A 144179-nucleotide genomic window follows, 5' to 3' on the forward strand; every position below is an offset into this window, starting at 1 on the left:
TGTCCAATTCTTTGTCAATGGCCACGGCCAACATTTTGCAGCTTGCGCATTTCTTTCTCGTATTCCTATGCTCTTTGTTTTAAAAATAAACTGCAGGCCAACATTGATACTCTTGCTGTGGTTGCTATTGGGTGTGACATTTATTTAAATTGTTTATTGAAATGTTTGGCATGCCATTGTCAAATGTTTTGCACGCCCAGCAGCCAAAAAGTATCACAATAAGAATAATAAATCAATTTGTACATGCACATGAGCTGTTTACACAGACAAACTTTATGGCAACAATAGTGTGGCAAGAACAAAAGTAACACCAACAGCAAGAGCAACAGCAACAACAATAACAGCAGGCAGCATGTCTTGGTGTTATTTGCTTGTCGCTTTCTTGTGTTTGTTGTTTGATGTGTCAAGGTTAAGTGCGTAAGCGGCGCAGCTTGCTGTTTAGCCTCTATGTACATACGTATACGTATACTTGTACATATACATACATATATTTTATGTACATATATATTTAGGGTTTATGTTGCCGCAATTTCTGCGCATTTATTTATTTATGTTTAAAACGTAACGCTCATTTGCCACTTTTCGCCTTTACTCGTGCAATTCATTTTTTCTGTTGCATTTATATATCTTATTTACTTATTTGTTTCAATTTCTTTCTGTTATAATTCACACCGAAACGCTTTTAACAACAACAAAATTGAAAAAAAAAAAACAGATGCAGAAATGGAAAATTGCTTGACGCACACAAAATTCACGCACAATTATTTTTTTACTTCTTTACTTTGATGCTTGCGGCAATTTTTGAGTTGGTTTTTATTTTTTGTTGTTTGTTTTTTGGTTTATCTGCTGTTGTAGTTGTTGTATTCGTTGTGGTTGTTTGTAGTTGCCATAAATGTGGTTTTAACTGCTGTTGTTGTGGCGGTTTTCTGCCGTATCCTGTAAGCTATTTTTGATTTACTTTTAGATATCTTTTTCAAAATCTTTTTGTTCAATTGTTTCCACTTCTGTTTTCAGTTTTCTGTTCTAGTTGTAGCTCAAGGAAGACAGACACGCGCGCCACTTGGCCAAGCGCTTTGCACGCCGCGCGATACGAAACGAAATGAAACGCACGCACTTGGGCAGTTGGCTGGTTGGCTGGCTGCCTGGCTGGCTGGCTGGCTGACTGGCTGGTTGGGCACTTGGACTCTTTCTTGTTGGTTCGTTTGTTCGTTAGTTCGTTTGTGGCTCAATTGTCGTCAGGTTGTGCGTTTGGCGTTTGGTGCTCGGCTCTGGCTCTGGCTCTGTTCGCGACTCGTGCTCACATTCGTTTCTTCTACATTGTAGGTGCGTGTGTGTTTCACTTTTTCATTGCGTTCAGAGCGCGTTCTCTCCTCTCTTCTCCGCTCTTCTCTTCTACGTTTCATTCGTCTGCTTCTGTTTCATTGTTGATGCTGCGTCGCGATGACAGCGCCACAGCTGCTCCTGCAGCCGCTGGAAGCATCCGTCAGCTGTCATTGACACTTTCCAGTCTTGAAGCTACAAAATGGCGGCACCAGCGTTGGCGGCATTTGCCATTTTTGTTTTGTTGCTGTTTTCTTGTCAATGAAAAAAGCTTCTGTGGCTCACAATTTCTCATACGACCTTTTGTTTTCGTTCATTTTTGTCTTTCGCGCCTCTCAGTGTCAAGTGTTTCAATTCAATGCGTTCCCGCCCTCTGTGCGAGTATACCACGATACTCGTAGATATTGTGCAAAGATTTTCAAAATTAATTTGAATTTACTTTTTGTCTAGGTCGTGCCGACGCATTTCGCACATTTATATTTACTTATGTTTATGCCATTACCTCAACCCTCTGCCCAATGTCAAATTCCGAATTACTCACTATACTCGTATGTGTCTGAAATGCTAAAAATAAGCAGCTGTGGCCCATTCAAAATGAAACGAAACGCATAGTCCGGAGTAGGAACAGGCAGAGTTGACAGTAGGAATACATTCTAATTTCCCTCTTCTTGGCATGCGACAAATGTCAGTTGTGAGCTTTTGTAACTGGAAGGGAAGCTGCAGAAAGCTACACTGGAAGCATCATGGAAGTAACCAACTTGCCGGCAGAGGGCGCCCTGTTAACCGGAAGCTGTGAAGCATGATGAGAAAGCTGCCGGTATTGCGAAAAGCACAAAGATGCAGCCAAAAGCAAAGCAAGCAATAGCTTGAGCACGTGTGTGTGATTGAATGAAATAAAGCTTGGTCTGCTTTTAGGCGCGCAATGTTGTTGCTGCAGCTGTCGCTCGGTCTGTCGGTTCATTGCACGCACACTCTGCATATTGGCCATTGTCCTTAACGCTTTCGCGCCACTGAAGCATAGAAAATGCGTAGCTGTGGCCACATGTGACGTCAACGCAACGCTTTGCCACTGAGCTCAAGGTGGCGGCAGAGACACTCTGAAAGTTTTACCTCGCCTCACCGCACCGATAAATGGCAAATCTTCTAATACGATTAATCAGTTAGACAGCACCAACGACAACTGAATAGAATAAAGAATATCAATTCAGTTGAACTGAAAAAAACTGCACTGCAATAATGCGCCTTTCTACCTCTAAAATAATAATAAAACTATAAATATAATTTTTAACGTGTGATTATAATACGAGCGATCAGTTGGGGAATGCATTTTCAAAACAATAATTGCTTATTTGAAAGACATCTGGGTCGATTTTTTGATTTACAATAATTATCTGCTTAGACACCCGTTTTATACGCACTATATTTGAGATATCTCCTCTTTTTGGTATTTATGTATTTTATATATAGTACAGTGATGGAAAAAATAAAAGAAACATCTGAGATTAGATTAGTTTTTTTTAAAAAGCATTTAGTGCAAACAAATTGGAAAACCGCGCTTTGTCAAGCAAGACAACGCTTAGTATGCACACATCTGATAGTAAGACGCCCCAAAAATAAAGCTCATGGTCGGAAATATACTATAAAAACTATTAAGCATGGTGATGACAATATATTGCTATAGGGGTGTTTCTCTGTTCGCTATGGATTACGTTAATATACTTAACAGCATAATGTTCCCTTATGCTGAGGAAAAAATGCCCTTAATGCGCAAGTTTTTGCAAGATAATGACCTTAAACACACTTGGCAACTTTAAAAAAATGGTTTCAAGAGAAGTTTCGTTGATGGAATGGCCTTAACAAATCCCACAGAACACCCAAGGGCGATATTAAAAAATAAAATGTCTGGGCTTAAATCCAATAACAGAGACGATTTATGGCCTTGGTCTCCCTCAAGTTGTGCCAAACTGGGGAAATCTATGGGTCGTCCGTGAGAAGAAGTTTTCATAAATCATGGTGGCACTACAAAATATTATTAATAAACTCAAATTTCAAATTTTTTTAATTTCTTGGAATTACAAAATTAATGTTTTGTAATTGAAACTATGTCGTTTCTATTATTTTTCCAACCAAAAAAGAAAAAATTACGTTTTTTCGCGATCTAAATTTTCTTAAAGCGTTTATTTTTTTAAATTTAAACGCGTAATCTGATAAATATTTAATGAAATGTATTACATTATGAAAGAAAAAATTTGTATGGAAGTAAGTATGAATAAGCGAAGAAAATTTGGTAATTTTTATTATTTTTTCCATCACTGTTTAGCAGAATTTATATTTCCGAGGACCTTTACATTCATAAGAAAAGCAGCTTTTAAGTAACTATTTACAAAATAAATTACAAAATTAAATTATAAGATTAACAACACTGACTAAAGAAGTTAAATTTCTACTACTTTGTTTTTAATAAACTTTTCAAGCATCACCCCGAACTAAAGGAAAAGTTTTAAGAGATAAACTTGCTATAAATTAAGGAGAGGTGCCCTGTAACCTTTTAGATGAAGATTATCAATTTTATTTGGAACACATGTTTTGAGTGCGGAGTGCTCAACCGTTAAACTCATTTTGCATCGTACGTTCTGTTCAACATTGGACATTTGTCTAATAAATTCTTTATCAACGCATTTTATAGATGTCCTTTCTTTGCATGCTTTATTTTGTTGGTTCAAAGGGTACGAGCACGAGCCCGAGCGATTCGAGTGCAGTTTTTTGGCTTGGCTTACCGTGTGCACTTTAAATAATTGATAATTTAAGCGGTTGTCGTGGGTAGTGGATGCTGCTGTTGTTGTTGTGCGGACATAGACAAGGTCATAATTGGTTTAGTTTCGCTTTGTTGTTAACATGCAGTTTATATGAGCAACAGACATCGTCGGTCACATATGCGCGTGCACACACCCCCACGGCCTCACACACACACACACACACACACACGCCAACACACGTGCCCACAAAAACCAGGCAGAGACCCAGACATCGAGCAGGAAGCACTTAACACATACATGGGCCATGGATTTTTTGCGCTTGCCGGTTGACCAACTAACCTCACCCGGGCAAACAACGACCGCAAAATCCCACCAAGTGCCAGGCTCGGCATCAACATCCACATCCACATCCACATCAACGCTAGTTGCCCACTGACCTAGTGGCCTCAAGATTGGAGACAAATCACCCCTCTCTCCGTGCACCCCTCTCTTCAGGCAATTGCAATGGCCATGGAAGTATTATTATTATTATTGTTGTTGTTGTTCTTGCCATTGCTGTTTGCACAACATTCGACATAATTAAATTTATTGCTCGCATTTAACGAACGTTCGTCGTTCCGTCTGACTTATTTGGCCCCAAAAGGCTTTATAGTACTTACAACTGAGCAATTTGGCTCCCCCCCATGGGAAACCTTCTCCCCCCTTAGTCCAATGCTGCCCCAGGTCTATTTTTAAAATAATTTTGCGTTTTTTCTGCAGCTTTTTTCTGCTTTGGTGTTTATTTTTGGTGCATTTATTTTTGTCAATCGATTGACGCAGTGCTGAACAACTCACTGTCCATTTTTATTTGGAGCTATAGGCTTCTAGGCGAGAACGCGCTTGAAAAATGGCACGAGTCCACATGAAATATTTGGCCACTTCTTTCGACTCTCTATCTATCTGGGCCCATCATCAATTAGTCCTATTTTTGTAACTCTGACGCACGCAAATCGTTCGCTAGCTGCAAATAGCGGCACAGTAACAAAAACAAAAACAACAACAACAACTACAAAAATCGCTGCAACAACAATAGGCACCACATTGTCGGTCTGTTAGCTTGACCAAGTAACTTGACCATCAACTAGATGCCAAAAATTCATGAAATCGCTGCATTCAAACGAGCGTTCGGTGCAAAAGTGCGACTACACAGCCACAGTAGACATTCCCAATGAAGGCTTATTCTTAATACAAGTACAACACTTTTTAGTTGAAATTAATCTGAAACTATTTGTGAAAGCACAAAAAGTCACTAAAATAATAGAAGTGTAAGTTGGTAATTAAATTAGTTGACATCGGGAGAAGCTTCTTATAATAAAAAAATAAACTTAAATATATAGCAATTAATCAAGCAGCGGAATATTTGAGAAAATATACACATATTTGTTCAATTAATTAAACAAACAAGCAAAAGGGGGACGAAGATCTTTAAACATCTAAACTTATATATGTCAATATCTTTGAAATAAAACAAACCATGTGCGTTCACATTTGTGTATTTTTTTTTCAACTAGAAATAAAATGTAGACATAACACATAAGCATTGGTGTACCTTTTCAGTTTTTAAATCTTGCATAGGATTTATGCCTGAACTTGAACCAAAGCAACAACAACAACAATAACAAAAGTTGCCGAAGTATGGCCAGATATTAAATTAAGCTTCAGAAGAAGTTCCCTTGCTCTTGATCTATAACGATGCCATCTCTTGCAAATAAGGAGATTCTTACAGGTGGGCGACTCATAACATCATACTGATGAAGACAATATATAGTCTGTGGGATCTATCACGCCATATTCTGTTTTTTTTTTTTAATTCGCAATAAAGTAGTAATCCGCTTTGAGCTTTCGGTTAAATGGTATAGCAAATAAGCTTAAAAGTTATCTTCGCCTGCGTCTGACTCCTACAAGAAAACCCTCTCTCTTCCTCGCTCGGAAAGAGATGCTCTCTTATATCGTACCAAGGGCGTAGACAGGGGGGGGGGGAGGTGGAGTCCGTTGCCCCCCTAAAAATATTTCGCCTTATGAAGTCGACCAAACATTCATTATTATGGCGCACTATTTCGCCTTAAAATGGAACTAAGTTGATTTGTTGAATTTTTTTATATTAATCATATTTTAATATTATTATTATTTTAATTCTTTGCGCCCCCCTTCGGAAAAAGCTGCCTACGCCCAAACAGGTGTGTTTCCAAAGTGTTCAATAGATTGAATACTGACTGTACTATAATCCTCGCTGCAGGCAGTGAATGCATTAAAATTTTAGTGTCATGTTTAACATTTGTAAGGTGGACCCTGCCCTTTAAGCTCCTGCTCGTGCCCCTCCCCTTGTTTGTGTGTGTGTGTGTGAGTGAGTGTTTTTTTTTTATTTTTTTTGTTGGTGGTGTTGGAAAATTTATGCGCTGCATGGCAAAAGCTAGCAGCGCCGAAAGCTGTAGTATTATTTCTTTTTCGTGTATTTTCCGGGTAATGCATACTCTAGGGCGCTTGTGTGCGCTCGCTTGTTAAGTTGCAAATTTATTGCACTAATGGCTTTGAGGCGAGAACTGGGCGGGCTGGGCCGTCTGGGTGGTCTGGACTGGCTGGGGGAATGGGTCGAAAATGGAGGGGGAAAGGTGGAGTGTGAAAACAATTAAATGCAAAATAACGCTCAGTCATTTTTGTTTCTCTCACGCCTAAGATTTTGTGTAGCCACTAAAAATTAGTTGAAATGTGAATGGGAATGGGAATACGAATGCTGTTGCTGACATTTTATACCTAAATAAAAAGCCGAACACTGTGATACTTTAATTGCCGCATATATCGGACAACAAATGGGGCAAATAAATTAAAAGCGAGCACAGGCACTGAATGAAAGCGCGAGAAGCAGAGGATGTCCTGTTTCTGAACGTCAAAGGGACACGAAAACGAACTAAAATATTTTCTTCTTTCATCTGCGACGAAGCTGTGTGCCCTTCACTATGTGTTGCAACTAAATATTATATGATCTCCATATGTATATATATTTATGTTTTAAAATAACTGTCTTTTATTATTTTATATTTCATATCTTTAGAAATGAACAAGTGCTTCATACAATTACAATTTTAAAATCACATCGTTTTTATGAAAGCTATACTTGTATGTATGATAAAGTGATCTCACTTGGTTCTTTTCGACACATTATCTGTGTCGCTCACAAAGAAACATCGGGGCAAAGCTTAACCACAACAGCTCCAAAACTAGGAGAGGAGTTTTCGACTCCACATGCCGATCAGGATGGTACATATCTATCTATATATAAAATGTGCTCTAGCATTCTTTCTTCTTGGTGTTACAAGCTTGCACATCAAATATAATACTCCGTTTCGCTTTTTAGTGAAGGGTATAAATATAAAATACTGTAAAATTATATAGTATACGAATAGCAGTGACTTGAAAAAATGGTTGCAAGCGCCAAATTTTTGCAGAACAGCAAAACAACGTGCAAAATTTATGGCAAGTCCTTCGAGCAAAAGTTGCAGTCGTCGCAAAATTGGCGCCAGTCTTCTGGTCGCTCCGTCTGGCCGGTCATGCTAAGTTGCCTTGAGATAGAATAAGTTGGGAAGGGCTGGGTTGGTTGGTCGACTGAAGAGTGAACGATAAATGCAGATGGCGTTGATGTGGCGCTGAAGCTGGATGCGGTTGCTACTCCTGTTCCCTTCGCTCCTGCCACTTCTGATGTGGCAATGGCGTGGGCAACTTCATCTTCCTTGGTTTGGCGCGTTTCTCAAATTGCTTGTCACTTCCGGACGCCTGCTAACCGAGTGCCGTTCGTAAAATGTGTGGCTATTGGAAGGCGCTTGGATAGCTTGTTGGCTGTTTGGCTAAAGCCACCATCCTTGCTTGGCCTTTGATTTTTATGTTTTTGTTTTTTTTCCACAAAAATTTTACATTCTTCGCATGAACGGTTAGAGCATGCAAAAAGGATGCACACCGACTCTATAGAATATAGGTAGATTATGTAGATGTGTAGTATATGTGTATGAGTATGTTTGTTTTTGAATATCTGAGGGCGGTCGGGAAAGCTTTATGCACGTTGCTATCGAAGAGTTCATCAGTTATTTCATGAAAATTATGTCAAGCACTAGCTACTGAGGTAACAGAAATAAATCAGTCAGAAAACGAATTGGTATTAGCAATTCATCAACAAAGCGCCCATTTGTAAGATATAGCAGACCGTATATATTAGAAAATACGATAAACAATGTGAAGAGTTTTAGAATCAATGAAAATATAAGCATAATATGCTTAGCAATAAAGATGCATTTCTAAAGACATTTCGTAACGAAAGTGATCCCGAAAAAATGCCACCTTCCATATTTGCTGATAAAGAATAATAAACTGATCCTGGTTAAGAATATCTCTGCTTAAATTTCAAACTAAACTGAAAAACTATTCGAAATTGAAACCGCTTAGCAATAAAGATGCATTTCTAAAGACATTTCGTAACGAAAGTGATCCCAAAAAATGTCACCTTCCATATTTGCTGATAAGGAATAATAAACTGATCCTGGTTAAGAATATCTCTGCTTAAATTTCAAACTAAACTGAAAAACTATTCGAAATTGAAACCGCTTAGCAATAAACATGCATTTCTAAAGGCATATCGTAACGAAAGTGATCCCAAAAAATGTCACCTTCCATATTTGCTGATAAGGAATAATAAACTGATCCTGGTTAAGAATATCTCTGCTTAAATTTCAAACTAAACTGAAAAACTATTCGAAATTGAAACCGCTTAGAATTTGCTACCCAAAGGTCGTATTTCCTTGAGTCAAGAACTATGAAAATGTAAAGCCTTTTTAATGCATTTGATAATAATTATTATAATTACTTTCGTTTGAAATTACAGAAGGCCAGTTCTATAGAAATGTATGCTAAGCATGCAAATAGCTTTTTGTTATACTGCTTATATGCTGGCTACCTTTAATGCCATGCAACGAGAATAAATTTCACATTACTGATTACACATTGAATGGTTGAAACCTTCATTGTTGTTGATGTAACGTGCAGTATGTGCATCATTTTCCTATTAACAGACAAGTTGTGCAAATACTTTGCTCCACTCTCTACACTCTTGTCCTGCGCTTCAGATCTCTTCAGATCAAGTTCCGTACAATTCTGTCGAAATGAATGTCCTTATTACTCATTAATGTATTGAGGAGTTGATGTGGGTGGCTCTGTATATCAACTTTCGGTTAATCTAATTGAAATAAATTCAAAACGCTATTGCATAATCTCACATGGGTGTGGGAGGGCAGGTGAGTGTTGCACATAACCTCAATTTTGCTCAGATGCTGCAACTGCATCTGCATCTGCAACTGCAACTGCAGCTGCATGGTTTCCCAAAGGGCCTTGGATGGCCTAAGCAGCATAGCTTTAAGCCCCTGTCCCACTCTTTTGCCAGCAGCACTGTTTGTAGTCTGCTGATTTATGTGAGTCGAGTGGCACACAGATACAGATACAGATACAGACACAGACGCATGTGTGTCTAAGGCACTGCCTCCATTTAAATGTGTGTCACGTTAATTTGCAGCTCCGGTGGCTCAGCTGCAGGGAGAATGTCTGTGTGTCTGACTGACTGTCTGTCTGTTTGACCAACTGTCTGTCTGTCTGACTGCCTCACTGACTGACTAATTATTAGACTGACCTTGCGGCCAACTCTCCAACTGTCAGATTTTCTGATTCACACTCTGACAGACAATCTGATTGTCTTAAGGCTTGGCTGTCTTACATACATACATACATACATACTATCTCGTTGATTTCTCGACTCGTTGTTTAATATGGGGGATCTAAATTTATGACTCACGAGCTGACTGAATGAGTGACGGACTAACTGTCTATCTGTCTGTCTGCGTGTCTACCAAATTCTCTAATTGACTGGCTATCGGACGGATCTTCTGATTTACTAACTGGCTGACTGCCTGACTGACTATCTGCCTGTCTGGCAGACAGAGCACATGCAATTGCTAGAGTTTCAAACTGGCTCAGAGCTCGCTGATGCCTGCCGTCACTGTCGTCCTTCCATCTACAGTTGCCTGACAGTTGGCAATGCCAGTTGACTGGATTTTTGGCTAACAGACACATTACGAGTTCGCCGCCGCCCCCACCGTTGTCATTTAGTTGCTTCACTGCTTGACTGCTTGGCTGCATTTGTCAACGTCATTAGAGTTACACTCTCTGTGACAAAAAGTAATGGCACGTGTTGCGGCTGCCGGGCCTTGTCATTAGCCCTCGTTTCGGGGGGATATCCTATTTTGCAACAGAAAAGTAATGAAACCATCCAAAATTAGATTAAGTATAGCACCTAGTCGATTTTCCTATTATATAAACTTTTTTATTATTTTCTTAAGCTGAACAGGATGTATTTGAAACACATCCACTTGTTAAAACGATACACATTTTTCACAGAAACGCTAGCAGATGAAGCTGAAAAACTTAGCAAATATACTAAGTTACTACTCGCATGGTTAATAAAGAATACTACAAGAAAGTTATGGAACGTTTGCCTGTGTATACTATAAATACTATATACAAGATCTGTTCAAAATAAAAGGTGAGTTTTGAATTCCTTTGAATGCCATTTATTTATTCATCAATATCTATCTTGTTCTCTTCAAAACAATCCTCCTCCATGCAACTTTTCCAATTGCCAAAACTGAAGAGACCAATGAAAGGAAAGCGTTTTGCAACAATTGATGAGATGAAATAAAAATCGCAGAATTCCGAAAGCCATACCGAAAAGCGCAGAAGAAGTGCTTCGAGGATTGGAGGAAGCGCTGGTATAAGTGGGGATTACTTTAAAGGGGATAAAATGGATATTGATGAATAAATAAACACTTTTCCAAAAACAAATTCAAATTTGCCCTTTTCTTTTGAACAGACCATGTACCATGGGCATGTCACAATCGATCCTTAGCGCGCCAAGCTCGGTAATCTTGTTACCCATCGTCTTGGCAATGTCAAATGGCCAGCTCGGAGCAACGACTTGATGCCTTTTTTGTGAGGTGCCATGAATGATGGTATAGGAACAATCCATTAACGATTCAAGCCCTCAAGGCGAATATCGAACAATCTATTTGTGCGATAGAGCCTGAAATCGTCACCAAGGACGTGGAAATCTGGATCAGGATGCGCTACAGCGAAACTAGCCGGGGCAGGCACATGAATGAAATCTAATTTCATAGATAATGGATATTTTTGCTCGTTCAAATAAACCCACAATATAGAATAATGAATTGATTTCACTTCTCAAAAAGAAACCACCATGGACCAACCGTTGTGTTCTTCATTCTATGCGCTTCCAAATAACACCCCGATAAATAATATACCCGATCTCTTTGTTAAAAAAGGTTATGAATAGGCTAAGGAAAAATTAATTAGGACATATGAGAATTTGATAAGATATGTTCACGACTGGGGCTTGGCACATATTTATAAATGCATACGAGTGCATAAACATGTATAGTACATAAATATATACCTAAATACAAGTATATATGTATATATAGGCACTAGCAATAGTTGTTACTCTTCGCTGTTTTGCCATAAAGCCATCTGCCACGCCTCATGCTGAAGTGTAACTCCAAACGCCTACTGACACTAATGCAGCAAAATTGAAGTAGATGCAAGTGGAAATGTCCTTGAGGCTGCTTTGGCTGCTGTATGCACGCACACTTGTATACACATACACACACACACACATACATACACATATATACATATGTTGCCGCTTAACTGTCGCCCAAGGCGTTCTCAGTCGTAGAACAAAAGCTTGGCAATGACAGCGGCGACAAAGACGACGAAATTTTACTGTCGTTATATGTTTGTATGCATGTGTGTGTGTGTGTGTTTGTGAGTGTGTGTGTGTGTGTGTTTGCTTTTTATGCCCACAAGAGTGTGCGTTGCAGTTTTGGCAACATTGGCCTCTTTCAAGTGACGTCACACGCATACGAGCATGGAGGCTGCATTTGTATATGTATATATGTATATATATGTATATGTATATAGTATGCGTGATGTGTGCGTTCAGATAAAAAAAAATGTGTAAATTGGCGCGCTCGCTGCTCGTCTCTGCTCGCTGCTCGCTCCTCGCTGCATATCTAGCATGTTTAATGTAATTACCAAAAGGCTTTCAATACACGAGAACATAAAAGTCAGTCTCGCTTGTGTTCGCTGGGCGCAAAGCAGAAAGTGACAGAGACAGCGCAACAGAGCGAATGAAGAGAATGCGAATAGAGAGAGAGAGAGAGAGCAGAAACACATATATGAAAGTTTGTCTCTGTGTGTGTGTGTGTGTGTGTGTGTGTTTGTGTGCGTGTTTGTTCCACTGCCGTTGGCAGCTTGCCAAATATCATCTATAAAATACGAGCTTAAGCACGAGCAAAAGCCCAATAAGGAAATTTCCAAATGTGCACCAAGCTGCGAGCATTGAGTTTTGCCTCAACAATTTTCACCATTCTGGAGGCAAAAAATGTAAAAAATAAATAAAGACGGAACAGAAATACTTGCATTGCATATATGCAGGCGCCGCATTCAGTTGTCGCTGCCGATTGCCGATGGCCGCTGCAGCAGCAGCTGCCACGCCCAACGCCTCCTGAAGCCTACTTCGGTAAGCAACGAGCCGCGCTGCCCCAATGCGGCTCGAGTGGCTGCCACTCCACTGGAAACGGCAACAGCAACGGCAACGGTGACACAAGTGGCAAGGGCTCTGATGCTGTAGCTCAGCCCTCAGACTAGGCCAGGGGCAAGAGTTGGGTAGCAGGACGAGGACGAGGACGAGGATGAGGAAGAGCGAGCCGGCAGAATAGGGCTGGCACGCTGGCGCCAAGTGCTTCAGTAAAATAACATTTTGGCTTGAGTTTTGTATTATTTCCTTTCGCCGCACTATAAGCAATATGACCGAATAAGTATATACGTACATACATATAAAGAAATATATATGTGTGAGTGTGTGCCTAATATCTGTGCGTTAAATGCAAAGAAATATTTAGTCATGTTGTTGTTTGTGCTTAAAAGAGTCTTAGCCATTTGCTTTACTTACTTTTATGGCGCATTTAGTTGCCAGTCTTTTATGTTTAAACTCGTATAAAGGCCCTCGTTGCTACAAAAAACTCAAATTAAATTTCATTTCCTTGCCAAATCGACCGCAGGCATGCTTTTAATTTGTGTGTTTTACTCTTTGCTGCTGTTTTCCATTAAAAAGATTTACATACATAGATATTTATCTTGCTAGACATTGTGACAAACATCGTGGGCTCAACTTCAATTAAAGGTTGCCAGCATGAACATAAAGTAAGCTCACGTTACCAAACTGATCACCACAGGGGTGACCAAGAAAACACTAATAAGTGGTTGGTATGATGAAACGATTCCTTAAACACGCCATGATGAACGCAGCTATAACTTAAAAAGTAATTAAATTTATGCAGAAATTGGCTTCCCTCATTGAAAAACTGAATCAAGAGTCTCGTAACCACACAAATTAAAATGTTTGCTCGTACGAGGACTTTCATTACAAGCCAGAAACCAATAAACTAGTTTGTTATTGCTGCGAAATAGCATTCTGAAATAAGTTGCATGTAAGCAGAAGGAATCAAAACTTATATTTTTGCAGCATTTTCAAGTTTCTTACAGATCATTATTTGTGCAAAAGCTGTGTTACACAATTTACTTTTATTTTCTCTCCACAATGGGATAAGCAAATGACTCTTATCTAAAAGTCCCGCTCACAATCTAGACGTCTAAGTCTAAATACACTCTCCACCTTTTTAATGTGCCCAACTAGCCAGCGAATAGAAAAGCGATGAAGAAGTTCTTTAAATTAATCTCATTTAAGCAAAACCAGCAAATATATTCTTATTATATTTAATGTGCCAGCGAATAGAAAAGCAATGAAGTTCTTTATATTAATCTCATTTAAGCAAAACCAGAAAATATATTCTTAATATACATTGTGGATATTAATCAATATTTGATTAGTCAGAAAACGTAAATACGACCTATTTTTCAAAATCTATTGCAAACCAGAAGAAAACTATATGTAACTATAATATGCACTAAGGCCTTGAAGTAATTGTTTGCTAAATGTTGCTCAAAAGGATAAGATAATAAGAAAATAGTCCTTTAAGCATACTATGCAATGAAAACAGAAAACGTGGAAGATAAATCAATGATACATACTTTAAACTGCCTATCTATAGTATTTAATGCACAAGGAATGTTGTATACGCTTCTCTCAGATTAGAAGGAGGCCGAAGGGGTCACATCCCGCTGATCTTGCCGATAGATTTTCATAAAGTATAAATAATTAAATAATACTAAACTCCTAGTTTAAGCTGTATTTGTATTTTCTATAAGTTGAATTTAATTTAGTATAATTAAAGTTTTACATTTATAAAAAAAAATCTCTAAGATTGATCCAAACAGAAAGCATATTCGTAATGGATCACTTATATTAATATTATTTTTATTAAATATGTAATCACTGCGATGAATAAACATTTTTCTAATGCGCTCAGTTTTCAGTAAATGCTGAAACATTAGCATATTAATGAATAAATAAAGATATGCATGGATCAAGTATAAGTATAAAGGTATACAAGTATTTTTAAAATAGCCTACCCATCGAGCGGGTTGTGTGTGAGTTGTTGCTCGCGCAGCTGCAATTTTCGCTCGGCGATCTTCTTTTGCTCCTCCTTTTGCTCCCGCTGCTCCAGCTGATGTTGTTGCTGTTGCTGCTGCTTCTTCCGATGCTGACGATCCTCGCCCAGGCCATAAAGGCCGGCAACGGCAGCCATGGCAGCAACTGCCGCTGCTCTTCCTGTTGTTGCTGCTGCTGCTGCTGTTGCTGTCTAATCGCAACCTTAACACTTTGCACCAAAGGCGTTGCACAAATATTTTCTTTGCCTTCTTTTCTTTTCTTATCTTTTTTCTAGACTAGCACTGGTCACAATTTTCTTGATTTTTACACATTAGTTGCTGTTATTTCTGTTGTTTTGCGGCGTGATGGCCATTTTCTGCTGTATACTCGTATGCTTAGCATTTGGCTTGCAGTTTCAATAACACTTTAGAATTGGATTAATAGTATGAATGCGCGCTTGCCGTCGTATTGGGCCAACATTTATCAAATATTCACTAGCTGGCTACTTAAAAGATGTTAGGCTCCTGGCTGTGCTCCAAAAAAAAAAAAACGTGCGTGATTGCCTGACCCTGCGCACCCCCTGCCTTGTATAAGCGGCAATCAATAAAAACGGAGAGAGAAACTTAAGCGAAATGTCGACGCCAAACCAAGGCCTAAGCCCTAACCGTAATTGTAGCCCCAACCCACACCAATCCGAAAGTCAAAGCGAGTCAAACCGAGTCGAGCAGTGTTTATCCAAAGGCCAAAGATGTAAGCGCGTGTCTGCATGGCTGTGTGTCTGTGTGTCTGTTTGTCTGTATGTCCGTACCGTACTTCTTTGTTTTCGCTTTTCGTTTGATATACAATTTGTTTTCGTTTTGCGCAGAGTTTTGTGCAACTGCCGCCACGTACTGTGTGCCTCGTTGCACAGCAAAAACCGAAGAGTAACAATAAAACAGGGCACTAGACGCCAAATATTTACCGCAGCGTTCAACTAGGCGGCGTCACTGTCTAGCAATTTGTCGTCTTGTTGAAGTTGCGTGCTCCCATTGCTGGTGTCGCCGCCGCTGCCGCCGCCGCCGCTGCCGCCGCCATCGCCGTTGCATGTGGCGCATATGTCAACTGACATGGAATTCAAAAACAACAGCGTATAGGCAGCAAAAAGCATAGTGTACTTTTGTGCGCAATTCTCGGCTCTATGTCCTGTACACACCCAAAAGGTTAAATGGCTGGCGAGATGAGGAATCCATCATCTGTCCGCCTATTAGAGACATTAGATACATTGCTAGATGCTCTATATTTGTCAAATATAAGTCAAGTACCGACAAATATGATTGGTCTGATTAAAATAATAGTTTTTAAAGGACGACCGCTTCATTTCATTGTAATATGATTGAAATTACTGCATCCTTACAAATAAAATTCCCCGTCAATGAATAGTTATTATTTGCTAGGAATTCAAATCTTAGTGCCAGCAAACCCTTTCTTGAAGAAATATGCCCGAACTAGCCAAAAAATACATAAATTCCTGCTTAATGTCAACTCAATTAACAGTAAGTAGATAGGTTGGGCTAATTGTTTAGAAGAAAGTTGAACAACAAGGAATAAGAAAATAAATTATTCAGCATGAATCAAGCCCACGTTCCAAAGTACATATATTAGAAAACAGTTTACAGCCTTAAGAAAATATATTCATACTTGCAAGAAAATATTTTGGGTTTTTGTAAATATTAGAAAGCAGCTATATAAAAAGCTTGGTTGTATTTTAAAAGCGAACCCGTGGTCTTCTTTTCTAAATGTTCTAATATATTAGAAAACAGTCTGCAGTCATAAGAAAATATATTCATACTTGCAAGAAAATATTTTGAGTTTTTGTAAATATTAGAAAGCAGCTATATAAAAAGCTTGGTTGTATTTTAAAAGCGAACCCGTGGTCTTCTTTTCTAAATGTTCTTAGCAATAGTTTCTATTACAGGACAATGTGTATGAGAGAAGAAGATATGCAGGTTGTTATGTGCATTCTCAAAAATTAGTTTTAAGCATAGGAAGGATTATTTGACTACTCTTTACAAGGACTTAAAATTCAATCAGTTGAATATATGAAGCTTAGAAGTGGAATTTTAGGTCCCAAAATGCCACTTGATGATGTCTAAAGCAAATCAACAAAACTTAGAATGCACAAGACTATTCCTGTAGCTGCATAAAGCTGTCTTAACAAATTAGTGTTTGCAAGAACTTTGTCGAAGTTCACCGGTTATGTGCATCAATAATTGAAAATGTAAGCATTAGCTCGATGGAGGGTATTCTATAGTGGCCGATATGTTCAGAAATACAATTTCTTTGTGTTGTTTGTGTTACTCTTTTTGTTTGAATTTGACAAGTTGAGATTTGGCTGGCAGCTAAGTTTTGACTGCGCCATCGAAAAAGTAGGCAAAACCTTTTGTGTTTGTTCAGAAATCAATTAGCACACAAATGTTGGCCCAAAAACTATTGAAAGTGAAAATGAAAAGAGCTTTCGCAGCTGCCTGCCATTTAGTTTGCAATTTCCACATTCGGCACATGCGAGTTGCAGCTTTGCATGTATTAGTGTGCTTGTGTGAGTGTGTGTTTACGAGTGTGAGTGAGTGTGTCTTGATCGCAATACTAATGACATTTTGGCTCTGCGTCGAAGGCAAGGCGACGCCATTAAGTTGCAAGTTTTTGGCGCTGGAAATTGATTTTCGCTCATGGCAGCAAATCGAGACTCAACGAAGCAGGAACACAACTAGACAACAACAGCAAATCGGCAATGAAATGAAATGAAATGGCATCCAAACACACACACACACACACACACACAAAAGAGTAGTATGTGTTTTTTATTTATTTATTTTTTTGTAATTAAAAAGACGACGTTGTGCAAGCCAAGTAGGAGAACACATTGTTTTCTTGGAGGCACATTTGGAATGCTTTGAAATGGTTACACAACACAATCGGCACATGAACCAACAACATAATTGCATTACCCGACAACGACAAAGTGTTTGGGGAGCGTGCTATAACCTAATTGTTGTTGAGGTTATTATTATTATTTTGGTTGTCGTTGTCGCTGCCATTGCTGTTTCGTTACCATTTCCAGCGTCGTCTATTGTAATTGCAATGATTTGAAGCATATCGCAGCAATTTCCATACAAATCAAAGGTCCTAAATAAACCTTTACAAACAGGAAACGGAAGTGGAAGTGCGCGCGCGGTGGACGAGCAAACATGCGAACGAGCCCACACAAAGCAAACAGATATTGACGAGCACCCAACCACCCAACCACCCATTCGCCCACACAGACACACACACACACACACACACATACTCCTACCAGTAGGTAAACACACGACTGTTGGTGTGTATGTGTGTGTGTAGGTCTATTTGTAAATATGCATATGTAGACATGTGTATTATCTATCATCAGTCGAATCGAATTTGTATTTGTCGTCGGCATTGTCGTCGAGTCGCAACTGGCACGCTCAAGTCCACACACACACACACTTGCTTAGAGTACAGTTTCCATGGCTCCTGGTATATATTTGGTTGGGTGTGTGTTTCTTTGTTGCAAGTACTAGTACGAGCACTAGTAGTGGAGTGATCTGCCGAGGCAGAGCCAGACAGGAGGGCACAAATCGCAAAAGTGCAGCACCGCTTCAATGAAAGGGAAAGATTTAAATTGAATTGCATCCAGCACTACCTTCAATGGCATCAATAACGATTCAATTCAACTTTTTAATTCATCAAATTATGCTGCAGTTCCATTCCATTTCTATTTGTAATTAAATCGAGTTATTAATGAGAGTTTCACAGTCCAAATGTTTGACCATTTACTGGAATGTACTCGTAAATACATAACAAAAGAACAATAATAAACAATATTCTGAATATAGCTGGCCGGACTGGCAATCAAATTTTCCCCCACCGGGTTGGAGATTTTCCTTTTTCTCTTTCTGTTTATTTTTCACTTTCTGCATTTCTTCACCTATGTCGCTATTAGGTGGAATTAAGTTTTCTCCTCTACTATTTATTTCTAGTGGTATAGGTCTATAATGTATCTAACAACATATAGACTGTAAATCGGAATGAAATAAAACCCCCCCAAATTGGTAAACTGTATTGACAGCATTATTTGTTGATATATTAAATAAATAAATAAATAAATTACAGTACTCGTACTGAGTAGAACGCAATGTTTCGCTGAAGAAAATGTCATTACAGAGCAAAGAAGCACGTAGCTGGCCATCTGTATAAGTGCAAGCATATCAGCAAGGATAATAACTAAATAGGTCCAACCTAAATACAACGTGAATGAAAAATATAGATATGCAAATGAGGAAGTCTATTACATAGAAGTTCTGCGTTTTTGGAACTTGTTTCACATTCTTAATGCCTCACACGTCGATAGTTTTTCGGTTCGGAACTAAGAAATGCCTTTTTTAACGACTCGCAAAACATTTATTTATTACAATATTTATAAAAGTATGTAGACAGATAACAATTCGTGCCTAATAAACAGTTAAATTTTAATCGAATATGTATGTCTATATATGAAGGTTAGCAAATTTTTTAATCGTTTTTGCAGTAGTGGTGTACTTAATTGCTGCTATTGCTTTAATAAATCCTTAAAGCCTCTACTCTACTCATTTGCTACAGTTAAGTAATGTTGGTCATGATTGAAAAATTAATTTCTGCCAAGCCTAACTTTTATTTGATATCCTCTTTGTGTTATACTTAAGTACACGTTCAACAAAAATGAAGTGCTAGAGAGCCACTTGAATGGAAAAAAATAAATTAATATAATTAAATGAATGTGTGAAATACAGCGATAGCATTATAATAATACTGGCATATCACTAGCACTCCTATTGTGGCATGGCATCACTCGAAGTTTTTAAAACAAAATGGAAGTTAACAATAAACTCCGGAATCGAGCGATAGGTGCAGTAGTTAATTTGTAAATAATTCTAATCAATTTGTTTGAAAACCTAAACGTACAAATAAGTAATATAGGTATAATAATAAATGAATATTCATATAATTATGCGGGTTTGCGTCTAAGTTCTGCGAAATATTATATTTTTCCTAATTAAAGCAAAAATCTTTGAAATTTTAAAATTGATGGATTTTTTCTTCAAACATCAAAATGACAGTTTAAGTTCAGTTTATATTTAAGGAAATTATAAGAAAGTTTAGGTTAGCTAGCAATTATACTCTTATACGCAGGTCCTTGCGTTCATCCAGACGGACATATCGTCTGGTCTTGTGTGCACTATGACGAATATTTATTAGTATTTATGAGTCAGTGGACAGCCACTGATCTCTTCAATCAAAATATAAAATGTATACTTGAATTAAATGTAAGTCTTTTTAAAAAGTTTCAAAATTTTATCAAAGTTATGGTATCCAATCCTAAATTAGCCTGATTTTTCCCTTGGTTGCTGTAATATCTGACATATTTCAACATGTTTTATCGTCATTGGCAATCGAAAGTAGCTTGGTGAAATACTTATTTGCCACAAATCTTCAGACAGCTGTATTTAACAGAATCACAATGCAGGGTTATTCCGCGTCTATGCATTATCGCATACTTGCATATTTCTGTGCCATTTAGGTGTTCAAATCATCCGTCGCTTAATTTATTTCCCAAATTCGCTAGAGAGTGATTATGAAATTGTAAAAGCGAAAGTGACAAGTAGATCGCAGCTACACATCAAGCGAAAGTGTGCGCATTACACGTGGAGGCATGGGACGCTGCATGCGGTACGCGGCACGCGGCACGCGGTAAGGCATTCGAAAAACATTTGTGCAATGGCATGCGCTATGCTCTCGTCCTTTCGTCCGTGGCATGCAAAGCGGAAAAAATCATTACGCTGTCTGACAGTCAGACAGACAGACAGATAGACAGAGACTAGCAGCGAGCGTGAGGCTGAGCGATAGATAGACATGTAGGTAGACTGGCAGTCAGTCAGACAGGCAGGCTGGCAGGCTGGCAGGAAGGATGGAATGTAGAAAGGCAAGCAGCAATTTTGTCATTCAATTCAATCTGGGCGTGAATGTTTCGTCTTTGTTGGCTTTGTTGGCTTTGTTGCTTTGCATTTCAACTGGGCCACATGCTCCCACATAATCAGAGCTAGTTGCAAATGCTTTGACAGCAGCTGTATGCATTTTTGGTGACTATTGGTATTAATAAGCCAGTGCGCCCAGTCTGCCATTAGTATTACCTAAGCGAGAAAGAAGGAAATTGCTTCCGTGTCGAAATTGCGTTAACAATGCTCGGCCAACCAGCTCGACTGCTTGTCGCGTCAGCTTTTGAGTGGCTGCGTTGTGGCAGGTGATTTGAGCATTTCCGGACCTCTGCCCCCTCTTCCCCTCCACTACCACCACCACCACTTGCTTTTGCCCAATGCTGGCCTGGCTTGGTGGGCCGAGCAAAAGAATGGTTAACTAAATAAAACGGCGCGTGGCTATTGATTTATGCCACGTCACGTACAAGTATACGCCGTGGTGTTGCACTAATCTGCCTCAGCATTGCCATTAAGTGACAGTCGCACGACGCTGCTGCAGGGCTTTAAATGCAATGCCAGCCACTTGCGTCAGTGCAGGCATAAGCGCATTAGTTGCATGCATCTATTCAGTGTGTGTTTGTGTGTGTGTGTGTGTGTGTTTCCACGTATGGGCGTGCGGTTGAGGTGGACTTTGCGCTTTTGTCTCATGCACAAGGTCAGGGTTGCAATGGCGGCCACTGTCATTGCCAGTTGCTGGCCGGCCATTCAATTAAAACCCCAGTCGCCAGCAATGCCACGCATGCGACTGTGTGTGTGTGTGTGTGTGTGTGTGTGTGTGTGTGCGAATGTGTGGCTTAATTCAATGCTCATCAACATTATCATTAACATTAACATGCTTTGTGGTGCATGGCGTGCGACGCATTTCGACTCTCAATACAATTCAGGCTCGAACTCAGCGCAACCCGCTCGACTCATTATTAAATTAGAATTAACTAAATTAAATGAGAGCTTCTCGACTGCATGTGCTATAGTGTCTATGCCTGTATACTATATACTAGTATGTAGTGTGTATTGTTGATGGTGTGCGAGTGTTGAAGCATAAAATGCGCGTCGAAGGGCATCCAAGCAGCAAAATTATGCAGGCTGCCGCTCTCCCTCCCCCTCCTCCTCCTCCTCCTCCCACTCCTGATCACAACGTACACGACAGCCCTCCCTGCACTCTATGGCCTTTAATTGAGTTGTGCGCTAATTTGAAAGCAACGAGCCACGCAGAGAGAGAGAGAGAGAGAGAGAGAGAGAGAGAGAGTAGGGGGCAGGAGTACTTGTAGTGGAACTGGAATAGGGAGAGGTAGGGTTCGCAAGTCCGTGGTCGAACGTTTGGTGCTATGTGCTGGACATGGTCGCGGCTGCTGTGGCCGGCAGAGGCGCTCGACCACACGGCCCCATGGCCCCATGGCGCGCGACCTGCGGCCACATAATGCGTATTTAATGCGCTTTTAGCCTTTAGCTTCAATTTTTGCTGGCCTGGCCAACAGGTAAATAGAGAGAAAATACGAAATATGAGTAGAACATGTTGTTGTTGCGGTTGTTCAACCGAAGGGCAGTTGTCAAACAATTTGGTTTGGGGGAACTCTACACATAACAGCTGCATAACACCGTCCCACTCATGTCCCCACTTATGCATACTTGTATATGTAAAAGCATACACACTCGCACATACTCGTTCATAAAGTTATATATCCATTAAAAGAGTTGTAGTCTCTCTCTCAGGTATAAAAATAAATGGATGCGCGCCCCCTTTGCTGCGCTGTTAAAAATAAATGAATTATGTTTGTGCACTTGCTATGCTTTCTTCTCTATTTAATTTTGCATGGATTGTTATTTTTCGATAAGCCCGAAGTGCCACCGCATCGTAAACGAGATTTAAAATTTCAAGTTTAAAATTTAATTTAATTTCAAACCATTTTAATTATCACTTGTTCTATTGAAGTGTGTGTGTGTGTGTGTGTGTGTTGCGCTTTACATTTGCATTTGTGTTAAAACCTTGCAAATAAAATATTTTTTTTGATTGAATTTTCATTATAATTTCACTTTCCATTTAGATGGACTATGTTGAAATGGTTGAAAAAATGGAATGTGAGAAAAAGGAATAAAATTCACCCACATGTCGACCTTTATTAATAATTCCCAGTAATTGTTATGAATTTAAATATATATATTAGAAATAAAATCGAATTACTATTTTGTTTTTGCAAAGTAATTTTTTTCAAAATTAATTCGATTAGCTGGCCTTCTCTAACTATTCTGGTGGCTTCTATTATTTAAGAAGAGCTGCTTGCTATAAAAACCAATCGAGCTAACTGGAGTCTCAGAAGGCAATTCGTTTGATATCCACATATATGTTTAATATAAGGAGAAATGCAGGTTCAGATATAAGGTCCGTTTGGATCTATCTAAAGCGCGTATATGTCTAAAGACTAAATGTGAACATTACAGCTAAAGATGAATGTTGTTCGTAATGAACATTGATTTTGAATATTCTTGAAATTCGGAAGCAAGTACAAACTATATAGTATGTACCGATAATCGATTCCTAACAAATATTTTGTCGATTTGCAAGCTGGAAAAGTAAATATAAATGCTTTGCAATTCAAAATGATTTTATTTTAGAATGAGATTTAACTTTCCAGTTGGTTTGCCTCTAAAAAGAGTACACAATTCCGTAAAAAAGATGCCAAAACAAATAAAATTGCATAAAAACACCAACATTGTTTCCAGCACGCCTTTCTATTTATCGTTACGAGTACTACTTGATATGCTTTTAAAAAAGCATGTCAATAAGTGGGTTGAGATAAGAGGATATCAAATACATGGTTGCAGTTTATTTGTTTTCAGTTGTCTATCACATTGGATTAATGCAAAGAAATAAAGTTCTCGCAAGAGGAATGCAGAGAAATAAGAAATAGCACATGGTTTCCACTACATTTTGAATAATTATAGTGCAATGACTAATGTAATGTGACTAATAATTTTATAAATAGATTTCACTTAGGCTGCCCATACACATACACGAGTACTTGTATTAAGCAATCAAAATAATTGCTACTTTTTGTATTCTTGTTTCGGACTGCTTAGAATTTTAGAGACTAGGATTGTTGATATACTATGTATTTTTTTGGCGCATTGATATTATCGGTGCGGCGAAATTTTTTTTTTCCGTAAAATGAATGCATCAGAGACTAGCGTTCAGCAAATGTTCGGCTTTGCGTCAAGTTTGGAGAACCGTTCCGAAATCAATAGATGCATTTAGAGCAGCTATACAACATTTTGTATTTTGGCTGTCTATTTCTCTTGAGGTCTGTTTGTCTGCCTGTCTGCATGTCTGCCTATATCTCTGTCAGTGGAATTTCTTTTCACATGCGAGCTAAACCAATGGGCGCTCAATTGCTGACACAACACGAGTTATTTATGCTACAATTTAGTCTGCGGTCATGCATTGTGTCTGTGCATGAATGTGCGAGTACGAGCATGCGTGTGTGTGTGTGTGTGTATTCATGCTATTTGTATGCAGCAATCAGAATCAAAATCAGTAAAATTGACTAACCTAACCGAAAAGCATTTAGTACAAATACAAAATTTATCGATTACTAAATGACAGGAGCGCACCAAATCCCAATGAGGAAGTGAAAGCAGAGACTGGAGAGCTCGCACTAACACATACATATGAACGAGTTTATAGGGGTACACACACACATATACACACACACATATACACACACACACACTAGAACAACAATTGATATGTAAATGACAGACAATCCACCATAAAGCAAGAGTTGAGGTGGTGGGTGAAAATGAGACTTAGGGGAACTCTTATGGGCGCAAACATAGCGTGTCGGGCCATATTTAACACTAAATAAAGGCGCTGGGCGCGCGAATAAAGCTGCAGTCAAAAGTCGCGTTGATTTATAGATGAGTGTGCGTTATGTGTGTGAGTGTGTGCGAGGCCGTGGAACAACACCTTACGTTCAAAGTCGTGTAAACAAACCACATAAAAATTGCTGGAAAATTGTTGCCAAGTCTGTGGCGGCGTTCTTTGTATTAAATTTATGAGCCGCTCACTCTAATATGTATGTGTGCGGGCGTGTGTGTGGCGTGGAGACCTGGCTGGGTATATAGACAGATATGGAGTGCGCCCTTAAAGGTGAAACCGATAGCTATCGCTTGTTGTTTTCGACGTTGTTCTTGTTGTTGTTGTTGTTGTTGCTGTTCTTCTTACTTTTATTGTTGTCAAGTTTTATGTTGTTTCGTTTGGCAGGCTGTAGCATTTCGATTGCTTTGCTCGCGCTCTCCACTGCACTTTAAAGTGCAATTCGAAGGTGAGTTTTCATTTTTCTTTTCATTTCATGGCTCTTGTCAGTTTTCCTGACTCTCTGCTAGTGTTTTATTTATCTTGCAGTGGCTGCTTTTAGCCTTTGCTTGCAATTTCACACAATTTTCTTTTCTAGTCTCTATTTTCTGTTCGCTTTTCCTATTCGCTGTTCTGTCGAGCATGCAAATTGTCCTGACATTGATATTTAAGTGCAATGATATTGGAGAAAAACAAAGCTCATCAAATTTTTAAGTTGGCCATGAAGTCTGTCTTTGCGGTATCTGTAACACAAGCAGCTCGAATGGGACGTTTTTATTGGCTTTTGTGCAAAGATTGCTACTAAATAAGTATTTGCTATAAGCAACAATTATTTGATTGTGTTCTTCTTATAATATTTAAATCGTTGCGCAAAGAACTGTGGAATTGAAATCAGTGCTACTGGAACAGGATTTGAAAATGTTGAACAATTTCGGCTTCTATCAGAAAAAAATAAAACTTCATTTACTTCGTTTAAATGCATGAAGTTTTTCGAGGCAAGAAATATTTCCCTAATGCAGTGGCCTGCAATAAGTCCGGATTTAAATTCAATTGGGGACCTTTGGGGCATTCTATCAGGCAACATTTCTAGGTATGGAAAACAATTCGACAAAATTAAGGAGATGCTATTGTTCAGAAATGGGCAACAATTTCAATTTAAATTGTATTTAAAATGTAAATGATAGTTAAAATTTGAATTTCTTTTCATTTGTACACACATATAACAACTTCCTATGAAAAAAATGTTCAACTAATTTATTATTAAATATCAAATATTCTTCTTATTAATAATTAATCTATACTATTAAAAAAAAAAATTAAAGGAAACACAAGAAATATCCTAAGAAATTTTAAAAAACAAGTTGCACATATATGTTAATTTGACTGAAGTATTTTGTTTTTAAAAACAACAAAATATAATTATGCTTCATTGTTGAACATTTTGTTCATGATCTGATCACTGCTGTGTAACAAAGACTATCGGTCCCTATTCTGTGTCCCTTCCTATTCGTCAGCACAACCATTTGCAATTCAAAGCAGGCACTCAAGTAATTATATCAAATTATCTTCATTTATCTGCCCTTTGTTTATATTTGTTAGAACACAGCAATGCGAAATCCTCAATTCGCTATAACTGCAAGGCTTTTAACTAATTAAGTGCAGACTTTACAATGTTGTTATCATTTTTTAAGTATTCATGTCAAATGCAGTTGTAATTGTTTGTTGTTCTTTTTCTTGTTCTTTCTTGTACTTCAATATAAAAACTGAACTGAAACCAATTAGGCAAATGTTTCTATTTTTCTGCAAAGGAGTATATCCACAGCTATCGCTGTGGAAAATAAAATAATTTTACGCCAAGAAGTTTACATATTTTTGTTGATAACAAATATAAGAGATAATTATTTAACACAAGCCAGAGGGAAACAATTTCCACTCTAACCGTTTCAGATGCTTGCGTTTTAAATGAGTGCAAATAATTGCAAGGCGACTTGTCGCTGTTTAATGCTGGCCATCATTCCATATTGATTATAGCTTTCGTTTCTTCACGCATACCCATAATTAATTTCTATAAATCTCATTCGCGCTAATGCCTAACAAGTGTAATTTGAATTTTAAGTGCATGTGTATAATTAGCAAATCTTTCCAGTTGGTTGCGGAATTTGAATGAAAGGAGAAAGCCTGATTCCATGGCTTTTCCATTTAAATACGTTTGTCGACTTATATCTGAAGTGTGAAGGCACTTTGATTGCCCGATGATTAAGTTGGTGTCTAATGAACTCGACTGTTAAAGAGCCGCTTGCTTTAAAGCTTGTAATTCCCATTATATTTCCTTGACTGTGGATTCTAATGATTGCGCTGATTCATCTGCAATGATGCGGAAACTTCAAGTACCATGTCTAACTATTTCTATTTCCGTCAGGTGGGCACGCAGTCTGCAGCAGTTGGTCTAATAAATGTTTTAGTTTAGTTAATATGATCTACAATTATGTGGCCTTTCGACTTAAAATAGCGCAATGAATTTAAAGTCTGTGTTTACTTAAAAACAGATGAAGATTCGAAATAGATTCTGATCTCAGCTTAGTAAAACTAAGCTAATTTATAAGGAAGAAGTGTGAAGAACTTGTAACGAATATCTTTTTAAGAGAAAACGCTATCTTTGACAAATTTTCCCATTTATGTTAAAGTAAAGAAAGAAAATGTAAACTTTAAACATGCAACTAAAACTTTAAATAAAGTTTTACACACATATATGTATTCCTCGTAAGTGCTGTAAATTGTCATAAAAATCATTATTAAGCTGCTTTATCTTTCAGTAACCTTGCAAATCAATTGGCGAAATGGAAATTGTAATTAACAATTTTTTCCTACCACCTGCTACATTTTCAATTGTTTGCATAAATGCTGCATTTTTTTCAATCAGATGTGAAATATATGCAAAAAAAACATAGATACGTATGCATCTAACTGTTTATGAACTGCTTTGAATATACAGAAAAATACTCGTATGTAAAGATAAATTTACATATGTATACACATACACACGCACACACGCACACACATGCATTCATTATGAGGCATCTGTGACTGTATCGTTGGCTATGCGATTGTTAATTTATTCGTAAATGTGCGAATGCAAAACTAATACAATATTTTTCTTTATGCAAATAGAATTTGAATATATGGATGTATTGGTACATGGAAGTAAAACAGAATGCGCAGAACGTGCAAATGTGATAGCAAAGGGTCTTAACCCATTACGGCTATTGTTTTGTTGAGCATACGCGAGTTAAATGTGCGATTATTATGATTTGGGATTAAATTTGTCAATAAATTAATGAGAAGAGAGAGAGAGAGTTTTTTGATTACAAGATTTCTCAATAAATCGCAATCCAATCAATTATTTGCTGCTTAATTCTCAATGGAATTGTTAAGTTACAATTTAAAGGATACCTTTGCTCTATTGAAATAATAAATGTCCAGGCTTAATAGTTCAGATCAATTTCAAAGCTTACAAAAGAACCTTTTAATAGTCATATTTAAACTGCTCGATCGATGCAATTGATAAAAGTTTGTGCGCAAAGAGAAAAGAAAAATAGACTGAGCCATTTTGTTTGTTTCCCACATGCTCGGATTGGTCGTTGAGTGCTGCACATAGCTAACTGCATGCCACTGCACACACGAACGCACACACAGATATATACGAGTGTGCGTGTGTGTATATGAAATGGCACTATTACCGCTTAGACAACATGCAACATTTTGCGAAACTTTAAAACATAGCTGAAAACTTTTGCCTTACTCTAATATTAAGCTAATTGTCGTGGCTTTGTATGGGTACGTACCACATACATATAAATGTATATGTGTGTGAGTGTGTGTGTGTGTGTGTGTGTGTGTGTGTGTGTGCGTGTTGCGCAAAAGTCAAAGAGATTAAAATTCGTAAAAGTGCAAAGGTTACAAAGTTGACTTTCGACTTGGTCATTGTTGTAGTTTTTGCTGTTACTTTGTGTTTTACTGTTGCTGGTGCGGTTGCTGTTGTTGTTGCTGTTGTTGTTGCTTCTACACGCAGCTGTTAGCTTTTGTTTTGTTGCCGTACACCACGTGGTCGCTTTAGCGTCGCCTGCCTGCTTTGTTGCTCTCAACAGCCTTTAGTTGGTCAGCCCGTGGTAAAGCGGCCCGGCCATCAGCAACACCATCATCGTCATCATCGTTGGGTGGGCAGATAATTGGCATACAGTTGAACACACAGCTGGCCTTTAAGGACATTGAGGCTCACTCCTTGCGGCCACTTTAACGCCTCACTGCGTTTTTCATTGTGGTAGCAGCTTTGGGGCCTCGGCCTCCTCTTAAGTTTTTCTTTCGCACACAAGCAGACACACACAAAGCGTGGGAAAATGAAAAAGAAAAATGCTTGCGACAGATTTCGCCTACTTAACTGAGCACATTAAATACCCAACCCCCTACACCCTCTACCTCATTGCCTCTTCCTTTTTACTTCCCCTTTGCCTTAATTATTGTTTCAGTTGTTGTTGTTGTTGCTGTTGCTTTAGCTCAGCAATTAATTTACGACAATTTCAATTTAAGTGCACATTTTACAATTTGTTGTTGCTCCAAAGCAGCATATAAAACCAACTTCTCTCCGAGTGTGTTGCTATGTGTGTGTGTGTCAGTGTGTGTGTGAGTGGCGTTTGCGTCGCTCATAAAGCAACCCCCAAAAGTATGCAGCACTATTTTGTTTGTCTTCATGTTTTCCACCAACTGTGTTTTGGGTGTTGGCCTTTAGCAAATTGCACGGCAACGGGAGTTATGTACATAGGTATGTATGTGCATGTGTATGTGTATGTGAATACCTCTAGAGCTTCACATTGTTGTTGTTGTTGCCTTCCTCGTTGCTTCTGCTCGTAGAACAACTACAGTTATTATTTTGTGTGTTATTTTTGGCTTGCTAATACCATTAAAACTTTTTGTCTAACCGACCGAAAATCTAACCTCCCCCCACAACAAAAAAAAAGAAGAGAGGAAACAACAACAAGTTGCACAGCGTGTGCTAACAATAACAACAACAAAAAACCAACAGCAACAAAAAATATAACAATGTTCCTCATCTTATTAACATTTATAGTTTCGTGTCGAGTTCCGTCGAATTCAGTTGAGTTGTGTGGAGTTCAGTTGGTCTAGTTGAGTTGTGTCTGCTGTGTCGCACAGGGACCTTCCTCGCACATACACACACATATATACACACATACGCAATTATATTTGTATGTATATTTGTGTGTCTTAGTTAAAATTTGTAAACTGTCAGTGAGCGTCGAACTGAGCCCCCAAGCGTTGCGCTGCACGTGACTTTTAAAGTTCGATTTTGTGAGGACAACCACAACAACTATGGGAACATCGACACCAACGTCGAATCTGATGACGACGTCGACACAGACCCTGACGCCGACGACGACGACGACGACGCCGACGTCAATGTCGTGTGCATTGCGTTTGGTCGAGTGTAAAAGTTTTCATAAACATTTAATAAACTTTATAGCACGTATTGTGGCTAGCAGACATGCCACTGCACAAGAACAGCAAAAAGAACAACAACTAAAGTTTTTACTTGATATAAATATATAAGTATGCTTATATATGTATGTGTATATACAGGGTATGGAGCTCTAGTGCGAAAAGTGCCAACAAGATACTAAGCTGCAGAAATTTAATTAAGCAGAGTGCATACGTAAAATAAATGAATACTGAACAACTACTGATTGGATGTAGGGAAGGGTACGATATTATTGTTGTTGTTGTGTTCTTCTTGTAATTGCGGCAATTGTTTAATTACTTTGAAGCCTTCAAGCCTGAGCTTATGTATTGGGTCAGTGAACATTTAAGTGGACTGACTGCAGGAGTATATTTATATATATTTTTTGAGAGATCTACATAGGAGAAGAGTGCAATTCTAACAATTTTCAACTACATATTCAAGTACATATGCACATAAATATTAAGTTATATTGTTCACTATACATGCAATGCTTTCATATATTTGTATAGAGAGATACTTTCTATAAATCAGGATTTTAATTATTACGTTCATCCCTAAAGTCAATTCCCTTTTATGAAATGAAACGCAAAAAAAATAAGTCTAATATTGCGAAACGACGGACACATAGATTCTAAAATAAATATTATTATATTAGTATATTATATTAGATGTTAGCTAATTTATGTTTTAGTGACTACTTCAGCCAATTATACATGTTATCGAAGTCAACTCAAATGATTGATCCGTCCGCTATTTCATTCTGTTAGCTCAGTGTCTATTAAGTTGCGCAAAATTAAGTCCCCAACAGTAATACAAAAATCGGTTAACTAGCTTAACTATTTAGTATATTAGTACAGAATGTGCTAAAAATAAGAGACTGTTTCTTTCAATCTATCTATCTTCAGCATTTCATAGTAATATTTTCAGGTTGAACTGTGAATATATTTATCTAGTGCTATGAAATGAAATTCGTACACTGTTTTCATTTAACATGGTATTTGTATACATTTTAATGAACAGCTTAAGTATAAGCCGATTATCTATATAGCCTTCGATGAGCATCATTAAATAGTCATTTGTACCTTTGGGCACATAAACATTAATGTGCCATGCGTTGGCACTGCCAGGATAGTTGAGCAACTTTAAAGCGTGTATAATATTCGAAGACCGTAATAAGGCAGTCAAGAGTTCTATACTCTGTTAAATTTTAATACTCATATATGTATATTCCATTATCTATTTTCCCACTACTGTAGCAAACACTTCCCTTCATTTTATGCTTTATGTATGCATATAGTAATACCAACTTAAATTGGATGTGTAAGCCATTTTGTAATGCCAGACGAATTTGGTGGACACACTTGTACGACCAATTGTCCAACCAGTTAGATAAGTTTGTTCACAACATTTTGTAATGGCTAAGAGTTAGAATAGTCTACCATTGTTGCTGTAGTATGCTCTCGACTTTTCTCCAAACATTGTACTCGCGGTTGGACATTTGCGTGTCGCTTTTGGATTACAAAAAGCACACATTGTTTCAATCGCTTTTGTTTCTGTACCCGAGCCAGCCATTAGGTACAACTGTTTGGCTCAGAGTACGAAAATGGAGAATTGTCAGGTTGGTGACAAGCAAATAGTTTTGCGGGACAATGTTATTGAGCTTTTACAATGAATCGGCAGAATTTAAATGAAACTTAATCAGAACTGTAGGTCGGCTTTTTTTTAAGCATTGCCTAGTATCATTGGCATTTAGTTCACTTTTGTTTCTATGGAAGGAGCTCCGTAAGTCACAACAACAGCAAAAGCAAAATAAAAAAAGAGAAACTGCAGAAAAACACAGCCCCACACGAAATTTGATTTCTCTTTTAAAAACAAGCGCCAGCACGACAACAACAACATCTTTTAATTTGCAATTTGTTTAGGCCGCAGCTTGAACTGCCACTGGAGTTCTATACCTTTACAAGTACGAGTACTATATATGAGCGAATCGAGGTTGACCTGACGTGCTTTTAATTAGCAGCAGCGTCGACAGGTTGTCGCCATTGTCGCTGTCGCTGTCGTCGTCATTACCGGTATTTTTTATGTTTATTTTGTACTCCTTTTTTTATGTTCATCGTGAAAGTCGGCTGTGTATAATTTGCTACTGGCTGCTCGCATTAACTTTATCGATTTCGCCAAAACAGCAGACGACCAAAAATGTACTCGTAACCTGCAAAGTTGCAGCTGCACAGGTCGCCGTACCACAAGTTTTCAATTCAGCATGAGTTGGCATTGGATGGTGGACTGAGTCCTAGTCGGCGCTTGTATGCGCACAGTACTAGATTTTTATGGCCTTTCAGCGCACGACGCACCAATGTCGCAAATACAGTCACCCTGCAAGCATTTTTGTAAGATTTGTTATCGAGAGAGTGGCGCCTTCGATGTTGATTATCAGGCGATAATTATGAAAGAAACTAATTTTTCTGATGCGCTTTTAAATGCATAAATGCCTTAAAAGCCTATCACGGGATTATCTATTATTTTGTTAAAATAACTATTTAAGTCAGAAGTAGAGGAAGCAATAAGTAAATGTTCAGCCTTCTACTTTTGGAAAAGATTTGAAATAAAAATTGTAAAAATTGTGTTGGTTTTTTCTAGATCCGTGGTTAGTTTAAGGATTATATGTAGACGTAAAAATTATTTGAACGAGTATACAGTACGATATAGTGAATTTTTTCCAAATGTTTGTTAAGGTTACTATCGTTTTTTTTTTTTTAACATAACAGAAATGTAACGAACGATTGAAATTAATATTGGTTGAATAAGCTTTGTTTCTATTCTGTTTCTAACTAACAAAAAGTTTTTTTAAACTACTAAGTAATTGCTCAATAAATGAAGATAATGATATTTTTTAAATATTAGCTTTCCATTTAGTTGTCCATATATCCATTGCTCTATGCTTCTACGGCTCTTTTAAAACGAATTCACTAATGATGTGATGTTTGGTAACTCCCTACTGGCACTTATCTAGCAATTAATATTTGTGCGGAAGTGCTAGATAATAATTCTTAAAGCATTCTTTATGAAGCGGTGATTGAGACATGATTTATGTTCCACTGTCTACCAAAGCCTGTAGGCATTGTACGATTCCAAGTGTACTTCAAATCCTGTGCTTATGTTTCTTTTTGCACTTTAAATACACAGCGTTTCATGTGATTGTTCAAGTAAAAATATGCGTTGGCTCGTTTATGCTTAAAAGTTGAACTTCAAATGGAAGGAATGGGCGGGAAATGGGGAGCAAGGAATAGTTTAATTTGAAAAGGAGTCTTCGTAATTTGTTCGCTACAGAAAATGCTTGCAGGGCATAAACAACATCTTCTTCACATACTAGTATTAAAATATGTGTTTGTGCCTGTATGTGTATGCTTATGTGTGTGTGTGTGTATGTGACACACCGGCGCTGACTGGCATTGGCGTATATTTTATGTTAATTTTTATTGCCTGCTCGCTGCTCATTTTTATTGTGCTACTTGCTGTTGTTGTTGTTGTTGTTATGACTTTCTTTTTTTCTGCTTTTCTTTTTTCCTTTTTTCTTCTTTTTCCTATTGCTTTTGTTTGTTTTGCGTTATGCGGCGTTGCGGTTGGTGCTGTGATTGTTGTTGCTGAAGCATTCGAAAGTTACCATTTGAATTAATTTAATTTGTTGTTCTTGCTGCTGTTACATGTTGTAGCTCTGCTGTCGGCTGTTGGCTGGTAGCTGGTGGCTGTTTATTTACTTTTGCTTAATTTGACTGCGGCTGTTGTTGTGGTTGCGCTTTTGTTGTTATTAGAATTGCCGTTGCTGTTGTTGTTGTTGCTGTTGTCTGCTAGAGATTGGCACAGCGACTCCCCCTAACCTCACACAATGCTTGTTGCTTTAGCTGGCATGCTTATACACACACACACACACACATTTATTTTTGCCACGGAAAAAAGTGCGCCTAATACGCGCAGAGTATTTCATTTTCATTGGCAGTCTTTGGGTCTTTCCCCCGTTTTTCTATGACTGTTGCTTTGTTAGCATAGCGCCAATGGAAACGATGGGAAAACAGAAGGAAGGAAAACCCATGAGCACTTTGCATTACTAAGTGTGCTGGAAGGGGGTACATAGTGGGCTTTTTTTATTTTGAATTCCATAGTGCACTTTACATTTATATTGAAGCATCAAAGCAGGGAAGTCCTTACGGACATAAATGAAATTACTTACGCATTTTCAAATTTCTAAGTGAACAATCATTTGCACAGCAAGATTTAATCAATATAATTAATTCTCTAGAGAGTTTAGTAAGCAAACTTATTAAGCTAATATTGTCATCAATTAAATAAAGAATAAAGAATAATTCCATTTAAATGTATCAATAAAAAATTTTTGTTGATACAGAAACCAGTTGGTTTTGTTTGTTTGTATTTAAAGTTGGTCCTCAATGTGGGAACAATCAGTTGTTTATATAAATTATTTCTGTGAAGATTTTTAAATTTGTTTCAGCAGCTCATAATACGGTCTTAATCGCTGTTTTTTGCATTTAACACACATGTGTTTGCATTTTCATCGCAGTAAATTTAAATTTAAAAACAAATTGCAGTCTGTGAACAGCCACCAGTAAACAGTTCTTTGGTAAAAGTGGGAATTTCCACATTTATTTCAGTTTTTGTTAGTTTAAGCAAAATCAAATGTGAATTCGTTTAATTTGATTATTTTTCATTTATATTCGTTGGAAATTCCTTATGCCGATCAACAAATAAATACCCAAATGCGTTTCTTAGCCAGGTAAAAAGTTAAGCTGGCAAAAGTATGACTTGAGTTGATGCGAATGAGACAGTTTGGTAAAACGGTGCGCTCAAAAGTATGCTATGCTTTCATTATTAATTTCATTTAAGCGCATTAACATCACCCACCGCCATCTCTCTCTCCCTCTTTCTCTCTCTCTTTCTCACTGTCTCCGTCTCTCTCTCTCTCTCTTTCGCCACACAACCAAACCTCAGGCCAAGCTGCGGCTAGCCTATAACAATATATTCATCGACTTTCTCCACTTTTTTCGAATTGAGCATTAATAAAAATTTCCAATAAGTTCTATATAGCAGTCAGTTGAGAAAAAAAGTGCGAGCACTCCTCAAACACAAAAACACACACACCTACATATACACTATGTTGTTATTTTTCGTGTACGTGTTAGCTTTTTGCGATTTTCTGCATGATTTGCAAGGCATTTGGCGAGCCGTAAAAAAAAGTGCGAGCGATACAAACGGAAGTTTTGCAGCAGGGGTTCTAGGCCGTTGCTCATTTCTTCTTTATCATCCTCTTGCTCGTTTTATTTTTATTTTTCATTTTCATTTTGTCGTTGTTCATTTTGTGGGTCGCCGTTTGTCGTCGCCATCGTCGTCGTCGTCGTCATCGTCATCGTTTGAGTTTTTCCAACAGATTTCATTTTTGGCAAACACAAAACTCCGGCAAATGGCAAATGCCAAACGGACCGCCCGACTAAACAACGGCAACGGCGACGACAATAACAACAACTGGGGCTTACAGTTCCCCAGCTACTTATGTTGTTCCTGTTGTTGTTGCTGCTGGCGGCTTCTTTTGAAGTGTTGAGGATGAAATGCGCCCGCTGTGCGAAGCTAAATCTGAATCTGTTCCAGAGCCACCGCTCCTGTCTAAGGATAATGCTCACAAGTGGATAAAAATGTATGACACGATAAAAGCAAAGTGCAGTCAGTTAGTCCAAAAGGCGTTTAAGGGCATGTCTCCGGCTGACACGGCAAGAGGAATGGCGGGCCCTTTGGACTGCTGTGTTGTTTAAGCTGCCCCGTCCTGCGTTGCTTGCAACATTTCAAGTAGACGTGTGTTTGTATTTGTGTGTTTGCTTGCGTGCGTATTTTAGTGTTGTGTACCAGCAGCTGTCCTGTCATGTAGCAGCTTCCGCTTATACGCTTCTAACGTCGAGTATGCTGTGTTTGTTTTGTAAACATGAGACACGTACGGGGATGCACTGGAAACTGCATAAAATATCAAAACTACATTTTCATTTTCATGGGGAAATTAACCCTAAATTGAATGGAATTCGAAGCTACTGTGCAATACTCGTACAAGCAAGCAGTCCTTTAAAGGAAATGTGGCGCGTTACATTTTCAGAACTACTTATTATTTATTCAGTGCATTTCTCCTTGTGGTGATGGGAATGCGCTGTCGTTTCTTACAAAATTTAAAACACAATATGCATTTATATGTTGCTTTAAATAATATCGAATTGAGAAAACTATGAAATATTTCAACGACTGTTTTAAAGTTTGCATTGAGAACAAATCTAATCACGCGTAGGTCTCAATATTAAACATTAATTATATTTATTTATTGCTGAATATAATTATGAGAAATCTTAATTGTTTTAGGAAATATAACTATGGAAACGTTGCGAATAGTTTATATTAATTAAAACAACAATAATACGTGCTGTAACAATTGATAGTAGTAGTTGGTAAATCTATTATTGATATGGAAATGATAATAAACTGATTTAAGTGAAATAAAAGTTATAATCCCCAAATAAAGTGTTCGATTATTTTGGCATCAAAGGAAATATACAACCGATTTGTAAACATTGAAACTGTCTTAAAATGTGATTTTGGTATTACAGACAGATATCTGTATGATAAAGAAGGTAACTAAGGCAGACGGCTCTTCAATTCCTCTTTTTACACCCTGTACCCGAAATATAAAAGGCCGCATCAACGACTCCATAAGAAAGCATCTCTGAGTCCACCAGCATGACATGTTAAGTCATTGTTGCCATGCCCGTCTGCATGTAACTCTTCTTTTTATACCCTATTCTGTTTTTTTGTTTCCTTCTATATTTATAGCGGCTGAAGTTTTTTGTGGTAAAAATTCTACTACTTCGGTCTTCATTTTTGGGTTCCCTCGACTGCAATATTCTTCTTTCTTACGTTTATAATTATGCACAACTATTCTTGAAATTTTACTATACAGTAAGATAATAGTCGGACCAAGTTGTGCCTTAAGAAATCGCTGATTTCGCAGCTCTGTGCGGCCCAATTCTTAGTTACACTCAAAGCTCGCAAAAGTAAATAATCAGTTAGTGCTCATTCAGTCAGGCTCATTCAACTCATATGAAACAATAATGTACAGCACTTTTTAAATTGAGGCTTAAAGCTACAGGAAATTTGTCATAACTACTAGCAAAAAGCTGAAATACTAGTATATGCACGTATACATATGCGTATAACGATAAATAATTGCATAATGTGTACATAAAACAAAAGGGTATTAAAAAGTGTTATGCAGCGCAACGGAACATAATGTGCGCTCTGTTTTGTTACAGTTTTTTGTAACAATAGCTGTTGTTGTATTTGTTGTTGTTGCTACTGCTATTGTTCTCTCACTATCGGTGTGTGGTATTGCCTGCTGCTGTTCTTACTGCTGCTGCTGCTGGTACTGGTGCTGGTTCTGTTGCCGCTTTCGGCCTCTTGTGCAAATTTGAAAATAATTTACAATGACGTCGTCGTAAACAAGAAAGTGCTTGCCATGCATGCTATGGCATATTTTGTGCAGCATAATGTGCATGCATCTGTTTATATAATTGTGGAGTCCCCACTACCCTCCCGAATAGTTGCCAGTTGCCCGCCCTGGCAGCGACCTGACCTTCAAATTGGCTGGGAGGCCGCGTAGGCGATGGCGATGGCGACGGCGACGGCAGATCAATAATTTTGTTGGTCTCTTTCTTTTCTTTTCTTTTTATTTTGTTTTATTTTATTTGTGCTGCTTGTTGAGTCGTAAAAAGAATTACGAACAACGGGCAACAAATAATAAAAAAAATAAAAATGAAACGAGCAGTGGTGCTGAGAAGGAGGCAGGAGGAGAAGGGGCAGAAAACGCACAGAAAGCAACAGCAAAATTTGCCTGCCAAAAAGCAACATAAGTGGAGCAACTTGCATGTGTGCGTGTGTCTAAGAGAGTATGCATATGTTTGTATAGGTGTGTATGTGTGTGTGTCTGTGTGTGTGTGTGTGTTTGTTATGTTTATTTCCAATTAAAATCACGCAGCGCACGTGCTACCTATACACTCAAGCGCACATATGCCTTTAAATCGGCCAAACCGACGACGGCCACACATATTAAAATCAAAAAGTCGGCGACGTTATGCGTAACTTTTTTGGCTCGGCTCGTATCTTTGGGGCCCCAGCCCCAGGCACCAGGCCAAAGGCCCCAGTCCTGCGTGTCCTTTGGGCATTGCGGGCAAGCTGAGTCCAACACCAACACCAACACCAAGCCAAAAATAATACCCACTTTCTTCATCATGTGCTTCTTCTACTGCCACTACTTTCTACAGAAGTGCCAAGTCAGCAGCCAACACGCGCGCGCTCGCACACACGCACACCACACACCACACACATACACATACATACACGCACATCATAAAGCACATATGTGATGGTTATTGATATACTACACTTGTATTTAAATGGCAACTGTGCTCAGGCGCCAGCTTAGCTTGGCAATCAAACAAACTGAAGCATCAGTTGATGGATGCAGCTGCAGGCTGCTCAGTGGCCTAAAACTTTGGCGACACTTGCCAAAAACAAAAGTGCGAGTAAAACGAAATGAAAACAACATTTAATCTATTCATATTTCTCGCAGTTGAAGCGTTCGAAGTGCTGACTGTACAATTTCATACCAAACTGTTCAACTCTGACCTATCGCTTTTATATAACAAGTTACGCATTACTTGTACTTCATTTTTAACGTCCTAGCGGTGGACACAGAAACAAATCAAAATCGAGTTGCATTCGAGCACTTCATGGGGCAAGCATTAAGATTTTATTTCAATTCGGCTAAGAATTAAACTTTCCTACGTATCAAACTAATTTATAAAATACTTGTAGTTACTAAATGGATTTGTTGCTGTAGTGATTTAATAATTAATTTTGTTTGCAATCAGAAAAACATTTGCAAATCCTGTTGTTGTTCGATGACATCAAATTGCAAAATAAAGTGAAGTTAATTGAACCGAAAGTAATTCATTTGTGGTATTTCTGTTAATCAGCTAATTTGGAAAAAACAACAACTCTAAAGTGAATGCTGAAAGTAAGATGCTACTTATTTCTGTTCAATTTCATTTTCACATAATATATAAATGCTATAAACAGAAATCGTAGTTCGTTGTAGCAATAAAAACACATTTTAATCGGCAACAGAAAACGTTTCTGGCTTAACTAAGTTTTGCAACATTTACTAAATTAGGAGTAAACCAGAATATTTCGTAACTGTGTGCCGCCAGCAGCTAAGAAATGAATGACTGAAGACTTAAGTATTATTAAGCTTTAACTCTGCATAGACATACACGCACATATGTGTATATAGTTGTAACTATTGATTGAAGGTATATTTTGAGGTTTCTCATTTATACAAACTTTCTTTACATTATTTTGCTTGCAATCTTTTGCTTGATGAAATCATGATCGTTGCATCTACAAAATTGTATATATTTTTTGGTTTAACTATTTGTTGAGTTCTGTTTTTCAATACTGTTTTTGTTGAAAAATGTAAGTAGTGGGTATTCTGCTTATAGAATGCAGTTATCAGTGATTAAGATTTGTTGGCTATTGGTTGGATTTGCAAATTATTTGTGTCTTTTTCTCAGAATGCAATTTTTGGTTGTTGCTTCTTGTTTTCATTGAAATTAAGTGTTTGGTGATTTAATCAAAAATATAATACAAAATTATCGAGTCAACCTAAATTTATCTTCCGAAACTTTTGAAATGTTTTAAAATAGGTTTTTTTAATTAACAGAATTGGCCGGCTTGGCTTGAACTAAAATTTTACACCGAAATTGCTTAGCAGAAAAGAATTAATCTTTTACAAATGCTGTTGTTTTAGTTTGGCTGAGTATTTTGTACATTTAAGTTAGCCAACTATTACTCAGAGAAGTGTCTTCTGGAAGAATAGTCCAAGTAAGCTCTATTGTACGTATGAAATATTTTGAAAATCTTCATGATAAAGCCATTGGAAAAGCAGCACTCAGCTGGCTAAATTATATGTGGTGGCATATGCGAAGAGTGTCAAATTCACATGGAACTTCATAGTCTATAATTTATTGTAATAAATTAAATGCATTGACATTAACAAAATAAACAATTATATTAAGCAATGAACTAGAAATAAAGAGAAAGACAAAAGCAGTGTCAAAAAGATATTCAGAGTTAAAGACTGAGACGAAATATTAAATACTTGTTTGGTTTCATTGAAACATATATACAAGTATCTCATCTCATTATCATATATCTATTAATGTTCATTTTTTATGCCATACGCCTATGTAAAACATGTACAAACTGATTCTAATGGAACATTGAAAGAACGATAACTGTAGCTACAATGGCATAGAGTTGAACCTTTTTGAAAAGTGGATGCGACAGTCTCTCACTTTTTTCGGCTCGCAGGATCTGGGGAAGCATGGGCAGCTTCGTATGCAATTATAATAAATATTTTATAGCAATAGTACGAAACAGTGAAGGACTGCTAAATTAAATTACAATATTAAAAGAGCTTTCAACCGTTAGGAGATCTTTTGATGCGATCTTTTTTAAATGTAAAAGTCTCAGGTGTATTTCAAAAGTTAGTATTAAGCAGCTTGTTAAATAGTCAAAATAATGTTCAAATATACGACATATTGTAGAATGTATTTCAAATTCCAGTGGGGAAAACGAATATTAAAATTTAGTAGTCGACACATAATTTTTTTTTGTTTTCTTGTATTTTGTTCCTTGTGCTGGGAATTAAAAATTGCAATGGGATCTGTACGTTTCCGTATTTCTGTGAATAGAGTTGTAAACAGGGTGGGTGCAAAATAATATGCAGCTATTTACGATCAACAAAAGGCGAAAGCGCCTGAAGGAGGCCAACAAATGTGCGTGTGTTGCCTGCTGCTTTGTTTTTCTAGCTTTTGACGTTGTTGTTCTTTTTTTATGATATTTCTCTTGGCATTGTTAGCTGTCGTTGTTGTTGTGACTCTTGCTCTTGCTATTGTTGCTGTAGGTGTTGTTGTTGTTGCTGCTGCTTACTGTCGTTTGCATGCAAAGTTCAATCAAAATAAGTCAGTTGGTGGGCCCGTCACGGCAGCTCAGAACTGGCGCCTTTAACTTGAAGCAACTTTTGGAGTGCCTCGATAAGGATGACTAGAAGGAGTGAGCGTCAGAGTAAGTAAGAGAGGCCGATAGGCCGCATGAAGTAGCATGGAGTACCATGGAGTAGCATGGAGTGGAATGAAGTGGAGTGCCTAATTAATTTTGGCATGCGCGCGCCACAAAAAAAAAACAGAAAAAAGCGAACGCAAATAAAAACAAGGAAAAAATTGAGTTTCCATTAAATATAATACATATATATAAATATATTTATATATATATATATATAAAAAGTGGCATGTTGTTTGCCGTAGACGGGCAATTTTAACTTAAATAAAAGGCGTGGCAGTCGAGTGGCTACGCCTCTGCCCATTTGTTGCGCCCATAAATTGCAAACGAGAAACTGCAAAATTTTTTCTCTCCCTTTCCTTCGTTGCTTATTTTTTTGTTTGGTGGGGGCAAGTGAAAGTTGCAGTTGCTGTTGCAGTAGGAAATTGCAATTGCTGCCTGTGGCAGGCCTAAGGCATCAGCTACACATATAAAGGCATATATGTATGCATGTAGATATGCATTCATATAGACATATATAGGTTCGTATGCATGTATGTATAGCAACTGACAGCTGCTGACGGCCGCATTTGCAATTCGCAATTTGCACTTTGTTGTTGAATTTATTTTTGCATTCAGACTCTGTGTAGCTTCTGGCTTGCATTTAGCTTCGGCCTCAGCTTTGGCTTTAGCATTGGCTTTGATTTTAATTAAAAATGGGTCAACGCGTGGTATGCGCAATTTTCGTTAGCAAATCGAATACTTCTGTTTCTCTTATGGGGTTTCTTTTACTTTATAATTTGCCTGCTGCTTATGTAAGACTAGAGTGCATTTGATTTTGAAGTTGGAGGTCAGGTCTCAAGGCACAAGCTAAACAAAACAAAACATAACAACAAACGTGATCGAAAACAACAATCACAAGGCTAAGAAGAATAACAACAATAATAATTGAGCACTTGGCCGCCAGTTGAGTTCGTGCATTCAGACTGAAATTAACTTTTGTTTAAATATTAATTAACTGCGCCCGCAGCAGCTGCACTGGTCAACACACATATACACGTGCATATACATAGGTATGTGTGCGTATACGTAGATGTACTTGCACACAGGAAAGTGCAAATGAAAGCAAAGGAACGAAACGTGTAGTGCTGGCCGAGTTAGACATTCAATGGTGAAGGAAGAGGAGGGCAAATTATGCTGCCTGCTGTGGCGATTTGCAGGCCACGTTACTAGTCTGCCCAGCCACTTCGTCCGCCTGCCTGCCAGTCCATCAGCCCATCATTCCATCAACCTTTTGCCCACCTAACTGGCTTGCTCCTTTTGCCAAGTATGCTTCCACCATTGCATTAATTAAGGTAAACAAACAAACAGGCGCATGAGGGGGCGTATGCGGGCGGGCGCATAGGGTCAGGCACCTGTCCGCCGTCTTTGCTGAACTGAGCTGAGCCGAGCTGCTGTTCAACTGGCTGCTACAGCTTTTGTCACTTACAACTTTCAACTAGCTTAGGGCGCACATGCAGCGCCTTTTGCTGTTCAAAGGTGAGTAAATAAATAAAAAAAACGCTGCATACTTTTTGGGGGCACGCAAGGCCAGCGCACACTCTAAATGGCTTTTTAAGTAAGTTTAAACACCTTTTAAATTAAGTTTATGGACATTTTCGTTTTGTTGCTTTTGTTGTAGCTGTTTTTGTTGTTGATTTTTTTATATTTTGTTGCTGTTGCTATTGTTGTTGTTGTTACTGGCGTGCGTAATGCGGCCTGCGACCAAAAGCCACAAAACGCACGCATACGAAAATACAAACAGACACACAAACACATGCAGAGGAACGCAAAGGCGCACGTAGCAGAACAGTAAAAAAAAACATACAAAAAAATCTCATATATACCCATATATAGCTATATAAATATATATATTTATATATATATATATATATATATATATATATATATAGGTAGATATATAGCATAAAGCACACACAATTACACACGCACGGGCAGGCGGCCACGCACCTGCTTCACGTCAGCGGCGGCCTGTGTGTTACATCGAACGCTATTGAAATTTGGTGAGCCACGCGACGACAACGACGACGACGACGACCAGGTCTAGGACCAGAGCCACAACTAGAGCCAGGACAAGCACGAGGGCAAAGGCGAGGGCGAGGGAGACAACAAACGCGTATGAAACTTAAGCTGAAACCGCAACTCAAACTCGAGTTCTGACTCAAGCTATAGCTTTAACTTCAACTATAACTTAACTAGCTAAATCACTGTTTGACTCAATAACTGGCTGGCTGTTTGACTTTTTGATTAATTGACTGACTGACTAACTGACAACACGACTGACTGACTGATTGACAGACTGACTGACTAACTGACTGACTGACTGAGTGACTGACTGACGACGTCGACAGCCGCCGCCTGCCAAACGCGCAATGTACGCGAAACGCGAAACGCGGTACGTTGTGACGACGTGACTGCGACTGCGACGACTGAACGCTGAAAACTGCGCTGCCAGGCCAAAGTCGAGCTATTGAGTTGCCGTTACCCGAACAGACGAGCCGTTCAGCCGCCGAGCCAACAGCAGCAGCAACACGAACAACACGAACAACACGAGCAACAGCCGAATAGGTCGGCCAGTCGAGTCAACTCGACCCAACAACAACAACAACAAGCACTACATGCGATGCGATCCGATGACGATGCCGATGCCGACACCGATGCCTGAACGACGGCAAAGAGCAGCACGTGCGCGTTGCTGCAATGGTGCGACATTGGGGAGCTCACAGCTACAATTGGGGGGAGATGGCTCACCTGAGGAAGTGGTTTAAGGTGATGGGAGGGGGGAGGGGGGATGTATGTACGAGTTTCTCGCTCGCTTGCTGGGCATTTTCGCTGCACTGCATTTTGCGTGTTGCGTGTTGGTGGCTGCTTGCCTGGACGGCTAGGTGGATAGGAACAAGCGGAGTAGAGCGCTGCAGGGGACGGAGCGGAGCGGAACGGAACGGAACGGAGGGCAGGTGCTGTGCCGCGTCGGGCATATCGGTCAAAAGTGAAGAACAAGACCAATACGGAAAGAAAGAAGCAGCTCAGACAACAACAATAATAACAACAACAACAACAGCAGCAGCAGCAGCACGAAAACAAAAACAAAAACAACTTGGAAATAGTTTTAGTGGCACTTGGCACGAACATGCAAAGGAACACATACAGAGAATAGCAAAGCAAAAGGCTCACGGCAGCAACAGCAACAGCGGCAACAACAACAATAAAATATCTTCATGATATCCTCGGCTATGACAAAGTTAAATACTCTTCATTATTATTTACGAAGCAAGCACTTCGCTTCCATTTAAATTATCGCTTATAATAACTGCGTATGTTAAGCCGATCATTCCTATAACAGCTATAATACTATATTTGTGTGATCTAGCCTGTTCGTAGTCTGATCCATTTCATAGTGCTGTCTGCTAGGCTACCTTAGGCAACATGCTCGATGGCAAAACATGCTAAGGGTATATGAAAAGAGAAGGCTTAGGTTGTAGAAAGAAGAAATAAGCTTTCAACGAAATGTTGAACTTGGCTGCTTAACAGAAATGGAAGGAAACTGATTGACTGACCAAGTGAGAAACTGACTGACTGACTGGCTGTCTGACCGAGTGACCAGTACTGGGATTTCCAGGATTTCCTCACGCAGAATAGACCGCTCAATGAGCAGGAGCAGCAATAGCAGTAGTCGCCATGACGCTGGCAATGTCAGCAGCTTAAGCCGGCGCAGTCGAGCGTGCGGACAAGAAAATCACAAAAACAACAACAGCAACAACAACACGCGCACATTGTCATGTCCACATGTGTGCGTGTGTGCTTGAATGCGTGTGCGTGCGAGTGTATGTGAAAACAAACAAACGCCAAAACCGTGAGGCGACAGCCCAAAGCTGGCGACCAAAACCAAAAAGTAGGTGAAAAGCGCACACAAAGCGGACGAAAAAAGCAAAGTGAAAATTGAATCGACACGAAGCAAAACCAAAAAACAAGGAGAGGAAAAAAACCACAACACAACCGCAGCCACGGTAGCGACAGCGGCAGCGGCAGCACCAGCGTCAGCGACAGCGACAGTAGAGGCAGCGTGGCTTTAGTGGCGCCACAGCCGCAATGTCGAACATGTGCCCCTTGCCCACCCCAAATCGCCCTACATCACCCCACATCGCCCCACATCACTCCACATCACTCCACAATACTCCACATCACTCCACAACACTCCACTCCATTCCAATCATCGTGCAGCCCATCAAGCGACCATGCGCTTCTGGTCTAGGCGGCAGTTTTCCTGCCTGCCTGACTGCCTGTCTCTCTGCTTGTCGCGCGTGCTCTATTATTCATATATGCGCTTTAAAATGGCCCGTTCCTACATACCAGAACCGAACCGACCAGAACTGAACCGAACCGAACCGAACAGAGCCGAACTCAACTCTATAGTACGGTGTTCAATGATTTTTTGTTAGCTGCAAAAAAGTGTGTGAACTGTTTGATTGGCTTTTATGTGAATAGTTCACATATTCTACATCTTTACAGTTATATATGTGGGACCTGGGATACTTTTAACGGAAATAAAGGATCCAAGGCTCCAATTTAATATGTTTAAATAGTTTTAATGAATATAATTATGAATTTGTAGTACAAGAAAATGTTTAATTGAATTATTTAGTTGAATAACAGCGTCGTTTCGTCTTTCGTCTTTTATATGCAACCGTCTTGTTTCACATCTTCTTTTCGACTCCTCTCTCATCGTTCGACTTCATCTATTGTTCATGCATGTGGTGAATTTGGTGGGCTGTTGGCACTACGTTGCCAGACCCATTCCCACATATATACAACTTTTTTAAATACTAAACTATTGCTAATTGCAGACAGAAGTTTAAATTAAATGCGATACCTATTTACATCCAGAAAAATTAATTGTTTGCATTTTACAACTGAAGCTCCTCCAAGAAGAAAATTATATTTTTAAGAAACGAGCTCAAATCATCTAGTCGCTCTAGGTTTTAGGGTCATTGACCCGAGTGGATTATTCTAGTTTTTGGGACGAAATTTTACGTTGGAAGCCTAATAAAGCAATAATTGAAAATTAGTTTATTTCGCCCTAAACACAAAAACTTCCTTTTCGATCCTAGAAATCCGTTCTTGATTAATGTGAGAGAGAAAATGACAAACTCATGCCTGGGCTTGCAGTTTTTCGTTATTCGTTTGTTAAGTTGTCTGGTGTTTTTATTTTCGCAGAAGACTATTTATCGTTTTTCATATAAAGTAGGATTGCCACATGTGTTTATAATTCCCAACTTGTTTTTCTGCCGTTCTACAGGGTGCGCCATCTTTTATATCGGTATGTAAATATTGAATAACTTTGTCATTAGTGAACCGATTGACTTGATTGATGTTGTTTTCAAATATTAGTCTGAAGAAATTGTACAGAACCAAATAAAATAAAAATATCTCATACTTGAAAATCGGTTGTTTATTTTCAAAGATATTCAATGTTTACATTACCGACATAAAAGATGGCGCACCCTGTATGTATACAGTAAATAGGAAAAGTAAATGCTTTATTTGCAAGTACACTATGAACATATATTGCCGCACATACATATACAAGTAAATAATTAACAAGTACATATATATGTGTATAATCAAGATTCAATACAAGTATAATAACTATAACAACACATATATATATAAATAGGCTTTGACATATTACATTGGTGTAGACTCGCTGCCGCCGAGGATATTGCAATCGAAGGATTTGGTTATATGATATGTCACAAACTATTAAAATTGTTAGATAATTTCCAAATATAACATTTCACTCGTAGATAAGCTAGATAATTGGAAGAAGATGGTGCACACATCATCATCATATCTCTCTACTGTATTCCCATCCACCGGGGCATTGAGGGCAACGAGGTGGTGAAAATACACTCAACTCCGGAAATGGGAATACAGATACAGAGCTAGCCTAAAATTCATTAAAATGCAAGCAAGAGGGGGGAGAACGAACAAACACTGCCCAACACTCGCAACATGCCCATAATATCGGCTTGCCCAAATGATTTCCAAAACTATAAGGGACCAACTTTTGGTCTATGTGCGGGCCTGGAAGCGATGATGCACCAGCTATAACCTAACCCCTTGTCCTATATAATAATACTTTATACACGTACGAATGATATTGATATTTTTGTTACCGCATCTATGTTGCAGCTAAGATCACTTTTTGCATACAATTTTCTTTTGTTTCTATTTTTATGAAATACATAGGTATTTTTATAGCAGTGCTATATTTTCATATCCATTGTATGTGAACAAAATATCCGAGGCCAATATAAATAGTACGCTGATGAAATACTAACAAACGAAAAATACAAACTATAAAATGCAAGCTTCAATGAAAAACAAAACACAGGATTTTTCAAAAACATGTACATATTTACTCGTGTATTAAGAGGCTTGGCATGAATAGAGCGCACGTATAAACATATATTAAGCTTTAGAAAACTATAGAAAATACATTTCTGTTTTGTTCATTTCTTTTTGGACAGAAGCTATCACCAAGGAAGATGTAGAGCCAATTCTATAAATATTGATGCATTTGAAACGCCTTTTATAACATAAGTAGATACATATGTGTATTCTCTATTATTATATATTCAAATTACTGGAAAGCGGAAAAATAAAATGTGAGTAGAAATCAAGCATTCTTTGAGTCCACACCCTTACTGAAAGCAAAATTCAAATGTTAGACGAGAACTTGATTATTTTTGATTATCTATTATATATGTATATATAATAAATCAGAAATAGATAAGTAACATGCACTTCAATTATTATTATTTTCTTAGATTTTGCTGCCAGAATATGCAAATATGTTTGAACTTATTTTCCAATAATTCCTTGCTTCAATACGTGTTTTATTGTTCGTATGAATGATTTAGTCTTAGCACAATGCTGAATAAAAACGAAATCACTATTTGGAAAGCTGAATAGCAGCTTCATCTCTTTTATGCTAAGCTAAGTGTGCAGAACTAACTGTAAACGTAATGTCATCTGACAGTAATTGAGAATAATTTGTGAAACAGCTAAATGGAGCTGGGGCCTTTTAGTCTTCATTGTTTGCCATGGCGCATGATTAATATAAAGTGCAACTGCATTGCTATCTATGTATGTGTGCTCATGTGTCTGTGTATGTGTGTGTGTGTTTATGTGCAGCAGCTGCTTCTTCTTCTTCATGCATCACCCTGTGCTGTGCTGCGCTTTGTGTCACGTGCGCACTTGAACGTTCCGTCCATGGGGCGTCAACACAGCGTATGAGTAATGGAATTATTAATAAATAAACACAGACTTACACACACAGACAAACACACACAGCCATATACACACATGCACACAGCTATGCTTAGAGTCTGTCGAGTACCTGGCCAGGGGTAAGAGCTACAGCCTGCCAGCAGATGCGGAAGGAGAAGCAGCAGCTGCAGCAACATTTTTCAATCAACTGCAACAGCTGGCGCACCAATAACGGCAAACAACTTATTGCTGCTGCCAGCGGGCAAAGCTTGCATTAAAAGCTCCAACTCAGAGTAGCCAGTATGGCTGCACAAACTAACTAGCTAGCTAGCCGGGCTGAATGACTAGGCAAGCTAGTTAGCTGTGTAAGCTAGCTTAGGTATCTGCACTTAGCTGGGACACAAACCAAAGTACAGCGCTTAGTGGGCTTCTCAGTGTGACCAGAGCTACGAGTATTCTAGCAGTCACATCATTTTTTCTTTCAGTAAAAACTTTTGCGTGCCACTGTCAAAGCTTCGGAAATAGAAAACTTGATTGAAAGCTGCATCAAAGCTTACCCGCAAGTTTGCTTAGAAAAACTTATAGGTTGAGCTCGTCATTCAACTCACACACACACATGCATACTTACATACACACTTGGCCATTTTGGCCTGCGCGTTCGCTTGAGGCAGGTCAAATGGCGTCAAGCTGGACAATTATGAGGCGTTCAAAAAGTGTTTTGATGATTCATTGCGTCGATGTCAATCAGTTTCAAAAGTGTTGCCTACTTTGTGGGGCACTGTTCTGAAATACTAAATGCTCCTTGATCTGTATAGAAGTGAAGCTGGCTTAAAGGCTTGTCTTGCATGGTGATGCAAGTAAACACTTTACTGTATGTTTATAAATATATGAAGCCATAAATGCGATTTGGGCTCCAACCGAAATCGTGTGATTTGATTTCTGCGTGCTTTAATAATTGTTCTTATCGATTATTCAAAAAACAAAGCTGACTGCTCTTGAAAAGTTACTAGTAACAAGTAACCGTTAAATATAAAACTTCAATTTATTAATGTTGCCAATACAATTTTTTACAATGATTTCATTACAATACGATGAAAAATGTATAAATTGAAGTGAAATTTGAATATAAATAAGTACATCTGCAGCAGGTATGCTGCATCTTTCATTTTAATCGATTTAAAAATGCTGAAAATGATCTTCAAATATCGAAAGCTTTAACGAAATAGGTTTCGGAAGAACATTTGAATTTTTGTACGAAAATTGCAATTGTTTTTATTTTCAACTACAGATTTGTAACCATTTTTAAATCGGGAATTTGAAGAGTGTTGTGGAGATAGAAGCATTAATTTTGCATTTTAAAAGGGAAAGCAAAAAAGTTGTTTTGTGTGTTTGGGAATCAGAGCTTGGCTTCATCGGGCTATGCGTCCATCGCATGCTCATGTGTTATATGAAATTAACTACTTTTTTTGTATTTAATCAGGCTAAATAAAGGGAACACGTAGACTGCCTTTTAAATTTCGACTACGAACAGTTTCAGGGGTGTCAGATCCAATATGACGTTTGTGTTATCACATGGGCCTTGTTTGATTTCTTAAAAACCTTTCTGTTTTCTACATTTGCAATATAGCGAACGCAAAGACTCTCTTTTCTTTGCATAATGCAACTGAAATATTATTTATTACTTCATTTGAATTTTATAAAGAAGCATAAAATCAATCGATCGTCAGTCTTTGTGTTTTTAAAATCAAAGTCAACCAATAACTGAGTCGACGTGATTGACAAATGTAAAACATAACTATATTGTTGTTTATTATGCGCAACTCGCCAACTCAGTTTTGTCACTTTAGACGCAATAAGTCGGTAAGGGATGTACCTTTCCAACCAACTAGTGGTATATCAAAACATTTTCTATTCGAAAAGCCTGGTTGTTTTGTTCTACACCCAGTATTAGTCGCGATCTTGGCGTACTTTTGATGATAGCATCATCGTGGATGAACATTTTAAAAGAATCTTGAAAGTAATTGAAAAAACAAAATAAAAATTGAACTCACCAGAGAAGTATAGTGTACGCTAAAAGATTTCTAATTTGTTATACTTTCATTAATTAGCCACTCAACATTTAAATTGTTTTTTTTTATATTTATATTCATTAATGCTATTATTACCACAAATGTGAAATGTTTAGCTTTAGTTTTGCGAGTATGCAGTTTTAGTTGACTGACGAATCTGTTAAGCTAAATAAAAGGAAGTGAACACCTGCAATGTTGATGCTGCCCCGGTGAGCAATCCACAAGCTCGTAAAATTGTAAAAGTCTCAGCACTTATGGCTAACAAGGCAAAAAGTTTTGCCACTTAGCCCTCGGGCACTTGAAGTGCAAAACAACTCAAATGGTAAACTCTTCAGTTTTTATCATTTATTCGTGACTTACCTGTACGACGTTGTGCAAGAAGTTGGTTGCGATGGGACATCGGTGGTGTGCGGGAGAATGGAAATAGAATTAAAGTTACAGATTAGTAAATATGTTTGGCTACGCTTGTGTGCGCAGAGCAGGCAGCATACAGACAAAGTACATATGTAGTATACATTACAATATACTATGTACTATGTTATGTACGGATACGCGCCAACGTGGCAGACTACAATACAAACAACTATAGAGTAGATGCTGCATATTACATACAGGTATATGCACGGATATATAGTATGTATTAAATTGTAGATAGTACTAGGGACTAACTTATTCGGTGTGTGCATTAATGTTAAAGCGAAGGCTGCATTAAATCGGCTGTCTAGTTACAATTGCAGTGCAATAAGGCGGGGAGTAACGAAAAACAAAATCAAATTGCATACAAGTACAATGCAAGCAGAAGCTGTTCACATTCTTGTACATCTACGAGTATATACAGATAAGAATGTATATACATATGTATATCGGGTTATAGCTAAGCCAGAAATAACGCACAAACTTTAGCAGAGTTTCAAAAAGTAACTTGGACTATACGAGTATATACGAGAATACTTATTGAATTTGTTGTTTACAACATTTTTTGCAGAAGGTGGCAATTTAAGAAAGTTATCTGTTTGTTGTTGCTGCTGCTTCACAATATGTACATTTTAATAACGACAGGTTCACACACACACACACACACACACAGACACACACGTAGAGATATAGACATAGACACAATTAGATTTACAAGATAGGTGCAGCGAGCGTTGAAGTTTTGTTTCAATTATAATTTGTTTCTATACATATATGTATTTGTTTATACGAGCATGTATGAACTTTGCTCGTCATAATCATCATCATCATCATCACTTTGCTGTTTTGCCAAACTCAGTTGGTTATCTGAATTTTTGTATCAGTAGTTGCTCATGCGGCGCAAACTTAAAGAAAGTCGCACCTCGAGCTTGGGAAGCTTTAGAAGACTCTACTTACCCGCCAGCAACAAGTATCATCTGCATGTTGTTGTCGTTGTTGTTGCTATTTTCACGTTGCTGCAATTGTTGTTATCTTTGCAGTTGCTGTTGTTATTGCTGCTGTTGTTGTTGCTGCCGCTTCAAACGCGCTGTGTATTTGTGTGTGTACATTTATGTAGCATTTCCATACATACACATACGCATACATATATACAACATTTGTTGAGTAACGTTTGGTCTTATCAACAACATGATCGCCTCCCTTGCTGCTTCCTGCTAGTGCCTCTGCTGCTATAATTGTTGATGCTGTTGTTGTGTCAATACTGAGACAACCACAACAACAACATTTGTTTATTGGCAATATGCCTAATGCTGATTATTATTGTCGTCGTTGTTGCAGTCGAGACCGATTTTTACTGTCCATGTCCATGGAAGAGCGACTTTAGTTTTGCATTACTTCCTTTTCTCATGATTATTATTATTATTTTATTGTCATGCGTTTGCAATTTGCAGCTATTGCCTGCTTTAGAATATTGATTATTGACCTGCATTGGAGTTGGCAAATTTAATTATCGAGTCATATCATATATAAAGCACTTAAATATACACGAAACACCAACACCAAAACACACGACGCATGCACCCTATATCCGTATATGTATATCAGTATTCGACGTTCTTTACGCTGACAGCAAACCAACATGAGTTTTCTTTCATTTCATTGATGCACAATGCATACAAAATGTGATTAGCAGAACAAAAGAAATAAAACAATACAACACAAAGTTACAAAAAAATAAAGAAGAACTTATGCTTCGAACCACGAAATTGTTATCTTTGATTAAAATACGACCACTCCACATTTGTTCAATTCAATTTTGTATCTCTGACATTATTATTATATGTACAACATTTGAATGAAAAAGCACAAAAATCAGTCTTAAAACCCAGTCTGGGAGGTCATCTGGAGCCTCCCGGAAAGTGTTTGGAAATATTATTTCTTGTTTAATTCCTTGCATCTGTTAAGTTATATAGCTGCTTACTTTTACTAAATATATAAACTTATATTGAACAAATGATTGCTTCTTATAGTATGTAAATAGTAAGTTTCGTTCCAACTTTTAAATTCTAAGGAAGAAAGGGTTTTATTGTGTTCGAAATCTCCTTCCCTTCAGAGCCAAAGCGTCGCCTTCTTTCTTTCTTTTTTGCTGCTTGACTGAGTTCAATCACCTTCATCATTTTCTTTGTAGAGCCTGTGCTTGTGCTACAGCCAAATTCTTCGCTTTATTTTATTTTGAAATTAACCAAGTGATTCGTTTTCTCTAAGTTTAGCCATTGTTAGTTTTTAGCGACTAAGACGATTTTTTAGCTTATGAGCACGTCATACATATACTGAGGTAGTCAAAAGTCCTTACACACCGAACATTTTTGTACATTCATAAAGCAAATAAAAGAAGAATGAACAAAGAGAAAGAAAATAATAGAATCAAATGAAGTTCTGATATTCTATCGTGCCATGGATTTGGGGCTGTGGTTCTAACAGAGAGCCCAATTCGGTTTGATTGGAATTTAAAAAGACCGTACTTTTCCGAAAAAGCATATCTTAACACCCAAAAATGTTCTATTTTCAAAAGAACAATAATTAAAATAATGAAAATCTCTTGTCCGCAACTTGGTTGCATCAATTCCAGCCAGGTCTCAGGCAGTTGTTGTTGCTAATGGTCGTGATACAAATTATTAATAATAATAATTGATTAAACACAAAAACATAAAAAAATTTTGAATTAAAAAGAAGAAAATTAAGTTTCGTGTAAAACCAGTTGACGCAAATAATATGTGTAAATAGTGCTCTTGGCAACTGATGAGTTCATCGTCGTGCAAATTGTTATATTTTTCACCTATTCTCTCATTTGATTGTACTTTTATCAAGCTATGCGACAACAAAACTTTATTTCCATCTTACTTTCAGTAAGAAAAGAAAACTCCTTAAGTACAAGATTTTTTTTTCTTTTTGATTACTTCTGACTACCTCTGTACAGCTGCACCTACAATTCAATTTAATTTTTGGGGAGTTGTATTGCTCGATTCAAGCGTGAAGAAGCTCCAACGACTTGGAGAGGAAAGTTTATTTTTTCAATGATCGCGGAGCGGCCATTGTCGAGCTCAGTAAAAATGCTAGAATTGTGTAAATATTACTCACACATAAAGGGCGAATGTTAAAGTTTCACAAAACGCAGCTCAAAGACATACAAATCGATTTATACTACTTTTAAAGGAAGATAATCATTTTTAGGAAATAATTACAAACGCCGCTGCATAATTTAATCGACTTTATTATTTAGCAATTATGACAAGAGTGTAGAAGAAGAAAATAATTAGAAAAGGTAGTTGAAAAAATGATGAAAGAAAGAGTCCGAAATTTGGACACAGAAGTTTTTGTATTCTCGTAACTGATTCCCCAAAAATAATATTTATTTTTAAGGAAAAGGAAAGTACTTTTAAAGCCTGAATTGGTTTCTCAATTAAAAACATGTGATTGTTTATATTGAGGTTCATGAATAAATATAAAATACAACGTTTTAATCGAATTTGGGTCAATCTCTGCTAGTATTCGATCCAGGTGGTCTTCCTAACACAAAGAAATTGTTCTTTAGCATTTTCTATTATCATCATGTAACCAATGGATAGGTGGGCCTTTTACTTCGTTAAGTCATGCAAATAACTTCGGTTATAGTAATGAGCACTGCCCATTTGCTTAAGTCAAAATTTAGAAAATAAGCAATAACAGTAGCTTTGATATTTATAATAATAATAATATCAGTAACAAAGATTATTTTCATAGAAACACTTCTAATTATAAAAGGAATGCATAATAAATATAATTTGAATGATGCATAAAGATCACACTTCAATGGTACTAATACCAAAAATAATTAAAGTAAATAATAATAATTGTAGAAAAAATATATACGTATGAAATGGTCTCGCGCGTTAAAACTTAAGAGACCACATACAGCTATTGAGCTATCGAAGGAAGGATACTGATTTTACAGCTTTACGATTTGGGGCACGCCTGTTACAAGAACATCAGTAAATGCAGATAGAGTATTTGCACTTATAAAGGGATGCCTATCTATGCATATATTGACTATATGATGGCCATGCAAGGCATATTTCAAACACACAGCACATGCCGATTCATGCGGGCGGGCGGGCACAACATTCAACATACATTTTAATATTCTTTATGGCTGTAGTTCTTGATTCATTCTTATATTTGTAGTTCAATTACATTGCGACTGCTTCTGAAGTTGTCGTCGCTATAGCTATAGCTATGGCTATAGCTTAGCTATTGTTGCTGCTATTTTGGTCGCAACGTTCGCTGTGTTCGTTGTCGTTGCTGTACGGGAAGCTGTTGTTGTTGGCTGCGTGCCTCACGCATTCGTTGCACTTGCACTTGCATTTGTAAGCTGTGTCAGTTGTGGTTGCTGTAGTTGGTGCAATAGCTTTTACTGTTGTTATTATTTGCGCAGACTGACCACATGTTGCACATGCGTGTGTTGTTTATTATCGCTGACACATTTCTATTTTGTTTGAAAATGTTATTTCTATTAATAATTATAATTGTTGGTTTTTAACTTTTGGATTTTGTCAACACATTTTGCAATAGTATTCGTTGAATTTCACGTTGCACCTTATGCTGAAAAAGTGGGGGAGCAAGAAAAAATACACCCTTAAACACATACTCGCCAGAATGCATAAATACATGTGAATGTGCCTATCGAAAATCGTTGCCTACTTTCGAGAGCACTTCGAAAACGTAAACTTTCATTACAAAGTTTCGGCTTGCCTGTGTCTGTGTTTTTGGAGGTGTGTAAGTGTGAGTGTGTGTATGCGTGTATGTTTTTGCACTGCAGTTTTTGGCTCGAAGCTGTTTACTTTTGTTGTGTTTGGTTTGTTATCTTATTTCGTTTTCATTTCCCGCGTTTACGCTTGCCTTTGTTTGAGAGCCCAAGGTCGTCTTCGTAATCATCTATCAGATAGTGCCCTATAGCCGTCCTGCTCACACTCGAGTTCAGAGCACAAGCTCAGCTGTTTGCTGCTCATATAGGCAGACATCTTATGTGTGTGTGTGCATGTGCATGTATGTGAATGTGTGGCACACAGCTGTTAACGACTTCAATGACCATTTGGAATGCAACGACGCTTTAATACACGACCCACTCTCATACGTCTCACGCAGCACTGAACGACTGACAGACTAACTGACTCACTGACTAACTGAATGAATGATTCGTTTGTTTGCTTTTGCTGTTCCTCTTCTTGTCGCTTTTCTCGTTTTGTTGCTGCATTTTAATTAATTAATTAAGCAAATTTTATTTTTTTGGGTGTGCACATAATTAGAAAACTAAATATTACGTATACGCCAGTGTCGAAAATTCCCAAGAGTGCAGGCTCACACACGCACGAACCAAATCCACACACACATGTAGAAAAAAACTTGTTTACATAAGCACACTGATAATAAAGCCGTTAGTTATGGTTAATAAGTAACACTGGAATACGCAACAACGTTTTACGAGCCCACCATGACTGTAAGACATGCGTCATTATTGCGTTTCTTGTTGTTGCTTTAGTTCTTGCGTTTGTTTATTTGTTTGCTTGTTTGTTTGCACAGCATGTGCGCGACTCGTGCGTCGCTTAAGCATTTAAGTGCAATTCAATTAAAAGACATAGCCGATGACTGTGGTAGCAGGCATGCGCCTGAAACAAATACACACACACTCACACATTCATACATACATGTACACATAGTGGCGAGTTGTGGGAAAAAAAATGCATAAGGAAGAAAACGAGAGAAAAATGTGAAAATTGTTTACATTGGCAAAAACCCGGTTAAAAGTGTAAATGCAGCAGCCGCAATGTTGTATACACCACACACACACACAAATAAACACATACACATATACTTGTACATCATGGCAATTGGCATACGGGCTGGTTGCCGTTCTTGCTATTGTTGTTGCTGCCTTTACTTTCGTTAACCCGAATGCTGCCCCCAGCTTTTTGCTTGTTAATTATAACAATTGGGAATGCATGGCTAGCTTTTAGCACCATTTCTTAGAATTATTGTGGTTTTTGTTTTTGTTGCTCTTGTGGTTTTAAATGCTTTTTTAAAAATTTGCACGCTGCGTATACGTAATAAGAGGTCGCGCGCGTGTAAAATCATCACGCTAAAGCGTTTGATGATGATGTTGGCCGTACGGTAAGTATATTGGTCGTTTCATTGCCAAATTGTTTCATACACACACACACGCATACTAACACACGACCAAACTAGCGCATAGGAGAGTAAGCAACCGGCTTTGGCAATGTAACACTGACACACTGACACCGACTGAACGCATGGCGGCCAGTAAGACGCTATGGGGGCTCACAAGCGCTGGTTAGAAGGGGTGGTGACTGCCCCAACGGGTCAAACGTAGTGCAAAATGTACTTTTGATGTTGTTGTTGTTGCTATTGCTGTTGTTCTTATTGATAATTCACAAACACACAAACTCCTTTATACACACACATACGAGAAGAGGTCGAAAAAAGGGAGCGTTGCCTTCACTTTATAAATAGCATCGACTTGGTTTTAAATTACATTGAATTTCGGTGTTTTTGCTCAAGAAAGTTGGCAACTAAAGAACAATTATTTAAAATATGAAATCATTCCTTAATGCATTCAATACTTGACAATAGTGTAAACAATTTGTGTAAATTTTCATTTCATTTTTCAGTTCAAATTTAAAAATACTCATTTTACTCTTTTTTTACATTGATTTTTTCATTTGCGCGCTAGTACTTTACAATTATATTTTGGTACATTTATAAATATTATCATTGCATGGTTAACCTTTTCACATTCAAATGCTTTTTATTCATATTTCATTTGTCATTTTGTATATTTTATCTTAGGCATACTCTTTTTATTTGCTTCCATATGCCATATTAATTGTCAAATGATTTTGAAACACCTATTTTTAGTATTTTTATCCACCGCTCAGGGGCATCTTTGTGCTTGGTAAATTCGCAATTGCCGAAGAAACGTATTTGTTGCTACTCACACCCACAAACAAACTCGCAGACATAAACACAGGCATAGAATTTTACATTGCGCGTATTGTGTGGAGCGCCTGAAGTGTTTTTGCACATCTCCCACAATTATTTTACACAAAAAAAGAACAGACACACACAGAACACATAAAAAAAGAACAATCTTTTTACAATTAGGCAAATGTAATTTGTTGACGGAATATAAGCAGAAAGAAAAATACGCGACGGAGACGGCAACGACAACGACAACAAAAGGAGGCAACGGTAACGGCAACGGCAAAGGCAACTCAACGCGACGCGCATAACAATAAAAAAAATACGTTTTGCACGTTTCAGTTTCCAACTCGTTTCCAGCGCAGGAAGCTGACGGAGCGAGTGAGCGCACGTTTAAGAAGAGGAAGCATTACCAGCAGCACAAGCAGCAGACGCCGCCGCTTAAACGCGCTCTTCGATGCGTGTGCCGGAGAGCGCAATGGAGAGCAGAGGCGCGCGCCAAAATTAGAGAGAGTTAGCAGATGAATGGGCAACTGCATGTGAGCGAGGGCGAAAGAAAGAGTACGCGTGTGACTGTGACTGTGAACATGGACTTGGAACTTGGACACGGAAATGGCTATGGATATGGATATGGTAATGGAAACGCGGCACAACTCACGAGGATTCGTTGCACGACCAACGGTCAGTTTCAGTTTCAGTTTCAGATGCAGTGTCAGTTTCGGTAATATTTTTTTTGAATTTTTTTGTTTATTTGACGCTGATAGCTGAACGCCAATTTTGTGTGTGTGTGAGTTTTTTTTGTATTCGTGTGTGCTGCAGATGTGTGTCAATGCGCGTAATGAGACAACAATGCGACGAGACCAGAAGAGAAGAGAACAACGAGCGACCGGCTGCTGGCCAACTCTGCTCACAGCAGCCTGACTTTGACTTGACTCTGACTTCGGGTCTCGATGTCGTTGTCGCCATACTACAGTCGCTGCACTGACTTAGTCCACTGACTTTGGTCCACTTGTCATCTCAGTCTCGTTGATGCTGTTGTTTTTCTTGTTGTTCTTGCTGCCGCCGCTACTGCTTCTGATGCTGCTGCTGATGCTGTCGTTGCGCATACGTCGCGTTGTACGCATCTTTTCATTTCATTGTGTACTTTATTCAGTTTTCCGCTGCGTTTTTTTGGCCACACACTTTTGCGCGCTATTTATGTAATTTCTTATACACACTGCCACAGGCACACTCATACGCAGTCACAGACACAGACACGCGCACACCTTACGACAATTAAAATTTTGCAGACGTGCGCGTGTCGGCGACACCCGCGTGCGCCGTTTATGCAACTGGCAAGGCGACTCGAACATTTTCACCAAAGCAGTCAACATGCACCAACACAGACACACGCACACACACACATATACACACAGACCAACGCACGCACATATATATACATACATATGTATGGATTTACACTTACAGAAATTGGTCTAATTAATAAAATAAATAAATAGATTTAGTAATAATTTGTAGATTAATCGTGCATAAACATTTACTGATCTTCATTTCAAAAAACTGATCTTAAAGCTTATTTATTGCATTGGAAAGAAATCGAATCTTCTACTTAAAATAATGCCCGTTTTAGTACATTAATTATAATTTGTTCCTCACTTTAAGTCGATCTTAATTATTACAAAACATTATGTCAAATTCAATTTCAATTAAAATATGTGCGATGTATATTCAATTTTTAAATTCAAAAACAGGTCAAACGGTCCTCTGAGTAGAGCGATTAGTTTTCTTGGTAAACAATTTGAAAATATCTGCAGGCGAATTTGTACATTAAAAAAAAAAAAAAAATTAGTTCTATTGACTAAATAGATTAAACAGGATGTGTACAAAAATATATATATCAAAATGGGAAAGGTTTCATCAAATAACAACTATTGTTAATGGATTATTAGATCTTGCACATTAAGTTCGGTGCTCATCAAGAATATTTGTGTATACTTTTCATGGAGTCGCTCGTTTACTTATTTCAAAAACAAAAGATACAGAGAAAGCAAAGAATATAAATGGAGATCTAATTTTTTTAAGTGTATAGACATTGAGCGTTAGCGTCAGCGTCAGCGACGACTCACCGACAGTTTTTGGTTTTTTAGAAATTGAAACAACGGCAGTAGCAACAACAAAAACATCTACAAAAGCTGCAGCAGAAACAACACCTACAAAAGCAACAATAATAACACCAACAGCAGCAGCAGCAGCAGCAACAAAAACAACAACAACAACAACAGCAAGAACAAACCTGCACACCACAAAGCCCAACCAAAAGCAAGCCAAAAAATTGATTGCTGAAACGTAGAAGGACTCGAAAAACAATCCAATGAAAATACAATGAAAATGAATAGCGGAAAATAGCGTTTAACATTGGTTTCTTCTGTTGTTGCTGTACTGATGGCGGTGACGCTGACGCTGCTGCTGTCGCTGTCGCTGCCACTACCTCGACTTTTCCTCAGTGCCAACATCAATTGCACTTTTGCCCAAGTTATGTTTGCAATTTAATGGCGGGTGGTATGGCGCTTACTTTTACTTTTGGAGGTGTTGTTCTTGTTCTTCCTTCTTCTTCTTCTTCTTCTTATTCTTATTTTGCTGTTGCTGTTGTTATTGTTGTTGTTGTTGTTGCTGTTTGTGTTGCTGCTTGTGGCAGGTTACACAATACTTTGAACAATCACACACACACACACACATACAGTATTACACTCGTATAATTACAGTCAGCTGCTCCACATTTGTAAGAGATATGCCTTTGGTGGACGAGGCAGGCGGACGCGTCAGACGCGCCAAAACTGCCAGACCCGGCGACCAGACGCCAGATACATACATACATACATATATGTACATATCGTATGTACATATGTATTTGTAAAGCCACCTAGAGCAGAGGGCAGTAGGCGAACAAAATACGCAAAGTTCTAATGGCGTTGTAACTGCACCAAAGTGCCATAATGACGCGACATGTTCTGACCTAACGGGCGCCGCACAGTGGGAGAAAGGCGGACACAATTCTTATCCACAGCAAGGCAAGTCATTTAAATATTGTACAATCACTGCAGTGACTGAACAGCAATCAATAATTATTACTATCTGATCATAGTTGGGAGAAACCGCCTAAATTAAAAATTAAAACTAATTAATGAATTAGCTTAAACAAATAATTAATAGCATTCAATCGGAACTTAAATTCTGCCGCAAACATTTCAAAATAACAAATCCAAATTCGAAAAGAAGAGAACAATTTGCCAGTGAAACAGAAAACAAATAATGATGATATTAACGTTAACTTTTAAGTATATATCGTTATAATACTCATACTTTGTTTGATACTTAAATTTCCTTGCAACGGAAATATTATCATTTATATATTTATCATTTCCAAAAAAAAAAAGAGAATGGGGTTCTGGCAGTAATGTTAAGCATTTACAAAAAAGGATCTGTCAAATAAAGCTTAACACACACTCTTCATAGTTTAGAAGTATTTGCATACTACTTGTATATTCAAATTTAGTGCATGTATAATAATACCGGGAAATTTAACAGTTTCGCGATGAGAAAAGCCCCATCGCCAAATTAACAATTTCGGAGCTTACGGAAGTGAGACTCAGTTTTGCAAACAGAACATATATTTTGCTAAATATGCTCTGAAAATCAATTTGGGCCCACTGTTCTCAACTTAGTAGTGAGTTCACTTCAATTATGCACAGTGGGACGCAAAACCGAAGGCTAATCAGGGGTCATGCTATATGCACAAAAACAGCAAGAGATGCGGCATGTAGCGATGGCATCCGTCGCCTTTGTGCTTGTACAACATTTGTCTTTCTATCCAAACGTAATTAAGTGCTTTGCTACATACTATGTATATGTGTATATAGATTTGTTGAGACGCAACCGAAAGCAGCGAGAAGCACAACAACAAAATGACAACGATTAGAATTTATAAATCTGAAAAAGCGTGATATTTTCAAAATGACTATATAATTGAATGCAAATATTTGTTTCTAACACGAGTATTTCTCTATTGCAGATTTGACACAATAAATGAAATCAACTGACGATATCTCATGACATGGGGACAGGTAGCAAGACAAATCCAATGATACACGTTTCGCAGGACGCACATCAAATCATAAACAACAACTTTAAAAAAGGAAAAAATTCTCCATTAACTAAAATCAGAGCTTATCTAATTGGTTTCTGGTTTCGTTTTTTATTTTTGTTGATTATTGATTTTTTTATTATTGTTGATTTACGTGTTATAAATAGTTGACAATAGTTTATTTAAATGAGCTGAGTTCACGAAAGCCATGGCGAAACAAGTTCAGTGGAACCTAAAAGAATTCTTAGGAAAGTCGAGACCTTAATTTCAGAATAAATATCTACAAATCTGTTTATTAACAAATGTACTGTTTAAAACATAAAAATACAAACAAAGGAGAATGTAAAAGTTAAAAAAAACTTTGGAAGAAACTTTAGAAAAAACAGACGAAAGAGAAGAAAAATTGTATAAGCAGTTCATTTTTCTTAGAAATGAATGATTTTACCAATATACCCTTTTGCCCTTTGATTAGAGACTATAAAAAGCTCATTGGATGTATTTTATTCTGCTCACATTTAGAGATATATGTTCAGCTCTAATGTTAATCTGATATATTTTTTTTTATGTGGGCATTCATGAAATATTTTATTATGCGTATTCAAAGGCTTGCTCATAAAACTGTTGAGCAGTAGGAATTCTTAGTATCAAGAACTCACATCTTTACATAAAACACTATTCAGTTATTCAAATTCAAATTGATTTCTCGTTTGCGCTTTTCTTCATTTAGAAATAGTTACATATGCAACAGAATACGAAGCAGTGTGTATAAAAAAGCTTGCGATTGGAATGTTTGAGCTACACTGCCATATGAAATGTAACTATGAATCGTTATCCAAATGCAGTCTGTTGTTTAGTTACAGCTTCTGCGTGGCACCTGTTGTTTCCACATTGTTATTCAGCGCACGGCCACAAAGTGTGTGACGCTTAGTCAGCTTTTCCACTACACCCACACGCTAACACACTAACACAAATTCCCCCACTAATACATACACACATATCTATAATATTCAAACATGCAAACAGCTTATGATTGTTTTCTTCAAGTTGCAGCGATTTGCAAATGGTTGCCGTAATATCGCGATGCTTTAGGTCAGAACAGTGTTGCCATCCTTTCCAATGTTCCTTGCACATTTTGTTGATGAAGTTATTGTTGCTGCCTATATGTTATTGTTGTTGTCAGTGTCGGTTTTATTTTTATCGCCAGCAAATTCGTTAGCAACATTTCGCATTTCACACTCCTTCAGCTTTCAGTTTGAAAACTTGTATTTCAGGATATATGTGAGTCTGCTTGCAGTTTATATAAAGCCCATATTACACATACGCCATGTCGCACACACACACACCCACACCTCCACACAGACACAAGGTGTCTTGCTGGCTGGCTGACATTTCATTTACGTATCAATTGATTTTTCATTTTGAAATCAAATCAGTCGATTGCTGACTTCAATTTCAAATAATTTCATTTGCATTTTCCTCATGCATTTTTAATTTTTTAATTTTTTGTAACACGCACTGCAGCAGCAGCAGCTACGAGAGCTACCATAGCTGCAACAGCAACAACATCAACAATTATATTGAACAACTAGAACAGCTGCAATCAAGAGGATGGAAGTAAGCTGTGTGGAATCAAAAGCAAGCAATGTTAAAAGTGAAGCGTTTGGCCTTTGGTTATTGTTGTTGTTACTGCTTTCTTGTTGTTGCTGCCGCTGCTGCTGCTGCTGCTGCTACTTTTATTGTGATCCAGTATTGTGCTCCAGCATTGTGCTCCAGCATTGTGTATGCTGCTCTTCAACAAAGAACCTACCTTGCCTATATAAGTTTGATATCAAAAATCAATGTGCAATTAAATCGGTCAAGCTGGTGGAAAGGGTGGCAGGAGAGAGAGAACTTTGTGCAAAAACAATTTGGGGAAATTTATGATGAAAGTGAAAACAGCTTCATATAATCAGACTTTGTAATATTTACATTTTCTCCAGCTCATCCTTGATGGCATGGTAGATGAACATCCTGACGCTTCCAAGCTAGACAAACATGCACGCACGCACTCACTAAACAGTGGTCAGAGCTCCCGGAAAAAAAACACAACTGAACAAAAAAACAAAAAGAAACATCTTTCGGCTCTTTACGCTCCTCACAATTCACCACATTTTTCCTCCGGTTTCGGACACATTTGTGCTATATAGCCACATACACATATATATAGATATATTTTCACATATATCTGTATGGACATTTTCCTTTTAAAAACATATGCACACACAACTTTTCTTCATCTTATTCTTCTTCTTATTTCTCTTGCCTCCTCTCTTGCACTTTAAATTAATTTATTTCTCATTTATACGCACACACACTAATGGGCTACGTTTGTATTCATTGCATAAATACTTTGTAGCACAGGGACAAAAAAAGAAACAAACAATTGTTGTTTAAAAAAAAATATGAGTGGCCGGACACTTTAAGGCGCATCGATGGCCGCCGCCGCTTTCAATGGCGTCCGTTTCCGTTTTTATTTGTGCGCCGTGCCGCGTCGAATAAAACTGTAGCAACATCAACCAAAAGGCCCAAAATGTTTGCTAGCTAGCGAGCAAAGAAAGAAAAACGACTGAAAACTGAAAAAACTGAAAAACAGAAACTGTGCGAGCTGCACACGCTTCCCAAAAGGGCAGCAGCAACACCAACAGCAACAGCAACAGCAACCGAAACAACAATTGTGGCAGCAGCAGCAGCAACGGCAACAACTACAACAATTGCAACTAAAGCAGCAGCTGCTACAACGACGATGGCAGCAAAATGTTTGTCACCACACAAGGCGGTCGCACACAAGCAACTACAACAACAAGAAGCGCAGCAACAATAACAATAACAACAAATGCAACAAACAGCCCTAGCCTAGTCAACAAAACCAACAAACCAACATACCAACAAACAAACAAACAAACAAAGCGCATGTAAAAACGCCAAAAAACCCAAAAAACAGCAAAATACCAAAAATTTCAAATTGCGAAAGCAACAACAACAACAACAACTGTAAGACCAACCAACATGCCTACAACAGTGGGAACAGTTTTAAGAATAATATCCAAGGCAGTTATCTTGAAATAAATACTCAGCTGTATAAATACTTAGTATAAGTCCTATTTAGTACAAGAAATTCACTTTTTCTTACACTTAATTTTATTTGGCCGCCAATATGTTTTACTGTTTAGCTCTCTCCTCATCGTTTTAATTCTATGGCTTTATTTGATTAGTTAAGAAGCAGCAAAACATTAGTATTGGGTTTCACATCTCGTCAAAACAATTATATGCGAGCAGTTGCTGCATTCTCATTAAACTCTCCCTATGGATGGAACGGTTTCTATGTATTTCCAATAAATTAAGTTGTATACCATCAATTTTTCAAAAAAAGGAATCCAATTTGTGAACTCTTACTTGGATCATACCTTTTATGGAGTATACTTTCTTGGAACTTAATTTAAAGTTAACGAAAGCCTACGCAATAAATATCATTTCATTCTATTTTTATATCAAATTTAGATATAAAGCAAGCCTCATTATACATTTTACAAATTTTTTGGCTACAAAAATCGAGATATGATAGAAGCAATAATATATGCTAGAAGTAAAGCTAACTTACGGACTTACAACTTACAATTCTCTTAACAATATACGGAATTGTACATTCTCTCAATTCTCTCAAGTCAATGTCATTGCCAGACATTTTCTTAGTCTTATGTTTTCAGTTTTAATTAGTTTTCAACATCTGTATATGTATTTTCAGGCATTGTTTTTTATGGAAGTGGTTTTTTTTTTAAATGTTCTCCCACTGTGCATCATCTTTCTCTCTATCTCTCCCTCGATCCCTCTCTCTCTCTCTCTCTCTGTCTCTTCTTCTCTATCTCGCTCTCTCTATCTTGTCGTCGGTCTTACATCAAGAGCCATAAAAGCAACAACAATCAGAGAAGTGTGGCAAAGGGAAACGAAGGCGTTGCTGCCTGTCCAAGTCGACTGACGAAAGGCTGCCTAAGGGCATGGGCATGGGCATGGGCTTTGGCTTTGGCTTGTGCATAGGCACTAGCAACAACAACAACAACAACAAAAAATTACAACAACAAACAACAACTGGCGTAGCCAAAGAGACTGGCAATGACGTCGACTGGCAGCCGCAGGACATTTGAGTTTGAATTTCATTTTTAGCCAACGTCAACGTTGGCGTCGACTTTGCCGTTAGCTGTGCCTTAGCGGCTGCAGTTGCTGCAGCTACTGCCATTTGAATTGCGCCAGCAACAATAACAATAACAACAGCACCAACACAACAGCCACTTAAGTGCCCATAGGCCTAGTGTGTGTGCTGTGTGCGTGTGTGTGTGTGCAAGTGTTTGAGTGTGTCGCACACATTTAAGCTGACACTTTGTCATATGAGCGCTTGACAAAAATGTTATTTATACACCAAACGCACACAAACACACAAGCAAGCATTCGACACACATACATTTACTCTTGCCCTTCCCCTCTATGGACTATGGACTACTACTGTGGGTAACAGTTTGTTGTGATTGTTGTTGTTGTTGTCATTTCTACTGCTTTTAGTCAATTTGCTGCTCGTTGTTTGTTCGTTCGCCATTTTTGTTGTTGGTTTTTTTTTTTTTTTTTTTTTTTTTTTTGTTCGGTCTTTGGTGTCAAACATGCAAAACGCCAAACGGCCAAAGGCTTCACTTCCCCTACCCCTTCGTTACACTTATCTAATGCTAACAAACACTTTAGCTCTATCCAAAAATGTTGTCAGTCATGCTCAGCTTAGCAACGCCCCTACAAATAACACAACGTTCGGAAAACACGAAATTATTTAAGAGATTCTATAAGATTCAAATGTCCTAATGGAAAGAGCATCTTTCTCTGGATAAAAAAAAAACTTGTCTAATCGAATAGGAAGCCAATCTTGGATCACTTTTTTGCTTTGCATAAAAGCCAAATATTAAATAAACTAAGGATCCTTATAATAAATTTGTTAAAAAAAATTGTTAATTGATAAATGCGATTATGTATTTAAAAAAAAAGCATAATTATATTCATAAGGAATTGCTAAAATTGGTTTCAATTTCTAAACCAAACACGTTCACATATCATATGTATATGTGTCATGCACATAATATGTCTTCTGTATTTTGAAACCTTTTATATAAGTAAGTGAAAAGCTAATTCTCATAAAACTTAATCTATCTATAGATATATATGAAATTTGAAAGGGTTGAGCCAAAGGTACGGCCAGACATGCAACAAATTTGCACACAAATTTGTGTTTTATTTTGCAAATAGGTTTCCAATATTCGATTGTAAAGAAGTAGCAGAAAAACGTATTTTAGTATAGAACTCGTATTGCAATTAACACCAATAAGAAAGGCAATGAAATAAAACCAAATGCACCTCATGCCACAATATTTTATACAGCCGCCATAGAACCGATCGGTTCGAAGATCACTTTTAGTAAAGTAACGTTTGTTTACAAGTATTATGATATAGTAGAGCACAATAGTCTGAGGTTGAATGAAAATACACTTCCAAATATAGCTGCCATTGGAACCATTAATGCAATTTAGTTTATTTATTAGTGAACAGGTACAGAATACACAAGAGTCGATCGTAATTATCAAACTTGGATATAAAAGAAGTATATTTGTATTTTCTAGCATTGATATCTATCTATCTATCTATCTATCTATCTATCTATCTATCTATCTATCTATCTATCTATCTATCTATCTATCTATCTATCTATCTATCTATCTATCTATCTATCTATCTATCTATCTATCTATCTATCTATCTATCTATCTATCTATCTATCTATCTATCTATCTATCTATATATCTATATATCTATCTATCTATCTGTCTATCTATCTATCTATCTATCTATCTATCTACCTATCCCCTTCAAGTATTTGATTTAACATTATAAAATATCGCAAAATATTACCATATTACTACTACTTTCCGATTAAGAACATTTTCAAAATGCTAGTTGGAAAACCCGAATTGTTACATACATTTCAGCGAAAACTTTCTATGAGGGTCGAAACTTAAATGGAAAAACGCGACACTTTGAAACGGATATACCCAATCAGCCATGGTTAGCGCACAGATAACAACAACAACAGCTGCACTCAAGTGTAGAAAACTCGCTCATATTCGAGTCTGTTTTTGTTGCAGTTGCCGGAAAAGAAACATCGATAAAAAATTGAGAACAGAAAGCAACAAAAAATTGGCAACTGGGACCCGCTCAAGCAATTTATTGCTTCTACATATGATTTGTGTGTGCGTGCGTGTCTGTGTGTGTGTGTGTGCGTGTGCTGTAAATTTGCTGCCATAAAGCGCAAGGCTTGCACATTTGTTCAATAATTGTGTATGCCCTCTTGTTTGTTTTCACTCGCATATTGCTTTGGCCAGTAATTAATGGGAGGCTCGAATTTGTTGCCTTGACATAATGTCAGACACCCACTACTTTATGTGCAAATTGCATATAAATAAATAATAATAAATAATAATAATATATATAGAATAAATGCTTGCTTACACAAAAACAAATGTGCATGTAACAACAATAAAATCAGGAGACACAAATCGCAATGGTCGCGTGATTTCAACAAAAGTTTATGGCTCGATATAAATGGCATGGCGACAAGAGCTAACAACAACAACAACAGCAGCACAAACAAAACAAATGACAGCGCAAAAGTCAGAGAAAACCAATAAAAACCTAACAACAAACAGAAAAATAAAAATTAAGTTCAAAAAGAAAACCGGTAATAATAAAAAAGATGAATGACAGTGCCAGCAAATAAATCGCTTACTCTGCCTATACCAGAACCAACGCCAACGCCACAGCCCGCGTCAACGTCAACGACAACGTCGACAGCGACGGCGACGGCGACGCCGACGTCAACGTTGTTGCCAAACTCGCAACTTTGTCGCAGCACTTCCGTCAAAGACTTACACAACAAAACCAATAAATAAATGCAAATAGTTTTTCTTCTTCAGCTTTTTGAGACAAAGGCGACGTTGGTGGCAAGTGGCAAATGGCATGTGCCATGTGGCAAGGTAAGACGCAGCGCGACTTAAAACGCCAATGCGCCATGTTGCAATGCTCATTGCGCGCATCGCCCCTCCTGCCCCTCCCGCCCCTCGTGCCCCTGACGACCCCTCATGCACGTACACCACATGACGTCGACATCAAGTTCATCAACTGCACCGTAGGCATGGCTAATAACCATGCTGCAGTCTGTCGACCTTCAAGAGAATGTGTAATTGTGTGTGTGTGTGTGTTGTGTGTGTGTGTGTGTGTCGGTGACAGGCCGCAGCATGCAGGACGCGTTCTGCATTCGCATTCGGATACAGTTACAGTTACAGAATCGCATTCGCATTCAGCCATTCACATTATTTATGCAGCAGGCGCAAAATGCAACTTTTACTTTCATTTGCCTTTGTGTGTGTGTGTGTGTGTGTGTATGTGCCTCTGTGTGTGTGTGCCTTTGTGTGTTCGATTTAACCGGCGAGTTCAAGGCTACGAAATGGTCAAAGGCGAGCCAGCTAGGGGTGAAGAATTGGGCCTCGTGGCATGCATGCACGTTGCACGTTCCCCGTTGCATGCATCGCCAATACAAATGTATTGCAGGCGGCAACTTCACCAAATTGCCTCGCTAATTTGAGGCACTCAAACATAACCTCCATGTGGAAGTCAGACACATGCTTGTTTATACAACTGCTCCAACGAGTTGTATATTTAGATTTAGGCACAAAGGGCAGATTCTTAAAGAAAAGGTTTTTATGCCAGCCGTGGAGTTCGTAAATTGTTGCAAATAATATGTTCAACTGTAGTTGCCATTCCAATAGTGCTTAATAGTTATTGGATTTTTTATTAACTACGTTTTCGTTGGTTGTGGAATGAATTCCATGAAATTTAGTTCGCACTACTCTTTCATGATTTAAATTATGATAACATTTAATAATGATAATAATGATTAAGACCAAGTATTCATTCAAAACCTCCTCCAAAATTCGTACTCCCAATGCTAAGCACGTACTATAATATAATACGAGTAGTTGCCAATCATTTCCAACCTTCATTAATGCATTCATTCATTTCTTAATAACAATCAAATTATCAAATTATCGTAAAAAGCAAAGTAAACAAATACTAAGAAAAACGTTTGAACGTGTACGTTATTTTTTAGATAATTAATTTAAAACAATGCATTTTCAACTAATTCTATGGCTACATTAACCAAAAAGGCAATCAAAAACGAGCAGTTATGGCAAATAGTTTTTCAATATCTTTTTAAACTTCTAGATTGTTCTTCTTACTTAATTTCAAGTTCATTGAATTTTTGAGATTGATATCAACTTCATAGTTCAGTACTTGGTTGAAGAGAAAATTATTGCAATCAAAACGATATCACTGGTTAGAATTATCAGTTAAGCCTACTGCTAAGATTGATGGGCTGTGAAATAAGTGATATGACATTGGGAAAGAGTGAGATCAAGGTAGGAAAAAGTTCCAAATGAAAAGTTTATCGAGTTTTTGTAAGCTGTCCATTCTTGCAAAATTATTTAGTCGATCGTAAATATATTTATAGAAAAATAAATTCAAGAACTGATAACCATTTCATCAATATGCATGGAACTTATTAAAGCACAGAATGATTGAACAATTTACTTTTTTGATCGCAATAAAATATGTACTTATACATATGTATGTATATAGTACAAAAATAAGATACCAGTTCGGTTGTAACATTAATTGTTATAACCCAATCGAATCATGTATCCTGACTGTACAAGGAAGTGCAGAATACTTACAATATCTTATTGTAGGTCCTCTTCGTTATCAGTTAATATTTCATTATTATTTTCACTTGACAACAGCAGCAACGAATCTGTCCCGCGGAGGCGGTTGTTGTTGCCTTCAATGGCGAGGAAAGAAACATGCTGATGTTCCAAAAATGATAGAATTTATTTACTCATCAAAATGCGTGAGATCTCCTCACAAGCACAAGCTCCTCAAAAGCTTCAGCTGAGACAACAGAAAGAACAAACCGACTTTTTATACCCTGTACCCGTAGGGTAAAAAGGGTAGGTTTGTGCAAAGTATGTAACATACAGAAGGCAGCATCTCCGACCCCATAAAGTATATATATTCGTGATCAGCATGACGAAAGAAATCGATCTAGACATGTCCGTCCGTCCGTCCGTCCGTCCGTCCGTCTGTCCGTCTGGATGAACGCAAGGATCTCAGAAACTATAAAAGCTAGAATAACCAAAGTTGGCACCCAGATTCTCCTAGGTCCGAGAAAGGACGAGTTTATTTTATTTTTTTTAATTTTCCCCCCCTTCCCCCGCTACAGAATTTCGTCAATAGCGTCCACATTTCATATGCTACCTAAACCAAACTTTGCACACATAATTTATATATAATTGTCTACTGTTGTTCAAAATTATTCAATTCGGTAAATTTTAAGAAAAGTTATTAGCAAAACAAATTCTCGCCAGTACAGCCCCCCCAAACTGCAGCAACAAGTTCGCTCTTCTTCTTCCTCTTTTTGCTGCTGCTATGGGCTCATATAACTCAATGACGGAAATTTACCTGGGTACAGGGTATTACACTGTCGGGCTTGCTCGACTGTAGCGTTCTCTCTTGTTGATATTGGTTGTGGAAGAAACCAAAACAGCTGCTCGCTATTGACGATTAGTGGTTATCGATAGACGAATATCGATACATGCTCAGGTTTTGAATTAAGGTCCATCAATTTGCAGTACAGTAGTATTAAATTGTATGTTCCAATCTAAGGAGGCAACACAAGTAATCTAACTTTAACCTAAGCCTTATCTTAAAAAATTCACATGGATGCCTACTGGGAAATAATTGTTACGAACTATCTGAATCAAATCTGAAATCTGAGAAAGAGCGTAGTTTCAAGCATAAGAAAATAAAAGGGTAATGAAAAGGAAGTCTTAGAATTCATATGGCTACTCGCCATTATTGTTGCGATATATCTGAATCAAATCTGTAAGAAAGAGCGTACTGTTTGTGCATAACAAAAGTGTAATGAAAATTAAAAAATGAACATTCTTTAATGCTTTCAATTGCTTCATTTTATTGACTACTACTTAGAAGAAATGGAAGGTATTCACGTCTATATGAAAATTGTTGGCCTTTCATATGGGCCGATTGAAAACTGTACAAAGTCACGAGAGTTGCAAGGCAGCAACGGTCATGCCATGAAATAATTCATAATTCAAGCCAACAATAGCAGCAGCAACAGCAACAACAACAAAAGTGAATGCAAATCGGCTGGCAGCGGACAATGCCAATAAAGCAATGCACTCAGTCATGGCAACTCCAGCTACGCCCACACACACGCATGTGGCATGTGGAATGTGGCATATGACCTCGCCAAAAAGCAATGGCTCTGTGTGCTGGAATACTAAAAAAATGGAGTTCAGATGACCATCAACATGCTGACTATGACTCTATGAGCGCAATGTAGTTTTTTGTTTTCTTGTTTTTTAGAACGGTTTGGCTTTGCTCGGCTTGGCTTTAGCTTATCGAGTCGCGTAGATCGCCGCCACAAAGGCCATGTTACGAAATTATTGGACATGAAAAAAACAACAACAACAATCACATATTGCGACGGGCAACATGCAATGCAAATAGTCGCACATACTAACACACACATTCAACACATACATATTTACATACGTACATAGCCGGCCATGCCATGCCGTGCGCCACAAACCAAGGACACATGCCCGGCAACTGGGCGAGGTCGCGCCTGGAGTCATTTAAAAGGCAGTGCCATGGATAGGGGCAGGTGGACTATACGTGTATGTATGTCGCAACACTCGCGTGTTTTGTCGCCCGAAGTTGCTAGGCCGCTGCCGCTTTTGGCATTGCCGCCCCCGCCCACATCCTGTCCGGCAAACGGATGTGAAGCTCTAGCCGAGGCATCAGCTACCAGCTGAGAGAAATAGCTGGAGTTGAAGTTGACGCGTGTGCACCGAGAGAAAAACCAGAAATATCCCTCTTTCCGTCAATTGAAGACGTATAGACGTATATACATATACTACAAGTATATACAAGGGCGTAGGCAGCTTTTACCAAAGGGGGGGCCAAAAAATTAAAATTTTGATTAAATAATGCACGATGCATTTAAAAAAAAAAAAACGTATGCATATGGTCAATGAAAAAACTTCAACAAATCCAACTCAGATCCATTTTAAGGAGAAATAATGCGTCATAATAATGGCCCCCCTGCCTACGCCCTTGACTATATAATAGTATATACATACATATACCATATGAGGAGGCTGCTGTGTCACAGAAAGTTAGTTAGTCAAATACTTTTGGCATTTGTATTATTATTTCATTTCATCACTCGATTTACTGTTTCCACCTCTAATATATTTATAGTATGTATTTATCAAGTATTTATAGTATTTATTCAAATGATATTCGAAGCAATAAGGAAGAGCGTTCGTGTGCAAAATATATCCCTCTGGGGTAAATCGACTTCTTAGATAAAGCATTATAAACATTATGTGGACAGACGGACAATGCTGTGTAATATAATCTTATCATGCTAATTTAAATTATATTTCATACCAAAATCTTCCAAAATCTATTTTAATTACGAGTTTAGTGCAAATAGTTTTATTTGAAAATAGTAACATATGCTTGTACATACATACTATATATACAAGTACATATGTCTAAAATGAAAATCCTATTTTGTATTTCCTTATAAATATTATAATCATTTAATTAAGTGACTGCTGCTCTGGAATATAATTCGGAGAAGGAATTATTTACTGTGTTGTTTACACAGTTTGAATAATTATTTTATTTATAAGTAGTTTATAAGTTCATAGTAGTTTCAACAATAGTCATAGAAATGCAGATTTAAATGAGATTACACATAATGTTTCATTTGCATAAAATTTTCTTCAGGAAGGGCTTCTTTATTTTGACGCTAATTTTTAACCTCAAATCAAATCAAAATCTATTAATCACAATTTAACAACAATTGCTCACCATGCGTTTGCCTTAGTTGTATGCTTAATCGTTTATTGTGATGACTTTTATTATGTATTTTCTTATAATGCCTTCGAAAGTCTCAAAGAACAAATGGGACAACAATTAGTCAGTTACAGGCCCCAAGAAATGCTAGACCTTTCAGTGTCTTTTAAATATTGCTTTTATGTTGACTATTTTTTATTCGATTCTTTCTTTATTCTTTCACGCTGCCTGTATTACCTTTATTTCCTCAATTGATTTTCCATTATATTCGCCGTCAATCGCCTTAAGGATTGATTACAAAGTAATCAGTCTGACAAATGAAAATTGTTATAAATTTTGTAAGCAACTAACCCATTAACCCTAATATGCATAAAAGGGGTCTGTGGCGCCCATGGAGCTGTGTAGGTGAGTCCATAGCGAGGCAATTCAAAATGAAGAATTAATGCAAGCTTTTGCAAAATTATTTCTTTGTGTGTATTGTCAATTAATGAAAAGTGCAGAATAATGTTTGTTGGTATGAAGTTTAACTTTGTTTTTGATTTTGCTTGATGCTTTGCATGTCTGTATCTGTGTCTGTGGGTGTGTGTGTGTGTGTGTACACGCACCAGAAACAACAACAACGGTAGCAAGAACTACCTCAAACAATTCACACGCACGCGTGCATAATTTTCCATTATTATTACTCTTATTTTCGGCTCGGGTTTGTGTATTTTATTTGATGTTTGTATGTGACTCTCTATTTGCGTTGTTGTTGTTGCTTTGGCATTGACATAAATTTTTTGCTAAATAAAACAAAACAGCAACAATCGCGAGGCAAAGTACCCGAGTGTGTGTAAACAGCAAAGCAAAATGAAGCACAGCTCTGGTAACAAACAAAGAGGGTGGGGGGATAGGAAATAGAAGAGAAAAAGAGAAAGGACGTCAAAGCACACGACACACGCAAGGCACATTAAAGCAATTTTCTCGCAACCTTTTTGTTATTGTGTTTATGATTCTTTTTTCTTGTTCTTCCTTTTTGCCTATTGTGCATGATGGAGTAGCTGGTACAGAAAACAAAGAGGGAAAAACAAGAATATGCGAGTGTGTACGCCATTACATAAATGGCCAAAATGAAGAGGGAAATGGATCGCGATTTGAAGCGCCAACGCAAGCACACATACTCGTACACACACACACACACATACGCACATCCTTACACTGGGTTAAGGCTGCACAATCACACCCAAGCGCCACACGACCACAGGGTCATGCCCACGTGTACGCCCACGCCCCCTCAAACGCCATTTTAATTGTGCAAATTGAAGTCGGGAGTAACTTCAATCAGCGCCCGCACAATGGGACAAAAAATGCAATTAGCAGAAAAGTGAAATAGAAATCAGATAAGTGTATAATCTACATCCATAGCCAATCCAAAGTACATACACATGCCTACCATGCATATATATAAGTAGTATACATATATAAATGTATATGCATTTGCTTGTAACATTTGCCAAATCATGTTTTGGCCTCAGCCTACAACAAACTTGGCCAAATGCCAGTTGAGGTGTCGCTTAAAATGTAAATGAATGGTTTTCTAAATTGAAAGCAAAGCTAATTTCCACAAAACTGATTCGCAAAATGTTCATATCCACAAAATTGTAATTGCGTGTGTAACATAACATTACATTGCTAAATATTATGCGGTCAGTCGATTTATTTAGACAGTCTCCTTATTGTTTATAGCCAAATTCGTTTTCGCTGCAAATTTTACTAAACTATATTATATAGTCGTTACACTAAGTGCTATTCAACAGTTTCATAATAAGCTTATCTGTAAACCCAAGGGGAGCTTCAATCTATGAAAATTTACCGATATAGAGGATCACAGCTTCATTTTTCTCATTTCAAGAGTAAGAGCCAATGCACGCTTAGAAAAAGTTTGGTTTTTAGAAATAACACTTCTATGTGGTATTGATATCTGATATGTTTCGCATTTGAAAGTCCTTAAAACAACATTTCCTTATCTACAAGAAGGCACACGAAACGCAAAGCCGCATTTACACGTTAAACCATTGCTCGGCAGCAGCCATTAATGAACAAACTAAGCAAAACATATTTTTATTTTTTTAAATAATAGACATTGTACTATACGGAATTAGACTAAGCTTTCTGCCGTTACCAAACAAAAATAAATAGCAATATTTGGGACTTACACATTGCTGATTGTGAAAGTATGTAATTGAAAAGCAGAATGTTGAAAACATAAAAAAAGTACCATAACTAAACTAGATTTGTGCTGTTATCGAAAGCGCCCATAATACTTGTATTTAAATTTGAATTATTTCCTTTAGCTAATTGTAGTCGATTATTTTGTTGACAAATTGTTGTGAAAGAAATTATGAGAGAATTTAATAGAAGAACCGCATAAAATGATTGTTCTGGGGAGTTAAAGCAAAACTAATAAATAGTTTATAGAATGGAAACTGTTTTGTATGTAGACAAATGTCTAATTATTGGTGCCCAGCAATTGCTTTATAAGGAATTTTTGAATTTCTTGGCATCTTATATTTGCTGAAAACTCAACTCATAAAAGAAAAGTAGGTACAACATTGTATGAAATGTTTGCATATAGCTAACGTATCATTCAATAATGTTATTAAAACCTAAAGAACTTTAAACATCGTGAAAGCTCAGATCGGTAATCGCTAGTCAGAGCTGCATATCTGTCGAAAAAGCGTGTTAATTTGCTAATTGTGATGGCATCTCCCCTTATGAATAACAAGTTATCGATAACGGTGCTGGACAACGTTCGCTACAATCGAACCACGTCAGTCGGCAATGGAATTATCAACAATGGACACATATCCAGTGAATGCGCTTTAAATCCGGCTAATATGCGTTGAAACATATAGAGGTATAGTAATATAAACATTTTAAAAGTGTACCGTCAGTAATAACAATAATGATTATTCGTTGAGTTTTATTATTTTGATCAAAAATAATGATTATTGGTCAATTTTTAAAATAAACCTAAAAATGAATCATTATCTTGTGAGCGAATGAACAAAATTAGAAAATAATCAATGTGTTGTAATTTTTATAATACCACATAATGATTGCAGTTCCTGTTCTACAAATATGTGTTCGCCTTGGATTATTGGGATATTAGCAAAATTGCGTTGTTAGTCATTTTCTCTTAAGATATGTAAGCAATACTTGTATGGCAAAATAAACACTAGAGGTGGCGAATTTTAAATGCAAATACTACGATATATGTAGGTACAGACATTCATAAAATATTCATGCATAACAAGAATATAATAGATATAAATGAATAATTGTCATGGCATTGGAGCCCATGGTGCATAGCCATTGTGCATGATCCACTCGCTTGCTTGCGAGGTTAAATTGTTGCCGTTACTTTTCGTCGTCGTTGTTTTTGTTGTTGTTGTTGTTGTTGGTTTTATAGCTGCTGACGTTTGTTTGACCTTGAGCATTTTGCATACATGTGTGTGGGCAATTAACGAGTGACCCCAGCCCCAGCACTTAATATGAAACATGAAACATGTAACCGAGTCGCCCAGTCGCTCTACCCTCCATTAATTAAATGCCATGATGGCCAACAATGTCAAAGAGAAACTCAACACCGTTGGCAGCAGCAAAAAAAAAAAAGAAGAAAAATAAAAGAAAACGGTAAAACAGAAAAACACAACATTCCAAAAATATTCCCAACTCTGAGTGTGTAGCATTGTGTGTGTGTGTGCGTGTGTGTGTGTGTGTGTGTGTAAGAGTTGAAAAGTCGGATAATTTAATTTCTTATACTGCTTATAGACGCACACACACACACACATATACCTACGCATTGAAAAGGAAAGACACACAGACGAACTGGCAGACTTGCGAACAAAAAGCCAGGCAGCTGGGGCTGCTGGAAACGTGTCAGTATGTGTGCATATATGTATGTGTGTGTGTGTGCGTGTGTGCGTTTGTGAGTTATGTTGGCTCCAGTTAGACGCACAGATGACTACGCATTTAGTTTAGTTCGCTGCTGTTGGCAAGAAGCCGCAGATTTTAGCTGATTTTTACTGATTTTCACAGAGGTTGTTGCTACTTTTCCTCATTGTTGTTGTTGTTGTTGCTGCGACATGGCGCCGGCAGCCAAAAATCATAGCCAGACCCAGGCGGAAGTCATAACGGCGCGTTGTCACACGGCCAGCGCTCGGCCATTGACTCGTTTATTATGTAGCAGCAAGTCAGAGTCGGAGTCCGAATCAGAGTCAGAGTCAGAGTCGTAGTCAGTCCCTGCTCTTGTTGGTGGCCGGGCATAGTTGAACTGATGACCCCGTCTTGGGCCGCATTACACATACGCCATGTTGGACGCACATTAACCCTCAAAATACGCGACACACATACAAACGAGTACATGCAAAGCAAGCGAGTTGGCTTTTTGTTCCGTATTCTTGCATGTTTGATGCTCGCCTGCAGATACGTACTACATACACATACTATTCGTATATAAGTATGTACTATATACGAGAATTTCGGGCGTTGGCCCTCCAGATGTCGCAGCTGTAAATTACCCTAAAAGCTGTGCGCATACAAGTATAACAACCAAGAAGCCAAAAGCAGAAGCCGGTGAAGCGCATTAAGCTACAAATATGTTTGCTCGTTTGATTGATTGATTGATAGATTGATAAGCGCAGCAGCAGCATAAAAGAGTACTAAAAATTAAAGCCAATAAAGCGAAAAAGAAAACTGCGCCTCTTTGTATGCTTTAAGAAACTGCTTTATTCAAATATAATTATTATATACTAAGAATATATGGTGTACAAAAAATTTGTTGCTCTGAGGTAGGGTGGATGGGATTGGGTTTTTATTGTTTACCGGTAGTTTAATGGACAAATTAATTTAATTAAAAACGAATTTTATGAGAGGTAAGTAGACCCCCAAAGCTGTAAATCAATCTAACAATGACAGAAAATAAATGTAATTAAATAAAGTATATCAGTGTAAGGTTCAAGAGCTAGACCAACTTGAAAACAATTGCATTACGTCTGTTCGACGTATAATCTGCACTCCTCTCTTATGTCCGACATTAACATTAAACAAAATATTTTAGACACAGGTGTGCAGTATTTAATCCGATCAGCGGGTCGGTTCATACTGTTGTTGAAATATAACAAGTTAAATGGTTCAAAAATACTGCTGTGATCTTAAATCACTGAAATATAGCTAGAAATAAGTTGGAAAACCTTAAAATGCATTTTAAGCCAGCAATTCGGCTCTACAACGAGAACTTTTGCGGACATACCGTTGATTTTTTTGACCCCTTGTGCGGACTCATTGCTGCTCCAAAAATTATAATTATGATATGTTTATGTTGTGGCCCACTTCACGAAACGCGGTTGCAAATGTTTTCTACCTGCATAGTCACTTAGACTTATTGGATGAAGGGTCTGAACACGAAGCCAAATAATCAGCAGAAACCAAAACTCTGTCCAATCATCTCTGACAAACTTATAAAATTTTAAACATATTTGTAGATTTGAATGTATATAACAATCTGAGCTCAAAAGAAAGTTTTCAAGCCAACTTATTTCTTCAAATATCGCCATGTTAGCGTATTTTGAGCTACAATTGGCAATCTAGCTATTGACAGTAACAGAATTCTCTAAAAAAGGTTTTAAAATATACAATTTGGAAAATGTCTGGCTAGAATTATGTGTGAAATATAAACCTTCGAATAGGATTTCAACTCCTATGAAATTTATTTATAATTACTTGCTCCCCGAAAAAGAAAATCTCAAATGAATTGGAAAAGAATAAGAAGAAGAATAAGAAGAAATAATAGATCATCTTTAACGGGGTGGTGGCTTTTCTGTGCGGTTTTGCATCGATGGGTGGTACGGGTGGTGAACGGGTGTGGGTTAAGTAACTAATGAATAATTGCTTTAGGGGGTACTTCTCATAGTCGCGCGTCGTCTCTTTCTTCTTGCCGCTGGCCGGCGTATTCTTGCGAGGTCGATTCATCAATGGGTCCTGGTCCATGGTGCGTGAGGCCTGTTGCCTCATCTGAGCTGGTGGACCGGGTGGCTTCTTTTTCTTTGGCTGTGGCTGCTGCAGCATGTGAACTGGTTGCAGTGGTTGTTGCTGTTGTTGTTGCTGCTGCTGTTGCTGCTCTCGACGCTCCAGAAAGGCGGCATTGGCCGAAGCTACTGTCGCAATGCGCTGCTCCATTTGCTCCTGTTGCTGTTGTTGTTTCTTTTTGGCGAAGGCGGCGGTATGGAACTGTACGAGATGCGAGCTGCGACGTCGCAGCGCTGACGCGTAGGGTGCCACACCGAAATTATCGCCGGCCGAGCTGCCACCACCGTTGCCTACGCCAAACAATTTTCGTATGCGTCGCTTGTTAATGAAGCCACCGAGGCCGGTACTCAAGCCAACACCACCAACACCACCACCACCGCCACCACCTGCACTAAATGTGGAGCTGCCTGCCTCGCTGCCCGCAACCATTTGACTAAAGTTGCTGTCCAGATCGCAGCTGGTGCTGCCGTTGAAGGTGCCACCGCCAATGGTGCCCGCCGAATCAGCACCACAGGGAAAGAGATATGTATTGAGGGTGCTCAGTGTGGTTGAGGTGTGCTGGCGAGACAGTGCACAACTGCTACTTGTTGCAAGTCCGGCGCCGTTGTTGTTGTCCGGCACCAACTGCAGCGGCATTGGCAGCATAATGGCCGTTGAGCCGCTGATGCTGCCACCAGTGCTGCTGTCATAGGAGTGTGGATTGACATAGATGTGGTTGTTGTTGCTGCCACCACCACCCCCGCCCCCCGTGGTGGCACCGCCAGTGCTGGCACCACTTATGCCGCTAACTACCAGATGGCTGGTTGTTGCTGTGTTGCTGCTGCTCTCATTGTTGTTGTTGTTGTTGTTGCTGGCCAGCTGCTGTGTCGGCTGGTTATTGTTGTTGTTGTTGTTGTTGCCACTGTTGTTATTGTTGTTATTTATATTAAGATGCATATTCACTTGATTTATATAGCTGGCTATATTGCTAGTATATTGTTGGCCCATATTGTTGTTGCCATGGCCATTATTGTTGTTGTTGTTGGTGGTGGTGGTGCGTGCTGGCGCGGTGGCTGGCCGTTGCAGCTGAGCAGCCACACTAGTGGTTGGCAACAACGCCACCGATACGGACACCAATTGCGTGGTTGTTGCATGCTGCGATGGTGCAGGTGGCGCGGGTGGTGCGGGTGGTGCAGCTGCAACGGCGGCTGCTCTTGGAGCATGTGCCTGTTGTTGTTGTTGTTGTTGTCTTGACGGTGCTGCATTGCCATTGCTAAGTGCTGCTGGCACTTGTGCCTGTTGCGGTTGTTGTTGCTGCTGCTGCTGCTGCTGTTGTTGTTGTTGTTGTTGTTGCGGCTCTGCAATACGTTGCGGTCGTAGTGGTTGTTGCTGGTGTTGCTCATTGGCATTGCCATTGGGATTATTGCTGCCATTTCCGCAGCAATCAAAGGTCCCATTGCCGTGCAACCCCATCTCTGCACCTCTTGTTGTTGTAGTTTAAATGGTATCGATTGTTGTTGCTGCAACTGTGGTTGTTGTTGCTGTTGCTGTTGCTGTTGCTGTAATTGATATCACCTCTGGCAGTGTGCTTTAATGCTGGTCGCTAAAAAGCGCCTGATATTCAATATACTCGTATGTGTGTATTGTTGAAATTTTGATAAAACAAAATTTCATAGCATAGCACGATATTTGTGGCTCAAAATTTATATTTTTTTACACTTTTGTAGGCACAGAACAAAATGTATAAATAGCTTGGTTGATTTGCACTTTTTGTTGCTGTTTTCAGTAACTTTTTCTTTGACTTATTTTTGTTAAATTTTTCACATTAGTTTTCTGCACTCAAAAAAAAAACACACACACACACAGATATACACACAGAGAAGCAGCCTTTTGAAATTATTATTGCAGTGAGTAGCTTTTTTCATTATTTGGATTTAAATATTTTAAATTCTTAGTTTTAAGCCACTTGTTTATCACAGTGTTTCATTGATAAGCTCAACAAAGAGCACATGTTGCCACCACTAAGCTGGAGAAAAAAATTGCACTAAGCACAATAACAATAACAACAATACAGAGCAAATTGCAAGTAGAAAAAAATTTCAAAAAAAAAATTATTGTGTTGATATTTTGTAGGGTTTTGAGAATTTTCACGCACTTTTTTTGGATTTACAATATATTGCGGCTGCTGCCACTCGGTGTTATCAGTGGCCACGTGCTTAACGCGCCGCGTGTCAGAATTGTATGAACTTGCGTCGCCTTCTTGTTGTTGACAATGCCCCCACTAACAACAACAGACATCGTCGACAACGATGGCGAGGCGATGGCGATGGCGCTGGCGTTGACGACGACGACGAAGTCACACAATCACACACATACACATATACTAACACACACACACACACACACACATACACAGTAGAAGCGTCGTCTGTTAACTGGCCGAAGCAAGTCATTGACTAACTCACTGGCTGACTGACTGACTGACGGAGTTCCGCTCAGCCAAAAGCTGCACTGGAGCGTTGGCAACTGTCTGATATTCACTTGTTCTTCTTCTTCTTAAATGAAAAAAGCTAAAAAAAAACATGAGAAAAAAGTGCCTAACAATCGAGTTGAGAAATCTAAACCACACACACACATACACAAACATAAAACGCGGAAATTTCGTTGGCCAGCCAACGACACGCGCTCCTTGCCTTCGCATTGTTGTTGCTGTTGTTGTAAGTGGCGGTGGCGGCGTCGTCGTCGTTGGCGGCAGCGGCAGCGTCAACGACAACGACAACGTCGGCATCAGCAACCGCATCGTTTTTTTGAATTTTTTAGTTCAGCCAAGTTCGGCTCTGCACTTCACTTCATCGCACGTTTGACAAACAACAAATAAAAATTGCCAACTTAACTTAATGCCACATAACCCCAAAAACTCTACGAACTGCAGCAGCAGCAGCAGCATATTTATGTGTGTCTGTGTGTGTGTGTGTGTGTGTGTGAGCGATGCATTGGTGTGCGTTTTACACATTTTCACATGCTCGAGAGCTCAGCTCAACTCGAAGCGAAACGACACGAAAGCAACGAAACGCTGCCACAACTATAAATGTAACTGTTAAACTATATTGCGAGTGTATGTGTGCGTGTGTATGTATGCGTGTGCATGTGTGCGTGTGTATGTGTTCGTGTAATTTCACCGCATGGCAGCCGAACGAAACATTTCAATTCGTTTCGTTTGCTATTCGTGCGCGAGCCTTTTTTTCGTTCCTTTTCAGCTTGTTGCGGTTGTTGTTGTTGCTGTCGTTGAGTGGCGTCGTCTTTTGTGCTCGGCTCGTTTCATAACAAACATTTGCCAACGTATGCAGCCAAATACATATATACGAGTACACACATATATGTGTGTATTTGCGTCGATTAATGTTAACCCATTTCAGACCGTGCTCTGCCTGCCTGAAGTTCTAAATCTCCTCAATCAGCCTTTGTCTAATGTTGAATGCAATTTAAGCATTTTTATTCTAATCGAAATGGTCTCTTAATGCAAAAATTGCGATTGTATTGCGATCAGTCTCATATTAAATACAAATATACTGTTTACGGTTTCCCACTCTTATTTGTAACCACCACTCCCTGATATCAGCAAACTGCATATTGACTTTTTGCAGCATTTTGATCCTCCAATATAAATCTATTAAGGAATATTTTCTTTAACAACAAAAAGAGCTTAAATGCGAAGCCACAATCTGTAGGAAGGAGTTATACTGTTAGTCTGTTGAGATGTTTAGATATGAGTTGACTTTACAATCTTTTTTAAAGTTTCAGCTTCGACTTTGAAACTTACGTTTCGCTAGGAATAGAAACATAAACACAAACAGAAACAAACATTTTCGAGCTAAAAGCAAATTCTTAATGTTTTTTTTTTTTTATCAGTAAGCCATTAGTTTTTAAGAAGCACAGCTTTGTCGGATCTATCTAAATTAATCAGGGAAACACTTTTTGATTGAAGATTGATTTAATCTAATTCCAATGCAATAAAACACTCTACGTTTAGAGAGGAACATGCAGTACTGCCCTCATCATCAACAACTGAGTAAATGTGTCACAATCATAAATAAATAAATATTTTGCCAAAAATTGGCAGCCTTGTGTTGGTTTGCGACAAATAAATAATATGCATATTAAATGAATAAATTTGCTAATCGAAAAAAAAAACTATCTAAAATGGGTTAAAATATGAGTGCATAAGTGTGCAGGTGTTTGCATTCACCAACCCATTGTTGTCCAAAAAGAACAAACAGAAAAAAAAACAACGCTGGTCTGCTGTTTTTCATTCATTGCAGCTGCTGCCATCGCTGCAGCACACACACACACACACACACACTCACACACGCAGGAACATATATACACACACATTCAAATCTGTATACATACACGTAGACATTAAGTTAAATTTGCATGGGCTCTGTTGCAAGTTGCTGGCTCGCACTGCTGTTGGCGCATCCTGCACTGCATACTTCAAGGCGCTTCATTTACAAAGGCCGCTCGCTGGTGCGTGCAAAAGTTTTGCGCTTAATTGCGTTTCCTGTGACGCCATTTGACTGGCACCGCAACAAAAGCGTTGGCTGCGACTTTGGCCGACCGCAACGTGGCGTATGCGCAATTAAGCAAATTATATGACGCATACGCAACGTGTGCTGAACGTAATATGAAAATTACGCATACGTACGATTGTGCAACCCGTCACCGTCATCGTCATCATTTGCCACACAAGCTGACTTTCAATTCAACCCAAAACCTGCTCGCATTTTCAAGTGCCATTTGTCGCCCATGCAGCCAATGTCTTGCTTTATTTTGCACGCCATGTTCAAGATATTCATATTTGTTTTTCTTTGCTGCTTTTCTTTTTTTTTTTTTATCAACCAACAAGAACCTTCATGGCTAATAACCAGTGTGGCAGTCACGGCAACAACAACACTAACAACAACAACAATCGCCGTCATTACGTTGGCAATGGTCGGCAAATGAAGAACAATAACAACTACAGTTTGGCATTTGAGGGGGCGAAGCATTACTTCAACAAGCGAAACCGAAATATTGATCTAATTCTTGTGCGACTTCTCACCTTCTGACGTTGACAAAAGGCCAAGCCAGGCAGAGCCCGACCAGGCGAGGCGCCCGTTAAGTTTTGCCGTCTTGTGACGAATGTCGCGGCACAAATAAATGAGCACATCGAGCATGTCAGTAGCAAAACAAACACATAAATTTCGACATAGCAGCTCCATATCTCTTTCACTCGCATGCTCTACCAACGAATTGCAGATGCCATATGCCGGCAAATTGCTTTATACATATATACACTGCCTGATCAAAATTATAGACACGCCACATCAGTTGTCATTGAGAAGAAGAAACAATAGCAGGCATTATTTCGCAGTCAGCATTAACCATTGTCAGTTGTATTAGTGGCTAGAGTGGAATCTGGCAGACTCAACTTAGAGCGAGATAAAGGTGTAAGAATTTATATTTCATCAACATAAGTATGTAATTCTATAGATTTTACGAGAAACAAAGTCGAAGTTTAAAGTTCACCATATAAGGGCATCAATAGAGATTTAGAGCCAGCGACAGTTTCGATATTTTTTAAAAAGAATTTAAGATGAAATTTAGATTCAACTTAAACTAGACATAAATGCCAAAAAATAGAAATATTACTGTTCGGTAATAATGCGATTTCATGTTCAACTATTGTACTACCATTATAAAATAGTAAATACAATTTATTTATATATTTCTTTAGTGTTTAGTCGTATTTGTTTATTAAATATGATGATGTCATTCGTTTTATTTTCCCATGCTCATGCTTTTAGTTAGAAACGTGAGCTATTTGTGATTATTCGCCAATTAATATAAGTATGTCATTATGCTCGTACACCTTTTTTCCTGGTATCTCATATTTCTCAACTATTTGATTGAAAAAAAAAGAAAACAGAACAGAAGAAAACATTTGCAAAAAGATTGCACGATCTTACTTCTCTGACCAGAAGTGTGCATATATCGCTTCACACTATATACGAGCATGTATGTATGTATATGTGTGGAAGTGCAAATCATCATCAACAACTGTAGCAGCAGCAGCAGCAGCAACAACAACAACAACAGGGACAGAAGCAGAAACAGCAGCCGTTGCACATGTTTTGCACATTTCATAGGCCAGGCATTGGCACCCCCCGGCACCCGGAGCGCACTCAGCCCCCCCAGCACCCACATCCAGCTCATTCGAAGCATATGTATGTGCATACTCGTGTGTACATAGTTCTGCTTCTAGCTTCGAGCGTCGCTGTCATAACGGCCACAATGGCAAAACGATTTGCGTGCTAAAAATAACAAAATTGATGGCGTCTTTTGCATGCGCATGCCACATGTGTGTGTGAGTGTTTGTGAGTGTATGTGTGTGTGTGTGTGTGTGTGTGTGTGCTCCATAAAACAAAACACTCGCTGACAGAGCAGAGGTAGTAACAGGGACAGGGCAGTGAGGCAAAATCGCTCTGCCCGCTTTGCCTGCCTGGCTGGCTGGCTGGTCATGGCCACGGTGAAGGCAAAATGAGCCGACAAGCAAAAGCAAATCAATTAAAAACTGCTTTGTGCAAGCAAGCCTACAAGCGAAAGCGTGAGCGAGAGAATACATAGAGAGACAGAGAGAGAGAGAGAAAGAGTGAGAGAGAGAGAGAGAGTGAGAGAGAGGGGAATGAAAGAGCAGTCAAGAAGTGAAGCAAATGAATTAGCCGCAAGTTTGCAAATATTTGAGACATGGCAAGGTTGAACAGCGGCCGCAATACCCCGCCAAAGGCACCTTTCACACATTTTGACATCCCCCATCAACCCCCAATAAATCTAATGGCCCATCTGCCCCCCACCTTATCCCCTTACATTATACACGTCCGCTCCAAACTTTGATAGCTTTGTTTCGTGCCGCCTGACATTTCCGGCTGCGGCTCCCACTGCTGCTCCAACCATGTCATTATACAGTTCGCACCCCCAACACCCTAACAAAAAAGTTAAAAAAAAAGCCAAGAAGTTGCAATCGTTTGTGCCGAAGCTATATACCCTTCACAGTGTCTGCCAATAACAACCAATGCTTCCATACATTAATCAAAAACTTTCGAAACATTGAATAGGCCGTTGGGTTCAGATATTATTTTATGAAGTATCAAATATTATTTTGTGTAACTTATCAGCCAAAAATAACAACAGCAACGGTTCATTATAACCAGGAGATCGGTTTCGTTATCTCTTCAGTGTAATGCAGTGTCAAACTTTTCATTGTTAAGGGATTAACAATAATTATTTTTAAGGAGTAGGTATGCGAACTCTAGAACTGTGGAAGAAATAGTGACTAGAACAGATAAGCGTACAGACAAGCACTTATGGACATATAAGCACACATATATGTTCCTATGAAATATGGTCTGCGTGGCAAGCTCTAACTCTATAAGCACAATGCCCTCACACGTTTCAGTAGAGTATAGAAATAGGAAGTTCGACCATGTGATGAATGGCACTCATAAGACATTTTTAAGTTGCCGCCCGCCAAGAAACTGCAGTCTGCAATGTTAAGTTTCAAAATCAAAGCAAAAAAAAAGAAGTTTCCGCATTACTTTCTACATAGCTCTAAAAAGTTGTACGCACAAAAGCAGACTACTGGCCTTAAATCTTCAGTTTGACGTTCATGCGAAGAAACAAACTATTAAAGGTTTTTGAATTGCTTTTTAACTTATTTTCCCATACAGATTAAATGCTTTTATCTCTATATACATATGTATGTAAATATATGTAAATTGAAAGTTGTATTTAAAGATCAGCAATTAATGGTTTCAAACGGATTGATTTGATTTCAAAGGCCTTGGAGACGATTAGGAATGGAATCAAAACGACACGCTCCAGTGCAAAGAAAACATGTTTTGAAACCATTTATTTGTTGTCATTTATTTATTTGCTAGATTAAATTAAATCTATAATATATACAAGTATATACAAATTGAAAACAAAGAGAGTTCCGATAAACAGCATGGACTCAACAATTTTTTAAATGTATAGCATATAAAAGTATTTACAAATTGAATACGAAGATTTCCAATGAACTTTCAAAACATTATTGAGTTGATCATTGCATCAAGACGTTTTGCTAGACTTCTGTGTCAACTTATCGAACCGTTACATTCGAGTTGGCAGTTCGAAATTATCGCAAATAGTCGGCTAATTAAAACTGCTTAAGAATATGGGGGAAAAAACAAAACAAACACACTCGTAGAATTAACAAAAACATATTTGTTTCACAATTTTCCAAACTATTCATAGGAAAAAGAGCTCTACTTGCAAGGTAATCTTTTATTTGGGATTTTCAAAATGGGAGTGTATTTAGAAAGTTTAGAAAGTTCAAAATTCTTTGCTATTGGTTCTTCGCTTGAACGTTGTTACAAATAAATAATTGAAATTGTAGAGTTATATTTACATCATTTTATAGTTATCCTGCATGACGAACTGCTTCTGTCTGCGGACGTTGAGCAAACGATTTATATATGAAAAATACAAAAAAAAAAAAAACATACACTCACACACGTTAACAACAACAAAAAGCATAAAAAATACAACAAAAACTTTTCAACTCGCACTTCTGGATATCATATTGCGCTTTATCTCTTTCATGCTCTTTGGACTTTCATCTCTGTTTGACACACACACACACACATTCGGCTATAAGCGCACATATACACATATACAAAAACATGCACATATACACAGAGACACAGAATATTAAATATTGTTGGCAATAAGCGGCGTCTCCTTTTTACTTTTATTTTTATTTTTTATAGCCAAACATTTTCAATTTAATTGTGTTTCCATTTGTTTGTGTATTTCTTCAATGACTACCGCTGCCACTTCTGAGTTCTTAACATCTTAACCCATGGCTGCCGTCGTACCTCTTCTTCTTGTGCCGCATCTCTGCTGGCGAGCGCACGTTCTGCGCTGCGTGCATAATTCCGTGCACCAGTTTTGAAGATTTTCTTTGGCACCCACGCGACGCACGAAAAACTTAATAAATTAAAAAAAAAAAAACAAATAGAGGAGAGGAGAGGAAGAAAGATGCTTTGGTTTTTTTAACAGCGCCTACGCTTTGGTTGGTCGCGCGCGCTGCTTTCGACGCGCCAAAGTGAAGTGCGAGTGCGGCAGCTGCAGCTGCAACGCCCACATGCCAAAAAGCAACAACAACAAGAATAATAACAATGACAACGACAACAACCCAAAGCGGACAATGATCGGCGGCAAGCAGCAAGCAATGTTTTCTAATTTAATTTTAAACCTAAACAGGGGGTTGCTTTTCTGAGCCTTGGCTTTGGCACAAGCCGGAAATGGTATGCTCTACTTGTTGTTGCTACCTTCATTTTTTTTTATTGTCGCATAGGTTGCAACGCATAGAAAGAAGAATGGAAAGACTGCCCGGCAGTCCCTTAAACTAGTACGTAAGTATATTCGTACAACTTTCTTCAGTATCTCATTGTGTTGTCCTTAGCTCGAAAAAAGAAAACAAACAATTAATGAAAATAAAAGTTCCAAGAACAACAAACTTTTGACTACAGCTACACAAATATTGTTATATTCGGACTGCAATTTGCCGGCAAAATATTTATGTCTATTTTGTGGAGAACTATCCTGCAATCTTCGAAACTCCAGGTTTATACGGAATTTTTCTGAATCCATTTAGTCCATTTCCTATGTATTTACTATTTATATTGATGTTAGTTTCTTCATTGATTAATAACTATCCATTAGACGGCAGCTTTTATACCTTCCTTTAAAAAAATGAACTGCAAAAGAAAGACTTATATCCACTTACTGGAAAACAATCACAATCAAAATAAGTGTCAATTGTCACTCGTCCATTAATGATTCCCATTTATAAGTAACTTAATTGGATAAAATATTGCAAATTTTATAAATAGCAATCGAATTTTTAACAATCATCATCAACAGAATTATTAGGAAATTATGTGGCATCTCCTTTTTAATAATCATCATCAACAGAGCTATTAGGAAATAATGTGGCATCTCCTTACTCGAAGAATGTTTGAAGATCTGGTTCTTCAAACTAGTTTAAAGCGCACAAGTTCCGCAAAAAAGAGAATGCGCGCCAGCTAGAGAGCAAAGGCACTATATAGAAGGGGTAGGTGAAGGTAGAGGTAGACCAGAGGCGGAGAGCGGTTCAAAGCATGGAACACGCTTAGCACTTTTCACTTTTGTTTATTATTTGTCACTTGCCACTCATTGTTGGCCATTTTCTGTTTGCCACTCGCCGTTCGGTTGCCAAGCGCCGTGCAAATTTTTAATTATCATAAGCGCCTGTTGGTATGCTTTCATAATTATCGCTAGCCGCTTGTTATTGACATATTTTTTCCCATGTGTTTTGTGCATTTTCGTCGTTGTTTTTTCTCTCCGCCTTCTCTGCCACTCGAGAGCTGCGCAGACGGGCAACTTAAGCGCCTGCGACAAGCTCGCTCGCTTGTTAACGCATTCTAAGTCGCCGCCAAGGTTGCCGGCTTGGCCAGCTGGTGTCCACTGATGCTTGGTACTGGCCCAGTTACCTCACTTTCCCCTCATGCCCATACTATGCATAATATTTGACGACACAATTACATGCGCTTGACCATTGGCCATTGGTTGACTAATTAGCCAGCGAGTGCCCGAATGGCTGCAAACGACAACAAATTACGATTTGTATATAGTACTCTATTTTGCAAACAGTGAGAAACAACAACAATTTAAAATATTTCAGTAAGAATCCACAAAGTGGCAACATTAAATATTTCTTGCAATTGTCATAAATCGATCAACAGCAAATATTTGATCAAACAATAGCAACCGGAATAAACAAAACACTACTAGCAGTCTATTATTGAACATGATTTAATATTTAATTACAACAGCTAATAGAATTTCCTTTGAAAAACTGCGGACTCAATCCAAAATATCTTCCAGCCCGGTCGTTTTAAAAAAAGGGCAATAAAAATGTGAATATCTGAGATTACTTTATTTTAAAATGCTTAAAAAGCAATAAAAATATAGCAAATGTTTCATAATCTGCTCCCTAATCGGCTTGAGGAATGTTTCGACAAAATTACGACAGCACTTCAAATTTTTAAACTAAAATAATTTAGCACGTCTATTATGTTTCAAATAGTGTTTCGATATTTTTTGATTCAATTTGTGAGTCTATCTTCTTAGCAGAAAGATTTCTTACATTTTTCGCGGACCGTTGAAAATTAAAATGTATTTTTCAGTCGATATTTAGTGGATGAGCAATTATTATTTTATAATTACAATTTAAAATAGTTCATTTGGCTATTCCATCGCAAACATTTCTTATTGCAGCTAGCTTGTATGATCATTATTTACAAAAATATGTATACAAATATTCTTCTAAACCATAAACGACTCAAACATTTCCACTCAATTAGGTTTGTTAGGTCCAAGAAAATATTGGAATAATTTTTATATTGAAAAAAGTTGTAAGTAAATTGATGAAATCTTTGCCCGGTAAAAAAAAAATTAAAGGTACAGCAGAAGGGTTAATAAATTTATGTTTATATGGAATCGACGGAAAATGCTGTGCTCGTTTGGACCACTTTGTAAACATAAACAAATTTGGACTTCCTAACTGGGCCGATTATTTTTTTAAATTAACAAAATATAAAGAATATACAATTATAGACCAGCACATTAAAATTAACAGAAACACCATTTAAGTCTTACATTATAAGTACGTATAGAATGTTGCTTGTTCCTTTTTATCAGCATTGAAAACCTGTATATGTATAGGTTACTGATTGCCTATTTATTAAATTAATATTCTCATTCTAAATTTATTACATGATTTTGCTGCCAATCATTGGTTGAGCAGAAAGTTTTCTAGCTTCGTTTGTTTACATAGGTGCCCCCCGAATTTAGTTTCGTTGAAAAAGTTTCCAGATTCCAGGCATGATTGAAAGCAGAATATTTTGAAAATAAATTAATAATTGAAAAAAATATCAAAAGATCTAAGCACGCATACTATACCTATGTATAGTTGGGATACGAATAATTTAACTGAACTGTAGAATGTGGCTGCAGAATATTTTGAAAAGAGTTTATCAATTGAAAAAAAAAAAGTATATTCTAAAATATCTAAGCACGCGTACTATACCTACAAGTATAGTTCGCGTACTAATAATTTAACTGAGCTGTAGAATTTGGCTGCAGAGTCGTAAATGTGAATTTTCACGCGAAACGTAAATATTTGGAAAGTAATAAAAGAAAGAATTCAATGCACGCGCCCATAGCTGAAGCTTTGGGCTAAAACATGGGAAATGGAATATGAATAAAAGGAATAAATTAAGAAAATCGAAAGCAATCCAAATGCGTGGCAAGCGAAAAATGTGCGAGCAGCAGCAGGCGGCTAAACGGTCTTGGGACTCCCCCCAATTGGGAGTACCAACTGGACCTGGGAGGCGCTTACCTTGGCGCTTGGCTTAAGCTGCCGTGCGTCGTCGTGATGTGGGCCATGCAGGTAATCCATTAACACGCCCACGGGCAAATCGGTCGTTGTACGGTCGCTGATCTCTGCCCGTCTATGCGTATATATAGTTATATACGAGTGTATATCTCTGGCCTTTCTGAATTTCGAATTTGCGTTGCAATTGCAATTCTTCTATGCAAATTGTTTATAGATGTTTCTCCTGGCTGTTGTTGTTGTTGTTGCTCTGCTTCCTCTTTTTCTTTTTCTAACAGCTTTTGTTATTAACACATTAACTATTTGTGGTGGTTGTTGTTTTTGTTGAAGTATATGTACACGTATATTATTTACACGACGCTTACATTTTTAATTATTGTAAGACGGGCGAACACAAGCACAATCAGAAACACACACACATAGGTAGGTATATGTATACATATATTTATATATATATATATATTAATATATGTTTATCTATATAATATACTAGATATGTAGTATATGTAAAATATATATGTACGAGTTAAGTCATATGTACAACAGAAAGACATAAAATGCTGCGCTATACATAAACATACATATAGAAATAGATAGATGGATGGGTGGATGGATGGATGGATGGATAGATAGACAGACCAGACGTATGGATACGTATATGTATATATATTTATATTTAAATGACAAAAGAAATGGAATAAAACAATTTTCATTTTTATTTTATTTTTTTCACTTTTTGCTGGCCGATATTTTCCAACTCGCTGCCGACGACGGCAACAACAAAACCAACAACAACAATAACAATGCCGATGAAGAAGGCGGCACAGCATTTGTCGCACACATTTTTCACATTTTCAGCAGCACAATAATCATAGGAAAAAACATCGAATTTTTAAAGAAAAAAAATCACACACACACAGTCGCACACATATGCGTATTATATAGAAAATGTCTGCGCGACAAGATAAAGACGGAGACGAAGGCGGAGACGAAGACGACAACGAATACTACGACAATTTTTGTGCTGGCGATGTCAACGACGACGTCATCGGCTAGCGCGACACTTTCGCTATCGGCTGCGTCGCTTTTCACATATTTTCCGAACCTAATTGGCGTTGAATCGTTGTCCGTTGCCGATTGCCAAAACATATATACACGAGTATATATGTATGTATATAGATCAATCGCAAGCGATAATCAATTTTTTTATTGCAACACCCCGCACCATCCAACTCATTTCTCAAATCACATCGCAGCCATATCACAGATCACTTTAGATAACAACCGATCAGATCGATCACAGAGCAGATCACCATTTACAAAAAAACAAAAAAATAATAATGAAAATAGTTGGGGGGGAAAAAAAAACTGGAACCACTCAAAACCGTTTGTTGATGATTGTGGCAAGTGCTGAGCGCTCACCGGCGCGCGCTGACTAACTGACAACGCTCAGCGATCACGGATCGAGCGGATCGCGGACCGCGGACCGCGCGGCGACATGGGCAGCGACGCACTTTAGTGCCTGACTGAGGGGGCGCCAGCAGCAGCACCCACAGCAGCAGCAGTAGCAGCAGCGATGCCGACGTCAACGTCAACGCACAGTGGGGAACGGTTTGCCGAAAATTATGCCAAAGTGCATTACACCAAACTTTTATTCTACTTACTCTACTAGTAGTTCTACTAGTATTTGTTTATTTTAAAATGTTATTCATTGTGGTTTTAATTCTACTATACTCGTACTACTAATAATTCTACTATTATTTGTTTTTTCAAATTATTATTAACAGAGCTTTTCCTAATTCCAAATTATTACAGCTCAGGAAGAGTCCAAAATAGTTGTTATTTATGAATAAATTAAAGAAGTTGTTCGACAATATTTCCAAATGCAACTCAAACTATGAAATCAAAAAGAAACGAACATGAATTAATCAAACCTGTGATAAATAGTAATTGTATTTACTATACAACTATATTCCTACAAACTTTCCATCGATAATAGATAGTTACGATCAGTCCTAAACAGACACATACATAAAGCAATTTTATATTAGTCTTTATAAGATAGAAAAAAATAAGTAAATGTAGTATCTCAATATCTCAAATATGCAAACTGTCCTATTTCGTATCTGTAGCATATGTGGAGGTCTTTTTAGGTTTTTCCTATACTACTATCCTTTATCATCATCAACAAAAACGCACAGCCGAGCAACGTTTGCCAATTGGGGAAATTGATTTCCAGAATCAGTGCGCAGTAGAAACTCTGCAAAAACCGCAAGATAATAAAATAACTGATTCTGCTTTTCGGATATCAATCAAGAAGTCGGAATACTCACAATCGTTACTTTATGCAGACAAATTAGAATCTATTTTGGCCTTGGATGCCAACATTTGACTTCAACTTATAAAATCTGTGGTGGAAAATTTGAGCTCTTGCCTGCAGTTTCTCAAACGCTACTTTGGCGACCTTTTTTATTTGCCTCAAATATCGTCTAAACAAACACAAAATCTGAATACTTACCTTGAACAATGGCATGAACAACCAAAAACTTTAATTGAAGCTATAGTCAACTCTTTATTAAATGCACCAAGAAATTAAGACTGTGGCCCCATTATTTTTTTACAAACAGCAAATGGCGAAATGACGAACAGCGGACAAAAAGCCGATTTTATGGAATAATATGAGGGATTAAATTCAAAAAGGATTTGAGTCGGGCACTTCCACAGAGAACCGTGTTGGAAAAGGAGTGATTCAATGAAAAGTTAAGTCCTTTATCATACTTTTATGGTCGTGCCTTCAAAAAATAAAGCCATTCAAATATTCATGTTAAATTCCATGCAATTTTTGGTTTATGCTGACAAACAAACTACTGTGCGACGCCTCACACACACACACACGCACACACACACAGACACACACCTAAATAGAGCAGAGCAGCCAAATCCAGTATACGAGAGGGTATGTATGTCGCTTAATGGTGTGCGTGCGTGTAGCTCTGAGTGTGCAAAGTGTTTTTCACGCAAATTGTTTGCAGCGGCCAACAACGCGAATGGCCACGTCAACGGCCACGACAATAAACAGGCAGCCTGACTAGCTGGCTAGCTGACTAGTTGGTAGCCCCCCACTACAGTACGTATCGCTTTAAACCGCAACAGCGCGGCCCTTGCCAAAAGTGCATTATATAGAGCCTTAAGTGTTGCTGCAAAATGTGAAGCAAGCCAGCCAGCCCCGGGGGGTGGCCTTTGATTCCTGCAATCGCAAGGCACACATTTTCGAACAACAATTGAAGAGCAAACATCCGCTAAATCAAGAAAAAAGCGTTAGCCCTCGAATTGAGAAACCAAATAGAAAAAGTAACAAACGACTTACGAATAAATTTGAACAGCAAGTCACTTTGCTCCTCGATTGGCTAATATTTTCCCAACAGCCATATACCTTCAATTGAAACGAACAACAAACCTCCACATGGCTCTAAGCTCCTGGCCAGCGCTGTTCTTCATTATTTAAGCTTTTAAAATACAGCATTCTATAAAAAGAAATTTCATTAATTTCCGCATTTCCACATAAGATTTTCGACCACATTTTCCCCCACTTGCGGATTAAATTTTCAACACGAAATCAAATATTTTCTCCAATTTCAAATCTCTAGCTCTAAAGAATTTTTTACCAGGACAGATAACTTTACATATCGTCCCATCTATACGGATTCCTCTTAGTAAAGAATATAAAGAACCAGCCCATAACAGTGACGAATGGAAAGACTACAAATATAATCAAATCATATTCGTAACATTCTTAAAACCAAAATCTTTATAAATATTTTATTAGAAATTATAAGCCTACGCTTTTTATGCCAAACACCCATTCTAGTTTTTGCAGTCCGTAAACATTTAGGTACATTAGTTTTTGTTTTCTTTTATTTTACGATTTTAATTTTTAATTCACAGTTCGTGTTTCTTCAAATGCTATTAGTATGTGCTTATTATTTACTGCACATTATAGATTTGTCTTACAAACAAACTAATACACAATTGAATAAAGATGTTTTTAATAAACTTCGCTTCACACTTTGAATGCTACTTAAAAAACGAATCAACGTATATATGGCGCTACTTCAATAGGTTGGTATATGTATATATAAACCAACAGTTTATCATTCCACATTGCTTCTTGTTTTGATTGAAGCAATTACTTATACCCTTTAAATTTTTTCGAATGGAATAAAAGTTATTAAATGAAATATGGGAAGATTTCTATTAAAAGACTACTTTCTCGTTCGACTTGGTGAATCAACACTCCTTACCAATTAGACATTATTTAATAGGTGCAGATATGTTATATTTGTAACAAAACAATTAACAGTTAATGTATGAAACTGCACTGAAAACTAAACTTAATATATTGAAAATAACACAGCTAGTTAACTTACATTATATTTTGTTCAACTTTAAGCCACAATCAAGCAAAGATTCTAGTGTATATCCTTAATTATTATTCTAAAGAGAAAAAACGGTCCTGAAAACGTTATTTTATGCATAATATTTTCAAATGCTTGACTTCTATATGCCCTAAACCGTACCATTATAAAAAACGAAAATCAAATGAAAAAATCATTCATCCACGAAATGTTGAACTGTTATCCTTCAGACTGTTATACTCAGCTCCGTTTAATAAAAAATCAAACGTCCAAAGTTTCTAATAATAATAATATATATTATCAGCTGTCCTATTAGTGTGAGATGAATTTGGTTCGACTAGATTGAGTTGACTAAGAGACCCATTGTGTTGCCATATAGTCCCCTTAGTTGTGGCCGGTTTTCAACTATCCCGGGGCTAATAATGATTGTATCTCCACACCACCGACCGTGAAAATTTCAAACATTTTCAGTTTTAAAAGCGCAGTAGCAATAAGTTCGAAGACTTCCACTTTTCTCTATAGTTTCAAAACTGTCGCATCGAAGTTGAAAAATTCAAAATATTATTATTTTAACAAAACAATTAATTTGGTGAAAAGTGCCAATAGAATTATTGAATCGCCTCACATTTAACTACCGCCTGTTTTTAGCAAATCGGAAAGATTGAACTAAATATTTGGTATACTTAGATAAGGTATTCCAAAGTCCATAGTTAAGGAGATCATTCTATATGATCATATGGTTCAGTGATCTCTTAAGTAACATAATGCAGAAATGGCCAGCAATCAACAACCAAGATCGCCACACAAACACACAATTCGAAATGATTTGGAAGATATAGACGCATAACATGTCTGTGCATGGTTCGATCACGATATTAAAGAGTAGCTGCATCAGCTGGTCAGGTGACGTTTCTTTCTGTGTTCTCTCCTCTTTGTGTTTTCGTGACTATTATGACAGAATTATGTCTTAAATATAGAATCTTGCCATTGCTGACGTCTCGCCCAATGACTGCTCTATGTACATACATATGTATTATGTATGCGCAAGGTCATGTCAATTGTACACCAAGAGATAGCTCCCCCTCCTCTTCATCCTCCCCCTCCTGCCAACAACATGCTGCCATACTTTTCACATACGCAGGCTACATATTATTAACAATTATTAATGCTTTTATAGCGCAACAAGATTATCAGCAATCATAAAAACAAAAACAGCAACAACGACAGTGCGCGACCTTCATTCAATTTGGCTGGAAGGGGTGGGCGGGAGGTTATGATGCTTTCACTGCCCGCTGCCCAAGATTGCGTAAAGCGGCGGCTCGAGCCAAATTGTAGATGCCTTGTTTTCGTCAATTGTCGACAATATATTTTTTAATGTGCGCCTCTTTATTTGTTTAAATAGTGAAAATGAGAAAAAAAGAAAACGAAAACGGGAAAAATGAAAATTCGAATTGAAATGAAAAAGAAACTTAAAGAGCTAGCAGCGGGGGGTGCCGCTACCGATGCCGCTGGTGCGAGAAAATGCCAAGAGGATAATGTTAATGCATTTTCTTGTTGAGCTGCCGATTTGCGTGGCAATTTTCGTCGATTGATTGTTGACTTTTCCACGGCCGAAAAGTGATTTTCACAAAATATGTACATTTGTACATTTGTATATTTGTGTGTTCTCGACTAAAATAACAGCAATAATAATTGTTCGCTGCTTACTGATCGTCAGATAAAATGTTCATTGTGTGTGTGTGTGTGTGTGTGTGTGTGTGTGTGTGCGTGTGTATGAGTGTGTGTTCTTGCTTAAGAGATGGATGGGGGGAGAGTAGTGGTAAGAGGCGTTCGGGGTAACAGGTGACAAGACTATGATGTGTGCGTATGCACAGTTGTGACTGCAGCACTAGTGCTCTCTCTCTCGCTCTCCCTCTCTCTGCGCCCCTCACCATCGATCACTCTCTAGCTCTCGCTCTATTCTCCCTCTCCCCGCCCGACTCTTGCTGCCTTTGCTTGTTGACGTTTTTCCGCCCACACTTTGAACAAAACGTTTTGAATTACGCGAAAATATGCGCGCACTTCACTTGCCATTTGCTTTTATTTTGCTCTTTGGCTTATTTTTGGCACATTTTTAATTAAGTCTGCGGTTCGTTTTGTTTTTGTTTTTGTTTTTTGTTTTTTTCCTTCTTTTTTTCTTTGGTCTTGCCCTCTTTGTAAATGGCTTGAGTGTGTGTACGAGTATGTGGTGTGTGTTGTTTGTTCAGGAAGTGTTTAATTGATTGATTGACTGCGCCATTGATTGATGTACTCGTAGCTCGTACTGTGCGCTCGAGATGTTTTTTATGCACGTAATCAGTGCCTGTGGTGGGCGAAGGGTATGTGAAAGAGGAAGAGGAACAAACGGTATGGGGGACAGCTGTTAAATCACAATATTTTGCATTGCATGCCTGTCTGCCACATTTTGTCGCAATGCATTTTATATTATTTCTCGCTTTTTCGTGCACCTGTGCGCCTCGCTGTGACGTCAGCACTGACACAATAACCTCAAAAATGCAGACAGCCAAAGACATGGAAACACACAAACATATGTACATACATACTACAATCAGCGACAAACACGACACAACAACATGCCAACATTTTCATTGGCAACGAATCCTTACGGAACAGCCGATTTGATTTTGTCTTTGCCTTGCGCACTTCTTACTCCATAAATAATGAACAAGTTGTGCATTAACTTACCTGTAAAGAGAAGAAAGAGAAAGGGAAAAGCATTGCATTAGTACGGATCATGATTTATTTATCAAAGGATAAGCCTTAAATGTAAAGTGTAGACCAAAATGACACCACTTTCAGATGGGGAAATGGTTAGTAATGAGTAACAAAGTAACAAATAATTATAGTAGTAATGAGTAACAAGTTGTCTAATTTATGTTTTAAAACAAATATGCTACGTTGTCAATCACCTCTACTGGTCCCTTTTAGCCATATTAGGTAGGTAAGGTGTGTATGTATGTTTATATAATTGGGAGAAGGAAGCATCTCCAAATCTATTAAGTATAGTATATACATACATATGTATATACATAAATTCTAGACCAGCTGCATTAATGCCCAGAGCTCGAGGAAGGCTGAACTTAGATCACATTTTTCGTAAAACGGCGCAAAAGAAAAACGTATTGTAATATTAAAACAGAAAATAGTTTTAAAAACGGCCAATGAACTAAAATTGCATTAATTCAGAATAATTTGTAACGCAAATATGAAGTAAAGGCTGTGTCCATCGCTCATCTAAGACAGGTCCAGAAGATGAAACAAAGCTCACAGCAATGTTCCGTATTAGCCTGCATATATTTCTGAAATATTTCAAATTATTTGCATGTTTCAAATACTTGTACGTTGACATATGTACATCATAAATAAATTAAATAAATTGTCAAGTTTATTTAACCAATTGTCCACGATGGATAAAAACACTCTGCTAATACAAAAAAGAAAGAAAGAAAAAAATATGTACATGTTTCAGGAGCGACAGTACTACTTAATTGATTATTTTTTCTTGAATTATGCGAATGTTTCAATTATTTTTACAACGTGTTGTAGATGTTGGATTTTTGTAAGCATTAAATAAGATTGAATTATCGATATATTGGAACTATTTATAATTTCATAATTCATAATTTTAGTGCGTCTTTTTCGTGCTTTTTTGATTCAACACGAATACGTGCCTAGGCAGTGCCAAGACCAAAAAACACGATCCATGCCCACCTCTAGACCAACACCGACCAATTTTGTAATTTCCATAACAGTAGTTCTGTGCCACTATTTTAAATTACATTGAATATTGTAGCTCCCAAGAAACGTTATTAGCGCCACAATTTGAGGTCAAAACAATAAACAACCAATTTGGTCTCAACCCGGTCATCAATTTTATTAAATGTAAAAAATATTGGCTTCTCTACTATTTTAGATTGTTTTGGAAAATGGTTGAGTGTCAGGATGAGCAAGACCATAATGACGGCGTTGACGTCACAGCTGATTGTTTTCCATTCAACCGTGTATCCCCCTAGGCTTGCACAGTTGACCTCGTGACCTCTTTTCCCCCATGCGCACACTAGCCAGCAATAGACAAAGGATGTCAGTCAAAGGACATTGACATACAATGCAGCAAGCAATGCGCCATTGACAATTGTGACGTCAAGTGAGGACGCTTTTCACCACAATTGCTGTTCACTCATTCACTGAAAGCTGTCGATCGCGATAGCCAAGGCAATATTAAATGAAAAAGCTTTTCGCACCATTTCACTATGACGTCAATGAGCTTCGCACAAAGGTCAAAAGCTTACGGCGAAGGTTGTTGCCACCGCAATGACGTCATGAATGTAATAAATCCGCCCTCTATCGACGAACTTGTGTATAAAAAGCCAGAGTGCTTAAAGCTTTCAACTGAACACGCTTTTTTCGCAGCTTTTTCGAACTTCCAAAACTTTCAGCCATTCACAAACAAACCCAAATGTTTCGCAACTAGTTTTAGTGGTAGTAGTGGCCGCACAATCAAATCTGTGACCGTATGCGTGAGATTTCGCCCACTAATACCAATACAACTTGTTGCGAAACATTTGTGGCTTAAACAATACAACTTGTTGCAACTCAATGTTTAGCAATACAGCTTGACAAACATTAAAACATTTGCCATAAATAAATGATTTTAAATATTTGTGCTACGTTTGTATTTTATAAAGAATTGCACAAATTAAATACGTTTTAGGATGTAAGAGAAATGGTTATTTGTAAAAAAAAAATTGAATTCAATTAATTAAAATAATATTGAAAAGAATGTACAATATTTAAATTTCTCTGACAATGATGACCACGAAATAGGGTACATTACATTTTTAACTATCTTGAAATTGTATTATTGCTATAAATACATATATGCTGCCACCACCAATTCGGGAGAATCCTTGGAATCTAAAAATTTCAAATGTTTCTTCGAATCATCTGCTTCATAAGTGTCTTTCAATTTTCTGCTTTAAACTAAAGACAAGTCAGATACATACATATATAGCCAGGTGAACTACCAAAAATGCTATAAACAATAGAATTCAATTTTTCTGAACTGGTGGGGAAAAATTTAAATTTCCAACACTGCGCGTTTTTTTAGATTTTCACGAACTTTAGCGGACTGCCGGAACGTATCCCCTTCACAACCACCACATGCTTTATTTTTGTGTGCGCAGATTTCCTTTTGTATGCGTATTTTTAGCAATCAGTAGCAACAACACTTTGCTTGCCGTTTTTGTTGTACGCAACACTCGATGCCCCCCATACGACCCACGCCCCTCTCTAGCAGCAGGCAGAGGATGCCTGAGCTAGCCACTGGCAGAGGGGCAACTTGACATTCTTTTCGCCCATTGAACAGCCCCGTCATAATGCGAGATAAGCAGCGCCTCTCGTGGCACTTCCCCTTGACCTGCCCATCCAACACGCTTCTCGCACGCCCATAAATATGCAAAGAAAATGATAGCGAAATTTAAATGTGTGTCGGTATAGGTAAAAAGTGTGTATGTATGTATGTATGTGTGGGTGTGTGTGTGCCAACGAAATTTGTCTGAATTTCCTGCATGCTTTTGAGGCGTGCACGTAAATGCTTAACAGCCTTAATGTGCCACATCAATTGATGCCTGCCGTGGCATTGTGGGCGGGGGAAGGGGTTCCTTCTTTGACGCGCGCATGGCACATAGCTCACATACATAAATACGTATACATACATATATACACACGTACGTACATATATGTACATAGACGCCTAGTGGCAATTAAAGCCAGAGCACATGCGAATGCACAACAATAACAACAAAAGCTGAGCGCCAACAATAAGTGCATGCATAGACATGCATAAGCATGCACAGACATGCACCCAGTCCATTGAGTTACGCAGAGAGAGAACAATGAATGCAGCTGTTATTCCTGCATACGTATGACATAAAGATGGAATCACGAACACTCCATTTTACGAGCTTTATCCCCGTTATACGCCCCCATGGGGGAATAACAATAACTTTAAACTGGTGCAGATTATTTGCCTAGCAAGAGGCACAGATACAAAACTTAATGTATGTATGTATAAAGCTATACATATTTATGAAGAATATGAGGTTCAATAGAAACATCCCTCTCTCCATGCGTTTTGTTATGCAAATTAGTCAGCTCTCCAACTAACATATTATAATAAAGTTATTCTACAAGTTCTGGCTTTTTTTAGCCCTGAACACATTATTTTCATTCATTTATTTATTCATTTTCATAATGAATTTCTGATTATTAACGGTATAACCAAACGCTTGTATCGCTGAGCAATCCTAGGCATAAATTCCTAAAAGCCGAGCATTCTGCTTTAACCAAGGATCTTCGCCCTACATTTCATAAATAATTTTCGTTTTGGAATTAGCATTAAAGTCCGTTGAATGTTTATTTAAAGTTTTTATTATGGCTGCATGTTATTGTTAGCTATAATTTGAGAATGTGTATAAATATATGTACATATATATAATATTCCTTAATGACAGAGACAGTCCGTCTATCGAAACAATGTGAAAAATGTTATTTATTGTGCGTTCCAGTGTTTCAGCTTTTAATAATGACAAACTTTGGTAATGGATATGAGTTGAAAAGTCATGGGCATAGAATTTGAAAAGTAATCTAAAAATGTATTATATATTTATAAAATGGTAGACAGAAGTTGCTCTTTGGGGTCGCAGCTTGGAGAATGATTTAATTCATTTGAATGGCGATGAAATTGTTTGAAAACAAGCAAATCCTATTCGGGTGAGTGAGCACCTTTGGTTTCTAATTAAGACAGTTTTTGGTGTGCCCTATGCTTGGAATTCCACTTTGCATGGACATTAAAAGTCGTAGTACACACACACACACACACACACACACACACACACACACACACACACACACACACACACACACACACACAGACACACCTATATACTTGGACACACTTGCTTTTTCATTTCATGTTTGTTTTCCAGCAACAGTTTTCATTTGTTTTGCGACCGTAAAAATGTACTTCGCTTTGACTTGCGTATACACAATATTACTCATACGCAACATTGTACCCGAAAATGCTAAACAGCTTGTTAATGGCATATGCTGCACTGCAATTAAGCGGAACGCTTTTCATTTTTACAACAACACCAACAGAAATCATATTCGAATTGGCAACTCATACACATATATTATTTGCCTGATATACTACATTAATGTTTAATGTTTGTAATACATTTTTTTTCACTTTGCACAACAATCCACACTTGAGCTTCATAGTTACCTTTTGACACTACATAACTATTATTTCTTAGGAATTTATTACAATTTATAATTTCTTATGCTTCTTGCTGGTTATGCGAAAAATTCAAAAGCAACAAAATAAATACGAAAATAAGAAGGGCAAGTAATATGGGATATTGAAATGAGACATTATAATACTATCAAAAATATTGGGTAATATTTATGAAAACTAAAAGGAATTTATTTCTATCTATAACGCCCTTTACATCAAATCTATACTAATTTTTGCGATTATTGAAGGCAGTCAGTCGTTGATTTGTGCCCTAAACTATGCAAAGCAAGCTCCAGAAAAGAAGTTTGGTAAAAACATTTGCAACGAAAAGTTTCCAAAATCATCCTCAATTTGTAAAAAACATAGTTTAGCTTCACTAAGTGTTCAATAGCTTGTCTTTTTATACCCTGTACCCAAAGGGTACAAGGGTATATTAGTTTTGTGCGAGTGCACATGGAACACACAGAAGGAGGCTTGGTAGACCCCACAAAGTATATATATTCTTGATCAGCATGACAAGCCGAGTCGATATAGCCATGTCCGTCTGTCCGTCTGTCCGTCTGTCTGTCCGTCTGTCTGTCTGTCTGTATGAACGCAAGGATCTCCGAAAGTATAAGAGCTAGAATAACCAAACTTGGTATACAGATTCTCCTGAGACCGAGAAAGGACGAGTTTGTTCATTTTTTCTGATCCACCCCCCCACTCCCCCCCTATTACTGATTTTCTATAACTCCCGTAATTCTTGGAATTTTCAACTCAAATTTGGTAGTCACATTAGGTTAGTTATTATATAACCGTATACCAAGTTTCATTATGATAGAATGATCGGAAAGAAAGTTATAGCCATATAACCAGGCCCAATGCACACATACATACATATGTACAAGTACACAAACACGCATAAGGCACGATTCTGATGTAAATGTAAATGTATGTATGCATGCATGGAATATTTTATATTTAATTTAGTTAATTAATTAAATTTATTTAGTTAATTAATTAAATTAATTTAGGTAATTAATTAAATTTAATTAATTAATTAATTTAATTACTTTTTTGTGGGGGGTGGTACAGGGTATTTAAGAGTTGAGCCTGCTCGACTTTAGCATTCCTTTCTTGTTTAATTGTAAATAGCTACGAGTGCCTCTTTTTGCTTAGGTCAGACACTTGGTAAACTATTTACCATTCGACCTCTTAAAATATTTCCAAACTTTGATTATTCCTTTTCTCTTTTCGATATTTTCTCCTTTTTATTTATGGTACTCACGTCCGAGGCCATGGCGCTGCAGTCGCATGGCTTCCACTGCTAAGTGCACAACATACAAGTATAAAATATTAATACACTCTCTTTAGAAGTTGAACATAGGTAGTGCGCCTTTTTTAGTGAAGGATTCTACAACTGCTGATGCCCACCAAGCTGCCACCATCTCGAAAATTAAATTTTAAGTTCATATATTTCAACAAAATCTCCCTTCCTAAATTAACACGATTAACACGACATAATGCTGTTAGTATTAGGCCTCAAAATATTTGCTTGGAGAGGAAAACACTCATTCCTTTATTGAATAGGAACAGAATAAAATCACTCTAATTTAAAGCTCATACTCTTATAATTTTATTTATTTCTTTCATTAAGAGCTCTTCTCCAAATGTTAAACAGCAAAGAAAAGACCAATAAGAAGATAATTCCCGATGAGTTTTTAAAGTTAAAGATAGTTTTTCTATGTACTTTTTTCCTGTATTCAGTTATTAGACCTTTTTCTATGTGACTCATCAAAAACGATATAATTTGTGATAATTTTTTTGGAGTTGTGAAAAATGCAAGTTCGGGCTTAGGAGAACATTGGCGATTCTCATTTCTCAGGTATAATTTCCGGGATTCTTCGGCTCAGTCCATCTGAGCAACATACCTACAATACATACTATATGCTATATGCATATTTGTAACTATATTTTAGCCATTGCCGTTAAGCCAGTTTTAGCAAACAATTTTCAGCGTTTCGAAGTACAAAAAATTACATTGATTTGAGTCTATAGAGGGAAAAAAGATACCAAAAACACAAAAACAGACAACAAGAAACAAGAAACAACTACACCTTTGTGTAAAATAGAATTCAGCTCAAAGGCCGTCAGGCGAGGCCCCAAAGGGCTGATTCTCTAGCTGGCTTGGCTTGGCTGCCAGCTTATGCAGAGTAAATTATGTGCGTTGTGCTTTTGTCTGCTTAACGCCTGACACCTGCCACGCCCCCAACTGCCAACTGCCATCTGCCGCTTGCTTAAACTGACAAGCTGTCATTTAATTTGTCATTTCCTGTAATTGAGGTGAAATTAAGCGTCTTCCACTGTCGCTGAGCCGGCCCAAGTTCCACAGCCCCCGATCACTTCCTTGTCTATCAGTGGCTGCCACATAGACAAAGCTTGCAGCAAGGCGTGCAACATTGTTTAAAGGCACTTCAAAGGCCATCATCTTGACATTTTGATTTATTGGCATCGTTGTTGCCTCTTGTTGTTTCTGTTATTCGTGCGTATTAGCCAAGCTTCCTGCCAGCCTGTCATTCACCCACGACCCGCACGCCTCTCTCTCTCTCTACGAGCTGTTGCTCATAGAAAATAGACACACGGCTGTCGGCATAAGCGGCTTATTGGCAGGCTACTAAGCAGTGGAAAAGCCGAGCTGGCAAAAATTTTGAACTGCTACCAAATAGGGCAGCCAAATCGCATCCTTTCAACTCTCACCGTCGATGCACTATGGTGCCAAAAGGGGTTTCTATGCTACATACATAGTATTTCTAAAGCTATGGCCCTCAAAATCGAAATCCAGCCACAAATTACGACTCAAGGGCCAACACATATGGACTGCATTCATCGGAATGAGTGCAAATAGTTAGGATTAGAGCCTTTCAAAATTCTTCAACTATTATCTATTTTAAATTCTATTTCTACTTGCCACAGACGGCAATTAAGTAACCATAGGCATTTTGCTTGATTAAGCTTGGCATGTGTTGTACATTAAGTAATTAAGAAATTAAACACATTGTGCAACACTGGTTTGGGTTTTTAGACTTGTGCTGCATAATAATCGATGTTGAATGCACGGATTTTTCGATATTTTTGCTATTTTTACAAAAATAAAATCGATTAGCCGTTAACAGCACAATATGATATTTTTTTGTAATTTTATTAGCTGCACGTTCAATAAATGAGGTGCTAATTCAGGAAGAACTTTATACCATTAATTGATTCTTCAAAACAAAAGGATTTTTAAGAAAAATGCGAATAACTACAAGTATGTTTGTCTCTGGTAGTGTAGTTTTTAATCAACTTGCAACTACAACCACAAATTGTCAACAATAAAATCTTCTAATTATTTACATCAAACTTATTAAACAAATCCGTGTTATGTTTCATTCTATTTTTTTTTTTTTTTTTTTTTTACACTACTCGTTCTATGTTGAAATGGGTAGCGACATGTTGAAATACTTTAATATTATGGCTTAAGCATATACAATGTATGTACAAAATATTCAATAAAAGACGAACATTTTTGCACGCGTCTTTTTATGTAAAACAAACCAAAAAATACAATAATGACAATAAACGGCTGTACGGCTGCTCGCTCTAAAATTTAATTCCCTTAAGTACTTTATCTGCACTTGTTAAGATTTCAAATCGTACATAAGATTTTGCTCAAATCTTAATAATTTCTAAACTCATTTCTGCGAGCAATATGGTTAGATTCTCAAGCTCAGCCTAAGTATCGAATCTATGCCGATCTAGACCAACGACAACTGATTCAAAATAAAATGGAAATGGCTAACCGAAATCAATCGGTATTGGTGCTGTTTTTAGCAAAGCATTATCTTCCTTAAACATACTATGGAACGCAAAAGCGAGTGATTTTCAATTTGATGTCCCAATAAAATTGACTTTAGAATCATTGTGATGTGCATGTGTTGGTCGCTTCTGCTCCTTTGGTTGTTATTCCTGGTTTTATTGTTGCATCACAATTGTAGTTTTGATTTAGTGTACGCTTGTCTCAACATATTACAAATCATTCTCCGAGCTATGCCTTTTGTGTAATATTTTGTGTAGCTGTCTTGCAATTGCAACAATAGAAATGTCATTGTCTTTGTTGATGTGGATGTTGCTGTTGTTGTTGCTGTTGTTGGCAAGTTAACGAGCTGCTCGTTTCACTTCATTTGCCTTGTTTTCTTACTTTCTTGCTATCTTTCTTCATCGCTAATGTAAATCGAATTCACTCGCTTGCCTCGCAAATGCAAATCAAGCGAAAAGAAACTTACACACACCCAAATGGAAAACGGCAAATGGAAAATGGAAAATGTGAAATGTGAAATGAGAAATGGGGGGCATAGGGAATGAAGGAATGAAGGAACGAAGAGCAACCATTAATGACGGGTTTTTTTCTTTTTTCATATTAAATTTTAGCAATTGTTTATGTCGCTGCAGTTCAACTGCGAGACGATAAGAGAAAGCTTTAGAGGCAATTATGTGCATTAATGCTTCGGGCTTTGATTAAAAAAGAAAATAAATAAACAAAACTGCTTAACTTCAAAGCAGCTTTGATTGTCCTGCACAGCTTATAGCAAGTAGGAAATTATTTAAATTCACAGACTGTGAGAACTTCTCCAAAGAAAAGTCTGGTACATTTAATGACTTCAAATTTTGAACTAAACTCGTTTCGTTAGATACTGCTCTTATAAGTATACTAGCAGTTGCATCTTATATTTAGTGCTTTCTTGCTTACAGCTATGTTGTGTAAACAAAACTAACTGTGATTTATCTATTATGAATAAAGGGATTTCTTCTTACTATACATTAGAATATAAATTATCGGCTAATGATTGTATTTTCTGGTTTTTATCATGTGTTTTAGTTTGGTGAGCAATATATGTATAATATGTTCATGCCTAAACATTATGGAAAGGGCCAATTAAGGTTATAACAAGCTGCTTAAATATGTTTATGTTTTAAACACGGACTTATAGCTAACAACAGCCCATTCTTTAACCAGAACACATTTATGTTTAAATTGCGAAAAAAAATAAACATCAGTAAATTGTTTATAGACTACGATAATTCATACTTGCTATCACGCATGTGCATGTTGTTCAACTAATATATTTTTTCAGGCCATACAGATTTTGTATTTATTTAATACAATTTTTCTGAAGTCAGAACACTGTTATGTCTTCCTTTTTAAATGCAAAGCGGCTAATCATATTATTGTTATAAGACAATCGACTTTAGAAAGGACACAACAAAAAACCAGAAATTGTTGCCGAAAATAGTTTTTAAATAATATATAGTACACCATAAATCTAGGTAAATATTATAAAATATATCAACATATTGATGCAAATACCTGCCTTGCTACGAATATTCAATCTATTCAAACCATTTAAACTGAGCGCAGAACAATGCACAACACTTATCTGCACACTTCCATTTCAGTTCATCTATATATAGTCCACGAACCTATATACTAGGTTGTGTGCACGTACTCCGTCAGCTTTATCTCGCTCACACCTGCGACCTCTGCATGGACCTCCTTCCGACCCCTGGCTGGCTGGCAACTGCAGCGCTGCAATTAGCCACGATAACTTTGACATTATCTCAATGCACATTAATTATGTGTGCTTGAATGGTCGGCAGGACAGCCGTGATTGCCATGATTGCCACGAGTGTGAGACAGCTTAATTACGTTCCATAGCAACGGCAACGAAAGAGGCGGCCTTACAAGCTTTTCTCAAAAAAATATTCGAGTGGTATGGAATAAAAATAGATGTTTAAAAAAAGAATTTCTTCTCCTGCCACTGCCTCGGCAGCTGCGGAAATTGCATTACGCGAAACTGGCACGCATCTACATCAACATGTGTGTGTGTGTGTGTGTGTGTGTGTGTGTGTGTGTGTGTGTGTGTGTGTGCGAGTTCATTTTCAACTGTCAAAAAGAAAGAAGCGGAATAACGAAAATAAAAACTGTCACAGGTGCCGCTAGCATTTCAAGTTCGCTTGCTGTCAGAACTCAGCTCAGGCAAGTAAACTGATTTACTGATTCACTAAATGACTCTCTGACTGACTCACTGACTGACTGACTGACTGACTCACTGACTCACTGACTGACTGACTGACTATAAATGTGCACGCGACATTTGCGGCGATTGCGGCGCCAAAAGCATTTTTGTGTTTGGCAGCCATGCGAAAAACTACGGAACGCATGAGCTTCTATAACCGACCGTATGAGCAAGAGTGTGTATATGTATGTGTGTGTGTGCGTGTGTGTAGGTATGTGGGTGTGTATGTTAGCATTGTCATGCCATCGTCGCATGTGTTGCCTTGTACGAGCATTGTACATTGATTGTTGTGCACTCAATAGGCTTAAAACGGCAACAACTTCGACGCCCATTGCAACCCACAAACGCCCATTAGTGGCAGTCACTTGTGCAGGTCGTCGCACAGTGAACTGAAACTGCACACCCAAAATTAAAGTCGTCTACTATATACTTCAAGTTGAGATAATCGACAAAATAATGCTATTCTCTTGCCACAAAAAAAGAACTGCAAAATATATGTTTATTTGAAGATAATACGATACTTTCGAGACTGGCCAACTCCTCCCACAAACAAAGAAAAAGTGCAAAACAAACAGAAGATTTGCCTTTTGGCGAGGCAGGAAACTTAGACTACTATTCAAAACATTCCCAATTTTTTTATGAGACCATCTCCTCCCTCTTCGATGTCTGCATCATCTTCCTCAGTAAAGCCTCCTTGGTTTAATCGGCAACTTTCCAATTGAAAGAATTTGAAATCTTTGCATTTTTAACAAGTTCAAGCAAACTGGATCTTGTCTAGACTTTTCCAAATACTCTATATAATAACAAAAAAAAAAAACCTTGTTCTGAAGAAAACAACAACACAGCCGCTCATAAAACTTCTGATATCAAAGATGTGTATATTATAAAGATCTTAGTTAGTTCGTTTATCTCCTTTACTATACATTTAGCAGTGAGAAGGAAAAATACTTATATGTATGTACATATATAGTACATATTTAAGATTTTCATTTTCAATAATTCTCCATGTATAGCATGGAGAATATGGAAGAATATTTCTTCTTCTTCATTGTAAATACAAGTATGTATATTGAAAATAAAGCTCTTTGATATCACAAAATGTAAAAAAATGTATCACAGGTATCTAAAATTTGGTCTAACTTAAGACATAGGATAGGATATATAGGATATTTATCGTTTGGCTACTTTAATTGCGAATTTACTACTTACTATTTCTCAGAAAGTTTTTCACATGGCATCAATTATCAATATGAGTCGCATACAAGTTACGACGAAGTGGCAGCAATATTTTATAGCAAATATGATGATTCGTCCACAGGAAAAACATTTATTTTGAAATGTGAAATGTCCACAAAGTCCTTAGGGCCCGCTAAAATGCTGTGTAGCTTGACACACGCAATCACCTAGTATTGTAATATATTTGATTTATACTGTTGAATTTAATTTTGTAATACTCGTAGCTATTAATCCCCAACCATTAATGTTCCTCTCTCAGAAAAGGGTATCAACTTCAAAAGTTTGCAAAAGTAATTCTGTGAAAAGGCTTTGTAAGTTTGAAGGTTTTTCCCCCACTGTGCCGTTGCCGAAGCATACAATCGCATTATGCTCGTTGCACATTCATGTGTGTACGTGTGTGTGTGTGTGTGTGTGTGTGTGTGTACGTGTGTGTGTGTGGCATGCGCATGTGTGCTGACTGCGTGGGCGGTCCGTCAATTGCGTTGCATGTTTGACAATTTGCATTTTTCGTTGCCTACTGCAGGGCGCATTCACTTGTCCGTTTATCCGCTCATTCATTCAATCTTCAGCCGCCCCCTTCTCGCATGTTTGCCTTTCTAATTGCCTGCGCAACTGTAAATTTATTGCGACTGATCCACAAACATACCTACATATCTGCATACTTACATATATGTACATGCATAGTACATATGTATATATGTATGTACAAGTATATATGTTTGCATGCAACATCTGTAGCTATCAACGGCCGACCCAGTCAAATACTAATTAAGCGCCATCTTGTGTCATTTTTCGTCAAATAGTGCCGCCGTCACCGTTGCTTTGATTTATGCCATTTTAAATATTTTACGAAAAATTTGGCAACATGTCAAAAAAACAAGCCAAGTAAGAGGCAGCTGGGGCAGCTCCCTGCCCAACATCTTATATCATTTTTCATGTTGCCACACTTGGCCTCTCGCTCGCTCGCCTCTTCTCGACATTGTTGCGGCAGGCTGACTGGCAGGCTAACCGGATGGCAGGATGAGATGATGAGAGGCAACAGCTGTGCCTGTTCTGCCATTTGTAAGGATAATGCGCCGTTGTCAAATTGCCAAGAGCGAACGAGCGATGGACGCTGGCAAGCAGCTGTTTAAGTTAAAGCGCATTTGGCAACTGTTTTGCTTTCACTTTGCCTTGCCGCTCTATGGAGTATTCTATGAGTACTACTGCCCCTCCCCTCCCTTCCCCTCCCCACTCAGCCTCTTCCCTACTTCTGTGCTTGTCGCCCAGCAATTTTCATGCTTGAACGCCGCCACGTACCCACAGCCAGCCCGTCCAGGGTTTGTCTGTCGCTTTAGCAACAGTTTGCTTCATTAAATAGCAAACGAGCCTCAATGAGTGTCGCTGTCTCTCCAATACCCTTTCCCCCCCAACACTAACCTGCTCGCGCGCTATCTTTTTCCCCACTCCGTATAATTTCGGCTTTTTTATGGACAGGTTCAAGTGCAAGAGTTTGACGCTATTTACTTTTTAATCAAAATGCAAAATGTAATTTCGACTTGAAAACATAAACGATGTTGGTGTCGAAGTGTTTCTTATTGTTGTTGTCATTGCTATGTCTTTGTTGTTGTTTGTTTGTGTTATTGTTGGTGTTGCTGTCATGGATATAGGCAGAGCACGTCAAATACTCGTATATACGGCTCACTGAGCCATGAAAACCAATAAAATTTCATGGACATGAATCTGGGGGAGGACATAAAACTGGAACTGAGTGAGCACAGTTGGAGTTGGGAAAGATACAAATAGCAACTATGTATACCAGCAACAACAATAACTACAACACCTACATATAACAGCTAATACAACAACAAAAGCTATTACAGTTGCTCCTCACTATAGGCTATATTTTCTACAAGTACATATAAATGCAAAGCTATTTCCCCCGAGGACTCATAGATATTAGGGAAAACATTTATAGATATAGTCGAAGTATTTTTAAGCTACGAATATGTCTTGAAAAGGTTGGCATCGGAGTGTTAGACACTACCGTCACTGGAACTCCAACATTATTTAATTTAATAATACTATTTATTTATTTATATTGTGGCCCCATTAATAAGCACAACACGGGCAAAACTCGAGTCGAATTTGCACATTTTGCAAAACAACAATGATGAAATAAAATAATAAATTACATATTAATAAATAAAACTCTAAATTATTTCTACAATTTGTTCATATAGGTTTATTTGTGGATTGACAAATACTATTTGAGAATCATCGGAATTTTTGCTTATAATTGTATTTATCTGAATCTTTGCAGCAACAGTTTTAATTAAAAATGAACTTATCTGCTTAGTTGGCAATTCTTTCAAATTTTATTTAAATTCAATTAACAGCTTGCACTATGCTTTCGCAAACCTAACATTGTGTTGATTTGTTGATTTGATTAGAAAAACAAACAATAATGTTGCCAAAAACAAATTGTTTTATTTAAAATGTACGTCACTTATTGTCGTTCATATTTTGTTATACTTAACCAAAGCAATAATAATAAATTACGTGAATATTACATGTCGGGTTTCTGCTGAAGTGGGTGGCATTCCACAAAATTAGCACGATTTGTATTAATCTCCAAGCACACATCCTTTTGCCAGGCTGAAGTCATAAAGTGGCATTTAGAAGAGTTATCTTCACACTAATACCACTCACCACTGGAGAAGTGATCCAAATTCAATTTCGCTACACTGTTATCTTAGCCTTGCTCAAAATCCAATCAAAAGTTCGTATTCCTTACTATGAACTCAACATGAAAAGGTTTGCAGCTGCCGCCCTAATCCAATTCAATAACAAATTTAATTTCAAGCTTGGAAATATAGTATATACAATATATAGTATATTTCTGTTGCATACATTTATCAATTAAGGACTATCAACAATTTGCAAATAAATACAAATATGCGGCCAAAATAAAGGAAAAGCCATCCACTAACTAATAACTACTATGCATTTATATAACATCTGCTGCATGCTACATTTTCGATCAAATGTTTAATACCTGATAATAGGCATAACAATTAAGCACAAAGTGTTTTCCAAGCAACGTCAGGAAATATTTGCTACACAATGGCAATGAAACATGTTATAATTTTGTGTGTTTGCAATAATTTAAAATACTAGTTGTATTCAACACAATTCAGTTTTAGGCGAATCGAATTGTTGCCCAATTGGCCTAAACAGCTTATTATAGACATAATTATACAACATTTTGTTTATCTTTATTCAGGCCATTGGCAATATTTCTATCATCTCTCGCAGTTTTATGATTTCCATATCTTTAATTTATTTATTCATTTCTTCAGGCAAACAATATTACTACAAACCAAAACTGCATTAAAATAGTGTAGTCGTGCCTTAGATCTGATTAAAAACCAGAAATATATTCGCAAGTGTTCACTGTGGTGACCACAGAAGTCAGGTTGCTTGGTGTGTCAATAATCATGCCAAAATATGCCGTCCGCTGATGCGTTAAATTATTTTTGGCTTTGTGTGTGCACCGATGTGTATGTGTCTTTTATGTATACATACATATATACATATGTATGTACATATATGCTGATGCATGTGTGCGTGTGGTTTTCAGGTTGTGCATGACAATTAATTGTTGTTTAAAAGTTGCACCAATTTGCATGCCAGGCAGCAGTGTGTTTGGCAGCACCACGTTGTGGTTGGGTGTGGGGGAGGGGGAGGGGGTGCTACAATCAAAATACAAGAATGGAGAAAGCTAAATAAAAAAAAGGAAAGTAAAACCCATGGCCAGAATGCGCTGCATGGTAATTTATAAAGTGCGCATTTACTCCGCAGGCGGTGCTTTAATTACACAAGCTTTTCCCGCCCACACACACCCACACACACACCGATACACACACACACACATACGCCCACCGGACCAGACCAGCACCCGTAAGCATTTGAATGTGAATTGCTGAAATCGTTCGGTAATCAAGTGAAAAATGAACGAAGCAGGGAACCGTTTGGGCCAAAAAGTATGACTGTCTTCTCCCTATCCTGCCTACTTGCTTTATGACCATTGTGTGGCACACAATGGCGCTGTTGGCTGCCATTGCCGCGTGCACGAAACAAAAGGTGCAAGCAACGACCACAACACACACACACACACACACACAATTGTGCCGCGGCTCAAAATAAATGCACACCCCCTGGCAATTGAAAGACTGACAAAGGCAAGGGCGAGCAACTTCTCTACACGTAGTACAGTGTGAGTTGCTTGGCTTGTCGAAGAAAGGAGACGGGTGTTGGGGCAGAGACTGGTCGGCATGCATTGTATTTTTAAATGCGTTAATTGAGTGCTATGAATTGTTCTTGGCTGCTTTGCACGCTCGCTTTGTTGCCACATCGTTAGCGGACGTTCAACAGTCCCATCAATTTACTGACCTCCCTCAACTACTTAGTGCTGTAAATCGAATTGAAAATATCGGCATATCGAGAAGAAGCAACTACTTGAATACTAAATAGCCTTGTGCAGGACGTGGACACAAAACGAATGTATCACCATACATCACATACTTCATGAATTTATTTTATTTCAATTTAAATACACAGATATTCCATTTCGATATTTAACAAGAACCAACTAAAAGGTAGTTGGCAGGACAAGATGTTTGGCGTTAGGACTAACGCTAGAGTCTTCAAATCTACAGATTCAAATCTACAGACTCAAATCTACAGACTCAAATCTATAGACTCTACAGATTTCAAATATACAGACTTCAAATCTGCAGGCTTCAAATCTACAGACTTCAAATCTCAAAACAAAAACCGCCTAAATGTAGTTCGAAGGCCAAGAAGAAGATGTTAGGTCTACCACTTCAGACTTCAAATCTACAGACTTCAAATCTACAGACTTCAAATCTACAGACTTCAAATCTACAGACTTTAAATCTACAGACTTCAAATCTACAGACTTCAAATCTACAGACTTCAAATCTACAGATTTAAAATCTCAAAACAAAAACCGCCTAAAATGTAGTTCCAAAGCCAAGAAGAAGATGTTAGGGCTACCATTACAGACTTAAAATCTACAAACTTCAAATTTACCGACTTCAAATCTACAAACTTCTAATCTCAAAACAAAAACTACCTAAATGGTAGTTGGAAGGCCAATAAGAAGTTGTTGTTCGCATTAGGACTACCACTATAGACTTCAAGTCTACAGACTTCAAATCCCTAAGCAAAAACCGCCTAAAATGTAGTTCGAAGGAGAAAAAGATGTTAGGACTACCACTACAGATTTCAAATCTAAATACGCTCTAGCTAGTTGCCCAATTAAGATGCAGTTCTAATTAAAACATATTCATGTGGGCAACGATTTTAATTTATGATCCCACTTGATTGCCTAATTGCATTAAGAATACTCCTGAGGGTGCTATTGATTAGCAGGTAAGTAGCTTTTGTTATTTTGTCTGTAAATAAATGTGTCTCTATCGCAGCACATAAAATGGCCAACACAATGCCGTTTATTTCGTTTTATGAGCATGCCAATTGAAATGTGCGCCAACTTGACAAAGCCAAAATATTTACGACATTCTCAAATGTTTTACACTTAACACTTGCCGCCAGAATGACAAGCACATGCTTAGCACATTTTAGTGCCAATACCATATGGCACACATCCAAGTAATCAACAAGTAAGTCCGCATACATGCACGTACTAATTTGTATGTATTTTGTATGCATATACTTGTGTGTATACATATTATAGTACTGTGTGTATGCGTATTATTGTCATTAATATTATATGAGTCCGCAGTTCATTAGGATGCGGTCTTTTTTTTTTCTTCCCTTTTGGAGGACAGAAACCAGCCAACGCACACCCTTCTGCCCACTTACTACATACAAGTAAGCCACGGATAAAGATAAAGTGTTGCAAATTTCGAGCTAGCAAATGAAATATTATTTGCTAGCTACTTACAAATGACTTGACAGGGCAGCGAGCGACTTTGCCTCTGTGTGTGTGTGTGTGCGGCGGCTTGTTGTGGGCAGCTGTTAATGGGGGCAAGGCGAAGCACACACACACACACACACACACGCAGACAGGCCTGTGCATTAACAACAATAGCAATGGCAACAGCAATGGCCATAGCCATAGCATTGGTGGCTTCGAATGTGATATAAAAAGGTGAATAACGTTACCGGCTTAAGCGAACAGGCGAATGAATGGCCGACAATTAGACGAAGGTAAGTCAAAGGACGACCGGGTTACCTGAACCATGCCTTTACTTTCCTTACCTTTCCTTTCCTTTCCTTTCCTTTCCTTACCTTTTGAGTGCGAGCAGGCGTGGCAAAAGAACCTCTACAATAACAGGAACAACAAATTCTGTGCTGCTAATGTAAATCATGGCATCATTTATAATGGCATTGTTTTGCTTTCGTCCCCATTGAGTTGCTGGCTAAGAAAAACTGCTGACTAGCCAGCAACTCAATGTATATACTATATATGTATGTACGATTGTGTACATATGTATGCCACTCTGACATTGATTAAGTTTGTTAACATGTTATGTACATATTTTAATTTTTGGGTTTTTTGTGTTCGATTATTTTCGTACGTATGTGCGCCTGAGGATATGTAGCACAGGATGTTCTCTTTTTATCCTGCCCACTTCATTGTCATTCACATAGGAAATGAAACGCTGACACTTCGATAAGCTCGCAGCAAATGTATTTGGCCTAAATGAACTAACAGTAAAGAGTGCGCACACTTTTTCCCCCTTCCCCGAACTCCTTTTTTTTTCATTTCTTTTTATTCAACTGCACAGACAAAGTCAAGTCCCCCACAAAAAAAAAATAAAGAAATAAAACGACACGAAACGAAAATATAAGAAAACACAAGATACAATTTTGTGGTTGAGGTAAATAGACTACAATGTACCCTTTACAATTGATACGATTATTATACCTTTATTCGTGATTCTGAATCGAACTCGGCTTCTAAGGGCAACTACTTATAAAGCAGTTCTGGCTGTTATCTTTCATCACAATCATATTAATATATGTAGTTTTATAGACTTCTCGCCCCCACATAAATCTTTTTTTATTTTAATTCACAAATACTGGTTTTACAACTGAATGCAAGTTGCATAATTTTAGTTAAATTTCTTGACCATTTTTAAACATTCGGGAGAAGTTTTTGGATAATCCCAATTGATTCACATTTAAACTTTCAATTCAATTCCGAAATTCAGCCATGTCGACAGATAACTAACTTTTAAAAGTGTAATAAATTAGCAATACTTTGGAACTTTAAAATTTGCTTTAAAAAAGTGTCTAATTGGCAATCGCAGTGCAGTAGTAATTACCTTAATTCTGTCGAGTAATTTACACACCTACCTATTGGTAAATTAAAGCCAAATAGTGTTTTATTTGCATTCATACTTGTATGTATATTTCAACACTTGAAACAGTTTCCTGATTGCGAATTAAATAATAAAATATTGCTTGCTCTGCAGTGCAATCAAACTTTGATATTTATAATTATTTATAGATATCCCAAAGAATATAATGAATGATTTAAAAATTGCAAATTCGTTCAATATTTTCAGGCATATGCTCTGCAAGTTTTTCCGTTAGTATCTAAAAAGAAAAAAGATTAGATCGCTGTTCGAATTGAAGCTTTATGTAAATGCACCTTGGCTGTAGGGTGTGAAAACGAAAAAGTTGCGGACATTTCAATTTCAATGCAAAATAGCTGACTGACTAACCGACTCACTGGATGGGCGAGTGATGGCGGGCCGCCCACTAAGCTCCTACACGTTGGCTGACCGTGCATCTGCCTGGGCATTCATATGAAAGCCTCCTCCAATCCTGCAGCCACGTGGGGCGACGTGAGCTTGGTGTAAATATTACGACCATGTCCACAACCCAACACGACACGACAGTGGCATCAAGTTCTTAGCAGCTCTCTTCCCCACTATACTATATAATGCAGACATATACATGTATACATGTGTATATCTAAATACTTGAGTGTGTGTGTGTGTGTTGTGCATGCGCGCACATAAATAACAAACATCACACCCACCCACACATGTACACATGTACACACACACACACACAGCGAAACAGAGCTTTATAAAATATTCATATGCACATGTTAACCCTGCGCCTTCGCTTTCATCGCTACGTGTGGGAAACTGTGGCAAATGCCTTTGCCTTTGCTTTTGCTTTTGCCGTTACCTTTTTGCTTCCACAGAATATTTTAAGCTATCAACACAAGAGCAACGCAACAGCACAGCACCAGCAACAACAACAATAAGAGAGACAACGTTAGCGACTTTAAACAGCAGAGGCAGAGGCAGATTCGCAAATTGAAACAGTTTCGTTAATATTTCTATATATTCAATGTTTACTCAACACACAAACACACTGAAACAAATACATATGTACATACCTACATACATACTTGTACTCTAGTATGTAGGAGTACATTTATATTCGTGTGAATGGCGGTGCGTCCATTCGCTTACATGGCATAGAATTTATGCAAATTTCTGAAATGTTCAACTGTTGCTCACCAAGGTGGGGCAAGTGGGAGGACCAAATAGAGCCGTTACAGTTAGACACACAAATTTCATTGCCTACATTAGGGCGCGGGCCCGTTTGGCAAAAGCAGCAAAAGCGACAACAACAGCGGTGCCTATACCTAAGTCGCCCTATGCTGATCTTGGCTCGAACATAGCTCAAGTGACCCACTCTCAGTGCCATGTTTTCTCAAGTAGCTTGCAGCTCAGGCAAGTCACAAGTAAGGCGGGCACGATGGGCGGCACACACGCCCTTTATGCCCAGCTCTGACCTTCGCTCTGTTGTTGCATACATTTTGTGCCCTTACTGAGGCACGTTTGTGCTGCCAGTCTCTCGCTCTCTGTGGAAGGTGCACGTCAGAAATTATGGCCAAACGGTAAATGCAGGACGAGTTTTCTTCTCATTTTCTTCTCTGCAATATGCATCCTAGACAAGCAAAAGACAGATACAAAGAGAAATTTGGCATACGAGGATGTAATACTTTTATTTTATATTCGAGTCGTGCTCTGCAATTTAATTCGAAGTACATTGAACACGGAGGAATAGCGGTGCCTCGGTTTTATAAGCCATCTGCTGCTTGAGCACTCATTTTAGCTGGCAAGTTTTATGGTTCAAAACATTTTTCCGCAACAAGCTGTTACTTTGACAATTCTTCCTTGTTATTACAAGTCCATGTTGTTACATTTTAATCTCTGAATGCGATCAAACAATTTTTTAAACATGAAAACAATTAAGCAACACTCATAACAGACGCAAAGTTATCATAGAATTAAATAATTGTCCAACCTAGGATAGATCTTAAATATGAATAAAAGATTTAAAAACAAATTTGTATAAAAAAAAACATTTAAAAAAATATACAACCAAATCGAAGCAATGCAGATTTCTAGGTCGCAAAATTCAAACTTCAAAGAATTGAAAAAATTTCATCACTTGCTATACACGATTTTGGATATTAGTAGAGCCCCCTAGCGTGGGCAGAACCATCAAGGTTTCTCATAAGATTTAATTGTAAGCGATAAATCAATTTTTGATGAATATATCCTTTATCCTTATATAAATCTTGAATTTCCATTACATATCAGTTCACTAAACATTTTTTGGACAAACTACCAATTAACAACAAACGATTGAGCACCAAAGTTAGTGGGTTGTAGGACGTCGAGGTCCTTGCTCTAAGTTAATTATTCAGTCGCCTTAGTAAGTATATTCAATGCTTCATTTGTTTTCACTTCTTTAACTCATTTTATCACGAGCACACTCCACCTCGCTCAACAACTCAGACTCTCTGATCTGATGCTCATTAATTCGTTTTCCTTCATTGTTCTTCAATTTTTCTATCTACATTTGCATCTGTAAACTGTCGCTTCATTAACAGGATTACTCTAGTAGGACCCATCACTCCTACATTTATGTTCCTCCAACTTTCTACTCTTCAGCCACTCTCCTATAAAAATAATTTTATTAAATTAGGTTTGCAAATATTGTGTTGAACCATTAATTTTTGTACTGAAATTTTCAACTTACTAACGCTAAATAGTATGATTTACTTTAGAACTTTGTTCTACTTCTGTTAAAGTATAGTTTTAATTACGGCTCTGCAATCCTCATAAACATCAGCTGAATAATATCATTATCCAATCGCTGAGCTTCAATCAACAACGAATTAATATTGAACGAAGTTCCAATTTCCTGCCTCCATATACCTCCCACTTATATCGTATATGTATGAGTATACGAGTATATATAAGTACCCCTAGGAGGGCCCATTCTGATAATTATACTCGAAAATATTCACACACACACACACACACAGACGTGCAATGGCAGCAAGAACAAACAGAAATTATTTAGCATAAGCGCATAGTTAGTTCGCAATTTCCAACGCCCTGCCTTTAATACTTTCCTCGCTCATCCTTTCCTTAGCATTAACCCTCCCACCTACAATACATTTAATTCACGTGACGATGGAGATGCTGCACTTAAGCCCAGCCAGCCCACATCGTATACGAGCACATACTATACATAGTATATGTAAGCACACATGTATGTATTTATATGTATATAAGTATTTATTTGTTAGATGCTGCGACACAGTGTTGATGATTATTTTCGTTTTCGTTTTTCTGCACTTTTCCTTTTTGTTGCAAGTGCCTTTCCATTACGTGAACATATTTTTATTTTTATGCAAAAACAACACAACTCATGAGTGGAAAGCGGAAGATGAAAAAACCCACACACACACACACACACACACAATATACAAAGTTATACATTATTTTCATAAGCACATTTAACATCAAGTATTGAGCGCAATAAGCGCTTCAGAGCTTCGGACCCAACCCTTGGCCGCCAACACCGCCCCACCCTGTCGGCCATACTCGTTTGCAGTATGCATGGTCATGATTGAAGGCGGTGGTTGAGCGGTGTCTGGTTGGGCGGGGGTGGCTGACATTGCGGCATTGCAGTCAGTTGTTCTTCATGCAGGCATAAGGCATAAGCAATATGGACAACATTGGCAATGGCAAGAGGACCAGCAACAAGCAGCAAGCGGCAAGCAGCATGTGTGTAAATCACTTCATGCTTCAGTGCATTTATTGCCAATTTAAAAGCCGAAAGAGCTGGCGGCTCAGTGCCATGAAGGGACGGTCTACAGCCACACCAAAGAACGACTCATCCAAAGCCTGGGATATAGGACTGAGACAGCAACAGTGCGCCAACCATTACAGTAACGTATAGATTGGATCATTTTTTGAACAAGTTTAAAGAACCGCCGCATTGTTGAAGTACAATTGCGAATAAAACTTTACTTGTAATAATAATTATGTTTATTTTAATTAGATTAATCAGAGTGTCAAACGATTGAGTCGAATAGTATCTCTAAGTGTTTCTTTTGTTGGCTTTCCATAAGCTCTGACAAGCAAGTTCTTCATGCTACGATATGCTTATTATATTTTCCCATGGCAATAACGAAAATTGAACTTTTTAAAACCTTTTCCCTCTAGGGCTCCCCCTCTTGGAAGGTTAAGCGCATGGACTGTTCTGAAAGCACAGTACTTTACAGCGTCAGTGTTTGCTTTCTGACTAAAGCATCAATCATTCATCTTTAATTGCTTCTCTAATACACAGCGTTTTGTAACAATACCTTTATTTTGAACTGAAGCTATTTTTCACAAAATACCAGTTTTAAAAAAACGTAGAATGTATTTTTATTAATTGCTATCGATCTGTTACTGGTTCACTGCAACAAATACTCCATAAAATATTCAACAATAAACAATTTAAAATGTAAATCAGCTTTTCATACAATGTATACGATGCACCAAGTTTTATGTTTTTTTTTTTGGGAAAAGTCACTATTATTGCTGTTATTATTTGATCGAAAAGCACATTTTACAGTTTTTCTCGATTTATTGCGTGTTCGAAGAACACTACATCTCTTCCTTAGGCCAATTATGAAACAAAAAAAAGACTTTTGAATAAACAAAATTTTATTAACTTACAGTTAAAATCTCTTGCTTGCTTTGTTGGAAGTGGACTTAAGATTTTGTATTATAGACCCAAAACAAGGGAAAAGAACTGTTTTAAGTCACTAGATTGTGACTAGTTTTCAAAGTTAACTTCCTCAATTACTCATATACATAGAAGAATGGAGAAGCTGTTTGGAATTAAAAGACTGTGCAAAGCTTCGCCCTACAAGACTATGGACACAGTTCGATTAGCAGGGAGCTAAACAGTAGCGCGGACTACACTGCTCCAGAATCGCACTTTAAGCACTCAACACTCTCCAAGAGCACAGATAACTGGCGTCGAGGACTGAACCAACGCACAAGTAATATATTCACAGACAGCTCGAAGCCTGCGGCGGCAATATACAGCACAGCTCCTGAACTCACAGTCTTGTTTCGGCATAGGGAAGGCTACAGTTGCAAAATAAACAAACAGGCGGCTAAAAAATCCGTGCAAGCGTCCATCAGCTGCTCAAAAGCTGTCCTAGTGAGCAGGGCAAGAAAATGGTGCACATCTACTTTGATGGCAGCTGGTGGACAGTGGAAAAATCGCACATACAATGTACTAGGGTAGAGACCATAAGCTCACCCAATTCCTCCCACCATTCCAGAGAGAGGCCCACCACCAGCCTACTGTCTAGTAGCTGCCCATGTCAAGAAGATGGGTATTAAAACAAATGACAGATGATGAAAATGCATGGAACCAGAAGCGACAGAAGCCCTGAAACACCTGCTCTGCCACTGCGCACCACTCAGCGAAATACCTCAACGCGTTGCGGCTTGTCTCGCTGAATGGGGCGGTAAAATGCTCCCCCAATGCACTACTGGCATTGGCAAAATACAGCCAGATGCTAACGGAACAATAAACAGCTTTACCAACTGATATCCAACACCCGGCACCCGGCTACACTAGGGACCAACCGGGTCTATGTGGGATTGACACCGTAATGTAGATTTTATTTGTACATAGCCAGCTCGTTTTGAAACTGCACTATTGTGCTACTGTTTTGGATTTGTTTTTGGATTATGTTATTTCGGACTTCACTCCAAAGCTACTCACATTTCTTTTTAATTCGTAAATGGCTGAAAAGGCTTTATTATTATTATTTACTTTATTATTTATTATTTACTTTAGAATCTGATCTGAGAATCAATTTTTTTTTTTTTGTGTTCTCTTCTAAAACTAGCTTTTAATTAATTCTAATGCTAAGCTTCTTCTTTCTGTTAAGTTTATCTTTTTATATTGACAGATCTATTGACGCCTCTGACGAAAGGCAAATAATATTCTTCTACGGAAGCGGAGGCGTTGATTAGATATTATTGTAATGTGATTAGATTTCTTCTTCTTAGGCTTACCTAGCTTATATAATTTTTATATATTGTTTTCCCATGTCGACAGTCAATGTTTGTTGATATAAATATATATAAATAAAGAAAGAAATTAATAAAATAAAGTGCTCTTCGGTGACCTCTATTAAAATTTTCCGGCACATTTATACAAGTAAGACTGTGATTGCGGGACGCTTTTTGCTTTTTTGAAATCAATGGGGGAAAAGTCTGGAGCACATATTTTTGCTTGATACTCATATACAAATTTAAACTCAACTTCGTGAATATTAATCTGAACTTTTTTTAAAAGGCACTTTTCTTTTTGAAATTAATATGTTCACAAATTTGATATTTTTTTAGATAAAACTATCTTTTTCTTTACCAAACATTATTTACATACCTTTCAATACATATCTGATATTTATAGATATGATTTCGTTTGGATAGTGACTTAAACGTTTCTCAACAAATCAATCAAATATTTCATACAAGTAATAAACAAAATAATGCTACATTTTTGGTCAAGCTGGTATAAGCTATTTGGTCCGTATGTTTTGTATTCTTCTATATACTTGTATGTACGCATATATTTGAAATGCATGTAGAAGGAGTACTTACTGATTCAAATTCCGTTCGTTCGAACCACTCTGGCTCTGCACATTGTCCGTATGCCGCCGCTCCTTGTGCACGATGCCCATCAATTTCATCCATGGATTGTTTTGGGAGCCATGGCCTCCCATGCCACCACTCTGCCACATCGTCATTTTGGCAGCGTGCTTGTGGCAGTTTGGCTAGGCGTGCGATATCCTTGCTGGTACGTCCTTAAAGTTGCTGTTACTGTTACTGTTATTGTATTTTGTTGTTGGTTTAATTTGCTGCGCTCAATTTGAGTTGTTCAGAAACCGTGCGAAGTTTAAGTAAAAGCTGCATAGATGCTGTTCTTGTTCTTGTTCCATGTACATGTATGTTTGCAGTTCTAATAAGTAGTAGATAGTTATTGCTGTTGTTGTTTCTGTTGTTATTGTTGTGTATAATTAGAGACGACTGCGCTTGAGCTATTATTGCAGCTGCTATTCTTGTTGATGTTGCTGGTGCTGTTTCTGTTCCTGTTTCTGTTGCTGCTTCTATTGTTGATGTTGTAGGCAAAGAGTCAGAGGTACGAGTATACGAAATAGCAGGCAACGACAACGTTGATGAAATTTGAGATTTAAGAGCCCTGCACTTTGCCAGCCACATTAATTGCTTCTTGTGATTTGTAATTGTTATTGGTATTGTTGTTGCTGTAGCTGTTGCTGTTGCTGTTGTTGCAGCTAGTTTAGTTGCTACTGGTTGCTTGTTGCTTCAACAGTTTAGCTCATTATGCTTCAGATGGGGCCCATGGCTTCTGCCATTTGTGCAGCAATTTGTGTGGCAACCATACTTTGTTGCATACTTTCAGGCTTCGCTTTTGGCATTACAAGTTGTTAGTGATAGATTATTAAAGCGTACGATTTTATTCTAATTGTTATGTGTTGCTGCGCTTTTGGATGGACTTGCAATTTTAAATAAATGTAATTACGCTTGACCTTTGCAATTGCTAGCCTTTTGTTACTACTGTTGTTGTTTCTGTTGTTGTTGTTGTTGGGCGGCAGGCGTTGCTTTCTCTGCTTGGCTTTGGGCTCTTGTCGGCCTTTCTCTGCTCTTAACTTTGGTCGTTTTGGCTCGTTTCCGTTATTATTTTTAATTTATTTAATTGTTATTATTATTAAGTTAGTAATTTAGTTTTAAAGCTTTTGTATTTATAATCTACTGCTAGCCTTTATTTTAATGCAATTTTATTTAATTTTAACATTTAGTTACGTTTTGCAAAATGTCTAAAATTAAGAATCACAATGGCATATTTTTCTTTTCTTTTCCCTTTTGAATTTAGTTATGATTTTACAGTTTACAGCTAATTATTGTTGTGTGTGTTTTTGTTTGTTGGTTTTTTTTTTATTTTATTTTATTTATTTTTTTGTTTTGTTTACTTTATATTTACTGTATTTATTTTAGTTATCTGTTTTAAATTTTGTATGTATATTTTAAGTTATGTATCTAGCTAAAAATTGTATCAGCCGCTTCTGCTGCACACAAGATGAAATTATTAATCCGTTATTATTGCTATTATTTATCGTACATATAAAAAAATTAATTTATATGTTTTTAGTGGCAACTCTAACGATGGCTCTTTGCATTTGCTTTTTGTTTTGCTCGATTGCTTCTGGGAGATATGAACGAAGTTTTCCGTATGATTAACAGCTGCAAATAGAAAGAAATAAATAAATCAATGTAATTATTAGTAAATAACAAAATATACAATAAATCATCAACTGTTGCATGAGTACTACATTTGTAACAATCAAAATATTTAATCTGTTACGTTTTCTAATCTTAATCTTAGCACGTAGATTCAATTATTTATTTAGTAAATGGCATATTTCTAAGCATTATGTTTTTAGAGTAACTTGTCTAGTAGGAGTTGGAGTAGGAGTAGGAGTATAGTATGTCTAGGCTTAAGCCAAATTGCTTGGCACTTACTTTCGGGTGGTGCACAAGAACTTCTGTTTTAACAGAATTAATTTTCTGTGTCATCACATTTTTTACACTTGCATGATATCATCTCTAGTCTGTCATCTTTTCAGCCACTGAGCAGCTTATGAATGCTTTTAAACATTTGATGCACGTCATTTATCATGCTTTATTATACATATCATTATACATATAGTATACATACATATGTAATGCAAGATGATTGGCAAATTTCATTTCTTAAGGCTTTTCCTAACGTTCGTTTTGTCTTCGTCATGGCTGCGCTCATGTTTCAACCACTTAATACATAATAACATAATTTGAGATCCAATGAACGTCATGGCCAGCAAACACACATATACACATGTACACACATACACATACCCGCATACATAGACAGTTTAAGAGAGAAATATGACCATGTAGCTGGGCGACATATAAGCTCATTGTAATTATAAAATTGAGTTAACGCTGTCACAGGCATCTTCATTGACATCAGGCCACAGTCCTTGATGCTCGGCAACAACAACAATGTCAACACTTGACTTTTTAGCAAGCACAGCACTTGCGCACACACACTTACATCGCCACCTACTTGTCTATGTATATAATATGCATAAATAAGCTGACATTAATTACTAGGCTAGCCATACTGCTGGCTCTACAACGTCTACTTGTTAAAGCGTTTGATTGCCCTCCAATAAATTCTGGATTCCCGATTAACTGCAGCCAGCATATTTGGTCTTCGTTTTTTGCGGCCACTCTTAATATTGCCCGTCGAGCACTTTGTGCAATCTGTACATCAAACACACAATTTGTCAAACAGCTGAAAAAATGAGCGAATAAATAGAAGAGCGGGGAATACGAGGCGAAGCGAAATGAAAAATGCAAGTGTGTAAGTGTGACCATGGCAACTGCTACCCTCACACAAACATACACTCGAAGAAATTAATCAAAGCTATCTATAGTTGCAACAATTTTCTGAAATCCTATCAGCTTGATTTCTGAAAAAGTCATTGATTTTGCATCAGTATTTGCTACAATAAATCAATGGATCTACGAATCTAAACTAAATTTGAATAAAAAGGTGAAAACATATAGTTCCTACACAATTTGTTAGCGAGTAAGTTAATTGGGAGAAGGAAAAATACTAAACCCAGGAAAGGCGGAAGGACCTACTTGTATGTATATTCCGAAATGCAAGTAAAATCGAAATTTGTCTCGAATTCAATTGGACTGTACTTATTTGTGAAAGGAATTAAACTGGCAATGCGTTTATTGAAAAATTTAATGCTTTTTAGAATGGGATAAAAATATAGCTTCGTAGTTTAGGATAAGTTTTTGGTTATAATATTTGACCCACAAGCACTTGACTATATCTCCCACAAGAACTAAGCTAATGCTTATCATTTAAATATCACATATATTTACAAAATTCATAGTGCCTTAGCTGAATTGTGATGGCAACAAAATGAATTCACGTAAAACCATTGCTGCTTAAGAAAAAAAAAAAAAAAAAAACCCAATTGTACAAGAACAAAAAGCTTTAAATCTGCTAGTTTTAGTGAAAAAGGAATTTATACGAATACGACATAAAACTTGGGGCTATGGCCAACATTGTTACGAGCAAGGTACAAAATATACGAGGGTACAAAGAGAAAATTTAATGTAGTGCAGTTTAAATGTTAACATATAGTTTTCACATTTTGCTGATCCTTTTTCTGATGTATATCTAACCTCTGGCCCCACATTGCGCAATAGTCTGACTCAAAATATATTATATATGTTGCTTTTATTTATTTAATAAGTCCAAAGGCTTAGGCAGCCGACAAAGATTACTAAAAATAGACGTTACTATTAAACCTATCGTTAGCTTCAATCTTAAAAAAAACGGGGAGACCATTTCTAAGCGGGCATTAAGAAACTTTTCATGCATTGTACTTGAAGTGTACAAAGGGACGAGAAAAATTGAATCTCCGAATTTCAATTCTACATAAGTCACGTAGTTCATATACTGATTATTCTCTACTTTTCGTTCAAATTCTAAGAAAACATATCAGCGAAACAATACCACTCCAGTCCTACGTCCACAAACTGCAGAAAGGGGTTCATTTATATTCTTATTTTTGCTTCTGCTTGACGCATACAGCTCAGCACTAGAAGTGTGCTTGCGTACAGGATATTTCACAGTCCGGCTTGTTCGACTGAAGCATTTATTTTATAAAAAGAAACCAAACATAAAAAAAAAGTATAACAGATTGCAAGATTTGTGCTCGTGTAATGATTTAAGTTTGGGTAAGAAAAGTTGGAAAAGGCATTAATAGCTTATCCGTCAGTTGTTATCTTTCAAGACGTCGGATGGGACGCTCTTGTGAAAGGTTCCTGACTGGTCTGCTATACAATTGCCCGTTTTAACGACTGGTGCTACCTTTTATTCCCTTCTAAATCGTTCATCTTAGTGACAGTGGAGGAACGGTGGAACAGTTAAAAGTATCATAGACTTGGCGTAGTTTCCAAACAAATTATTTTCAAGTATTTTATTATTTTATTAATCTTCCATATTCCCAAGTAATTATCACTCGTAAAACTTTCTGTTTACTACAACGTATCTAAATATTTAATTAATTAACTGATTTAATTTATATTAAGAAATACCACCTTTTTTTAAAACTATAGTAGCCAACACATATTTTTTCATAAAAGTCTATTGCTTCAATGGCAACTTTTCTTCATGGCTTTATAATCTCAAAATCTTTATAGCTCCAATACTTTAAAATGGTAACTACAGATACAGGCGGTCGACAGATTGCAAAACAGAAACAGCTGTTGTGAACAGCAGAGCTAACAACTCGATTGCAGACGAAACTGCAGATAAACGGAGCTAGCCACCTTTTTTATCAAAAATTAAAAAAAAGTTTAAGGTACAAATCATGTAGGCTGTGAGTTTTCAGAACAAGGCATCCAAAATAAAAATTCATTTCATTTGTTTGCAGGCCGTCATGGCTTGCGCATCGTTTCAATTTTTTCGCCTTATTTTTTTCTTTGTTAAATATTCAAGTTTGTTTTTTTAGAATGTAATTAATTTTTTATATTTATTTTTGTATTCGTCGTATTTGTTTATTTATTAACGATTAGTTTGGGTCTCTCCTTCACCAGGCACTGTGCATCCGCAACATTATTATTTTTTTGCCTTCTCATAACAATTTGATAAAATTTTTTTTTTTTCAACAACAGCCGCGGGCAGCGCTTGAGCAGCGCTGCAGCAGCAAATATATTTATGGCTATAACTTCTTGTTAAATCGGTCTATCATAGTGAAACTTGGTATATTTCCAAAATTTTAGTTCGAAATTCCAAGAATTACGGGAGTTACGATTTGCGGGGTAGAGGGGGGAGGGAGGGAAATTCCAAAATATAAATTTTCTGCGTATTCACACAAGGCATCTGGGACTAAAATTTGGTGTTCCTAGGTCTTATAGTCTCCGAGATATAGGCGATTATACGAATGTAAAATCGGGAAAACCCCCATAGGGGGGAAGTGGGGGGGAAAATCAAAAAAATAAAACAAACTCGTATAGAATACACACATAACGCATCTTTGTGCAAAATTTGGTGTCTCTATCTCTTATAGTCTCTGAGATCCAGGTGTTCATACGGACGGACAGACGGACAGACTGACAGACGGACAGACGGACAGACAGACAGACAGACAGACAGGGCTAGATCGACTCGTCTCGTCATGCTGATCAAGAATATATATACTTTGTGGGGTCTGCCACGCCTCCTTCTGCCTGTTACATTTTTCAGCTCCCGCAAACCTAATATACTTCTGTACATTTCATGTACAGAGTATAAAAATATTTCTATGCAGTTTCAGCTTCTATATACAAGTACATCGGTGCGCTAACACTTTTATAGAGTTTCTTTGTAATTCACATTCTAGCTCACACAAAGGAAACTCTAAGCTTATCCAAATCATTGTTCACGATTGCTCTTAAAAATGAATGAACGTTTTGTAATATTTGATTTAATTTTAACCTCAAATTTCAAAGAGAAAAAAATACAAGTAATATTATAGCATTTTTCATACTAATAATTAATTTGTGCTCCGCAATATATTATATTAGACGAAGTAAACAAAATTTGGCGCATTACAAATTGCGAAGCACGTACACTTCCAATTTTCAAAGTAAATTGTCTGATTTGTATTCCTTTTTCTTTTTTTGATGCTTGCCACTGATATTAAGCTGCAAGCTGATCCCCCCATTTTTTCGCTGAGTATATTCAGAATGTTCCGGCTGCTTTTTCACTCTCTGGCTCTGCTTTACTCTGCTGCTTAGTGCAAGCAACGCATTCACAATTTTTGTCATATTGCAGAATGCGCCCAGGCGTGTCACACAGGCAGTCAGCCAAGCAAGCAAGCACACTCACACACTCACACACACATACAGCTACAGTTGCCAGACACAGCTCCTTGTCCGCCCGTTCGTTCGTTAGACCGGCATTTCATGTCGCCTGTGCTCGTCAACAGCAGCAGTGGCCTGGTAACTGTTGTCGTTTGTCGTCTGTCGCCGCCGCTTCAACTGAGCGATCTGTCAACGTCAACGGTGCGTATGATAAATTTTTATTGTATAGCTGCTTGCGCTCGAACAGCTTTGCCTTGCCTTACACAGCTTGTTAGTCGTTACATTTGCTTTTCCACACACACACACACACACACACCCTCTCTCTATCTCTAGTTCCCCTCAAAAAATGGCATCAATGGACACCAGCCGTTCGAGGGCTAATTGCGCGTGCAGCTTCATTGGCCAGGCATTGGCATCAGGAGCAACAGCAGCAGCAGCAGTAGCAGTAGCAGCAGGCAAAGCATAAATAATACAAATATTTATTTTTATAACAGAATATATCGCATTACATAAAACAAGCTGCGGGCGTTGCACGAGCCCGACTACGAGCACGAGCACAGCTTACAGAAAGGATTAAGCGTTGTTGCCATATATCAGGCAGCCATGGATGGTCACGGCCTTATGAGCTCCCCAAGTATCCCGAGCTGTCCAATCTGCCTGAGCTGCATGGAACTGCATGCTGGAGCTGCACGATGCTGCCTGTGGCAGCCTGTGGTGCGCGTCTCTGTAATAAATAACATTTTTGACCTCTGGCTCTCCCCTTTGGCTGCCATTTTTATAGCACTCTGTAGCAGCGAAAGTTTTTTTGCACCCCTCTCTCGCCCTCTTCGTCGCCTTCTCTCTCTCTCTCTCCGTTGGCGCTTAAACTAACCGCACGTGGTTGCAAGTTGCAGCTGCAGCTGCCCAGAACCGTAGATCCAATTCAGCTCAACATTAGCTGTATTTTGCATCGCCTTAAAATGTTGCTCATTAAATTAATAAGCCGCGTGCTTATGGCAATTAGTTGGTGTGGGTGCCGAGCGGGGGGAGGACGACGACGAGGGTTGCGCAAATGAAAACATTAGCGAGGCGGCGACGCCCAAAAGCAGGCAACACAATTTGGCTGGCATTAAAACTGCCAGGTAATTAAGCAGCGTTGTCACCTGCCACACACACACATACACAAACACACACACACACACACTGAAAATAAACCAAAACAAGAAGAGGAAAAAGTCAACAAGCAACAAAGAAAGTTTAAATTAGACCGCGCACAATGTGTCGAAAAGTAAACGCTGCAAATAAAATATTGAAACGAAAAGTAAACATTCAACGTTTATTATATTTATGTTATTTTGTGATTAAATATGAAGCGAGAAACGCTTTGCAACATTACTCTTTAATATTTAAATGAATCACGTTTAATGTTTACTAATACTGTGCGGGCCTGGTATAGCTGAACGAGCTAGCAGGAATTTGAGTTCTTTCCTGAACGCTTAAAATTAATTGAAGTCATAAAGTTCTGTAAGAATGGTAACTTATATAACTGTGAAACTGTTGTGTTATGGCCTAAGCTGCAGGCCAATTCGCAACCTAAAAAAAATATAGATAAAAAAGCTAATACCTCTTCACGTTGCACAATAGCATTAGCACGAACGCCTACACTCACCAAAAATAATAATTATTCACCGGTAATTATTAAAACTTAGCAATCAGCCAGCCTTTTGGTTCACAACATAATCATTGTCGTAGATAGTTAGTAATGTTATAATAAGCATGGTTATACCCTGTGATAGGTACATATATATGCGAATATATGGCATGATGAGACGAGGAGCCCTCTTCGTCAATCATCTGTCCGTTTGCCTGTCTCTCTGTATACAAATCTATAGCTTTTAAGCGTCGCACTTAATTAAATTTTTAAAAAACCATACTTTAAATGCTAGCTCAAAATGCACATCGATGTTATAAATATAACAGAAACATTAATCTGAATATTTACAAAAATTGTTTATTATAAGAAAGTTTTTTATACATTTTTGGCTTTTATTTATCAATGAATAATGCTTTAAGTGTTTAGGAACATTTATTTGGGGACAACAAAAGCTTTTGCTATTCATATGTATATCTCAAAAGGGTTAGATAAATTATATTAATGAAACATTTTTCTATTGCATTTAATGGTGTTATCATAAAATTGTTATGTTGAATATTTATGCTTGTATACAAGTATTATACTTATATTGGACTTAAATTTAAATTTTGTATTTTTGCATTTGTCCCTCAACGCTAACAAATATATCCAAAATCTATCAATTTACCTTGCAACATAAAGAAAAGATATTTATGTTTATTTGCATTTCTAATTTTTAAATACTCGTATACTTGTATATATAAGTATGCAGAATAAAGAATTAACCATTGAATTAAAGCCCCATTATTTTGTACAACTTCAATAGAAATGATCGGTTAATAAATTATTGCTACTAATATTATTTTTTTGTCGATTTTCCTGCTGGCCAACATGCAGACTGTTCCTGAGCAGTCGACATTTATTTGAATAATTGCACTTTACATACATTTAAGTAAATATAATTAACAGTCGTCGGGTTGCATGTATGTGTGTTGTAAGTGCAGTCAACAAATAGTTAAACTCAAGGCCTTAAATACAAATTTAGCCTTGCAATAATTCAGAAAATGCACCAAATATGATTTAAATTATAAACATTAAATCAAAATAATTTGCAGTTCAGCTTAAATGGGATTTAATAAAATTATCAATTAAAATAGTCAACGTGCCGAATGATTTATAAGTGCCTGCATGTGTAGTTCGTTGTAACTACAATATTTAAATTAATATATTGGCTTACATGTATTTTTATTTGGCAAGTCACTCTGTATGTGTTTAAATATTTTATTAAATTCCAAATTTTAACAGGCTGCTGCAAAGCTAATCTAAATATTACTTGCTTTTTGTGGTGAATAAGTACTTGTGTTTATGCAAATTTTAATGCTGAGTTTACTTTACAATCAAGCAAATTTTTAATAAAGCACACACTGGGTGGAAAATCATAAAGGGCTTGCCCAAAAAATTGTAATTGATCAAGAAATCAAGTCTCTAGAGTTTCCCAGAAATATCAGGCATAGAAAGCACATTGAAGTACATCATGAATTCCATTGTAACCCAAATAGATAATAAAATTTGACCACTGTGCGGCGAACATGGCGTTGAAGCGTTGACATTCTCTATGGTATGAGGGCCAATAACGTCTTTTGCCTGAGCAGGCAAACAGTCACGAACCAACTTGGTGTTGGAAATTTTGCGTAAAACTCTTATAAATCTTTACGATGCACAACGTGTCGTATACGCAACGTGAACAGCACAACGTTGAGTGAGCTGGAAACTGGAGATAGAAATAGAGATGGAGATTGGGATTGAGATAGAGATGAAGGTAAAGGTGGAAGGAGATGAAGATGGAGCACCGAAGTTACAGCACAGTGACTTGACAAGCCAGCCACACACTGTGCGCTAATCGCTTGGCTTTTGTTTGAATATTTAATTCAAAAAATTATGACATTGTTGGAATTCTTCGCCCCTGACCTACAAGCGTATTACGTGGCTGCGTAGGTAAAAGCTAACTCAGAGCCCGGTACTGGTGCTGGTGCTGGGGCTGGCTTAGTTTGTGGTGCCAAAGGATTACCGCTGACTTTCAGATGACTTGGGGTCTTGGGCACTTGAGCGCTTGAGCTGGCAGGGCAATTTTCAACAGCGTGGCTGCCCACGCTGGGTGCTGCTATTGCTTTTCTTATTGTTGTAGTTGTCGTTGTCGTTTTTTGTCGTTGTTGCCTGGGCAACGTAAAACAGCTTACGCACAGAGCTTAGCCAGGCCATGCGCCGCAGCAAAAATGTAATAAAAGTTTGAGCCGCACTGCGGCTGCCAAAATGAACTGTGAAGAGGCAATTGGTTGGCTCAGAGTGCGGCCTTTGGTTAATTTGCCGCACAGCAGCAGCAGCAGCAGCAGCAGCAGCAGCAGCAGCAACAGCAACAACAACAACAGTTGCCATAGGAGCCGCTGGATCAATAAGCAAACAGTAACTGTAACAGCAACAAGCCAGCCGACGCTTCCATTTGGGCCAATTACGAGCAGCTACGTCGCGTGGCAATTTAGAACGGAAGCGGAAACAGAACGCAACAGCAACGTTCGGCAGAAATAGCAAGCCATGGTAAGCAAGCAAATGCAGCTGTGGTCTAGGAAATTCACTCGCACAACAAACACAATAATAACACGGGTAATAATGCAAATTGCGAACATTTCATTAGCCACCCAAGAAGAAGCTCTCGAAAAAGGAGAAGGCACGTCTCGAGGCCGAGCAGGCCGAGCTGCTGCGCATCGAAATGGAAAAAGAGAAGTGGGTAAGCTAACAAACTATGAGTACATCCAACCAGAACATTAACATGCACCCAATCTATTCAAATTAAATAAAACATTAATGCAACACTCAAGACTCAAGAAGCTGGAGGAGGCACGTCAGCGTAAGAAGCTCGAAATGGAACAGGCCAAGCATCGACAGCAACAAGAGGTGGCTGAGAACCGCTTGCGTCGTTCACAGTTGCGCAATAGCATGCAATTTTTCGACGCCGTCCGCACCGCCATCGAGGCCATAAAGGCGGGTGAGCGCCACGAGCGGGACTGGCAGAAGTTTATGCGCTGCAATGGCCTGCCCAACTCCAGCAGTCCCAGCGATTTGCGCAAATACATACACCAATGGCACGCCGATATTGCCAAGCGCCAGTTGGAGTCACGCAACTGGCTGCTGCGAACCGATGAGCGCACACTGCTCACGCAAGACGCGAACGTTCCGGACCTCACGCGAATCTCATTGCGCCAGCAGCAAGGTCGACTGGGCGATGTCTATGCGCAACGCATTAAGGAGGTGTTGGGTGTAAGTTGACAACAAATTTTGGCAGTAAAGAGATTCTCAAACAATTTATACATTTTTATGTTTCACATTAATGTGATTTTAGAAAATAAATCGCAATGATTTAAAAACAATATGCAGATATTGCATTCTGAATGATCCAAGCTTCACTTCTTTTTGTATTTCTTGTGTGTAGAATGTCTTTGTCTTTGTCAGCTTTACAAATGTTTTTACCGTATTGCCTCAAAATTAAGTTAACAAATTTTGGCAGCAAAGAAAGTCTCAAACAATTTATATTTTTTTATGTTTCACATTAATGTGATTTTAGGAAATAAATCTCAATGCTTTTAAAATAAAATATGCAGATATTGCATTAAGAATGATCCAAACTTCGCCGAGAGAATAATAACAATATAGCTTCCAAAATATAGCTTCCAAAATTCATTTTGTATTTTTTGTGTGAAGAATGTCTTTGTTTAACAAAGTTTGTTAGCTTTACAAATGTTTTTAGGCATTACGTTAATTAAGTGTGTGTTATTGTGAACGCATAATTCTCAAATCATCTCAAATATTCATTATCAATACATAGATACTGAACGAACTAGACGAGACACTGGAGGAGCGACAACTTCCGACTCATGTGTGCGCAGATCTAGATAAACTGAAGACTGAGATACGGGTTTTTCTCAAACAACATCTGGATGAATTCACCTACAAGACAATGTCGCACATTGATCGAGACATGGAGTACGTTTAGACGACAACAATGGTTAAGCAGAATGTGTAGCTTACTGAACTTCTAACTTGCAGAATCGATCGGCCTGGTGTGGCAAAGCACATTTACAGCTCGGATGTGTTTCAAAGCTTCGTTTGGACCTTCTCCAAGGATGCTCAAATGTAAGCCATTTAACTCATTTGTGGTCACGACAGCCCAGATACATTGTGTTACTTATTTACAGTGCCTTAAATCCCAAAGCGCGTATTGGTGAGCCCTCGGCGCACAACGAGATTGATTTTCCCACAATTGAGATGCTCATCTCCCTGCCGCCCACCGTACAGCTGCAGAGCTCGGCGCTTCGAGGACTCTGGCTGAACTATGACCACTTTAGTGACTATTGCAGCAGTTATCAGCTGAAGCATGCACGCTCCGAAAATGCTAGTAAGCTGAAGTTTCTTCCTATTTATTGTACTATAGATCACCTTTACCTTTTTTCTACATCTCTTGTTTGTTTCAATTGTCCGTGCAATGCAGACATACTACGCCAAACTAAGCGCGAGTGGCGAAAACGCAAGGAAATACTGCAGTCCATGTTAGACGAATGTGCCCGCGAGATTCCGCTCTCCGAATTGGAGCAGCTGACTCAGGATCAGCACTCGGCCAGCTCCCAACAACCACGCGAGCGTAGCTACGACGTTGACAAACTCTATGCCGAATATGAGGATGAGTTGAACAAGGCACGGCGCCGTGCTATTGGACCCGAGGCCTACGGCATGCTCGAAACGGATGTGAATCTGCGTAAGTATCGCATCATTGGGGGCGTCTATTGCATTGACTTTCTGGAGACGCCTCAGCAGGATAAGCAGTTGAATGCGCGCTCGTTTATACGAACAAGTGAGTGCCTCACAGCATTCCGGTTTGGCTAAATTATGAAGGTTTCCGGTATTTCAGTTGCTGCTGCCAACAGTCTGTGCCACAAGGATTACTACCAGACATATAAGCCCCCTCCGCCGGTACTGCCGGGGGTGCGTCGGCTGCCCGAAGAGATCGAGGCCGAAATGCGAATGATCGAAGCGGCACTAGACAAACTAGCTTTGGTCACTTTACAGTAAGATAGTGGCTCTAGTTCTTCTACGCGGCTTTGAATTCCAGCTTCTATCGTTCGCAGACTACCCGACTCTGTCATATGGTTCGAGCCCCCCGTCGCCTGCCGATGGGAGACGCATATCGAGACACTGGAAATGGAGCTGGCGGATAGCGTTAAGCCGACAACAACAGCGCCCGCCGCTGCCACCACAGCTACGCCTACCGAGGCAACACCACTTTCTACCAACGCCAATCCCAGTCCGCTGAAAAACTCACCCCGCTGTCCGGCCAAGCTTCGCATCCGTCCGGCCGAGCAAAGCTCTCAAAAATCAGATGGCGCATTGGCCGCTCTGCCCATGCGCGAGATCAGCGACTTCGATATGTGGGCCATACCCGCCGATGTGGATCTCTATGGCCTAGTGAAGGATTTCGTGGTGCCGCGTCTGCCGCAGGGCTTTTGCGTGCGTCTCGAACAGCATACGCCACAGGCGGGAAGGGAGGCACCTGTGCGTAAAGTCATGTTTCTGGCACGGCAGAAGCACGTGAGCATCGGTCAGGATGTGACAGCGGATGGGACAGTCAGTGCTCAGCCTGCAACAGCCTTAGATGCTGGCATCGGACCCAGCTTTATGGATATGGACGAGCCTACTGAGCTCTTTCCCCCGCTCAGCTTCGAAAAGCTGCTGAAATTTCGACAGCTTCAGGAAAGTGCGCCATCCACCGAAGTGCTCCAATTGAGCAAACCAACGCGACGCCAACCGAGCACGGCATCACTGCAGAGATCCAGCAGCGACAGCAGCTCACGCCGCACCTCCGATGAGCCATTAGCTGCTGCTCCGCCCACAACCCTCAAGCACTGCTACCTCTTCTCGCAGCTAATCGACGATTTGGATAGACTCTGGCGTCTGCAGCTACCGCGCGAGCAACAGGAGCAGGTGCTGCAGCAAATCTCCGAGCAATTGTCGCCAAACGGCTCACAGCATGGGGACAGCGAACAACAGTCCCCTGAAGACGATATGAAGCCACTTAGTCAGGAGCTGGTGGATGTGCTGCAGCCCGCAGCAGCAGCTGCCGCCTTCGCCTACTACACGGGCATTACGTTTGTGCGTGACTCGGAAGCCTCGAGTGCCCAACAGGATAGGCAAGAGAAGGGTAAAGGGGCTGCAAGCAGTAGCGACGAGGACGACCAGGACGACGATGATGATGATGAGGATGATGCAGATAGCTTTGCGGGTTTTCTACATGATGCACCTGGTGGAGTAGGAGGCGGCGAGTCGACAGCGGGTGCCAGTCTGCAAGAGTTTCTCAGCAAGCACAGCCAAAGCGAAACGACAGAGAGCGATGGGTGGGTTTAAGCTAGAAATGTGCCAACTTTTAAGAACTTATTCGTCCCCTGAGGATAAAATGGTTTACTCAATTTGTGTGCAAATATTTAAAGACCCCATAATTAGGTATACATATATGTACATTCCTGATTACCTTCGCGAGATGTGCCGCTATAGTTATGTTCATTTGTCCGTATGTTGGTAGCTTAAACATCACTATATTTGTTGAGCTAGCTCTTTTGAGCCCCCCATAAGAATCTTACCAATAAGTACTTTAATGAAATTATTAACTCTCCGGAACAGATTCACTTATTTGTACTAAGTATACTATAGGATAACAAGCAAAGCTGTAATGGTAGCTTTGTAAGGAAGTCATGGAAGTCGAAAACGAATTTGTTGAAAATGAACCAGTTCCCTAATCATGTGGCTACGATGCACATCTCTAATATTTAAGCCACTCCAGTGCCAACTAGAGCGCACTCACCAACCCACTCGGACCGTCTGCCATCCTTTTGTGTGGCACACGTTGATTTCATTTGTCTTTTAATTTGATTGATCAATGGCGCTCGGCCTGCCTGATTGACTGTGAGTCGATGGGCGGATGGTGTGCAGACAGCGTACAGATATTTACCCAACTGAGTGTTTGCATGGGCCCTGGAGAGGACCAGTTCTCGATTCGTGTGAGTGTGTGTGTGTTGACCTTTTGGCTTTTGCATACTTTTCAGACGAAAGCAGAAACTGAGCAACGAGGCAGCCATCACACAGGGAAAATGGAGCACTCGCGACGTACACGATACCAAGTTCAATGAGGACAAGCTTTCCATACAGTTTCGCACTGGACGCTTGGGTGAGTGAGGAGTTTTCCAATTTTTAAGTTGGCAAATTTTCATGCCATTCCCGACATTCACAGGCATTTTTGGCTTTGCATTAAACAAATATAGTAATATGCCCTATCAGACCTGGGATCTGCGACCTGATATGAAAAAGTAAGTGCAAAAGCAACAATTCTATAAAGTTACAATAATATATACTAACGGATCCTATTTAGGGAACAAAGTAGACAGAACCCTCACAAAAAATAAGTAAAAACATTAAAAAAAATTCAAATAAATTAAAAACAACAACAAATTTGTTTAAAAATTGAAATGGAAATAAAATTGCAAGCAGAGTAACAAAATAAATTGTAAGAATGAAAGCTATTTTCAAATCAAATATTATTGTTATAGTCTCTGGCCCGATGGGGGAATGCTAAATAGCTAACTAGCTCCGGAAGGTAGTTCGATTGAGTATAGGTGAGAAAACTCGATCAGTTCTATAAGTAGTTTAAGCATAACACTCGCCTTAAATCAGTTGTTTGTTGAGTAAAAGAGGCAGAAAGTTCTTTGTTTGTGTGAAAGATACTTACAAATGAATACTTTTCCCAACACCAATAACTACCTAACGATTAGCTAATGGTTTGATAATAATAACCAGTAGTCAGTTAAAAAAATTATAGTAAAAATAAATATTTTCATATTCAATTGAATGTTTAATTATTTCGTATTTAAATCAAATATACTTGTAAACAACGTACATTGAACCAAAAACATGAATATGAATAATATTCAAGCAATTGAAATTCAATCGGTTATTACTTTTAAAATAAATGTTGATCAAAGCTGATCTAAGTTTCACAAAAACTTTCTAATAAAAATATTCTATATGCATACTTGTAATATGCATTGTACGATATATCATTATTGAACACAATTAATACTAATTTGTTAGTATAATAGACATAAACGTGAGCAAATTAGGTTATAACTATAAAAAATAAGCCTTTCGCATGAATCAAACCCCCATCCAAGCAGCAGTTAAAATAATTGTATATCGTCACGCTTTAAATTCAATATTTTAATAATAAAATCGAAATGGAAGTGTGTACACTTTATATCAACCACAAACACTCTGTGAAGAAAAATCGATGGTACAAATATGTATTTAGGAAGATTCAGATCCCAGTTTAGACTACTTAGAAGAGCAAAATAAAGAAATTCTCTTACGACCAATTCAATCCAATCCTGGCATCAAGCATATGAATATTTTTCCAGCACAGAGCTCACTAGAAAACTATACAATAACATAATCGTCTAGGGGTCATTAAAATCTTTGGACCAACGTTTAATAAACCCAAGAACACTCTTACTGAAGAGTTAAAGATTGAAGTTCAATTTATGCTCAATCGTAGAATAAATTCCATACTTTTTTTACTTTTACATCACTTGCGTGAAGAATAATAATTTCTTTATTGCAGTTGGTTTATCTTTTATTATACAATTTCTGAATTATTGTAACTGTACGAGTATGTTTTAAGGCTGTTACTGACTGATATTATCTTATCTTTGCCAGCCCGGGAAACATTCTCTTTAGTTTCACCGCCTCGCTAATCAGCCTGGATATGACCATCAATGAGGCCGGCTACACGGTGCACAACTTCCAGGGCGGCAGTACGCAGGGCATCACAGACATGCTCGGAAAAACAATGTCTCTGGCGGAGCTGAAGGCAACACTCATACTATCGGCCGTGGACATATTTCCGGACGAGGACGCCTTTTGCTATACAGAGGGCTCATGCGAGAAGAACTATGTGATGGAGATGCATGCCTATGCGTGCATCTCCACATTGGCGCTGTCCCACAATTTCAGCTGGTCACGCTGGAATCTGTTGGCCGGCTCCCGGACCGCTGTGCTGCTCATCCGGGAGCTAATCGAGGGCAAGAAGGTGCCATACTACTCCACACTGCTTGTCACGCCCCTGAAGACATCCATCATCGATTGCACGGAAGTGTCCGCCAGCTTCAATGCCGTGGGCATTGCTGGCATGGAATATTATGCGGATCTCTATCAGCTTTCACAAGCACATGCCCAACCTGTTAGCTTAGAGAAGCAGAGAACGATGAGCCCCGTGTTGAGGGACAATGTAGCGCGCATTTTGATGGCCATAAGGCCGCTGAGCTTTTGCTGAGCCACAACGACACCAGACAACCGACAACCGACAACCAACAACCACAAGAACACCTCGGCGCTGGAGCAACAAGAACAGCGACGACGACTCCATGGGGAATAACATACATACATACGTCATTATGCTTGAGGTTTATGGCTGAGGTCGCTTGGCATGCATAATTAATTTGAACACACACTAGAGCACCGGCAAACACATAGAACTTAACTTTACAACGCACATTTGGCTTACAAGTGAATGCGAGAGGAAGTCGGAGAGGGAGAAGGAGAGAGAAGGACCAGATATTTTGGGTATACCTTTGTCTGCTTTTGGGCTGTGCTGTTAGGCATGCAAAAATTAAAGACAAATACATTGGAATTTCTAATTATCTTGCCCATCAGTTTAACATACATACTCGTACACACTCACATTCATGAACTCACACAATGGGGTTCAAGAAGAGAAGATTTGGGCGCACAATGGGCTTAAATGGCTTCTAAGCTTTTACAAATTAGCATTTGTATTATGAACATAGCGGCGTTGACGGTTATTGAAGTAAGGTATTAAGCAAACGAGCATTTAATCAGATACTCTTTGCATCCATAATACTTGTATAACATTAACACGAAGGCACACAAACAAACAAAATAGGTCAGCATTTCGTTAAAGGAT

General features: G+C 38.1%; 2 protein-coding genes across 2 annotated transcripts; one reads left to right on the forward strand and one right to left on the reverse strand.

Moving 5' to 3' along the window:
- Positions 1 to 15748: 15748 nt before the first annotated feature.
- LOC115626950 (uncharacterized protein DDB_G0283357) lies at positions 15749 to 85743 on the reverse strand. The gene is made up of 3 exons (XM_030522466.1): positions 85629 to 85743; positions 80398 to 81336; positions 15749 to 15876 (listed from the first exon to the last, which is right to left on the reverse strand). Exons 1-3 carry the CDS (start codon positions 85741 to 85743, stop codon positions 15749 to 15751), a joined length of 1182 nt encoding a protein of 393 aa, XP_030378326.1.
- Positions 85744 to 132597: 46854 nt separating this feature from the next.
- LOC115626951 (axonemal 84 kDa protein) lies at positions 132598 to 143528 on the forward strand. Its single transcript, XM_030522467.1, has 13 exons — positions 132598 to 132696; positions 136797 to 136885; positions 136981 to 137419; positions 137985 to 138142; positions 138206 to 138292; positions 138355 to 138554; positions 138648 to 139007; positions 139065 to 139221; positions 139282 to 139907; positions 140028 to 140548; positions 141257 to 141371; positions 141435 to 141510; positions 142913 to 143528. Exons 1-13 carry the CDS (start codon positions 132598 to 132600, stop codon positions 143526 to 143528), a joined length of 3543 nt encoding a protein of 1180 aa, XP_030378327.1.
- The last annotated feature ends 651 nt before the right edge of the window (positions 143529 to 144179 follow it).

This window comes from Scaptodrosophila lebanonensis, unplaced genomic scaffold, assembly GCF_003285725.1.
Source record: "Scaptodrosophila lebanonensis strain 11010-0011.00,11010-0021.00 unplaced genomic scaffold, SlebRS2 tig00000089-arrow-pilon, whole genome shotgun sequence".
In the NCBI taxonomy this organism is placed as follows: Eukaryota; Metazoa; Arthropoda; class Insecta; order Diptera; family Drosophilidae; genus Scaptodrosophila; species Scaptodrosophila lebanonensis.

Excerpts from the sequence above, each read along its gene's own strand:
- LOC115626951 (XM_030522467.1), top strand. The coding sequence starts at position 132,598 with ATGTCGCCTGTGCTCGTCAACAGCAGCAGTGGCCTGGTAACTGTTGTC. Across the intron at positions 138,293-138,354 it reads TTCTCCAAGGATGCTCAAAT|TGCCTTAAATCCCAAAGCGC; the intron begins GTAAGCCATTTA and ends ACTTATTTACAG. Across the intron at positions 138,555-138,647 it reads TGCACGCTCCGAAAATGCTA|ACATACTACGCCAAACTAAG; the intron begins GTAAGCTGAAGT and ends CGTGCAATGCAG.
- LOC115626950 (XM_030522466.1), bottom strand. The coding sequence starts at position 85,743 with ATGCTCGATGTGCTCATTTATTTGTGCCGCGACATTCGTCACAAGACG. Across the intron at positions 81,337-85,628 it reads CCTTTTGTCAACGTCAGAAG|TTAGCGGCATAAGTGGTGCC; the intron begins GTGAGAAGTCGC and ends GCCATCTGGTAG. Across the intron at positions 15,877-80,397 it reads CCTAAAGCAATTATTCATTA|TTGACATATGCGCCACATGC; the intron begins GTTACTTAACCC and ends ATTCCATGTCAG.